Source organism: Pipra filicauda, unplaced genomic scaffold, assembly GCF_003945595.2.
Source record: "Pipra filicauda isolate LSUMZ 115617 unplaced genomic scaffold, ASM394559v2 scaffold8_size5757611_pilon, whole genome shotgun sequence".
NCBI lineage: Eukaryota > Metazoa > Chordata > Aves > Passeriformes > Pipridae > Pipra > Pipra filicauda.
In genome coordinates this window covers 5218292-5362470 of record NW_024105087.1, presented here as the reverse complement: position 1 = coordinate 5362470, position 144179 = coordinate 5218292, and the positions used below count along the sequence as shown (strand labels likewise).

Sequence of the window (144179 nt, the reverse complement as noted above, 5' to 3'; positions counted from 1 at the left end):
TCTTGAAACGTGGTTTTTGTCCTAGGTGGTCTACATAATGTACATGATGCCATTGTCTTCAGATTAAAATGGATGCTAATTGCTAATGAGATATGCCATCTGTACAGCTTTCACTGGGAGCCATGAGTCACTTTGGGCTGGAGAGTGCACCCTCTCCACAGATGTATCAGAGCTGCAGTGCATATGTTTAGAGCTGCCACTAGACAGTCAGTCTTTTCCTTGTGACAAGAGGATCCAATGATGCTGAATTTAGCTTGCTGTCCTTAGTATTTCTGGTTATTTTTAAAAGCCATTGTAGCACACTTTGTTATGATTGCTTTCTCCACCCCTCAGGAGCAACAGCTGCCCTTAACTGTAGTGCAATAGAAACATGAAGTACCACTGTCACATATTCACGGGCAAAAGCCTCAGGAACCAGGGTGAGTCTTTGGCCCACACTGACTGGCACTGAGTGTGGTCCAGGGAGGGCAGTGCTTTTTGCTTCTCACAGCAACTGAACACTACTTTTGACACAAAATAAAGAAGACTGATATAATTGCTTAGTGGATGGTAACTGCATCTCTGCTGAAAGCACCAACTTTAAATGGCTGTTAGAGAATCTACTTAGATTTCTGAGGTCTCATGTGAGATTTCTGTGTCTGTTGCTTTAAAGTAATTTTTCTTTACTCTTGTTTCTGAGGCTTTAACAGGCCTTAACAGCTACTGCTACTCATTCCAGGATTTAGTAATAGTATATGAGAAATGAGGGTGATCCTGTCAAACCAAGATACTATTCCACATTGAGGAAGGGGGAAAAATGTATTTATTCTTTTAGAGTGGTATTCAGGCAGGTACCTTCCTGTGAATGTTATTTCTGAAAACACCACCACATCAGACTTCTGTAAAGCTCCTACTTGGACTGAGCTTTTCCCTAGTTTTAACCATTAGGATACTTTCCAAAGTCTATTCCTTTTGAAATTCCTCTCTTCCTAGCCAAAAAGAAATGCAAAAAGCTGCTAGAGTCCAGAGGGAGCTTATGCCACTCTCTCTGCATGGTCTTTGGGGTCTGTTTGTATCACGTTATCACAGAACTGAAGATTTCAAATTACCTTTTTTCTTGTTGGTTTATGCTGGAGGCATATTTTTTAAGTGGAGTATTTTTTAAGTGGAGTATTTCAGAAAATGGTTACTGGGTGAGTAATAAGGAAAAAAACAGACTGCAGGATTCTGACTGTTCACCTTGTGAAAGTAAGAAGAAAGTCCTGCTCCTAAAACACTGATGCAATTTTGCTTCTAAGTTACACTCATGAAGTATTGAGTGTTACAAGAATTACCTGAGATCCCTGGCTTAGGTTTAACAAGGGCAGTGTCACACACACAAAGGACAGGATTTGAGCTTTCTTTAAATGTAAGCAAAGCACTAAAGCTACAGCAGTAATAAAGGTATTTGAAAACGAAACACTAAAACCCTTTTTCTTGATTAATCTGGCACTTTCTTCAGTGAAAGTCTGTTGTTGCCTGCTCTTTTATTGACTCACAGAACATATAGTTCTGGTTAGTTATTGGTTTCTTGCCTATAAGAAACACCTTTTGCATGTCTGCTTTGTTTTTCCACCTGTCATACATTTCCTGTTTGTCTTGTGTTCTGCTATTGCAGGGGGAATGAAATCCAAATTCTACATATTTTTTTTTTTCTTTGATGTGAGCTGTCAAAATTAGAAGTCAAAACAATAAACTGCTTCATCTGCTAGTACATTGATAAACAGAAGAGGTCAATATCAAGGGGACAAAATTTGCAAGTGGCATCTGAGTATATGTTAGCAAAAACTAGAAAAGTTGACAGTGCATTGGCAGGACCTCCCAGAGCTGCGATGATCTGAAGTGCCATAGGAGGTGAGATTAAACTCAAGCCAGGGCCAAATAGCACATGTTGGAAGTAAGAACTCTGGCACAGATGTGGTTGACTGTGGGAGAACACATTAACTATGAATCGTGGAAAGAACGCCTTTAAGAACGGGATTGTAACAACATCAACTCTCCGTCATCATCATTATCCTGATCCATCCGGTTGTCATGTCATATCAGCCTTCTCCCACAACTCCTCCTCTTCCAGATTGGATTGCAACTAATCAAGGAAACGTATGGTCTTCTTTGGCTAAGTCCTTAAATGTTGGCTCATTGTGTCTTTCAGTTTCAGATCCCTCTAACCTGCTAAAAACATGTTTAATTGCAATTCCCTGGTCCCCTCAAAAATGGACAGGATTCTGAAATCAGTATTTCCCTTGGTGCAATGATCCTGACAAAAAATGAAAACTGTCCCCCAAAGGCCAAAACAGCTCCACAATATTTTAACAATGATCCCTGAATCTGAAAAATCGGTCCAAGAAACTGCTCAGAGACTTTTTTATCTTTAAGCAGCAAGGTATTTGTTTATTCAACGTTGGGAGCAAGCCAGCTCGCGCTGGACAAACTTGCTCAAAGGCTTCTCAGAAAATCAACACTTTTATACAATTTTCAGATGTGATTAAATGCATATTCAAGTGATTACAACATCTATCAATGCATATTAATAATAGGTGGAGTATAGGTGGAGCTCAGGCGGGGCTTGGGGCGGTGCTTCTCTTGGCTCCCCATTTCGGAGGGTAGTTCCCATCTTCCTCCATAGGGGAGGGGGCTTCAACTCATCTTCCTCAGCTTGACCCTTCTTCTTTTCCATTGTTCTTGACCCGCTCACTGCAGCTTGGAAAAGGCCCTGGCTCCAGGCCTCTTTCTCCTATTCAAATGTCTACCTGATCCTACTGTATTTCTAATTTATTGCTTCTAGGCCTATTACATGTTCTTGTACTATTCTCTTAAGCTTTGGTCCAGTAAGTAGAATAGAACAGGTACAGATCGTTTTAGATGTTGGTAACTTGTTTGCAGGCCCAAATTTCTTAGTTAACTCTTTTGGGCCTAGCCCCCTATATCATCCCGAAGAATTGGAAATCCCCCCTGTTGTCCATTGTCCTCCCCAAGGGGGTGTTCCTTATCTGTGGACTTCGGGTATGGAAATCAATCCCTAAAGAGGCGGTTGGGGGACCTTGCACCTTTGATCAATTAACACTTTATAATCCTGCAAAGACAATTCCTCGCCTAGCTATTAATCTTCACAAGAAAATTACAAAGTTGAGACATCACAGTACACCCTGAAAAGCTGGACTCACCCACAGTGTGGTGACTCAAAGAGAGTGGAAAATCATTCATTGTAGGACCAATCATTACTAACATAGCCCCTCACCCTCCGGCTCAGCAACATCCCCTTTCTAAATTTCAGAATTTGCAACAATTCACAGAAGAATTGTGACTCTAACCTTCACTTTTGGTCACACAGCAAGGATATTTGGGGCAGCATAGTAATTCCGGCCATTGACACAACACCCACCCTAAATTTGCTTACAAAAATGGGATGTTGGTTAGCCAAAGAGGCAAATGCAACTAGCGCAGCACTAGAAGACCTTTTACTGGATTCTCAACAAACTAAGAAAGCAACATTACAGAATAGATCTGCAATTGATTTTCTATTATTGGTTAATGGACATGGCTGTAATGAGTTTGAAAGCCTGTGCTGTCTAAATTTCTCAGACCATTCCCAATCCATCCACTCCCACATAAATGAACTCTACTCTCTCATTCGACAAATCAGACGAGGTTAGTTGGGACAATATGTTTGATTGGTTTTCCCTAAAAGGACTTTCACTGCACCTGAAAAAATTCCTATTACTTTTGCTTTTAGGCTCCCATGCCAACCCTTTTTAAACATGGACTTTTAAGATCAAGGCCAGGCAACTTTGATCTCTGTCCCACTTTCTGTCGAGTTAACAGTTAATGGAGCTGTGATGTAGAAATGATTGTCTGCTTCTGAGGAGCTGGCAGTTCTGTGCATGCAGCAAAAAAGCACTGTATGCAGAAATAATTGTTTTTCTTATTTTAACATCTGGTGTTTCAGTTGAAAAGAGGTATACCTAGTAATGGAAATTGGCAAACCATTAGTACAGCATCCCAGAGCACAAGTCCACTCATTTAACACTAAGTGCTATCTACTTTGACTTCAGCAGCTCTTAATCTAATAGTATAGTTTTAAGCCCAGAGCTTCTACTGTAATTGAGATTTATTCCTGCTGCGGTCATTTCAGCTGATAAATCAATTAATACTAGGATTAATTTTCAACTGTTAAGTTTCAAAGCAAAATAGTGAGGGTTTATGTTCAGATTTATACTGGCACAGTACAGGTTTCTACTTTCACCCTTCATGTTCTGAATAAATTTAAGAGTTCCCTCCTAGCACATACCTGCATCTGCAGGAGCTATGGTCTAACTGCTACCTTGGATGTTATCTTTATAGTTTGAGTGCCTGGGCAGAAGAAGTGAATACAGTTTAAAGATTAAGTATTCAGCTCGTAATCTTTTGTGGCAGTACTCAGGCTACAGTGCTGATTTTGTAGCATCTGATTGACTCTATATATCCATGTCAAACATAGCTGCTTTGTAAAAACAGGGTTTGAGTGTTGCTGTTCCTAATATTTTCAATGTCCTTCATGCTTTCACATATGAAATTTGCCTTTCCCAATTGGTCTGACACCCCGACCCCTCTTTTTTCCTCTCTAGTTGTTCCAAGGCTATATCATTGCACATAGACAGAGTTTTGGGTGATTATATTAAATGTTGTATGAAGCATACTTGCTATTAAAGTCTAGGAAAACTACTTCTGTGTTTTCTATATGCTGATTCTACGACAGTAAAGTCTGTTGATTTCTCCTTCTTGCTCTGTGTGGGGTGGGAAAAGAAATGAAATCATTCCTTTCACTAGCAACTTTCTAAAAGGTTTTTGGTAGGAAAGCTGTTGCAAACCTATTCACTTTCCGTGTGAGAAAGATAACAGCTGTCCTGATCATGGGGCTGCTGAAGCCAGCCCACTAGGGAATGCATGAACCATGAAAATTGCCTTTCAGGATTACATCTCTGTGTGTTCTCAGGAACACCAGGAAAATGTGCATTGAAGTTTGGCTTTATTATGTTTGCATAACTCATTACTTGGCAACATGTAAATGTGGTCTCTGTCTCGTTTCAAGTCATGTTTGTGTGGTGACATGGGAAGCCTTGCCAACAGCCCTTTCCTTCTGTGAGTAATTTGGGGTGTTTGCATATGTCCAAACCAGTCTTTTGTTTTACATGAATCTTCCTTGGTTTTAAGGAAGCGTAGAAAAGAATTGTATATGCAGACAAGAGCAGCAGTGATGAACAGATCACATATTATGGATGTGCAATATGGGTCAGTACGAAAAACATACCTGATTAAGATGGTCTTTATCCACACAGGGTCAGACCCGAGATGGCCTTAGTCTGCAACGTGTTCACTGTTTAAGAATACATTTAGTGCGGGTGAGTCAGTATGTGAGCTGCAGGTTGTGCCCTGGGTGGGGGAAAATGTCTGGAGCTGCAGGCAAGGGGCTGTGAACTGACACCAACGCAATAGGAAGACCCCAAACTACCACACTCTTGGGCTGTAAGAGCATAAAAAGCTCAGGGATTCCTTTTTTTTTTGGGTCCTTTGTTGGAGGCACCAGCTCAGGCTGTTTCTGTTCAGCTGTCCCTGCAGCACAATTAAATTGTTTGAAGGATCCAGACTTCTAGGAGTATGCTATGGGAAACCTGGGGTCCAGCCAGGGAGGGAAATCTGTCTGACTGTGTGAGTGTGGGGTGTGTAGGGAGTCAAGCGGGGAGTCCATCACTTCACTGGAACCCCTCACTGTGAAGGGGATTCATTCCCAGCAGAGACAGCCTGGGGTGGTTGTGAGTGTGACTGACAGAGTGACTCCTGAATGATCAGACAAGAAAACTTCCTTAATACCTCTAACCATTCTAGCAGCCAACACCTAGGGAGCTTATGGTAAAAATGGGGCACACTTAGGTGGGACTTGCCCCAGCCTTTGAAGTATTTTCACTATATGGCTTTTTCTTAGCTAGAGACAGATTTCTCTTTCATGAAATTGGTTGATTTCCTTTTGAACTTAGGTGAATTTTTAGGACACACAGTCATCTGTTGCAGTGAATTCCTCATGTCATATTCTCCTGTTGATTTTTTACCTGGCTCATGGTAGTTTGAGTGACAGTTTGCTAATTCTTGTTTATGAACAGTCACACTTAAACTAACTATCTGCTGTCTCACACTGCAATAATCTTTCAGTTTCCTGCACAGAAAACTGGTACAGGCAGTCTCTTAAGACTAAGGATAAACACAGTGACTAAGAGGGAGCATGCAGTGTTGGAAAGGTCCGCTCAGCTGGGTGGATTTGTAGGAGTAGCCTTTAAATATACTTCTGGCTCTTTGGCTCATTTCAAGCTTGTCTTTTAACTTGGTAATCAGCACTTCTGTTTTGGTTTTTTTTCCCTAAAAATCTGAATTGAATATATCTCTATTTCCTGTTCTCTGGATATGATAATGATGTAAAGTTTAAATGTAAATGTGACACTCTCTTCTGAAAACATCTCTGTAAAGTTGTAGCTTTTTACTCCTCTGATATTTTCATTGTGTATTCAGTTGCGATATTTGATGTTGGCTTAACAGAACTTGGAGAGCATGACCCAACCTTTCTGCCTTCTGATGGTTGATAACAAAAAGCCTGATTAAAACTCATTGAAATGAATGTGTTGCCTTCTGATCCAATCCATGGTTCCAGACTTCACGCATAACCTCCTTACTGTACCCAAGAGACAATTCCCAATCTTGTGATCCAAGTGTGACACTAGTCACAGAAACATCCCACTTAACAAAGAGAAGGGAGGAAAGAGGTGGGCCAGAACTGAGTTTGTGTGAACTACTTGGAGAATTAACCCCTTGAAAGATTCAGTTCTTGTAACCTCTCATTGTGATCAACATCATGAAGTGCATAATTATGTGGTGAAAGTAGAAGTACCTCTATTGCTCAAACATCAAGTCATCTGCTACAATACTATGGTAATATTGTATCTCTAATTTTAGTCTCAGACAAATCAATTTGGGTTTTTCTTTCTTGGCCGATAGTCTTGTAATGTGAGAGTTTGTACCAAAAATCTGAATGGTTACTCAGCTGTGGAACTCCCTTTCTGAACTGACAGTTTTTAACCAAACAGACCACTTGAGAAGTTCACCAGAGGTCAAAACATCACAGTAACCTGTTTTCAGAAGTGCAGTGCATCTGGCAACTGCCACTGACATCAAAGGAAGCTTCCTGGTGCTCAGATCTCTCTAGCAGGTTCTGTAAATATCACCCCTCACAGGAGAGTAATTTCTTAATGTTGTTTCAAATGCCCAGTACTTCTCAGTTCCCAGAGACAGCTGCAGCTGTCAAGAGGCTGTACTTGATTTCCTAATTTCTGTACAATGGTTTTGTGCTACTTTTTACCAACCGCCTTGACTTTTATTTGAACATCTCAAGATCTCTAAAATAAGATATTAATAAAGGCAAAGTTAGAGATTTTTATTTTTTTCCTACAGACTATGGAGAGGAATCAAGCAAGAAAATGTGACTGATGGAAGGTCTGATAACTTTTCCTTTCCTTCACTGAGTACCTGCCATAATTCTCAATTCTAGCCTCATCTTCCTCTGGAGATGCACATGCTTATTTTCAGCAACTGAATTCACAAACAGAGTTTGTAATCTGATTTTAGGTTTCTGTCTTCCAAACAATGACAAAGGTTCTCTTTATCTTCATATTCTGAATGGCCATTCATCTAATTTGTTCAGTTTGATCTGAACAGAGCCTGTAAGACATTTCCACACCTCGAGTACTTCAAGCTGAGGTGGAAGTCTGAAATTTTCCAAGTCAGAGAGCCTTTGACAGAGAATTGCCTGTCAAGCAGATTTTTCTGAGCCCTTACTCAGGCAATATTTTCAAGTCTGCAGTAGTTCTACCAGGTGAGAACCTGATGCTGATTTGTGTTACTGCTTTAAACTAAAACTTGAACTGTAAGACTTGGGAAAGACATCTTTTCATTGAGCGATTTTTGTCTTGTTTCTTCACATATGACCTCATACATCAGAATTTTGCATTAAGTATTAAGGATGGTTATCTGTAGAAGGTCACTTGGAAGTAGTTTTGGTTAAACCATGCTGACATATGCCATAAACATGGCAGCTGAGGTACAGGACAAGCTGAGGCAATGCAAGCATTCATTCCAACACTGAAGTATCTTAATGAAACCAGACAAAAAAATCCCCACACTCTTCATATTTGGATTTGGCTTGGTGTGCAGAACATCCCTTCAGGGATCCTTTTTTACCTCAAATGAACAAAACAATAGGTTTATAACTGGCAATGTGATACAAGTTTATGAACGTCACTTCACTATAAAATGAAACTACTTCTGTATACAATAAATACAGTAAATATTGAAAATATTATACTCGAGGGTGAGTCATGAGTTCAGCAGACAATTTATTTTTCTAATTTTTCACTTAAGGAAGCTGATGTAAAAGGTTCCCTTGTGCAACTTTGCCTCTGTCTTTTCTTTCTCTCAGCTTTTTAGCCTGGACTGCTTCTCAGTGCTTAATAACCTACTAACCCAACCAGGCAGTTAATTAATGCTGTAATTGATATGCCACTGCTTAAATGAGAGTGAGTGGGAGGACTGGGTCATCCTGAAGGAAGCTAGGGTTCCTTCTGTCACAGCTGGCTGCTGCTCCTGGGGCTTTTTTTGTTGTTCCCTGAGGTTCTTAAATAAACTAAATGATAGTTCCCAGATTTCTGGGCTCTGTGACACATGTCACTGCATGTTGTAGATTCAAGGCTGAGTAGTGAAGGGTGATCATTGATGGTTTGTTAAAACCTCCCTTGTAATAAGATAAAAGGCAAGGGTAGTTGCTCTGTTTTCTCAAGCGTGCTGCCTGGCCACAGTTTCCTTTTCACAGAAGTTTGGTACAGTTTTACCACGGCAATTAAGCTATAGCATTCACAAATGCTCCAAAGGATAGGAACAGGAGCCTGACTATTTGTGAAAGTTCTTGCATAGAGCTATTTGGGTTATCTCTGATCTATAGAATTGCTCTCATGGGGCAAAAACACATAGAAAGATGATATAACATTATTTTATACATACACTACTTTTCAACCTAGAGGAAACAGCGACTGCATAGATCATATTAATTCCCTCTTGAATCTCATCCTGACATCAAGTCATTGAATAGTACTGTCAATCTGTCATGTTGTACCTACTATACTCTGCAGTGATTATTCATATCAGTTCAGCTGAGGGACACTGTGGTGTTACACATATTCCATGCAGGAAACAGGCCTTGCAAGTGATAACATGAGCTTCACTGAGTCAAACTGCAGTGGTTGACTCTGGTACAGAGACCAGAGCCGACCCTGCAAGAGATAACATGAGCTTCACATGAGACAACCACAGAGAGGTTGGCTGGTACAGAGATCAACCCTGATCTTTGCCAACTGAAAAACTTGTTTGGTTTTCCAGACGGTGAAATCTGCCTGAATAGATCATTGCGTTTTCTAACAGAAGGAATGTTTTGATAGGTTATTTTCTCTTCCTTGTGATTTCTTTCTTCCTAAATCAGCCAGCATTAGTGTCTCTAGGCTTATCCTTATGAAAAGCATTGCTGGCATGAAAAATTGAAAGTTCCTGTGCTAGTGAGGGTACAAAAATAGAGTTGAGCTCAGAGCTAAATCCGGAAAGCTGGCAAGCATCTGAGTCTTGTGCTAAATTGAACAGAAGGTGCTCAGCAGGTCTTAGTATCTGGCCTTTACTGAACAGCAGGAGACTGGCCTGACTGACATAAGGTGGGCTTAGTGTGCTCTAAAGGGCTTTGTTCACCACTTGATGAGGTCGTACAGCTTCAGCATTGGTCACTCACAGCACAATTCTGAGATCATTCCTGTAAAAAGCGTAGGGAAGCTGTGTAGATGTGGAAAGATGATGACTTAGCAGTAGTGAAAAGGAACTTTTCTGCAGCTACTGCCCCAGAAAAGTATTGACTGATGCTTTCTCCATAATTAAAGAGTAAGCTACCTTGTGTGCTACACATTAAGTCACTGCTTTTACTCAGACCTCATATATGTGTGAGTTCTGATTATGTACTCAGACTACAAAGCAGTATGTTCCTTAATCCATGTATGCTCACTTACTCCAAAGCAGTACAACACAACCTCTGGGGACAGATGATGAGAACTTGTCAACTTCCTTTGAAGTCAATATGGTAGCTGTGTGTTGCACTGTCTGACCATTTGGCCTAATAAAACTGCATTTATAGTGGAATCTATCACCTCCCCTTACTGAGACTCCTTAAGAATTTGCAGGCTGACCTGGCAAGCAGCCTCAGGAGCTCTCCTTTTGTTTAAGATCTTTTTCATAAGACTGCTCTGACATTAAGCCCAGCTCCTGGGACAACATCAACAGACTCTTTCATGAATATTAGTTGCAACTAATGTGATTTTAGATGTTATTTTGTATTAGAGGGACAATCTATACTGAGAAGGAGATGAATTTTTCTCAATTCATACACATCTATGTCTGCTTTTCAGTTTTCTTTTTATATTCCCTCTGCTAGTTAAAATTAGCGTCAGGTTATCTGCAACTGTTAAGTCATAACTTTGATGCTACAGGTCTAGTTCACTTTGGGGGAAAGAATATTGACTAGATTAGTGCAGATGAAGTTACCTCTTTCTATCAGATATTTTCTGTGGGCACAAAAATGCAGTAAGTATATGTGGTATCATCACTTCCTCTGCCTGTGGTTACACTCTGCTGTATTGGCTTTTGAAAACCCATAAGTTGTTACAGAAAATACTGTGTGCCAACTGTGTTATAGGGTTAACTGTGTAAACAGGAGGTTTTGGTGGCAAGACATGCCAGGCAAGAATGAGAAAAATTTAAAAATTTAAAACTTAAAGAGATGGTCTGAAAATGGTTATTCTTACTGAATTAGTCTCAGCATTGGACTAACTCTGGTGGTGTTGATTAACTCTCTTGGACTTGGATGTTAGGTCACTGCTGTCTGTTTCCAAAAGCAGTGGTTGTATTAGCCTGATGATAGCCCAGAATGCCACAGGCTGTCCTCCAGCTTGTCAAATGAATGAGTGGGCAGGCATCTTGGACTTGATGTTCTCTCACGTTACTGATGGCACCCAATTCACATGTGGTTAGTTTTGGCCCAGTGGTCACAGTGATGGTGGCTTAAAAAAGTTTAAATTAAAATTGGATTTCATTTGCATAGACACAAGAAGAGACAGTAGTTGTCAAGTTCTGGTGCCTGCCTCCACCCAATATCCAGTTCTGTTTACTTGAATGATGTCTAGCAATTTTACCCCTAAGACAACTACAAAGTGGTTGGTGGGATAAAACATGTTCGCTATGGATCTAGGAGAAAGCAAACTTTCAAGAGATGAATGCTACCTACAGCAGTCAATATTTTTGAAGGACTTTGCCCTGACCACTCAATTAAATAAGTTTCCCTAATGTTTCCTGGATCATCCCGTTGTCCATGTCGATTGCTTTCAGGATTTCAGGTTGGTCTCTATACTAAGAAAAAGGTTTTCAAAAGCTCGCTGCATTTGGTTGCAACTGTCATGGAAACTTGAACATGTTTTATGTATCAGCAGTATTGGTGTTTTCTCCTTTCAGTTTGTTTTTCTAGGGAAATGGGATTTTTCTTTCTTTTTTTTCATGCTTATTATACATTTGTGATCCTTCTCCCCACCCTGTTGTCACTGTTGACATACGAATTTGTACGACAGAAGGCTTAAGGAAATTCAGCTTCTGCATGGGTAATGCAGAAGAGATCAGAATCAATTCACAAGGAAAGGTTGTAGTATGAGATCTCCTCTTATTAGACATCAAAGGATCCCCGTGGAAACACAACCTTTCTGAATGAATTCACAGAAGATTACTTGTTCTCTGCTTAGGGAGTTATTTAACATTCTTACGTGGCAGGGCAAATCCTCTCAAGGGACAATTTGTTTCTGCAAAGCCATAGCTGAGAAGAGCATTAAAATCTGAGTTGCTATTTTGGTTTTGTGTTTTCTACACTAGTACAAAAAAACTAAAACATTGGGTTTAGCTTCTAATTATGCCACAAGCTCATTCTGGACCTAGGGCTAGTCACAATGCCTCTGGGACTTGAGACACTATTTCTCATCAAAACTAGGGACAAAGTTGTGCTCTTTGTATCTCTTGCCTCGTTAGAACTTAGTTTTCTCTTAAATTTTGTAGCAGACCTTTACCTGCAGGAGTAAAATGTCTGCATTTTAATGTAGCAGTTCAAAAATCAACACAACTACAGTAGTGTCAGATTAATTTAAATGCTTGTGTTTCAGCACATGCAGGCTGTTAGCCAGCTCTGGGATTCAAGATGGCTTTCGAGTGCTCTGGGCTGTCATTTGCCTGTTGGGATAATTTGTTTAACAGTGTATGTCACACAGGCTTGAGCACAGAGGGAGATACAATGAGTGTATTCAAGAGTGAAGATACCTGGACAGTAAAGGGCAGTGTAAGAAAAATATGGTAGTGTATAGCCAGTGTGCCATGAGGTTGGAGGATTAGCAGGAAGCTCACACGACCATGTTATGGTCATTTACCATAGTCAGTTTTCTGATAGGAGTTATGATCGTAATGGGATATGACTGGCAGAGCCCTGTTTGCACTGAATAGAGAGACACAACAACAGTGGAGTGTCAGGAGGGAATTACTTTTGAAGATCAGTTTAATTGTGCTCAGTCTTCCTTTGTAAACAGGAGCAACGTTTTCTCAGGGAAATATTCAGGGGAATATGGGTTAGTTGGAACATGTACCCCTGCAGTTTCTGCACAACTGCAATTGCCTGCCATGCTAGGCAGAGTTACTAAAGTGATTGAAGTTCCTCAATCCTCCTCTTGTAATATCAAGTTCATATGTGATAGTACGATAGAAACCTTCCATCTGGCACTGCTGTAAATGGAGTTTCTCAGAACCAAAGATCAGGCCAAGCAGACTCTGTTGCCTGACTTTGTTTCAAGAGATACATCGAGGGATCTAAAATGATGACAGTGCAAATCAAGACCTTTTCTTCACTATTTTTGCTTTAACTTTGAAGAATTAGCTAAATTTAGCCCAATCTTTTGAATTACTTGCAGTACTTAGAAGGGCAGACTCAAGAATGAAGTCAGGTGACTGTTCTGTCCCAGAGACATGAATGCAGAACCCCAGCTGCAATGCAATAACATGTCAGCTCACTGCCTGCCCAAATACAATGACACCTGCACCACAAAACAAGCTGAAAATAAAATCAGCCCTTTACAGTGTTTAAAAAACTCAGTCTTGTTTAATGGGATCAGGAGAATAAAATGGAAAGAGGAAACTGAAGCAATGACAGCAAGAGAAGGAAGTAGAGAGACCAAAGGGGTTTTTATGTTGGAGTATAACATGTATTTAACAGCTGCACAACTCAGTGGGTGAACTGAGTGGAATTTACTTCTAACAGTCCCAAATGCTACTGTGATCACAGGGATATTATTAATGTCTTTTGAACTCTACTGTTGTTAAGGGAGTAGAATTGTTGGGTTTTTTTCCTGCAAGGGCCATGGAAAACCAGAGGAATTGCTAAATGCAGCATAAGAAACATTCAAGCAGTTATGAAACAAGAAAATCTATACAGGGACTTAGAGTGATATATTTATAGGGGACTACTGTACTACTTGAAGGGTTTTAATAGACCAGAATAAAAGGAGATTTTTGTTAAAAATGATGGTGTTAAGCAAGGAGGTAGTGCATTCTGCAGAGAAATAGCTAGACCAGCATTGTCACGCATGAATGTGTTCTTAGAGCTTCCAGAGGTGGGAGAGGTCATATGAGCAGCCATATAGTGCAAGTGTACCTGTTCAAACAAACTGATTGCTCCATGTGACACTGAAAAGAATAGCATGGCTGTTGTCAGCTGAGTGATTCGGTGCCATGCTACTCTGTCTTGCTTTCCTTGGCTATGGATTCCTCCTTTTCCTTCTCTCTGCCTGCCTTGCAGGGTTGCTAACTCTATCAGAGGGCAAGATGGGAGTATTTCTTCACTACCTGTCAGCCTAAACACTGGCACACACAGTCAGAGTGTCTCTTGCCCCATCTGCCCCTTTTGCCTTTCCTTTTAGTATTTCTTGTCCTGTGCCATCACAGGCACAAGGAGTTCTTAGCATGCTGGGCTCACTTCTTTGTGAGTGTGTTCCTGTGACAGAAGGTTTCCTAGCAGCTCCCCAGTCACCTTGTCAGCCTTACCTTTCTCTTCCAGCCCTGGGGTGAGATTGCTTTGTGGCAGCAAGGACAAACTTCCTGGATTCCCTACCCTCTGTGACTGACTTGGTGTGGTTTTTCAGCAACTCTGACGCACTTCTAACAGAAGCCACCCCTGTAGCCCCCCCCACTACCAAAACCTAGCCACAAAAACCCACTTCACACACAAAAAAAAATTCTGCTTCTGTAGCTTAGATGTCTCTTCCATGTGAAATATGACAGAAGATAGTACTAAAAAAAGAACTAAGACATCAGTTTGAGATGCATTAGATTCACACAAAACTGTTTTTCTCCAAGTATTTCAGGCTATGTGGCTATTAAAAAAAAAATCCAAATAAAATCATAGAATTGGTTCTAGACTCAGAATAGTGTTGGTAGTTTGCACTTATCTTCTGTTTTTCAAAATATGTAAACAACCTGAGATTTGAGTGTGTCTTTGCAAATATTATGGTAATTCAGAGAAGTTATGTTTGGGTTCCCTCAAGAGGCTTTTGAAATGAACGTAGGACTCACACTCCAGCATGATCAGCTAACACTGTGAGACCTTGCATGGTTGGAGAGTTGGTTTATGCTTGAATCTGGTACAAGTTGTTATTTGTGGGGCAGCAGAATCATCCTAAGGGAAAGCAACATCCCTGACCACAGGATCTTACTGTTTCAGTGTCTAAGTAGAAAGTTTGAGGAAATTTTATGGTCTTAACTGTGGTTCAGGACTAGGAGTTTAAACCCATCTGAGCTTTGTTTAGTCATTGATTTTTGTTGTACTTACTTTGCTTAGCATGGATGTCAGCAAAAAAGCTTAGCTCTGAAGTAAGAGCTCTTTTGACTCATGAATATTTTACCTGCTGCCAGCTTCAAAGCCTGACATGAATTTCCACTCTGACTGGCCAAGCTAAAGTCTTAACCGTATAAAAGCATATTCTGCTTGGTGACCAGCTTCTGGCAAGCATGTTCTCTTTCCTTGAGAGAACTGGTCATATTCCTTAAAACATCCGACACATAGCTTTCCATTAGCCATCATAGCCTATAGACTTTTTTTAGTTTCTTCATAAACATAATTATTCCAAAATAACAAGCGCATGTGACTGTCCCTTTAGTTTGAGTGCAGTGCATCCCAAGCACACGAGAGTAGCTGTACTGGATGAGATTTAAGGTGTGCCAGTCCCCTTCTGTGTTTTCTGGCAGTGGTTGGTAGCAATGCTCACAGGAGGCTGCAAGAAGGGCGATGACAGTGATGTATCTGGACCAATGCATCCTCTTAGCACTCTGAGACTGCATGGAACAGCTTGTGGGTAGAAGTGGTGGATTGGGTTTTTCCAAGGAATGTCTGCTGTGAGATAAATAAGCTTAGGCTAGCGATGTGGGATATCAGCCCGAGCAAATCACCCTCATTTGTAGTGTCTCGAATTCCTTTATCTCAAAATGGATCATATTTTGCACTGAGGCTAAAGAGTGTTCCTCAAAGAAGTGTAGACGGCCCCTCCCAAGGCTGCTTGGTGACAGCAGGGTCACTCAGCTTGGATGTTAGCAAACTGCCCAGTCAGGTCTAGGTCTGAACATGGTTCTCTGGGGCCCTTTTGAAGATGGTCTGTGTATTTACCTGTGTTTAGATGCCCTTTGCTTTAAACGTTATGTTCATTCTCTAAGATAACTACTCCATTCTTACCTGTACCTTCAGCACTCTGCTTTTAGTTTCTACAGAGAATGCTCTCTCTAAGGGTCATCTTCTATCCTCCAGTTACTTCATTCAGTGGAAGCCTTGCTATAGATTTAAAATTATATCCCCCCTGAAACGCAGTTGCAAATGTAATCTGGTCTCAAGTAGTGATGTGGGCCCAAAGTTATTGTCGTCATCTACTTCATATTTCACTTCATGGAGTGTATTTCAGAGTATGTTTCAAGCAGTAAGATACTTGTAGTATGGAAATATCACAATCCTCTACAGATGACAGTAAATATGGATTCCAACTAAACATGTAGTTAGAATAATGAAGCCTAGATGTTAAAAGCTAAAGTGATGCAAAAAAAAAAAAAAAAGTCTGACTTCACAATGGTCCTAGCCTTTTATGGTTTTTCAGATTGTCTGCTGAGAGCTAACTGTGCTCAATATAATGAGGGGAAATAAAGCAAAAGCAGAATATTTTTTACTACATTCCTATTTAACATATTCATATAATAAACAATTAGTTTCATGGTAATGCCTCATGAGTTTTAATCCAGATCACAGTGGCTTTGTGGCATCTTTCCAGAAACAGCTCAAGTCATATATATTTTCTTTAGATTTCTGATAAAGCGGTATGTTTGCTCCTGCTGTGTTGTTTACTCACAGGAATACCTTTAGTTTCTTGTCTTTCAAGACTTTTTGCAGGCTTATGTCTATTAGTTATAGTAATTTCTTGTTGTTGCTGCTTGCTGATATGCCCAGAAAGCTTTGGGCAAGACCGAGGCTTTCCTATTTTGAGGAGTAGCTTTGATTTTTTTGTTTGTGTACCCAGTTTGATGCTCTCAGAACCTGTTTAATCAACAGATAGAGGAAATAATTTGTTTTCCTGAATGTAAACAGCTTGGAATGAATAAATAAACGTTCTTAAATGGGTGCTTTATTTAGTCTTAATATACCCAAGGACTGCAAGTATGTTTGGTTTAAAACAAACATGCTTCAATGAATCATCCCATAAAAAAATGTTATTTAATGAAAATCACAGGAGGAGTTTGTTTATCCTTCTTCTCCTCCCAAACCCATGCCCAAGGTTCTGCTTTTCCAGTATTCACCTTAGTTGCAAGAAACAGGGCTGTGGAGAATACACACAAGTCCCCAAGAAACAAAGTACCTAGTGCAGCTGGCATTCTGCTTCTTCTGTGATGGGATGGACAAAGCAAGAGACACCTTTTCTATTTTATAGGTGAATTAAGCACTTTCTTTGCATGTTTTAAGCCCTTATTCAAGGATGGTTTAGGTGCTTTTAGGAAACAAGTGAGAAATAAATAAGCTAGCACAATCACTCCCTCAAACCAAAGTGTGGTCTTCTGGGGTGTTATTGCTGTTTAGGGGTGGGTTTAGGTGGTTTGTGGGGAAGATAGAGGTTTTCACCATTAGGTCAGTACTATGGTGTTCTAAAGTCCAAGAGGATTTGAAGTTGCAAGCCCATTTTAATCTACTGATAAATGTCTACCTGGGTTTTTATTGCCTGTTAAGATCCAAAGTGGAATGCTTTGCTGGGGCTATTTGTAGATTAATTGATTTGCTGGATAAGAGCTCTAAGGGACTAATTTCTGCACCAGTGTCAAGCCCAGAACTGATAACACCTCTTCCATCTTCTCAATTTAAACAAAAGCCAATGGAAAGGTTCCCATTTATTTGAGTGTCAGTACCTTAATTCTAAAATGCCAGTTGCTTTTATGAGAAACCGTAAAACACTTCAAGATGGCCAGAGGACTCTCTCAGCCTGAGGCAGCCCTGTTGTGGAAGATGCTGCTTGTTGTGGCTCTGCAGCCCTCTGTGCCCTCTCATATGGGGGTCACAGAGCAGCTACAGAGCAAGCTTGAGGAAGGGGACTTGGCAGCCACAACTGATCTAAATGGAGTATCTATCTTTTTTAAGGATTGATTTTTTTAAGCTGTCACAATTGCTCTATGTTCTGACCAAGGATTTAAATACTGATTCTGAAAATCCTGAAATCCCAGGAAAGGCTCAAACACAAAACTGCTTACGCTTTTTCTGCATCCCTGTCAAGGTTTAGAAGTTTTCCTCCAGACTCGTTGACCTGTATGATCAATGACTGAAGAGCTATTTGCTAATCGTACTTGGGATTTTATTTATATTTTCAGTAAAACTATCAAAACAAACAAACAAAAAAGGGCATTTGTCTTCCACGGGGGCAATGTTTGATGCAGGAGCAGGAATTGCTGCTTAGAGTACACCTAGTAAAGGCTAGAGCTAATGAGCACTTCCTAGCTACTGTTGAAGAACCTTTTTGAGTCTTTTTGACTCACTGTCAAGTGTTCTGCATGAGCCAGGATTCCATAGAAGGGGTGCGTGTGTAGGTGCAGGCATGTGCCCAGAGGAGAGGAGAATCCTCCTTGTCAGGGTTTTTGACACTTTTCAGGTGCAGTGGCAAAGCTGCCTTTGGATTGCTATTTTACACTCTGTGCAGTGAGTGCCTGTACTTTGCAGTATTTACGTAGAGCAGTGTTGAAAAGCAGATCATCTGGAGTTGATATAAACTGAACCATTATGAGGGCACAGTATGTGTGGGCAGCCTCTTCTGCAAGGAAATAATTCTCCCCATCTGTGGTTTTGTTTACCAGAGGATTCTAAATATAGTCTCATATCCTGTTGATGATTAAGAATAAGCCTATTCCTGCATTACAGAGTTAGAAATCTTTTTTTCTTGGAGTACATTGGGAGCAGTTTCACTGTCTGACTTTAGTTACCCATTTAATTATGATGTGATGCTATCACTGAAATCATGAAGAGCTGTTGCATACGTAGTGCTCTCTGCTACAGTTCTCCCCTTCTGTGTTAGGATATGCATATGGCTGCTGTGAGGGAATGTGAGACACAATTGTTATGGATCAGAGTTATCCTGAAACCTCTGTGTTTACTCTGCCATGGGTTCAGCAGCATTACAAGAGGATCCTGAGAGAAATTATTTTTTTCCATATCTTTCTGTTAGATTTCATTAAAATTGATTTTTGGAAATTTGGAGGAAAGGCCCCACATTTCTCCCCACTAGAAAAAGGTAAAACAAATACTTCCCAGACACTTGATTTACTACTGGAATTATACTCCTACTTTTAATCTGCTGCTTCAGAGAGGAAAGATGCAATTGTGGATGTTGGTCTCAAGTACACGTGTTGGAGCTGTCAGATTTGCAAATGCCATTAGCATTGTGAACTGGATGGAAAAGGCAGCATACAAACAAAACCTTTGCAGGCAGAGGCTGTGCAGATTGTGAGCCCTTACTTATGGTACATCTAAAGCCTGCTTTGTAATTGCTGGTTAAAAATAATGACCATTTCTTCCACAGCAGGACTGCTGCTCGGTCAGTAATAGTGCAGACCTGGGCCTTTTACCTGGCTCAGATGCAAATATAATTTAGTTATGTGTTCAGTGGGGGCCAGTGCCAGGATCTCTCTCAGCATATAAAATATGCAGGCTGTACCCCACTGCTTACTGAAGCCTCAGTTAGGATGCCATGATCAAAGGGCTCTATGTCAGCTCACTGTATGTGCTCTGCATTTCCTCAATGGTTTGTGTACAACAGCAGGAAATCCAGAGCAGGTGAGGTTCAGGTCACAGAATGACAGATTGGGTAAGGTTGCAGAGGACCACTGAAGGTCATCTAATCCAGTGTCCATACTCAAGCAGGGTCTCCTAGAGCATGTTACTCAGGAGTGTGTCCAGGTGGGTTTTGAATATTTCCAGGGAAGGAGACCAAAGCCTCTCTGGGCACTTGTTCCAGTACTCCGCCATCCTCATGGTAAAGAAGTTCTTCATGTTCAGGTCTACTCTCAGAAGTACAAGGCAGAGAAAAAGAATGTGACAGAGACCAGGATAAGTTTTTTGGAGACTATTGTTCCAGTGCTGCAAGTCATACAGGGAAAGGCACAAGTATTTGAGGAGGAACTGCCAAACAAGCGTGGAGGAGGAAAGAGAATGCAAGCCTAGCATGGAAAAATTAAAGATAGAAATGAAAAAGGCAAGCATATTTAAAAAACTACTTACAACTAAATTAAATAATTGAAATGTTCCATAATAAAAGGAATTGGTTTCTGAAATACAGCTTTGTGGAACTGGATAGGAAAGCATTTTTCTTTCCCCTTCTTGATCCAAACTGCTTGATTATGAGAGATGAACTTCTTGAAACAATGTCAGGGATTTGAAAGAGCCACTTCGCAGCAGATACTCTTGATGTATACTGGTGCAGCTTGTCAGGAAATCAGATTTCACTTCATTTACCTATATTCTGCAGCTATAATGGAGCAATCTATTTCTTAGCTGGTGTCTGGACCACTGCTGTGTTTGGTGGAGAGTCAGCAAAGGTGCCATTTGTCTGACCTATTTAGAAGTCTGCCTTCAAAGGCAGTGACTCACTCCTGAGAAGTGCATGTCTCTCCACGGACCTCTGGGGGAACCTCAAAGATAAGCTCCAGCATTTGTACTGAACATGTTTATATTTAGGTGAGAAGAATCCTACTTCACTTCAGCAGTGAGACACAGTCTTAGGAATCTCCAGTTCTGTCTCTCGAACTGAGTTGTTCTAATCTCATTTCAGAAAATCTTACTCTTTGATGTTTTTCTACAGTTTCAAAACCCTACCTTCCATGGTATGATGCTCAGCAAGTCACAAAGGCATGACAGTCAGTGAGGATGTTGTCTATTTAAAGCCCTCCTACTTTCCTTGTAGCTCAGTCCTCTGAGATTGCTTTTTAGATCTCAAACCAAAGAGCTGAGAATGGAAGTTTTATGAATGATATATTTCTGAACAGAGCCCTTTTTCAACTTTTAAAAGCCAATTTTATGCTCTTGGCATGCAAATTTAGACATACACAGGGCATGCAGCTTGGAAAATCGATTTATTTCCCATGGGAAATAAAATTTTTGTAGTGACTAGTGACTGGTTAAGGAGCAGTTTTCTCAAAGAGTTATTAATTTAGGATATTGGTAGTAGATCAGTCAAGTTATAGACTGCTTGGATGGAGAAAGCCTTTTTTGATAACTCGACATGCCATTTGGAGGCCAAATGTAAGCTTAAAGTGTGGCTATTCTGAGACTTGAGACAGCAGTGTGCGTTGTCAAAAACGAACACAAAAACGTTTGTGTGCAGATCAGTTCAAAAGGAACTGACCCCTCAAAGATGTGGTGCAAGCCACTAGTTTTTCAGAGTGCTTTCTGATTCTCACACCTGATTTTCATCTTTCTTTGCACAGGGGTGTGGCTTTACTCTGTCCAAAGTATGCCCATTTGTACACCATTTCACAGTCTCCTTGCCTAGGTATAAACAGATATACTGAGGCTAAGATGAAAGCAATCTCTCTTAAAATAGCTTTTCCTCAGTAGCCTGCTTTTAAACCTCAAGGACCTTCACAACACCGAAAGAACAGACCTGGAATAAAATAGCTGAGATAGAAATATCTCTTCTCATTATTGCAAGTGTTGAGCTTTCACCTTGAAACACCACAAAGAGGGTTAGATTTAAGGAAGTCATGGTGCAATGCTTTCTGGCCATCTTTTGGAAAGTACCACGGAATGACTTTCAAAAGATAAAGAGCACAAGAATACCAGTCAAGTCAAGAAAACCTTTGCCAGGCTTGCTGTAAATGGGCAGAACAGATGGAACAGATGGAATTCCTTACTCTGAGTACCTTTAGTGAACCAGATAATTCTGAGTAGAAAAGAGTGTGGGAGGAATATTGCATGTGGTAGTAGATTTTGAGAAGTTATTTTGCACTACTTTCAAGTTATTTTAATTAGTTTTTTTGTTACTTAAAACTATTTGGAGTGGAATAAAAGAGGTATTTTGCTATCTTAATACAAGATGAGTCACTGTCAAACCCTAAAAAAACCACTATTGGGTTAGAGTACTGAAAGAGAAAAGACTTTACAAATATCAGATGAAAAGGAATAAGCTGAAGATTCTTTAGAGGGAAAGAGAAGCAAACTAATGACATTGAAACAGAGCATTTTTGGCTTACATAAATTCATTTTGGTATAATGGATCAAATAAAAGGAGACCCAGATAAAAAAGAAGCAGCAACTGGAATGAGCTTTCAAAAGAGAAGTCTTTGTAAAGGAAGATTCTGTGCAAACTGACAAAATGGACTGCTAACAGAGAAAACAATTGATCTGGGCTTTATTTGCCTGCATCAGAGGCTGAGAGAGCACAGCTGATACTGTGTGAACGTGTGTACCCACATGTGAACGTGCGTGACAGCACCCTGTGGGGGCGAGTTCTAGCAAGGGGGTGAGTGTGTGTGTGCACCTACATAGTGCATGCACACAAGGAATTTAGGGTAGATTTATATGGAGGCGTTTTCAAAGTGCAGAACAAATGTTTCAGATATGGGAAGGGGGGGGGGGGGGAAATAATTCAGCCAAACAGAAGCGTATTCAGTTTTCAAATGACGTGGTTTGACTTTGGGTTTTTTATATGACCTTTCTTCACATATTGTGCTTCAAAATGTTTCATTGAAGTAATAGGTAAAGTGCTGTATAGATGGTTTTTTCCCTTGTGTTTACAAAGGGACAGATGTGTTCATCTGTTATTATTTATTCATATATTCCTGAGTTGTACTGACAGTTTTGAACCAAAATACAATTAAAGCTGCGGAAGATGCTGAGATGGCTGTTGTGTGGTAGCCAGGAGCCATTTTTGTCCTTACAGAATTTTTTTTTCTTTTAGTTTTGAATTGTAGCAAATTTTAGGGTTTTTTTAAGTGTTATGTAAACTGAATGTGTCACTTTGTCTGTTTTTCAGTCAGCATGCAGTGCAACTTATTTTTAGGGCTGTTCTTAAACATAATTATCCAAGTGCTGGTTAATCCTTGCGGTAGTTCTGTAGAGCGGGAAGGATGTCACTTGTCCAAATCACAGTGTCTTCAACAAGGTGAATACTCTTCCTTTGTCAGTTTTTGTTCTGGACTTTAAATTACATGTCTGCCTCCAGGATGCTTTCCCAGATATCTCTGGTTGCAAAAGTAAACAGAGGTTCTCCATCATGTGTGTGTAATGTTGTGTAAGTGCACAGGTTTCTCACAGCCCCCCCTTGTCTGCCACGGAACTGTTTCACAGTACTACGATCAAAGGAAAATGGAAGGGACACCCAAAGGTTTAAGCTACACAGATTGGTGTGAAAGAGGAGGCTACTGTGCAAGCAGTGGTGGTAGTAAAGCTAGTGATCAAACACATTTTCTCTTGAAGCTTCTCTTGCCTGGAACTCCAAGACCTTCTCACATCTTCTAAGATATTTAAAGAAATGTGGGGCTCAGCACAGCACTGATGTGTGTTTGTGTGCTTGTTAAAGCTGGTCACCAAGGTAGTGTCTGTCGGGCTTGAGAGGCACTGGAAGGGCTTTGTGTAAAGGATCTCACCTTCTCTTTCCATGGTGAGTGCTGTTGTTTCCAGAGAGCTGGTTTCTGAATGGGGTGCATACACTGCTCATGATATACCAGTGTACTGCTCTTCATTGCATGTCAAAGACCAAAGTGCCCTTCTCTGACAGGCCCTCCTTTACTTTCCCTTTGTCTATGGTGTCTGGTGTAGCCCTTCATGACTTGGGTCTGACAATTTGCACGTGAACACTAGAGAAAATAACACAGCTTTTGATTTTAAGGGCGTGAGAGAACTCTATCTCTGTCCTGAGAATTTAACAGCATATATCCTAAAAGGAGGCAGTAGTCTGTAATATAGGAGGCTATTAGCATAGCTTAAACTCGGCAGAGTGGTGGGCATTCAGTTCTACTACCCAAACAAGAAACGCAGGTAGTACGTTGTTACGCTAGTACAGCAGTAGCAGGGCAAAAGGGAACTTGAGTCTCAGCCACCATATCTGCATATTCTGCATATCATTTGTCCTCATGTAGAAGTAACTTCTCCATCATTGCACAGTTGCTGGCTCCTTGGATAGATTCTGATCTGATACACTGGCCAACAAGCAATTAGAGGGCACCTGCCTTTACTCCTTACGAGACAGAGGGAAGTGCTCCCTGGTGTGGATACTCATAGCAGGACCAAGCAGAGGGAGGCAAGCAGGCTCCTCTGTCTGTGCTACTCAGCCAAGAACAGCCTAACCTTGAGAGACTGATGAAGTCAGATATCTCTGCAGTGTCAAAGCTAATGTATCATTTGACCTTGAGTGTCAACTGTGATGTAAAAGGAATGTGACTGGAATGACCCGGGAGCAGTAGTTGGCTGTCACTGATGCAAATGTACTGGTCCTCTCAAGAGCTGCAGCCTGAGATTTAAAGAGTATCATGGGAAGCTTTCACAGGCTAGAACTGCAGCTCTGCCCAAGCTTGCCTAAAAAAAGCATAAAAACTCCTGTGTTCCTCATATGATTGCTAAGGTGAAATGGTGAATAGAAAGGCTGTTCAGCAGAAAAAAAAAATCACATGGAGAGCTATTTATCCTTTGTTTTTCCATAAAAAGACCATCTGCGTGCAGCGGGAAGTCAGACAACTGAAAAGAGTAAGAATAAATTTGCCTCCATCCATTGGAAAATGGAGAAATAATGGGAAAAAATTGTGGAGCAGAACTGTGTCATACTAGGGACTGAAATAGAAGAATGCTGTCTGCCTATTTACACAGAAACAGGGTGGCTCTCTTCTTACTAGGGGATTGTCCATCCCTATTTTTCTGTGATATCCATTGCTTCCCATTGGCTCATTAATATGGCTCATTGATCTCAAAAGGGAGCATAGTTATAAGTAACTTTCAGAGATTCCATTTCCTTGTCTCAGTTTTGTGTGGCTCCTTTCTGTCATTATCCTCAGTAGTAGCCTTAGACTTTTCTAGAGATTTCTCTTTCTTCACGTCTCTGTCCTTCAGACTCAGCAGAGGAGGTGGCATTGTTCAGAATTTCTGTTGTGAAGTGTCTGGACCCAGGCACCCCCCCCACACTCTTCAAAGGCAGAGGTGAAGATGGCGTGCTTCAACAAAACAGTATTTTTGATAGCCAAGATGAGCCAGAGGGTGGGAAATCTCTGTGTTATTCTTCCTGTTTTATTGATCAGGAGATACGTTATTGAGGTTAAATTTGCTGAGAATTGACTGCTCTCATTCCACATGCAGATGTGTGACTGGAGGGCCATCCTTCCTAGCATCCCCTCAGACCCACCTTAGGGGGGGGTAAAAAAAGGCACCCAAGTCTCTCAGATCCTTCAGAGAAGTCTCTTCATTTCAACTCACAGACAGGAAGCTCTGTCACTGTAGGGGGGGGGGGGAATAACGTGACAGGATATCATAAGACCAGCTGCCTCAAAAAAATCCCCAAACAAACAAAAAAAAACCCAACAAAAAAAACCCCTGAAAAACAAAATGAGAAAAATATCATCCGAAGTTCTCAGGCTGCATCCCAAATGGGACTGTTAGCACTAGTTTAATTTTGGGCTCAAGTTTCTTTATTTAGAGTTTACTACAAGCAAGGTAACGGCTTGGGTGCAGTTACTGCACACAGATCTCATTTGCCTCCACTTAAGATGAGCTTGCTTTAAACTCTCAGTAAGAGACAACAGAAGAACTTCAGGTTTTTTGAGAACAAAAGTATCTGTTGGCGCTCCTGCCTTTGGTATTAATCTCATTATCTTATTTATAATCTTTTTATTCCATCCTAAGAAGTATAAAGTCTCAAATCAATGCATATCCCCAGTGCCTTAATGGTATCATACATATCACAAAGAGGGTGGAACCCAACAGAAATGGAGCTGCTTCTGAAATGGACACAAGAGCTCTTGCACAGCCACCTGGAAAAAGCCACGACAGTCCCTTTGGCATAAAAGGTTGGTCTTTCATGCACCAGGATTGTCCATAGACTGGATTTGGCAGTTAATGAGGAACTGGCACAGCTGGCAAATCTTACATTCTAATGTGCAAATGGGAAAAGTGTCTTTAGCGTTACTGATTATTGATAATGGGCAAACCTTGTCCTTTTGAGCACTAGAAAATATCAAAACACAGCCATAATGTAGGAATAAAATAAGAAAAGAATAATTTTCAGCTGTTGAGGCAAGATTTTGGATTGCTTACACGAATTCTTAGTGTCTATGTGTGTGCCTTTAGGTAAAGTTAGGATTGTGTCAAAATTCCCTTGACACCAGATATGTGAATCCCCCCACCCCAGAAGGGTTAGGTTTGGTTAGTTGGGTTTGTTTCCTGGGTTAGGGGTGGCACAACTACTCAACTGATTAAACTGGTGGGGTACACTGTATTTACAGCCTGTCTACTGGAGCAAAATGAAATTTTCAGATTTTCTTCTCTTTTTCTCCCTATTTGTAGGCCTTTCTGGAGAAAGGATAATACTCTCTTTTCTCCTAAGAAAATCCTCCCCACATAATTTTTACAAGCTTGTTACCGTGGTTTTCAGGGAACTTCCAAAGAATCCGGTTTGGTTTATCAAAGTGGGAGGCAAAACTCCAGCCTGTTCTACAAGACAGGTGAGGCAGAGCCTCTACCTTCTTAAGGAATTCCCATTCAAAAATACAATTCTTTTTATCACTTGTACTTTCTTCCTCAGCATTTTTAAAATTATTTACTTGTGATGCAAGGCAGGATCTTAGCACTGTGGTAGACCTACTGGTAAAATAGCAAGTTGTTCTATAACCATAGTGCTCACAGAACTGAGTGAGTCTTATTTTCACAGACACCAGCACCTCTTACCACTAGTAAAAAGGGACAACTCCAAAGCCTCAGTTCAGTGCTTTGCTGACCTGGAGAGAGTATCCCCTTCTGATCTGCTCTGGGGATGTGCCTGGGTGGCCTGGCAGGGTCCTTCCAGCCCTGGAGATGTCCTATGCAACCTGGCTTGTCTCCAACCTTCCCATGGCAATGTGCAGTCTTTTATTACATTAATTTGGGGCTTGATCCTACAGGGGGAGGATTTAGTGCTTTATAATCTTGCAGTTTATTAACCTGGCTGGTAACTTCCTTGTAAGGAAAACTGGTTTACAGTACATAAACAGCAAATGGATGAAAATTAAAACTCTGAAGGAGTTTCCGGAATTCTTGACGTTTTCAGAAGTTATGGTATTTAATGACACAATTAGGAGAAGCTGGAAAGTCTCCCGAGTGCTTTAAAAAATTATTCAATGTCAGGATGTGCTTTTAACTGCTCAGATTTTGATAATACCATTTAAATTGACTTCTAGCGTATGTCATTCTCTCCGAAAGGTGTCTTCAAATTTTGACTTAAAGATCTGAAGAATAATGGGTCTCTAAATTATTCCTTCAGGGATAAAAGGAGCATAGGGTCTTTCTGATGATTTTTTTTTTCATTCTACCCCCTGGTGACTGCTGAGTGAAAGATACTGTGTGGCAGCAAGCAGCTCTGAAGAGGGGAAGTACTGGCATAGCTGGTGCCAGTTTCTGGTTTTTTTTCTGGTTTCTGTTTTTCCACAGCATCAGGCTGTTCCAGCCTCTTGTCAGTAAACTTGAGTGTACTGACTGTATCAGTTGGTTTTATTATTAGCCCAAGGTTACTCTTGGGCACTGGATATTTACAGAGCCAAGTAAGTACATTGCAAGAGGAGGCATCACTACTAATGGAAGTGCATTTGAAATACGTTTTTTCACTAAACCCTGTTGTAACAGGATTTTAGAGGACCTGCACGCAGGACATTGAGCTGACGTGAGAAGATGCACAAAGTGAAGTGGTCATGCATGAGGAGGAGGACATGAGCATTTGAGTGCTGGCTTGTTCTGTTACAGAAATAGGTCCCAGGGGACCTCTGGGTCTCAACCTGGATCTCTGTAAGAACTTGTGTCTCAAGGAGTGCATGGCATCTAAATTTTAAGATGATCTCTTACTATAGAGACAGGAACATCACATGATGTTGAGGAAACGTGAAATGCTGCAAACAGGCAGGGACAGCCCAACTTGTGCTGAAAGAGCAGCCAAAGGGATGCTGAGCTCCTGAGGCACTCTCCATACAACAGATTGTACGTTGTCAGATATTCCTTTGGGCCTCAGGATTTCAGCATATCACTGAAGACTTGGTTACACGCCAGAGACCTCTGACCTCTATGGAAGCCTTTTTCTTAGTCTGTCCTCAGCAATACTAGCTACCCACCAGGGCTGTGCAGTTGCCATGATGCCACATCCAGTTATTCCTTAACTGTTCTGAAGTGCAGTGTTTCGGGAGTTTTCAGACAGCCAAACACACAGACCTAGTTCAGGGCCTTACCCTCGAGTACTGCCTTTGTGTTAACAGTAACCTTGCAATGATCTTAATTCGATCTAGAGCTAATAAAAATTAAGAGTTTAATTAAAGTGTAAAAGCCCACTGGGGGGAAAAAAAAAAAGCACAGAAATAAAGAGCAAGTTTTATCTGCTTATACAAGGATAATACATAAAAGGTGTCCCTCCTGTACTTGGCTACTGTGTCGCAGGTGCCTTCTGGTCGTACATCCCTGGAAGCTGATGGCCTAGCTGTAGTCTAGTTGGATTTCTCAGGGAAGACTGTTTCCTGGTGCAGTATATTTGCTTTGTAGTCCTTCTGTCTTTCAGAATTTTTCCACAGGTTCCATTCACATTCAGTCCCTTTTCTGCAGACCTCGTTCACTTCTGGCAGCTTACAACTGTGACAGCTCCTCGTAAATCTGAATATTTCACTGGAATGTCATATATTACTTTCTGTATGGAATAAGAACTTTCTGACTCAAGAAAGGGTTAAACTCTCTCTCCCCTGTTTTATCCCACAAAGGTGCTCTCTGGAATATACAGTGTCATATTCTCCTTAACTGCTCTTCATGTTTGTATCAGTAGTTATATCAGCTATAGGACTAAATAGCAGAAGCAAGAATTAATTAATTCAGCCTATTTCTGAGACTTGGATGGACTCAAACATGATGATGATGAAACTTCCATTTGATTGATAGCTTGGGCAAGAGACCCCAACAAAGTCTGCTTTGAAGGGCTATTCTTTTAAATGCAGAAGTCTATGCCTGCTCTAAATGTGGCAGGTTATGGGTGTAGGATATGCAGCTCTGAACACAACACTAGTACTCATATTGTTTTGCCTGTGTTGCAGATTGTGTGTGCTAGCAGTGGAAACCAGGTAACCCCTTTATGTCTTTACTTATGATCAGGAATATTGATTATGATAAGATTGGCTTAGTGAGTCCCTGTTTTCAATTTTTAACTTAAATTTGCCAAAACCAAACACTCAATTCCCAAACAGACACTTGTGGTGTTTTCTTCTTCACATTAAAAAAACCCAAACACACAGAAAAAAAATATACAAACCCAAAGCTATGCCCATTCATCATAATCTTTCAGTAGAGGGGTAGATGTTTGAGGTAGATATGAGTTTTCATGTACAAACTTGGAAAAAGAAGCATAGAAAACAGAGTGAGCAAGACAATAATGACCACTCAAGAACTTTTAAAAGGAAGTAGGAGAACTTTGTGACATACTACTGTTTCATTTCTCAGGGACTTTGTGAAGGCTTTATTTCTAGTTCTGTATCATGTGAATTCCCAGTAACTAGGCTTCAATTTGCAAACCCTTTCAAAACAAAGCTCAGCCTAGACTGCTCATTTTCATCATTTCTGTGGTTTGATCATATGAAGTTAACATATTTCCCATGGTTTCTAGCCCAAAAAATTAATCTAAGGTTCATCTGAAATTCCGTAAAAATTCGTGTGGAATTGCACTTGGATTGTGAGGTGATTTCATTGAATCTGACCTGAATTTCGAGGTTACAGCAGAACTACAGTGTGTGGTGGAAAACACCTGTCTTTTAGTTAAGTTCCCTACCTACTTCCTGGACATTTAACTTTACAATTTAACTAGAATTTTCTGCCTGGAAATAGTAGCGAAATATGATTATGGTACCTTCTCCTATCACTCCCTGAGCAAAGAGAAGCAAAGGGGAAACCAATTTCATATTCTCAAAATATGAAACAGTTGCTGTTTTTTTTTTCCTTTCCTTTGTTCTCTGGTGCTATGCTGTTTTCTGACTGCAGGGGAAAGTTTCTGCAGCCTAAAATGAACTTTAGTTTCGTATTTTGAATATTTGATGTTCAATACTATTTGTCTTTGAGTGTTAGATACTATCACTGGACTGAAATAAATGGGGTAGACCTTCTCTTCTGCAGTCATCTCCATGAAGCTTGGTGATCTTAAGTTAGGTGCATCTGACCAGGTAAAATGAGCCATTGCCCAGGAACAATTGTGTCAGGATCAGTGCTGCTAGGTACTGATGTTCTGGCCTCCATTCATTAAAACACTCCAGGAATACACAAAATACTCAAGAGATCTCTGGCAACTGCATGTCACGTTGAATCATGATGGAATAAAGATTTTTTTAAATGTTATTTTTAGAGGCACTTACAATTAATGCTGCAGCTCAGTGCTAAAAACACCCTTGAGCAGTGAGGGAGCAGCTTAAGCATTAAACAGAGTATTCCTTCTCTCTGAGTAGTGACAAAGGTTGACTCAATCTAACCATTCAACTCCTCTGTGCTCCTTCCCTACCTGATTCCATTGCTTTGGTTCATCTGATCCTTTCATGAGCTGGTTCACCCTGCTTGGAGTCTCTGCCCTTCCTTAAAAAAAAAATAAAATAATTGGCACAGGAGTGCCAGATAGAGGGCGAAAATGAGGAAGGACCTTCTGGGTGAGTAAATATTGTCAGCCTGCACTTTAATATACTCAGTGGAAATGTCTGAATTGAATAAATGCTTTTAGCTGAAAGCTGTCTTTTGTTGGAAACCAAATGAAATTGAAATTCATTGCTTTAAGATGACAAGGCCTTTAAGGAGACTGACCTGCCTATAGTAGTCTTCTCAGGATCTTCATTACCTTTAATTCAAGGATACTTTCAGTGGTCACATTACTTTTCACTTCACGTCAGACCCCAAAGACCGAAGTTTGCCTTTAATTCACTGCCATCTGCATGCTTCTGCTAAGGTACTAGTTCTGGGGAAAAAAGGTAAATAAAAAGTTTCTGGGGTGATACATAAAGCTAACAGTTTCCCCGAGTGCAAATAAACAGAATATATCTATGATCTACCTGTTGGTAACAGCTTTGCATCCTCCAAAATTATAGCTCTTCAGTCTTGGGACAGCATGTGCAGTGAAGTTGCCTGTAAACACCTTTTGCCTGTGTATTACTTCCACAAAAAAAATCGATGATACAAAAGGCTTCTCAAATCACAGTTGTCTCCCAGTGGGAATGCACTTAGCAGTTCCTCATGACACAGATTATGGTTTTGAGAGGAAAATCCTGCTCCTGTTGGAATTATGTGCTCTGCATGCAGTGGGAATTTAACAAAAGTGCTTTGACAAGACTGGTACATTCAAGGAAAGCAAATCTGTGCTTTGAAAAAATTCTGTTCACTTCATCCTCTGCCAGCGCAGTCTGTGCTGCTAAAACTCATCTTCTGCCAGTGTAACTGTATTTAAATAAAGGGTGTCACCACCACACAGCCTTTGTAATTTGGCTGCACTGGCAGAGATGTGTAGAACAGCCATCTGTAGCAGGATGCTGGCCAGACACTAGGGATATGTAAATGGCAGCTTGCAGCTTATGGGCTATCAAAGAGAACAGGCTCAGAACAATTTGTCCCCACATCCACACCATTGTTTTAAGTAAAAACCAAGGCTTTCACTTTAAACCCGTGCTTTTGCGCCTGCCTTAAATTGGTTTAGATGTACGCAGTGCTGCCAAAAGGCGTGGGGTTTTGGACCTCTCAGTGGCTCTGCCAGCTTAAGTGGCTTCAGCGCTGAGGAAAAGACCTACTGCCGGCAGCTCGGTGTGCAGCTGCAGTGGGGGCTGCAGGTTGTGCCCTGGGGGGGAATGGCTGCAGTCCCAGTCAAGAGACCATGAAGTGGCACCGTCCCTTTGACACTGGGTGCAACAGGAGCCGATGACTCGGCAGGAAGACCCCAGCTACTGCCCTCTTAGACTGCAACGGTGTAAAAACCCAGGGATTCCTTTTTTTCAAGGTCCTTTCTGAGTGACACCAACTCAAGCTGTTTCTGTTCAGCTGTTACTGCAAAATGATTAAATTGTTTTAAGAATCCAGACTTCTGGGACTATACTACGGGAAACTTGGGGTCCAGCCAGTGAGGAAAACCTGTCTGACTGCGTGAGTGTGGGGTGTGCAGGGAGTCAAATGGGGCACCGTCAGGTCACTGGAACCACCCGCTGCGAAGGGGCTTTGTTCCCAGCAGTGACAGCCTGGGGGGGTGTGAGTGTGGCTGCCAGAGTGGTCAGACAAGGAAGCTTTCCTAAGCATCAGGCTAGTTGTTCATCTTCAGTTGTGGCAGTAGTTAGTGAGAAAAAAGGATGAAATGGACTGGGAAGTTTTCCTGTCAGTTCTGTTCCATGTCCAAGCGGCATTCCTGCTGCAGCTTTACAGACAAGCTGTGCTGGTACAATTGCAGGCCAAGGGTGAGCTGGGAATGAGCTGTTAGGAGCAAAAACTCTTTAAGCCGGTGCCTGCACTGAGAGGAACGGCCACAGCAACAAGGCACTTGGCTCTTTTCACGAGTTTCAAGATAGGTTCTTTCTCTCTATTCCTGCTCCACGTGGGCAAACACAAGGCTGCTTGTTATATTGTTTACAGCATTTCTGTGCTGGCCACCGCTGACCTTATCTGAATAAGTGCAGATTTGCTGTCATGTGTGTGAGTGCATGATCAAACAGCCATCCTAAATGTAATACCAAATGTCAAGAAGATTTAATCATATGAAGTGAAACATCTCCCACTAATGATACAACCTAATCACAGGATGCTGTTTTGCATGCATCACTGTCAAATGCTTTAATAGTTTTAGTCAGAAGGTATTTCAGTGATTACTGAAATCACAAGCTGCTTGTGATTAAAATTAGTACAATTACACTGAAGGAATGGGATTTGTGTAGTTCTCCAAAGGCACATTCTGAAAAATAGAAATAAATTTCTTATATAAACAAACCTAAGACAAAGTTAATTTGAAGGCAGTATTGTTCCTAGTGACCCATGTGTCACTGTCCCTGCCAGTTTGTTTACACCTCTTGTATGTTGTCAAAGAACATTTCCCTTTGAAATACAGACAGACTTCAAAAACATAAAAATAGCATGCCTGACAAAAAGAAAGCTAAATTTTATTGGTAAAAATAACTGGAGAAGGATGTGGAGATGTTCATTTTTCCCACTCTATTATTAAGCATGCATGTTTATGTTATTTTTTCTGGAAAAAGCAAAAAAAGCTCAATATTTTTCCCCAAAGCCCATGCGTGTTTACTGAAAATTGACAAGTTAGTGGGGTGTGGACTGATTCAAACTAAGGCCACAAAGTTTAAGGGACAGTGTGATTCTGTTAACCCCTGCCTAGCTGACACTCTCCTGCCCAAATTCTAGTGGAGTTATTAGGTAGGAACCCCTGCCAGGTAGCAGCAGTGTATTAATTTTAGTAAGCCTGAGGTCAGGCAAGAAGTCTTTATAAGAACCTTGTCTGGTCTTTTTATCCGTGCTGATTTCTCACCATGTGTTCTTTTGAACATCACCACAGTAGTAATGGGCAGGGGTACAGAGGGAATGTCTCTCTTCTGTGTCTGATGAAGGGATGGTTGGGGGAGATGTCAAGGGAACAGCCTCCTCAATAGCAGGAAGCCTGGCAGAGAGGAGGAGAAAAGCTTCTTCTGCTACAGGAATGGGGACAGGGCAACCTGGGACTGTGTCAGGTAGGGCTGTTTACAGAGAAGAACTCTGCAGAGCTTAGTTCTCCCCTTGCCCCTGTATCTGTAGAAGGTTAATTTGCAGGGCTATCAAGCTAAGCCAAACAAAGCACCCTATATATTTTCACTCAGTCCAGCTGAAGGCAAGAGTTTCTGTGTCAAATAATTGAGGACACAAGAGAGAAAAACAGATTCTGCTCCTCTGAGATTCCACTTAAAAAGACAAGATACACAGTTCCTGGCCTCAGTTCTTTGCCTTGATGTTAAGGCAGTGCAGGTTCTCTTGACTTCAATTTGAATGTCCTGGTAACTTGCAATTTGCTGGAAATCTTAGCTCCTAGAACCATCTACTTACATGAGAATCTTAGTTTGCATGTTTGTTTTGTTTTTCTGAAGCAGGAAAGGCATTTAAAGTCTCCAAACTATTAGCTAGAAAACCTCAAAAACACAAAGATGACTAGATACATTTTTTAAAAATTGATTGGTAAGTAAAAAATTAAGACTTTTTTTTTCCATTCAGGCTCCAGCTTTTGCATCTTGGGAATTCTCATTTTTTTTTTACTGGGTAAAGGTAGAAATGTTCTTTTAGTTCTAGCTTTCTTGTATTGAGGAATATTTAGTCTGTGTTTAGCTCTCTTTCAGACATTGCTGTTTCACTGTCAGATTATCATGTTTCAACCCCTGAGGCTTTTTCATTTTTCAGAATCTGCTTTCCTTTTCAGTTTTGTTTTAACTTGCTGGGGATTCATCAGAACAGAGTCTCGCTTGCAGAAATAGTTAGGAAATCAGCTGACTTCCCTCCCCAAAATATATTGCTGAGTGAAGGATTATGAGTTATGAATGATTATGAGTCTTTGAAAGGAGATTCTGAGATCCAAGCATGTTTATGTGGATAGGAGAAGGTGGCAGAGGCATTGGCTGGGAAGTTCAGATGCAGGGCAAGGGTGCATGCATTCATGTTTTGATTTAGGAATAATCTTCTAAATACTTTGCATTTTGGTAAATCTCATGCATGGGATAGTAATTAGAACCTTTCCACTGACTTCCACAAACTTCTGTTAATTCGTACTAGAGGAAGACATGATTCAACAAGTGGAGAGCAAAATTGATCTTATTTAGCTAGATCAGCTGCTGAAAATAGCTCTTGTATGTTCATGTGTTCCACTAGCTATTTGGGTCTTGGTGTTTGTTAGTTTAGGGTTGTTCATTTGTTTGTTTTATGTTATTATGACTTCTCAAAAATATTTCATTGACATTATACCTGACATAAAGTTCAGTTCTCAAATGATGACAGTTGAGTGGGACATGTTTTGGGATAGACAGCATGCTCCTGAAGAACTTCCTGATCCAATTGTGTGTGAAATCTTACTTGGTTAAAAGTCCTGACAGTTCAAGTGCTGTCATGAAATTTTGTAATTGCACTTTTCTCAGGATAACAGATGTCCTTATTGTCCTGTGACTTGCATGCTTGTATGTGCTGTCCCCAGTGAAGCTTCTGCTTTGTGGATTAAGGGAAAAGGGATAACACACTCTAATCCTCAAGATTTGGATTTAGAGCATAAGGTAAAACAACCTGGAGACTACTCTTATTTAAGCCAGTGCCTCTGTTACAAGTAAATATTCTCGATGTGCGCAGCATACGGGCACGGTTGGATAAAAGGTAATCCAGCACTGTTGGCTGGGCAGAGCTGAACTGAGATTGTTCTCTGCCATTTGTGATCTGCCTCACTGGTTTTGGTGGAGTTGCTCCTGCCTCACATAGTAACATCAGGATGGTGCAAGGGGAGACCAAAATGTTACTTGAGTGTCGTGTAGCCTCGCCTCTGTTACTTAAGCTGGGACAGCTATTTAGCAGGGAAAGGCCTCATAGTTTTCTGCACCCACAGAAATTCAAGGCTATGAGCAACCTATTGTGAAGGTCATTATCAATGTGACCTAATCAGAGTGACTTTTCAGTACTTGATGATGGAATCAATAAGACAAGCACAGGTTTTCTTCCCCTAGGAAGACACACAATTACTCCATTTCATGGCAGCAGATCTTCAGTGGAATGAGCACAACACTTTGGATCCATCAAGTACCTCAGCAGTAGCTCAAGAACCTTTTATTAGTATTTTGTCTAACATAGGGCAAAATCACTGCTTTAGTCTCTTATAAAATGAAAAATCAGTGCTGTTTGGGTGCTTAGAACTTTGCTGTAGTAAAAAATACAGAACAAATCAGCAAATAAAAGTTCGATGGTGGAAGCAATATGTGAGAAACCATTAGATTTTGTCTTTGCTACACAAACAGAATTGTCTGTGACATGAGAGATAACTAAGTGTAACCCAGTATCCCACTTTAGAAACTTTTAGCTGCTGGGTTAAATTCAGGACATCCCATACACCTTCATTTCTTGTGATTTCTTATACTGCTTCAGATTTCTTCAGGTAGAGCTGCTGTTATTGTTATTAATCAGAACTTTATTTTCTGCATTTCTCTGTATCATGGTTTGTGACATGATGGTGCTCAGCACCATATGAACGTGTAACAAGAACACAGTTCTTGTATCATAAGGGAACTTATGACCTGAATCGGTGAAGAATAAACTGATATGCTCAGGAAAGGAAGCACCAGGAGCTGGTGCAACCAATACCAGCTACAAGAGTCTGTGCATATCAGGGCACATCAGTGGCCTGTTCATTTCTGAATTTCCTTTACTCATCACTACAAAGAAGAGTTTTGAGATGTGTTTAAAGGAATGTAATACATTAGTTAGGAAAAAAATTCCAGAAAGAGCTTTTCCCGTACCTGAATTACAGCTCAGGAAATAACCTGTGTGTATGTTAAGAAAGGCAGAAGGAAAGAGATGGAAGTGGGGTGGACAGCAGGACCTGGCAGTGACCTGGAGAAATGGAATGGCGCCAAGTCAGATTTCTTCAATGAAAATTATTTTTGTCTGTTTAGGGGCAAATAATTTTAATGGTTTATCATTATCCCTTTGCATATTATAAGTCATTATATTCTCAGTAAATAACACAGAAATATCACTTCCTCTACCTTACCTACCTGAGGGGAAAGGTTGTCATTTCAGCTCTCTCCCATGTCCCAGTAACATCCTTTACTTTCAAGCAGTAGATTGGAGGAAGGAGGTATTTGATGTGAAGATGAAGTAAGCTCCTATTTGCATTAAAGCTTTAAAAGCACACAGGCTTAAAAAAAAAAAAAATCTTACATTTGTTTCTGCAGTAGTGATAATCAGAAGGTGGATGGTGGTGGTGGGTATTTTGATACCATGTTCTCCAAGTCACCTAACCCAAAATAGCCAATCTAAATCTAGGAAGAAAAAAAATCATTTTATCCTTCAGCCACTTAAATAATTTTTAATGAGAAGTTTGATCTTGCTTGGAAAACAAAGAAGGAAGCAAACACGATCTGCAACAGTCTACTCTCAATGTACTGTACAGTTTAGCAGCTGTTCTACTGGACAGCATAACCTTGAAACCATCATTTCTGAGGCAAAAAAAGTTGCAGTTTAGTTAAAAATATCAAGTTCAGGTATATTTGGTGGCTGTTGTATTGGTCGTGTTGTGGGGTTCTGTGTAGATTGCTGTGAGTGCAGGATTAAATATGTGCAGTTGAGAAGTAAAAGGAATAGCTTTCAAATCTTCACCCTTAAGAACTTAGTGTGCTCTTCCTGAAACGCCAGATTAACTCCTTCCTGTCTCTCTGTCTGCATCACTAGTTACAGGGTTCTGAGTGCCAAGTCTTTGTCAGGGCCAGTCTTCTGTGCCCTTGCTAAGTTCTTCATGGTGATGTAAACACATGCTCAAAACCTACCCACTAAGCATTTTGCCAAGTTTTCTTTGCAGAAGAAAATAGATATGAAATAATTATTCAGAGTTTGTTAGCAAACCTACAGTACTGCTGTATAATCTTCCTTAAATCCTGTGAGTTTGTGGGAGTGTGATATAGTCAAGCTGCCAGGCCTCCTCGTGTTCATATTTCAACCATCCTGCCATCAGCACACCTCCATGAGATTGGTTAGAAGAATGCATTAGCAATATCAGTTGTGGCATAACACTTGGCTGCCTTTGACTCCAGTTCATATCGAAGTTCCAGCAGACTCCAAAAGTCTAGGGGTTGACCTTGAGTCTACTCTGGTGCTTTCTGCCAGAGCCTCGAGGTAGGACCATTCTCCCCAGCTGTGCTGTAGAGGACATTTTTTACATTTTGCCCATCAGGACTGCAAGGTATGTATTCCATTGATGCATCTGCCCCTCAAGCCTCAGAACTGCCATTTGTATGATTTGGCTAGAATAAAAAGAAAGGGATTTTTTTTATCCCAATAGATACTGGTATTTGGACAAAGCTCTTCATTTGTTGTCAGAGTTTGTTCAAAGTACCAGCTTCCAAAAAACAAACATTCTTTTGGAGAAGAAGAAATTTCTTATGTTTAAACTGTGTTTGAGGAACTTCTATTGAAAGGAAAACAGGCAAACTCTTTGCCTTTGTAATAAGGTTTTGTTTTCTCCTGTTTGCTGCCAACGTTATCCTTCAACATGTGGGTTTTATCTGTGACACATTTCTTCCCAGCTTTTGAGAGGCCTGGTCAATAACTGGGGCTGATGGAAGAGACTGTCATTGGGTCAATGAAAATTGTCTATGAATGATTATATGTATACCAACTTCCCTGCCACAGTAATTCTCAGAGTTACTACAGCATGAACAAGCTCTGTGCTCTCTGCACTGATAAGGAAGTGCCTGGGTACAATGTTGGTTTGCAGTGTGGGATGCTCAATGCTGCTCTATTCTACCCTGTAGGAAAGAGGAGTTGGTTGAACATCAGTTTGTCTCTCTCATAGCCATCAGTAACTTGACAAAAAGGGGTAGGAACTTGCATTGGGAAAAATTCAGCTTTTCCACCATAGCTACTCCACACTTATGTTGTGATCTCATGTGGATTTGAAGTCAGTGATAGGTTGCGTTCCACCTAACTGAGGTTGCAATGTTTCTGTAATGTGTTCAGATAACTTAGGAGTTACCCAGTGTATCAAGTCTTTTTTCTCTCTCAAAAGCTATTCTGGAATTTTTATTACAGGGATATTACTGCAGCTCTTCAGCACTCCACGTAGCTATCCTTCCTTTGTAGAACGGTCTCACTGCCCCTGAGAAACTTTGTCTTATTTCCCAGGGGCTTCATACCAAAGCACATGTTATTCTCCTTTTATGAAATGTATCTTTTCCAGGCTCTGAAGATACACTCAGAACATACCTATGCAAATCTATTCCCTTCAGAAATTTGATCCTGAGCTCTCTGAAATAAGTGTGAATATAAAAGAAGTGCCTCTCAGATTTGGGATTTGAGAAGCAAGACCTGCTCGTGGGCGGAATTTGTGTGCTCAGTTTAGTTTTTGATACTCCAAGGAGTTTCCCAACCTGGTTTGTTTGGCTTTTTTTTTTTTTTTTTTTTATGCTAACGCTGCATACAGCTAGACTTGACTGTCATTTCTAAGTTCTGGTCTCCAAAATCTCCCAAGCACGCATGCTGTAGTAAAGCTTCTTACCTTTTGTCCACAAGCATTATTGTGGAACAACAAGCAGAGAACTCTGCAGGCTGTCTTCCTTGTTGGTACAGTTCCTCCCACATGGGAACATACTGCAAGGATGTTGCTCTGAGCAATCTGAAGGTTGGTTGACAGTGTTTCTTTATTTCTTGCATAACAGTTCTAGATGTTATCAAATGCAAAACATATTTGAACTTTCTGGTAAACATTTGGCATCTCTTTGAAATGCAAAAAAAACCCCCCAAACATAGCATGGCCCCATTCCATAAAAACTAGCAGCAGTGGTTTTAGATGCTTGGTGGCAAAATCATGTGGAAACATTTGGAATGTTCTCCTTCATTTCAGCCACTGCAGAATAGTCTGCCAAATTCTATCCTTAAAGCGTATAATTAACAAAATCACATAAAGAAATTTAGGAACAGGTATTCCAATAGTCATGTGAAGCGCTGTAGCTACAGTCATGTTCTGAAAGGTGAAGGCTATAATATTAAACCAGCTGGGTGACTTCTGTTTGCATTTAAAAGTGTCAGAAATGTGAACGACTGACAAAACATTTCCAGTGGCTTGATTCTAAAATGCTCAGCTCTGAGAGCTCCTCTGTGAGGAGCAGCTTCACCTTCCACCCATAAGATGTGAACACAGGCCCACAGTGACTCTATTTGCCAGCAGTTCTTTTCTTGGGAGGTTCTTATTGTGACTTGCAGTTCATTTACCCTTATGAGTAAGATGTTTTCATTCCAAGTTGTAATTGGTGATATGAGCTACAGAGATAAGGGTCTTTCCGTGCTGTTTTTTATGTGATTGTTCAAGGTACAGCAGACAACATAAAATGACAAATGATTTCCTGGTGAGGAGACTGATCCAGGACTTTTACCCCTGAAATTATTGGAGTGAACTCACTCTGATGAATTTGCCAATCACTGGACTGAGCTGAATCTACTCAAGAAGGAAAATATGGACAGCAATGGACTATATATATAGAGAAGCTCTCTGATGAAAGTGGTAATGGAAAGAATGTCAGCATGTAGAGGAAGGGAAAAAGGAAAAATATCTCTGTGGTTGAGGATACAGGATGTCATTTTTAAAGTTACATAACTTAGTTTATTTGGGAGTTTAGGCCACTCAGTTTAAGTTTAAGTTTCTGATAAACTTTGCATAATTTGCAATCTGTTTAGTGGTCACTGCTTGGAGGCAAAAAAAACAAACCTCTCCTCTCTTTTCCTTCCAAAGGCAGAAAAAGTGGTACCTGCCTTTGAAATAACATACAGATGAAAGACTACCTGCCCAGCAGATGGGCTAGGAAAGATAGCCTGAGAACCAGAGTATAATCTTTCTAAGCTCAGTATTTTTTATTTGATCTGTGGATTTACATGCCTGAAAGCTAGATGGATCTGACAGGATCAGATAGTCTGTAGCCCTGACTTTCATTCATCAGGTTGTGCTCTCCCAGTTTGAAATTCTTTCTTGGAAGGTGAGAATCCATAATCCAATTGCCGTCAGCTCACAGAAGATTTATGACACCTCCCCAGGCGCTTATGTGCACTTTTGCTAAATCCCACTAGCTGTCAGAGTTGAACTCTGAAAAATAAATTGAAGAGTAAAGGGTATGAGAAGTTGTTTTCGTACCTCAGTCCTAAACAGCATTGGAAAGTTTAGGATGTATGCAAAGTGGGTAACTCCTGAATTTACTATTTATATTTCTGGAAGCCTTATTACACCTCAAGAGTCCTAGGGATCAATGAGCCTACATCAACTTCAAAATAGGAGCTCCAGTCTGCACTGTAATAGTTACTGTCACAACAGTAGCTGTACAGTAGCAGTACAAAACAAAGGGCACTTGAGAGTTGGCACTGGTGGGTTTCCCTATTATGTCCAACTGGACAAAGATAGAAGAGTAAGAATTGAAAACCCTGCTGAATTTTCTTTGAAGTTCAACATTACTTGAAGGGGCATTAGAAAGAACCACCTGTTCCTACCTGGAGAACTTACTAAAGAACCTTAAGCCTACTCATGGCAATCTGTATCCAGCTCACGTGTTGAAAGGTGTAGCTTTAAGCTTATGGGGGCAAATGAGGTTGCTGGGATGGAGGAGTTTCTTTGCCCGGTAAAATTTTGAAAGTTGCCTTTGTTCTGTCTAGCAAATTTTTCCATTGCTTTCCACGGGGTAAGTGTATTTTGTAATGAGGGTACTGTTTCCTCGGTTCCTCTTTCTGCAGTGCGTAGCGGTAGCAGTTACTTGTGGCGAAGGCAGCTCGCGTGGGACTTACAGGGGTTATTGGGAGGCAAAAGCTGATGGAAGAGAAAAGCAGAGACACTGAATTAGTACCTGAAGGGAAAGTACAGTTCATCTTAGTGCTGGCGTATGTGCGCTGTCACTAACAAAGCAGCTTGCCATGTCCACCCCCAAGCAGGGCTGGAAGGGGTAAGAGACAGAGCAAAACAGAACCCCTCAGAGATCACAGCTGTGGGCATGACTAATGCAAAAGCTGGTTCATCTCCCAGGTGTTGTTCCATTTCCTCATGTCCAGATTGGACCTTTGGCATTACTGAAGAAAACAGCTTAATCTGAAGGACTAAGGTTGAGGGTAAAGTCTATAAAGCATTAATTGACTTAAAGCCATTAAGCCTCACCCTGTCTCGTATCTTCAGAGCCAACCAATGTTGCAGCATCCCTGTGGCAAGGAGAGTGTGCTGTTCAGTCCAGACCTAGGTGGCAGGAATAAAACTTTCCCTTTGTGCCCAGAATGCAGACAAAGTTTGGGAGCTATTAAGCTGAAGGAAGTGAGCAACGGAGAGGGAGGCAGGCTTTCAAAGGAAGTGTGTGGTGGGGTGGTAAAACTCGAGCAAAGCAAGTATGTGATATCCAGAAGGGATGAAGACAGTGATTGGATCCACATGTCACAACAAAGGGTAAGAGAAAGAAATATGCTTAAATGTGGGCAGATAGGGAGACTCGGCATGTCTCTCAGACAGATCCTGAACCCCCAGAAGCAAGAATTCAGCTCCATCTCTCTAAGACCTCCCTCTAAGTGCTCTGAGGCCTTAATGTAATCCCTTAGGCAGAAGCCTTCACCAGTGTGTTCTGCAGTACAGGCCATTTTAGTTGGGGAAAGATAACTGATGGTCACAGAATGTAAGCACCTCACTTCTAGTCAGGATTCAGCTACTTCCTATTGTTGTTTTTCCTTGCTTTTTCTCTTATTACATCTACAGGGCCACACATGGTCTTAGGAAATGGCTGGAGAGCATGATCCTGTTAGAAGCAGAGAAGTCACCTTTTCTCTTTTCTCTTTGATTTTAGCCAGGAATTCCAGAGTTTTCTTCTTGCGCACTGTAAATAATTGCACATGAAGATGTTCTGTTCTGGAGTACCTTATAGTTTTAGTTTAGCATTTTTTTGTAACTTTCTGAGTTAGCTTCAGAACACTCAACCCCGATTTTTTGTGCTTGGGGAATGGTTTGCCTGTCTGCTTCACAGCAGCAGTAATGACCTTGCAAGGCAGGAGGCAGGGAACGGTTGAAACTTTATTTTCCCTGTGGAGCTTTCTGAGAAAAACGCTGCCTAACTCACTCTGCTGATACTTGGTGAATCAGTGGAAAAATTTTATGTTGTTAGTTTATATTAAGAGAAAATACATCCCAGACAACACTGTGTTTTACAAGCCTCTATGCATCTCTTTGCCTGGTTGCATATGCCACAGAAAACCAATTAGCTCCATTTAGAGCTACTGAGAAGTACAACAAAGGAACAGACTGCAGTTTTTGATGTAGCATCTATTACTCTGGAATAGTTTCATTTGTTCATGTGCTGCATGACTTTTGAACTCAAAAGCATCTATGTAACTTGAAATTTCATTGTCCTTAATACCATTTTCACCAAGAAAAAATGCTGCAAATGAAAGCGTTTATAAGTACAGTCAATTAAAGAAACCTTTGAAAAGTCTAAGCCAGATTATTTTTTCAATAATTTTTTAAAATTGCTTTTGAATAAGCTATTGTGTTTCAATTAATAATTCCATAGAAACTCTATCACATTATAGTTCTGTATATTTTTTGCAGAATAATAAGATTTTTCCTATTTCTGAAACAGTAGCTGAGCAGTAATTATTCCACAGATATGTTGTAATAACACATGGTGGTGAAGGAAGGAGGGACAGGGAAGTGTATGCAGGGAATCCTGTTACTCAAGGCAGTGTGGTAAACTCTCATACTGGACACAAGCCAGATTTGGAAATGCACAAGAGGCAGAAGGGAAAGTTCCAGGAGTTATATCTGTCTTCTGTGAGCAATAAGTTACCCATCATCAGGCAGTGGGGTAGGAGGACCTCATGGGTCTTGTCTTGAGCTAAGCTATCGAGTTCAGCACTTTGTGGTCTGTGACCCTCTTGGCCTCTGGAAGGGAAGATGTCATTAGCAAGTCAGCCTCGGCATCAGAAGACTAGAGCTTAAAAGTGCTTAAATGATTCATGGGTAGGTGTTTTTCCAATACAAATACCTAGTTCTGAGAGCTCCACATAGTAGAGTGTCTTAACTGAGAAATGATGTCTTGAGCGGTGTGTTTCTGATGAAGCAACCGAGCACCCTCAGTTAGTGCTGCTGCCAGGACCTGAAGGAGAAGGATGCCACCCCTGAAGGAGAAGGATGTGGGAGCCATGGGCTTTGTTCCCCTAACAATTATTTGTTTCTGACTGTGTTAATAGTGAATTGTAATCTCCAAAGAGTGTTTGGAGAGGTGGACTGATTAATGTGCTGCATTAAACTTTAATTAAAATTTATCCCCTAATTCTCATTGTTTGAATAGGGCAATTTGGGAACTATATCCCTCTGGGTAACACCCACCTGGGTATTTTTAGCTCCCCTTTAAAACAGATCAATTTGACAACTTCAGAGGGGTATAAAAAGAAATGTTTGTAAGGCCTTGACCAGAAGGGAAGTATTTGCATACCATTATAGGACATTGTTTTAATATTCCTGGTAGACATTTGTGCTTACCTTTGTGTACAAATTTTGAACAATTTTTAAAACATGAATACGAGTTGCAGTGCCCCTTTTGAGCCTTTTCTTCCTTTGGATGAATGCAGCAAAACTCCTGAAGCTTTCCGGGTTACTTCTGCTGCGTCTGATCATTGTGTTTAAAGCTCATTGCTGCCTAATCCTATGGAGAGTCCAGCAGACTGGAATGATGCTTGTGAGCTGTAGGTGATGGTAAAACCTCTTCCATAATGGGTGGTATTGGGAGCCTTTCCTTGTTCAATTTAGTTAAAAATAGGCACAGCTCTTTGATGAGACGTCGAGTATGGTTTTGGTTTTTCTGCCTTGCAAAGAAGAACACACAAGAAGTTTCATGGCAACTACAACCAGCTGCTGGAGCTATTTTATGAAGAGATTTCTGGCAACCACATTAAATAATGCCTTTAGCTGACATATCGGCTCTCTGAAGTAATTTTTATATCAACAGCACTGCAGATGGGGGATTTGTTGCAGCGCTGGCTGACATTTGAAGTTATGAGCTCCTACAACAAAAGACCCTTCTACTTGTCCATGTTTTCATGTTTGCAGTTTCTCTTCCACTCTGGGCGGTGGTAGTACATAGAAGAATTGTGGAAGGGAGAGGAGGAGAGAATATTATTTCACACCCCCCAGGACTCAGTTGGAATATCATTATTAATACCAGTTGAACTTCTTTCCATCTTACTACTGGTTCCACCTTCTAAGCTATTGGAATTCTTCACACCTGTGGTTTGTTTAAAATGGCCTCTAAAAATTAGTCATCAAGAGTTCACCCTTCAGTGACTGATATCTCAGTCCAAATTAGCCCATATTATGTCATTCAGCAATACTAGAAGAAAAAGTTCTGTTTCCCCTTATAAGCATCACCTGCAAGCTTTCAAGACTCAGGATGGGAAAGTCTTCAGTGTTGTAGCAAAGGTTGTGTGCAGGCAGATGAAAACAGAATCTATGCTGTAGAGTGCAGGAGACACTTGTTGGTAAACGCTTCTGAAAAGACATGCCACAGGAAGGAAGCCAGTAGGTTCATTTTATTACAGTCATTCTTCTCCATGTTGTTTATTGAAATATGAATTCCTTGATTTTCACTCCCAACTCCATGACATTGAAAAATACCAGAATCCAGAGTAAGATTCTTCTTCTAGTTATAGAATTAAAACTATTGTAGTGATTATTCACCAAAGATATAACCACCACCCCACTTTGCCAGCACTGTTTTTATTTCAAGAGGCTGTGTCCCATCAGTGTTCTGCAGCTCGTCTTAATGCTGTGAAGTGTTGTGGTTGCAGTTGTAAAGGATGCTCATAAATGTTCTGCTAACTGTTAAAACCTGGTTCAGGTGGTGGTTTTAATTTCTAGTTCTATTTGAAAGCACCCTGAACTCAGGGTGCATGATGATGCTCCTTACTTTGGAATTGTGGATTGTCTGATAGCTACATAGAAATAAGCTGGGTTTGCACTTAAAGGCTTATCCTGTATGAAACTGAAAAAGGGAAACAGGGGCATAGAAGGGAAATGATGCACATGCAGCTACAGAAAGCATTGGTGACAGAACCAGGAAAAGAACTTCGCACCTGGTTCTCTAGGTCATCAGTATCCATTGGCAACATTATCTTTCAAGGTTTCATGAAGCTTCTTTTCCTTTGACCGTGTTTCCTGACAGACACACACCATTCGGTTGTGGTTTTCTGCAGGGTGGACCAAGCCTGTGATGTCTATAAAGCTGAAGTCCACTAATCTGTTATATACTCTAGGAGAACAATATGTAATCACCTACCTGCCTTTGCTTTTGAAGCTGCTCAGTACAGGCTTGCGGTTTTTCTATGTGGGTGATCCAAAGAGTTTTAGCAGACTGTCAGGCACATGAATTTCACACTGTTCCTTGCTGGTGTTCTTCCTGTTTGATTACAGCACAGCTATACAGAGCTCAAACTGCAATAAAATGGTTTCAGTGAAAACTGTACATAATGATCTGTGATTTCCTCTTAGGAACTACAATCCTACTTAATTATTTTCTGCATCCTGGAGTTTTGTTATTACTTTATGCTTGGACTTCTCTTGTAGCCAGTTTTCCCTGTTTGTCCAAATGCCCTCACTCCTTCCCTTTTCAGAGGCATAATATTTGAGGGCATTTCTTAAGGAGTGGAAACCTTCCTGGAGCTTTGTGCTGCCTTAGTCAGAATACTTTTAAGGATAATCTCTGATCTGTGTGAGTGAGTAACTGAAACAAGGCCCATATGTCCCAAGGGAAGGAGAGCTTGGAAATGGGAGCCAGCATTGACTGTTCAGCAAATAACAAAACCCTTTTGGCTTTGTTCACATAAAACATTTGTGTTTGCCAAGAGAGCCAGAAACTTCTGCATGACTATTTAGAATGCCACCTGCTCATTTAGCACTATGAATTGCATCTAAGCCTACTCTTAAATTAATCCTGTCCTCAAAGTATGGCTATTAATTTTGCAGGAGGAAGTGCTCTCTTACACAGATTATTCTCAGCAATCTGTACATAATTCTTAATTTCTTATTTCTCCCCTATGCTGCAAAAAGGAAGGTATAGGCTTGTCTCTTGATCAATGCAATAATTAATGCTTATTTTTCATAAATAGAGAGCTATGCTAATATATAGTTGACTCTTTAACTAATGGGTAACAATCAATGTTGTATTGAACCTCTCTAGCTGGAATCAAATGGAAATTGTTTTGTGCAAATATTTTATTTATTTTGAAATAATGAAATAGAAATCATTATAAAAATCACAAAATATTTTTCCTACATGATCCTAAACAAACCAGAGTAGATGTGTTTTGCCAACTTTGCTTTCCTATGCCTAAACCAAGGCCCACTACACAGGCTGTGAGAGGTATGAAGGTGAAGTGGATAACACCTAATACCACACCCTCCCCTCCGCCCCCCATCTGTTCTTTCTCCCAGACAATTGACAGATGAGCTGAAATACCTTGATGTAAAAATAGGGTTATTTTTGTGTGCCTTTTTGAGCCTTAAATATATATTTTGGTCATGTATACATGCTTCTTTCAATAACCATGAAACTTAGGTAAAACAAAATGAAGGAAATATTAGATTGTTTGCCTTATAAACTTTGTTTCAATACAAGGGAGCAAATATTTTCATGCTATAACCTTTCTGATAAAATCTTTGGAGCTGGCAAATTGAACTGAATTGCTGAAAAATGACAGGACAATTCCAGCTTTTGTTGCAATAGGAAAGGTGAGTACAGTGTTACTCCAAAATCCCAGAAACCTGGAAATTGTGGCACTGCTGTGTCCTGGAGTGCACCCCCTCTGTTGGGGGCGGGAGGTGGGGGCAGCTCCGGAAAGTTTTATTCTGCAGAGCTTTGTAATCCTCCTCTTCACTGGAAGCTGGAAAGGGACAGCTGGGGACACAGCAGGCAACCTTTCAATTAAGTGGAAAGACAAGGAAATTTTCTACTGACAGTTTTATCCCTTCTTGAACTGACAAATTTGAAAACCTGAAAACTGGTAGGAAAAGAAAAAAAGAGGTAGTTCTTGCAAAAACAAGCTGATAATCTTCTCCCATGGAGTGAATTGAAAAAGATTTGAGCTTTTTCTACTTAATTATATCTGAATATTAAAAATTGGGGCTTTTTTCCGAAGCCAACTTTTTTTTTCCCCACACTTTGGTTAATTGGTTAAATAAGATCTTAAATAAAGTAAAATTTTGGATTTGAAATTTATGCTTTTAAAAACTATATGAATAAGAATTTCAGCCTGAAATACGTTTGGAATTGTGGGTTCATGAATATGCAGTTTGGGGGTGATTTCAAATTTATGTTCTGATTTGGAAGGGATTTTCAACACCTTACAAATACTTGTGGAATACAAAAGCCATTCCCCATGCAGCTGCTGGATGCTGTGGTGAGAGTTTGGAAAACGTGGATCCATTCCCTTAACTTGACAGAGGTTATCCACCAAATTCCTTTCACTGAGGCTGTCAGACTGCTTTCACAGTAATACATCTTCCTTTTTCTTCACTGACCAGCAACTGAACTAACACCTGAAACGTAATAAAGTCTTAATTTTCTTAGATTTCAAGACGTCCTTTCTGTTGAAGTATAAAAGCCTATTTTGCAGCACATAAGGGTAGAAAACATCCCAGCTCCCTTCACAAAATAATAGGCACAGAGAAATGTGTGTGCATACTCTAACCATACTTCAAAACAAAAGCCATGGTTTATGAAGTCTTTGAATCCTTTGTGCACTGGTTGTGGGTAGAGATGATTGAACTCTAGCCAAAGGTTTTAAGAGGGTACTGTTAAGTTTATTAAACATCTGGGAGGCATACCAGGTTTCCTGCAACTCATCTGGCACAGAAGCTTCTTACTATTACCAGTGCTCTGAGGTTTGCAGTTACAGTTACTAAGAGCCCTCACTGCTGCTAGTTGAAAGGATTAATTTCCTCCATGACATGCTCTGACATGGTTGGTATGGTTGGAAGTGACAGAAGAGAATGTCTTTCAAGCTAATAAATCATCCATTATATTAGAGGCCCAGACTGGCTACATGCCAGGCACACACACAAGAGAAATAAACAGTGCCAGTAAAAACTTAGAGCAAATATAGTAGGATCAATTTCTCGGTGTGATAATCCATTAAAACGGAGGCTATTTTGTCCTTGTGATACTTGCAGTACAAGACTCTGCCCTCCAAAAGCAGTTTAGAGCTCTCCAAATGCTCTTCAGCAGCCCAGAGAGTGTTTATGAACATTCCAAAATTCAGAAGAAGGATTGGTTTTGGCTTTGGGAGAAGGTGGTTTTATTTGTTTTGATCCAGGGTTTGGGGATGGTGGTGTTGAGTTTGTTTTGATTTGATTTGTTTTGATTTGTTTGTGCTTTTTTTCCTGAAGATTTTCTTTTTTTCCTCTTTACTCTTTCCTGTTATTTTCCTAAACCAGTGAGTCTGCTCCTTACAGCCCAGATCCCAATTATGTTGCAGTACAGGGAAAGATGTTCAAAGCTTCACTGGCCAGAGGTCAGGTCTCACTGCCTGGAACAGCAAAATGTGGCTGTTCATCCGTGCAGGATGAATCTGTAGCTGAAGTCACCCCTCCAGCAGCCTTTCCCAGCCCCTAGGATGGCAAAATTTAGTGCACAAGGGGGTTCTTTTTGGCTGCCTGTGGGAGTGTATTGAGTCTGCATGACATTATTATTCAAACCCTTAAACCTCTGTCAGATCGTTAATGTCTTAATGCTTATGCAAGGGTCAGAGACTGCTGGCAGCTGTCAGAGTAAATGGGAGGCTGTCGGTAGGAAAATGGCTTACCATTCACAGTGTGATTGCTGCAGTCTGTCAGGTAGCATATGAGAGGATGTCGGACTGAAAGAGGAAAGGATGGGGAGGCAGGAGAAGTTGCAAATGTTTCCTTGTCTTGAAGAAGGGAGGGAGAAGCCTTCAGCAATAGCAAACATAAATCAGTAACTAAACAGAAATAAAGATCCCAATATCAAGCTTTGGAATAATGCCACTAGGGGAGAGGTCTTTTAAAGCTTGAGGCAGATGGCATTGACACATTCAGAAGCATTTGCAGTTATCCACCAGGAACAGAAGCCAGACTATGTTTGTCAGTACTCCCATTTCTCCTGTGTTTGTACATCACGTGTATAAAAGGAGACAAGACCCTAAATGAGAGATTTTACCCATAGTTAAAGGCAGTAATTGTGCAAGAAATGTTATTTCTTCTAGATAACCTGCTTTACAGTCAGGGGTACTTCCCAGTCCATGAGGTTCTGACCCCCCAGGCCACAGAGGACTTGGGGATCAGGATTTAATTCTGCTCTTGGTGTTAGGTGTTCATGTGCTGCAACACCTGACTTTGAAAACACTTCAGTTTCTTTGTCTTTAAGACAAGGTGGAATATTTTTCAAATTTGCACGTAACTGTAAAGATTTATTACTTAGGATACTTTAGGGAGGTTTTATATAAATAAAAAGGAAACTGTTATTTCACTCTGGACAGTTTATTCCTTTGGGTGAATTAAATAGAGGTAATTGATAATGCAAGTGATTGCAATGAAAAAACAGTGTCTTTTAGAAATAAAAACTGGGATTAATCCATACTGAGGATCAACTTGGCCCACTTTCTGTATCTCCTAGCCTGTAGGAAACATCAGGGACTAGTGAAACATCAGAGAATCGTTTTGATTGGAAAAGATCTTTAAGATCTTAGAGTCCAACTGTTAACCTTGGTTAACCAGGTTAACCTTGACACTGCCAAGTCCACCACTAAACCATGTTCCCAGGTGCCAGCATCTAGACATCTTTTAAATACCTTCAGGGATAGTGACCCACTTGCTTGATCACGCATTGAACTGTACTTCTTTTGGTGGTTTTGGTCTTGTAAAGAGTCCCAGTAGTACTGGCAAAGTTATGTTCACTCCAAAGTAAATCAAGCCATTTTCCTTTACACAGAATCTTGGTGCTAACGTGGAAGGCATGGAGAATATAGAAGAATCTCTCCGTCTTCTTGGTTCTGATGCCCATTGCACTGAAGAGGATCACTTCAGTGCAGGTCCAGCTCAGTCCCTGAAGCTTGGGACTGATGTCAGTTGTGAGAAGGTCTGTGAGAGTTATGCTGACCAATTCTCACCTACGCTTGTAGGGCAGGCAGAGAGTTTTCAGAAATTAGGAGCTTGTCTGAATTGGGCAGTTCTTGCATTAAAGGCAAAACATTAAAGACAAGTTACAGGGAGCATATTCTTTTAATCTTCAAGACCTGTCCAAGGCTTTGTCACAGAGTGTTTTCCTTCAATAGGTAACAGTAAGAAATCAGAAAGCTGTAGTTAACACAAGAACATAAGTAATAACAGTAATTTTTTTTTGTCCACTACCTTTTCAGGAAAGCATAAATAATTTCATCTGAATTTTGCCCTAGCCTGAAGCAGGCACCTGCCATCAACAGTTCTAGCTGATTGCTTGAATTCTGACAAAGTTGTAAACAGCTCAAATCAGTGTCTCGTTACAAAAAATCTGTTACAGGAACGACTATATGCCTACCATTCAAGTGCCCCGAGCGCTTCTACATATCTTAATGTTCACACACAACACTTGCACTGTCACACTACTCCATCTAAACATTGAAGACTGGGCTTGAATCCCTCTGTCAAACCACTGAAGTTTGCACTTAATTTCAAACTTGAAACTGAGGCAAGGTTTAAGTGATCTGGTGGGCTGAATTCCTCCGATCTACATTTTTACAATGTGAATTAAATTTGAAGCAGTTTTTTGAAAATTCAAAGTAGTCAAGATTTCTGGTACCTGGATCTGCAAATAATTTTACAGATGTCTCAGATTCTGCTGGTGACTTAATGATTTCAGTAGCAGTTCTGTGCACAGGTTTAAACATGTTCCACTACTGCCAGACTACTGCTTGCCTTTGAATTTCAGACAATTGTCTTCAGACTCTAAATCCTTCCCTTCCACCCATTTGCACCAAGAGTACTCTTTGTGTATGGGATTCCGCTGAGTACTTTTTGAAAGGTAAAATATGTTGTGCACTTTTTATGTAACACGACTTCTCTACAGTGACTTAAATACTACTTTTCATTTACTTTGACTTTCGTCTCATTTAAAACCACAAGCTAGTTTTGGCAAGCATTAAGAGCTCTTAAATGATTTGTAATCTGTTTTTAATATGATCTTAGTTCAAGTTCAAACTGAATAAACATAGGGCTTAACTGAAACCTGCTGTCTTTCTACTTTATTTGGGAAACTGCTACAAACCACAGGGTAAGGGCTGATATATTTGTTAAGCAACAAGTATTACAATGAAAAAAAGATGGGCATTGACTGTTTTAATTATTATTCTTCAGTAACCTTTTGGAGTTACAGGAATCAGAAAGCAGCTAGTTTAGCCAATTGTTTCACATTGCTCTGACAGAGAACTGTCCAGATAGTTACTTGCTGGAACAAGAGAGAATGTTCTCTCTTTATGTTTAAAATTCACCGTCATTTAACTGTTTTACAGACTGTGCTTCCATGACCAGTGAAAGATTACTGAGTAAACTGAGGGAAATGGTTCCTGATTTATCGCTTGGAAATTATGAGTATTAGGCTGGGGCACATAGCATGGGATCAGGATAAACCCAGAGATGGGGAGGGTGTAGGTTCTTTTATCAGTACACAGGTTTTCAACTGCATAACAGAAGTTAGCCCACAACAGAGGTTGCATGGAGTTAACAACTCTATTTTCAGTATTCCCAGGCTTGGTGATTTTTCTAAAGCTTCATTTCCTCAAGTTATCTGATGCCATTAAATATGCTTCCTCCCCTCTGCCTTCTTTATAACTTCAAATTCTTGTGTCTTAGAGAGACACTGGATAGATGAATATGTTGATTTTAAGATTATTAGCTCAGCTATTAGTCACCAGAAAAGTAAACAGAAATGTGCTGAAAAAAAATGCATTTTCATTCTATGTAAGTATTGAATTTTTAAAACTCCTCCTTTTTCAGCAGTTGATAACTGGCATTGCTGTTTCAACTTGCCTTTTCTGGAGAGGGTCTGAAAGCCCAGGAGCCTGGTTACAATTAGCCAGAACTTTAGTTTGTTTGCCCAGAGATTTCACAAATCTAACAGATAGAAAAATCATTTCTCTCCTAAAATCCAGTTTGTTTTGAAGTAACACATTCCATTTTCACACGCAGACCAATAATATGTTTTCATAGTAATAATGGAGATAAGATGGGGCTGTGGATGAAATTTTCCACAGCTCAAATGCCCAAGCAAAGCAGAGACCTGATCTGCAGTCCAAGCCCATAGCCTGTATTTCTGGCACGGTGGAGGGTCTCATGTTAAAGCCCAGCCTAGATGGGTTTCATGCCATCAGATCCAGCCATGAGACACAGGCCTGGATTTTAGGAGAACATTGCCTGCACAGAACTTGTTTAGTGGGCATTGATTTAATTGTTTAGATCATCCCCCATCTAGTTTTTTTGGCTTTTTTTGTGCTTAATTCCCTTAATCTGCATTGCTGTTGTGAGGAGTACCATATCAAAATGGGAAGAATAAATAAGCAAAACATCTGAGCAATGAAGACCAGGCGTGTTACGCGCTTGAAGCGTTGGCTTATGACCGCACTTCTTAACTCCTCACAGTTTTTTTAAACCCCTCTCAACTCATGCCAAATCATTCATAACCACTTGCACTACTGCAAATGTGGCCTGAGCAACACCAAGCACAGCAGACAAAATACCTCCTCCCTCGCTTAACACGGTGCCTGACTACAGCCCACGCTGAGCTGTAGCATTTGCCAGTCTCACAACAGCTCAGGGGTGCTGATTCACACACGGTGTCGTTCAGTGCACCACCCGTCGCTCCCCTGGGGGAGTCCTCTATGCCAGCGAGCCCGCAGGCTGCCTTGGCTCTTGTCAGCTTGTACCAAAACAAACCAGGATAAATGCGTCTGTACATGCCATTACTCCGGTAAAATATTTCCACTTTAGTCCAAGATCTTGTGTGAGAACACAGGATACAAGGAGAGGGAAAAACAACTTTTTTCCTTGAAACTAAGAGGGGTAAAAAAAAAAAAAAAAAAGGAGGAAGCACTTTATCTGGATGAAGTCTAAATCTTTTTTCCAGTGGATTTCTTGTATGCGTAGTAACAAGGGTTATCTGATGAAGAAAATTGTGGGGGTAAACAACAATAAGAAAGCTAAGTAGTTTATTGCATTGAGAAACCCATCACAGGGAGGAATTGGAGGTAGAAACACCACAGAGTAGAACCCAAGGAAAATATGTAGCACCGTCCTCTGACATATTCATCAAAATGGGAAAAGTACCAGGATATGTGAGAAAGTGTTGTGACCTCTGACTTGGCATTGTGTAATCTTCCTTCAGAAATAACATTGCAATGTCCTTTTGTTATGCTTCATATCGTATGTGACAGTGTCCAAAGGGAAACAGCAGGTGTTTGTGTGAATCCAGAACTTGCAAGTAATTTCTAGGAACCACAGTGAGATCACATGCACCTCTAAGAACCAATTTTAGAAAGAGATTTGTGTGCACAAAGGCCCTTTGTGTTGGGATTCCCTTTACTATTACTTATCTTGCCAGCACAATTACTTTAAAAGTAGTTTTTACAAGTATTTCTTTCTAGATACTGTATTTAAAGAAATGGAAATGCAGGTAGGCAGGATTGTGTGGCAGCCCACAAAATCCTCTGGCCAAAGGATGTCAGGTTTATGTGCTCCTTCTATGCTTGAATGTAGAAATAGTAGCTAGAGGCACCTGTCTTTCAAGCTTCAACTACCAGGGGCAGTTTTTTCTACAATTAGTGAAAGATCCGACATATGTAGCTAAGCCTCACATGTAAAGCAGGGGCTCTGACCTGGCTGCTGCCACTTGCTTGGAATACCTTGACTGGATGTTCTGAGGAGTAACTCCAGCTTGGTGCCCAGGTGCAGTCCAAACAAGAAAACTGAGCATAGATCAGGAAACGAGAGTAAGGATTGGAAAGCAGGGCAAGTTGGAGCACTGCTCCCTAAATCTGAGTTTCAATTGCACCTTGAATTGTGCATGTGCAGCTCATTTCCCTCACCTCAGAAGGTTTAGAAGTATTGCATAAAAGTTGGTGAAGGGTAACAAGGATCGTCAGAGATTTGGACCCTGGTCATAGAGTGACTGGGTAAACCTGGACTTTTCAGCCTGGAAAAGTAAGCAGTGACTGAGAATGCTATGCATGAAGTGGAGAAAACTCAGAGTGCTCTGGAGAGAGCACACAGGAGCAAAGTGTTTGTCACTCCATGCATGAGCAATGGGATACCAGATCCAACCTTGTAAACTGAGTTGCAGCGAAAACAAGGAATCACAGAAACACAGAATATTCTGAGTTGGGAGGGACCTACAAGGATCGACAGTGGGTGGGGAGCTGTAGTGGATCTGTGAGAATCCTTTTCGAAGATTATTGTGGATGAGCTGCCGGGGGAGCTAGACGAGTACTGGAAAGAGAGACCTCCTGAAGAAACAGCACCGAGCTGAGGAAATCCAAGGAAATCCAAAGTTTTCGGCTGTGCTGGAAATACGATCTGGGAGACTGCTCAGGGGAGGCACTGTGCGTGTGTGTCCCGCTCCTGCCCATCTCTAAGCATCCTCTTCCGACCGCTACCAGCAGAATGATGCAGGGCCGGCGGGGCAGCGGCCAGTCGCACACCAGTTCAGGTCAAGCCTGCCACTAGGACCTCCGACACCTGCCCGCCGGTGGCACCCATCCCCTGCCTTCCCGAGGGCCGGCTCCAGGCGGGCCGGGACCGCGCTCCGCCTCCTCCGGCGGCACCGGCGCTGCGGCGCGGGCGGGGCGGGGGAGCGGCGCTTCCCGGCGCTCCGCCTGCCGCCGGGAGATTCCCGTGGGGAGCCGAGCCGAGACGTGCTGTACCGTGCTGTGCTGTGGGCCATGAGTGCGTGAGAGCGATAGCGCAGCGTCTGGGAACGGGAGCGCCTGCGGCCGCTTCCAGGTACAGTTCGTGAGTCTGCGGTACCCGAACGTGAGTCTTGTCCGTCCATCCCTCCATCCGTCTGTCCTCTTGCCAGCCCCGGCAGGATGGTCTCTTTTCTCCCGAGGTTTAATCTCCTTCCTGGCTACCCAGTTCTGTACACTCCGGGCTGCTCTTTTCTGAGGGATCAGCATATTGGGGAGGGGAGAGAGACTTCTACTCAGCGGAAAAAGCAGTCGGCGGTGCAGTGTTTGGGTCCTTCTCCCTGTCCTCTTCCCTGTAGTAAGATGGAACAGGGTCCTAAAACTACGCGATTTGATCTTTCTGTGGCTGTAATCCTTGGAGAAGCTTTCCCGGTTTTTCCTTAAGATCGTCAGTTCAACTGATGGCTGGTTTTCCTGGATGCGAAGGATGAAAAAGCACTAATTTACCAGATTGTGTTGTAAGGATGCGTTAAATGGGTGTGTGGGCAGGATGCGTGTGTGTGTGTTTGTGTGTGTGTGTGGTGTCACCTAAGGGTGTTAATGGGTTTGTCTTTTGCTGGGCATCTGCTGCGTGTGACTGTGGTAAAACTTCAGGTTCCTGTGCTGTGTGAGGTGGCAGCAGTTCAGGGGTAGAAGGAGAGTCGCGGATGTTAAATGACCCAAGACCAATGTGTTGCTTGTCAGCTACATCTCCTATGTTGTGCTTAGTGCGGACTGTAAACTAAGGCAGCCCTAACAACCAGTGCCTCCCTGTCTGCCTGTGCGTTAAGCTAAATATAGCACTGAGGGATGAGGAACTCTTTCAGCGGAGTTCCCCTGAATAGAGCGGAGGAGGGCTGACTCCTCTCAAAGGGCAAGAATGGCCTGAAAAAATCAAAAGAGCCAGGAACAAAGAAGCACTCTGTACCTCAGGCGGCTATCCGTCTAAGCGAGGAATGTTGAGGGGGTTGCTTTCGGTGAGATTACAGCCATGGTGGGCTGAGATAACATGCCATCTGTGGGAAGTTGGGACTCGGGCAGGCAGGACTGGGTCTCTAGGTTGTCTCTGTATTTTGAAAGCTGACAATAGCTTTTTGAGGTATGGGTTCCCCACGCTTATCTTACAGCTTCCAAATGAGATGCCTTTGAGAGAAGCTGGTAATCAGCTGAAAATCAAAGCTGAATGTACTCAAGACAAGTAGCTAACTGGTGAGATGTGCTGGAGAGAACTAATAGGTAAGACCCAGCACTGATTTTGGATAACGATATGGGAATATCACTCCTTTAAACAGGCAGAACCGAAACAGGACATTGTAGGTTTTGTTAAATCTTTGTAAAAAGAAGTACTGGTTTAGCGAGGGTTTCGCTCACAGTGGTGCCACACATAGAGTAAACTGCTTTTTTTGTATGGTACAGTGAATCCCCACTGGTTTACATTCTTCATGGTTTCTTTCTGCAGAGATTTTTGGGGACAGCACACTGTGTTGATACCTGTGCTCCAGTTGTATGAGTTATCTAAACAGTCCTTTGGGAATGCAGAGTCACTGTACCTGTTCATGGTCTGCAGGGTAAGCTGTTGTCACACCGTGTCAGAAATGACAGGCACAATTCAACACTGGAGCATTATCGGTGAAGGAATAAGAACTGAAAAAGCTGACAACATGGAACTTTATTTTTGTAACTCAGTATAGTTAAAAAGTGAGTTTTCCTTGGGGTGAAGACAGGAAGGAGCTATGTGTGGATCTTATTGCCAGTTTGTGCTACATCACTGTAAGGGTCTGGTGTTATGACACGTACTCGAGCTGGGTGGAACAGGATGCCTGCATTTCAATGGAGGAGGCAGAATTTGTGATTGCACATACTTAAACATTTTTTCCAAAATGTTAGTAGATATACAGGGGTATATGCAAGCACTGACAAGTGCCCTTTGCTTGGCATGAGTCTGAGGGACTGAGCCACATTGTTCAACAAACACTTTGCTAGAAAATGAGCTTGTAAACAAAAGTTCCAGAGAGCATTTTGCAGCTGCAGCAAGGACAATACAAAATATACAAACAGGAGGCAAAGACTAGCTGAAAGCTGTTGCTAATTTCTCCTCTATTCTAGCTGCTGTAAGAAGTACTATTAAAAAAACTAAATCACTACAGTGAGGAACATGAATGGATGGTATTTAGTATGACTGTATTTTTAACTGGAAAATGTGCAGGATCGTTGCAACAGTCCAGCTCACTCTTCCTAGGCGGTTCTAGAATAGCACTGCATGACTCAGATCCATGCATTCTGACTGTTTTGGTTTCAATTCGTTAAAATGCATCTTCTCCCCAGAGTAAAATGTTCCCCAGGTCACCTGCTCCTCCCATGGGGCCAGGTACTCTGCTTGTGTCTTGTCACATCTGGAAAATGGGGCAGAAATACCAGTAAACATGCCAGTAGAGAGATGAGCCTGGGAGCTGAGAGTCTGCATCAGCCAGCACAGTGAAACATTCAGATTCACGAGGAATAAGACAGAGGATAAATATGCTTGAGTCAGACTGGGGAGTGGGGTGTTCTCTGAGATAATTGCTCTCATTGATACAAAGGCCAGGTGCTTTCTGCATGAGTGTAGTGTGCTGAACTGACAGTACTTGTCCGTCAGGACTGCGAGTTGATCCTCCCTTAAACATCCTGCAGGGATTCAGACACTATTAGGCCATGTTTGTAACGATCTTTTCACAACCCAAACTGGTGTACATTTGCTCAATAGCATACCTACTGCGTGTTGACTTAATAGGTGTAATTGTTTCGGGACAAGGAACCTTTGACCGTGGATTGCAGAGCCCAAGGGTCCACCCTCAGTCGAACATGGGAACTGCTGGGTATTAAAGGTTGACACAAAGCAGCAGATGCAGCATGTGACTGGAGGAGATTTCTGCTATGGCCTGCCTAGACTAGGGAAAAAGCCCCTTTCAGTCATTTTGGCTATGAGTTTCTTTGATTTCCCAAGGAGTCAGTCAAGCTGATCGGAGACAACTGTTTTATGAGTCCTCTGTACCTCAGACCCAGCTCTGGTCTAGAAACCTGATGGATACTCACTGACTGATACTCAGCCTAGATATAAATGGCTGTGAGCCAAGTATAACTGATGCAGATACAGAGTATACTGATGTATTTCCTTTCTTAACTGCCAGAGTGGGACCATCCAGTTTTATCTTCAACCTAAACAGTGGAAAGTGTATTTTTTTGTTGTGGTGCGTTTTTAAATGCAGTAACTCTACTGCAGAAAATGTAAATATACTGCTTTCAAACTGCTGTATGTTTAAATGTCAGTAAAAATTCTGTACTGTTTATGTAAACATAAAGTCTCAGCAAATAGAATAACAAAAATTATGTGAATTTTTTGCCCTTAAAACCAGCATTTTTTCTGCATCATCTAAGTAGAAAAGAGACATTTGGCAATGAGGTTGTAGGTAGAACCAATTAAATTAAATTCTGTTAGTTAACACTACTGCAGCTTGCTGTTGTAAATTATAACTTGGCTGCCTGTTATGATTTTAAAAGGGAACGGTGCTTTCTTCTGAAACATATGGTAGGTTTCACCAAAAGGCCAAGCATGGGTGTCTGCAAAGAGCAACAGTTTTGGGATTCAGAAGGTGTCTTGCTTTGATGGGGTTGAAGAAGGAACTGTATCAAGAAAGCTTCATGCTTAAGGCTATTACTGTGCTTCTGGCATTAATATAATGTGATACACCTTCTGTACCCCCTTTGAAAAAAGATCTTGGTACTTAATGAAAGGAAACAACCCCACACTTATCCCTCTTTGTACTGTCAAACAGAGGAATGGGGTAATGAGAAACTGAGTGACTTGACTAAAGCACCGTGAGGAGCTTGTAGCAGAGTCAGAAGCAGATCCAAACTACCAGCTGCCAGGTGTAAGCACTGAAATAATGCTTTCTCTGCTGACTGTGAATGGATATGTGAGGAGTTCTTGATGAAGCTGGTTATCACTCTGAGATGGTTCAGATCCACACTTAGCTACTGACCATGCAGATAGAGAAGGTGTATCTTTTGGCCTTGATCTCCTGAGGCGGATTAGGATTACAGAGATTCACACATTCGTGTCACAGAAAATGGATCATATTCCCCAAGGTTAGTGAAAGTCTAATACCACAATGAATTCAGTGATACTCCTGTGATGATGGTGTTGAGGAAACTGCTCCCGTTTCTGTTGACAACATCAAATCTCTGTTTCTTTGGTTTGAAGTACTCAGGAAGCACAAAACATGCTTCAGAAATGATGCAGAGTACAGAACTCAGTAGATACAGAGCTACAGAGCTCATGTCAGAGTTCTGATTCACCAGTGGGGATAGCATAGCATGGGTGTCATCACAGGTCTCATCTGTCCACCTCACCTCACGCCCCATTCCTGGACATCTAAGCCACCCTGGGTCAGCTGCTGAATCACTCGATTTACAGTGTGATGTTTTGAAGTAAGTCTTCACTGATGTTCACTTGCCTTGTAACTCCTGACCTCAAAACTGCAGCAATTCATCAGCTGATGGATGAGCAGGATCTCAGTAGCGTGGGAGGCTGGGATGGTGACCTCCTCGAGTCTGTAGAGCTCTGCACCTTGCTGCTGGATGGAAGCCCTGACAAACCAGTCTGCACATGAGTCTGGCTGAGTAGAGAGGTGGGATTTTAGTCTTTTATGATTGTAATATTTAAGAACCCTCTGTTCCCAAAAGAGCAAATGGCAAAACTGTTCTCTACTGCATTGGGAGCAATGAGGAAAATGCTGTGTGCTTCTGAAATCCCCACACTGCCTCAGTAAGTTAAAGAAGTGTAAGGCTTTAGTAGCATTCTTGTGGTTTTTTTGCATTTAATATACTTGTACTCTTATGTTAAAGCTCTCAATTTTGCCATCAGCAGTTGTGGCCAGTTCCTTAACACTTTGTGCTGACCAGCCAGTAGATTTTCTGCCTTTCCTGATGGTATTTGATTTTGAACAAAATTTAACACACAGACTGAGGAGATCATATTCAGCTTGTGCATTAGTTTGATTTTAAACAAAGTGCTTGGAGGACATTTATGAATTTTTCTAAAGAAAATAGATCTTGGGATGAGGAGAAAAAATTGTTTCTTAATACAATCTCACTATTGATTGTCTATCAAAACTTCCTTGCTTTCAGTCCAGCTGTTTGCTCAAAAGTTGAGTAGAAATGAGTAGCTCTATATGTTATCTGTTGTTTAAGTTGGGTGATGCTTCATTGCATCCTTTGTCTGGCCTGAGACTTTTGTGCATCTTTTTCCATTTCATTCGTTCTGTAAATCTCTCACGTTTTGCAGGAGTCACTATGGAACATGCAATGGACTGAACTTTTCTAGATTCTCTTCTGCCCTCTGACATATAATTACTGCTGTGCTACTCCATCATGTCACTTAAAATAGATACTTATCCTATATGTTTTGTGTTTTGAACTTCTCTTCTGAAACCAGGGGTAAAAAAGATATGGAATTATCAAAAAGATGTGCAAGGCTAAAAAAAAGCCCACACTTATAGGAGAACAGGAGAATTTGAATTCAAATGCTAAAAGCATGCCATCCAGATGAAGAAATTATCCATAAAATTAAAAATAACTTATAAATGAACTTAATAAAAAGATTAATCAGTCAGTGATGAAGCACACTTCATGTAGTGTCTTTTTAAATAATTGTGGCCTCCTCAGTTTTAACCTACAGATAGAAATCTCAGCTGTGTTGAGATTGTGGTAAGAGACAAGTGCATTGCAAAAGTATTTATATGTGTGGTCTTCGTTTCGTGCTCTGTGTTTCAAGTCTGCTGCTTTTGTGTGTCCAGTAACACAGACAAATTGCTTCATGTGTTTTGGCTGGGAGGAATATATGTCCCGTCCTCTCCCTGGACTGGGTAATTTTCCTGCATTTGGGATTTTTACCATGATGTAGTTTGCCTGCAAGTGCTTGTCTGGCACTGCAGCAGTGCTGTAGCACATCCACCCTCAACATCATTACGCTCACATCGCTCTTCCTGCCCCACGGAAGAAGAGCGTGGGGAAAGGGTAGAAGGGGTGTTGGTTCTTGGTGCTTCAGCAGGAGACATGGATTTACAGCACATCAGCAACAATGAGGGACTTGTTTACGTTTCCTTCCCTTTTTCTACTCTTGCAGAGTTTGAGAAATTCAAGACGTTCTTAAATCCCCACACACTTTTCCTAATGCTCCCAAGCACACACAGGAATATATTCATACCCATCACACTTTTGCAGTTCAGTATCCAAGGACTTTAATTTCAAGTCATTCGGGATTCACTTAATTATAGTGCCAAAGTTCTCATACGTGAGTGATCAGTCAGCAGTGCTGCATCTGACCTTCCCACATCATCAGATGGATCTATTTATAGATCCAAGAAAGATGCACATTCAGGAGGAAAATACTTCTAATTGAAATTCAGTTCCTGGTTTATTCTTTGCCTACTGGGGTTTTTCTTATTTGTTTGCAGCTTATTGTTGCCATGGTAATTTTTTTAAAACTTTAGAAAATTGTTCATTCTCTGCTGTTTTAGTGGAAATGAAAAAGTACTTTAAGGCTCAGTCAGGTTTCTTGTGTCTGCCTCAGGTCTTCTCTTGCCCTACCAGCAACTGTGCAAGACGTATTTCTACTGTTATGTCACTGTCCAGCAGTATCCCCTGTGGATAGTTTGCTCTGAGGTGGATTCCTTCTGAGTTGTCCTTAATCTTGCTCTTGATTTCAGACAGGAAAAAGCCAATATCACTCCTCTTTTCACCTCCTATGTGAGTATGAAATAATATTTTTTACTCTGCCTCTTACAAGATACAATTAAGAAGTAGTATTTCTAGGAAGGAATTATAAATCAAAGTTGGTCTGAAGTCACTCTCAGAGAATTGTATGGGAAGTGCTTCATGAAGAATGGGAGCAGGAAGACTTGAGCTGGCACATGAAACACTGATCTGGGGAGTTTTTCAGGTTTCTTGCCTTCTCAATAGCTTGGGCTGTAGAATTTCACTTTACCTTTCAGTGGGAAAAACAAAAGCTTTGTAAGCAAAGCACACACACAGCTGTATGGAATGGGACCAGTGGCCTCTGTGTCTGGTGTGCTTTTGTTTTGGGTAGCCTGGGTGGATGCCAAAGCAGTGCAAAGGTATTCCAGCTGCTCCAGGCAGCGAGTCAGCTTTATCAAGGACCTGGCTCATATACCTCTGCACAAACACAGGTGGTATGGGGAACAAAGAAGAGGAATTAGAGACGTACACGTGCCTGTATGGATGTGATATCACTGGCATCACAGAGATGTGGTGGGATGGCTGCTATGGCTGGAGTATTGGAATGGAAGGTTATAGGCTTTTTAGGAAAGAGGATAGGGAGGCAAGGAGGGGGGGGTAGCCCTCTATATCGGTGACGAGCCAGAGTATATGGAAATCTGCCTGGGAATGGATGAAGAGCCAACTGAGAGCTTTTTGGTCAAGATTAAAGGGAAGGCAGAGACAGGGGATGTTATAGTGGGTGTCTGCTACTGTCCACCCAATCAGGAGGAGGATGTGGATGAAGCCCTCTATAGGCCTCACAGTCACAAACCCTGGTCTTAATGGGGGTCTTCAACCTCCCCGTTATCTCTTGGAGGGACAACACAGCAGGGCACAAGTAATCCCAGAGGTTCCTGGAATGTGTTGATGACAACTTCCTTGTACAAGTGATAAAGGAGGCAACAAGGGGAGGTGCAATGCTGGATTTTGTGCTCACTGACAGGGAGGATCTGGTGGGGGATGTGATGCTCCAAGGCAGCCTTCCCAGGGTCTGCAAAAAGGGAAATATAACCCCGATTTTTAAAAAGGGGAAAGTGGAAGACCCAGGGAACTGCACAGCCATCAGTCTCACCTCTGTGCCAGGCAGGATCATGGAGCACATTCTCCTGAGAACTGTACTAAGGCACACAGAAAACGAAGAGGTGATTGGTGACAACCAACATGGCTTTGCTAAGGGCACATCATGCCTGACAAATCTGGTGGCTTTCTATGACAGAGCTATGGCATTGGAGTGCAAGATCCTGTACCTGGGTCAGGACAATCCCAGGCACACCTACAGGTTGAGTGGAGAAGTGGTTGAGGGCATCCCTGCAGAGAAAGACTACTCTGCTCTTGTGAGACTTCAGCTGGAATACTGTGTACAGTTCTGGTGTCCCCAGCATAAGAAGGGCATGGAACTGTTGGAGCAAGTCCAGAGGAGGCCATGAAGTTGATAAGAGGACTAAAGCACCTCCCCTACAAAGACAGGCTGAGAAAAGTGGGGCTGTTCAACCTGAAGAAGAGAAGGTTGCGTGGAGACCTCTCAGCAACCTTTCGGCATCTGAAAGGGCCTACAAGGAAACTGGAGAGGGACTCTTCATCAGGAACTGTAGTGATAGGACAAGGAGTAATGGGTTCAAACTGAAAGAAGGGAAATTTAGGTTAGATATATGGGATAAATTCTTTATTGTGAGGATGGGGAGGCACTGGAACAGGTTTCCCAGAGAAGTTGTGGATGCCTCATCCTGGACAGCGTTCATGTCCACATTGGATGGGGCACTGAGCAAACTGGTCTAGTGGAAGGTCTCCCTGCCTGTGGCAGTGGGGTGGGAACTAGATGAACTTTAAGGTCCCTTCCAACCCAAACGATTCTATGATTCTGTGATCGCCTAAAATTCTCCACACTTTTCAGAAACACTTAAGAGAAAGCTGGATGTTGCTGGCAAGCACCTATTCCTTATTTCCTTTCTATGTATTAAAGCTGAGGTTTATTCTGACTTGCTCAGACTCTCCCAGGTTGGTGCAAGCTGATAGTATTAGTAGTCCTTTCCCCATCCGAATTTTTTTTTCCATACCTCAATTTTATGATGCCATCCATAAAAACAATGGTAGATGATAATCATCTGCTAAATGTGGGTAGCGGTTTCTGACTGTATAGGGAAGCAACTCTGAGGGGATTTAATTGCCTTGGGACTTATAAAAAATTCAGGCACCATTCTTCTGGTTGAGGATATAGTGTGGGAGATGACTGTACATAACAAAGGAGCTGAAAATATTTGGCAGTGGCTTTAAAAGCACCTTTTGTGTCTACTACTGAACTCGTCAGTGGGTACATCTATAAAGGCTACAAGCTGTTCACATTGTTGGTTTTGTTTTATACATCTGATGTGCAGCCTGAGCTCTTTAATATAAATGAAGACAAACCAATGCAACCTTCCACTGTTTATAGTAGAAAACAGATATTTTTTTTTTTCTGTTGCTAAACATGGAGGTTTAGACAAGCACTTGGCAACCTGGAAGCTACGTCTGATTCCTTTAGTTTTACCAAACTGGAACTCGGCTCCTGCAGGAAATGGGAGGGTTTTGAGCACATCATCTTTGGCTCTGACTTTCGATTTACACCGTTGTTAGTGGGCAGGTTGAGACTTCTTTCTTATCAAAGGCTGCTCAGAGTCAGAATTTGGACCTTAATGCCAAGGTCTCACATTCTCCATAATGATACTAACTGCAGAAAAAATGTTGTAGTCCTCTTTCCAGTGCAGAGAATTACCAACTTTTCTCTGTCACAGGAGTACATCACTGGTAAAGCCAGGAAATTATTTCATTGTTTTTTCCTTCAAGTTAGTTCTTTGCACACAGAAAAAAAAAAAAAAAAAAAGAAAAGAAAGGAGAAATAAATGGGTTTCCATGTGATTACTAGCTAAATGTTTCCAAAGCCCAGTTAAAAAGTTTCAGTTCTTATCTCTTGGGATGTTTTTCGCTAGAGTCATATTTCCTGACTTTTTGTCTAATTCCTGCTTGACACATGCTGTATTGCTGTTTTTCAGCAATATTTTTAGGTCCGAAGATACTTCTGCTCCAAATGCCACGTTTTTGTGGACCATTCTCTGCTCTGCTACCAAATTTCAGTTCCACTCAAGTTAGTCTGAAGGCAGGGTTTGGGTGAAGCTTTAGCTAAAGAAGCTTCTAATTAGAACTAAGCATGCTGCTTTGTGTCTCAACCTCCATACAAAATACAGCAGAAGAGTCAAGGTCAAGGTGGTAGAGGAGTCATGCTGGAAAAGCACATGTGTTGTATGAATCATCCCGTTGGCTATGCTATATTTATCTCTGTCACACTTTGATATCATCCCTTTTCATCATGTGGAAAACGTGTCCCGTCCTGTTCACTTAGAAGTGAAATCCAGTGTCTGAAAGCAGAGCACACACAACATCTCTTAGCTACTACAGCTTGGTGCCTCACTGAAGCAGAACTGAGCCCTCTCTATCAAGCAGCTTGCAGAAATAGCAAACAAATGAGCTAATATGTACCTTTTGGCAATTTTATTTTATTGTTATGAATCAGTACATCTGTTAATGACCTGATGATTTTTTCTTTCCTCTTGGTGAGGCACTAGGAGGCTGTGTCTCCAATTTATTTTTGTCTGAAGAAGGATCCACGTGGTTCTGGGACTAATAGTTATGCAGAGAGTTAGGGGCTGCAAACTTCAGAAAGGTCTCATTTCGTTTGGGAGTTAGTTATTAGAATTTAAGCACCACTTGATGACCTTCAAAAAAGTCTTATATTTTATTGGGCAGTAATATATAGTGTGTATATGTAAAATATGTCAGAGAAAAGCCCTTTGGGGATTCACAGCTGCTTCAGTTCTTCTCGTAGGAGAAGTTAGTGATATGGTGGAACTGGAGGTTTTTCCAATGGATTAAGACACTCCCTGTCTGGTTTGGGTGGTGAGGGTTGTATGAAATCACAACTAATTACTGGCTAGGCTGGCTAAATGCCCTGAAGATTCTAGTCTCACCCTGAATTAGGCTGTTTTGGTTAATACGAGATCTGGATTGAAACCAGTGTCCTTGGGTTTTTTATAGTGACAATATTTGTTTCAAGATGTTTTGCAGATGCAAACCAGCCTTTTCTCACTTTCCCTGTGGAGTATTACCTTGAAATCAGACTGCTACAAATGTTTGGTGGATGGCAGTGTTAACACTGTTCACTACCACTTGCATTTTGACTGAATAAACTTCACTACAATAGCTGAAAAGAATCATGATTTTTGGTGCAAAACAGGACATCTTTCAGTGCTTGTGGGCTGAAAAGTAGTTTGTTCAAGTCTGTGGCCTTACATACACAGTATGAAAACCTAGGAAATGCTACAGAAGGTGCCTGTCAGCTCCTCAGTAATTTTTGTTTCTTAAACTGTGTTAACCTTGAAAAGAACCTGAAAGTTCAGGAGTCTTTATGCATCAGAATGCTTTATTGTTGCAGAGCATGACTGTGGTTGGGTTGCACCTCACCTGCACCTCACCTCTCTTTTACAGAAACCCTGCTTTGGTCAGTCCTGCACTTCCTGCTCTCATACTGTGGCACGTGTATTTACTTTATTCTTCTCTTCTCCCAGTTCATTGGTCTGAATGGAATTGAATCACTGGTTGAACAGCTGCACTGTGTTTAATGTCACTTTTCAGACATGTGGACTCCTTACTCTTTCCACTTTGATGCAGATATCTTTTGGCGCCTCGGAAGGTGGGACTAGCACAGGTCATGTAGGCCAGGAGGCTCTCTTCACTGTCTTTCTCTGTTTTTGCAACCATTTTTGGCTTTCTTTTACTGTTTACTTACTGAACCACTCAGTCTTATGCTAGTTTGAATGTCTCCATTGTCCAGACGTGCTGCCAGCAGCAGCAAGTCTGTGGCTCTCTGTGTGGTGCTTCAGGTCCTTGCTAAGGAATCTAGCTAATAACTTATTAGCTTCTCATCTTCTGTGGGCTCACTATGAAAAGTGCTTTATTGTGAATCGTGGAGCACACAGATGGCAGCACACTATTTATCTCCAGGCTGTCACATCACTAGTTGTTCTCAAAATGGAGTGCCTTCACAGACTGGTGTCTGCTGAGGTCTGGGGCTTTAAAAGAGCCTTTTGCCGAATAGGATTTGATACAATGGAGAGAAAAGGAACAGCATCTGCACTTACAATGATGGCTCAGGGGCATTAATGCTTTTCTCATGCACATGCACATGCTCTGTCAACACAGAGCACAGCAGCCTGTGGATATTGTCTTCTCAGTTTGACCTCCTTTGGACCGCAGTTGTGGGGAGGATGGGAGGCGATGTGCAGTACTTTTTTGCAGTTTATCTGTCCACTCCCTGAATGCCCATTAGCACCCACAGCCCAGGAACTGCTGTAGTAGAGTTAAAAACAGCACATATTTGGGGTTAAAACCGGGCGTGAACTTAACTCACTGCAGAGGCTATAAAACCTGCGTTCCTTCAACTGACAAGAACTGCTACTCCCAGAAGGCAGGGGAGAGGGAAGGAGAAGGAAGGAGTTTTTAACTCAACACTCAAGTAATCAGAGGGATTTTATCTCTTGGCCTTTTCACATACTGCATCACTAAAAGAGATCTTGGGTGGTCATAAGTCCCATTGCTGCCCACCCACTACTCTGGATGACTGAACAGCCTGTAGCACTGACTGATCTTTTCCTTGGTAAGACATTTTTGTTCCACAGGCACTGAGATGCAGACCAATGAGTAATTGCTTTATTTTTCCTTAAGCTGGAAAACATAGGGCTGGATTTTTCACATTTTCACAGAATTTGGGGAGAAGATTTAGCAGATCTCTGAGTCTGCTCTTGGCTTTTATATCATTGGTGAACGTGGACAACATTGGTAAGCAACCTATAGACAGGCATATTTTTCCAAATGTCTGTAGAGCCACTCAGAGAGTAGGTGGAGCAGATGTGCTGAAGCGTCAGGCTTAGCCTGGGTCACACTTGTCACAGTGTAATTGGAAAAACCCAGCAGTGATTTACCAGGGTGGAGTTGGGAAATGGGAGTTTTTGATTGCAATTACAAGGCTGTCATGTTGCATAAGGAGGCTCTCCTCTCACATAACCTCTGTGGGGCTTCACTTCAGTCTTTCTCCCTCTGCACTGGCTGGGGGTGTGTCAGCCTGTGACATGCTTCCCCATCAGACGGGTGCTCTTAGGTAGTAGCTATTTCCGTGATTTGCCCAGAGTTGTTGGTGAACATTATGCCAAAAGCTTTATAGAAAGTCTGAGTTCCCACAACCTGTCAGGATTCTTGTGCGCTCCTTCTAACTCTTAACCCTGGTGCCTTACCTGTCATTCAATGAATAAACAACAAGTTGTAAAAGAAGTACCTGGCAATTGTGATAGGCCCTTTCCTGAGAAATGTGCACAGGCTTGAAAACAGTACAATCTTTACTACTGTGTGCAAGCAACCCACGGTGTGACACTGTGTTTCCTTCCTCTCGCAGTACTATCTCTGGAGAGCGGAAAGCCTCTTACATTGTACCTTCTGTGAATTATCCTTTATCTCTCCTGTGTGTCTCCTCAGGGAAAGATGCCACAGACACCTCCCTTTGCAGCTATGTTTGACAGCAGTGGCTACAACAGGAACCTGTATCAGTCAAAAGAGGACAACTGTGGAGGGCTCTGTTATCATGACAACAATCTCCTGTCTGGGTCTCTGGAAGCTCTGATCCAGCACTTAGTACCCAATGTCGATTACTACCCTGATGTAAGTCTATACACCCAGCTAACTATATGGCTTGGCCTGATGCGTCTCCTAAAGGGGAACTGTCACATGTGCAGGAAAAGCAGAATGTGTCACATCAAATTGCTAAGGAAGGGGTTCAAGTGACTGATCAGCAACAACAGGATAAACGTGTGCTTTATGTGAGTGTAGCATGCAATAACTCACCTCACCTAGCAAGTCTAATTCTTTATTACTCCTGTTATAAGGTGCACAACTCTGGTGAACCACTTATAATTTTTATTATTATAATTTATTGTATTTATATGTGTATATAAAAATTATACTATTTAGTATTATAATAATTTATATAATATAAGCCTAGACTGGCTTACTGTTTAATGGATTTTATGTACCATTGACCCTTAAAAATCTGTCAGGTAAGGTGAGGAGGAAGGCATGACCACCAGCATGACAGGATGAAAGTATTTATTCCAAAACCAAACAGTTTTTAATGCATATTTCCCATTGCTCATCTCAAATCCACATGTATCTTGAAATGGAGATGTTGAACTAGTACCACACTGTTTGGAATCAGCAGAGGCTGGATGTGAGAGTAGGATGTTTGTCATATGAGAATTTTTGGCCTGTCTAGACACATCTGTGCATTGAGATGTTTTATATAATTATTAGAAATGAAGATAAAAAACAATGATATCAAAAGGTGACAGGGAGGCAGTTAGTTATGTCCGAGGGATGATGAAACCGCACCTTTGCTTGTTGAAAGGCTCCTTCTGAAGACATAAGCCTGCTTATATTCAGCCTCTATCATAGATCTATTTATGTTTCCAAGACAGTGTCTTTTTTAACTTGGGTCAGAATAAACAGCAGTACAGGACTGTGCTTAAGCTAGTGCTTGTGCACTAATACTTAATGTAAACTTTAAACATGTAGCAATTTAGACACTGATTGGTCAAATATCATTTATTCCAAGTTCCTAGGTTCGGAACATTGTAGAATCTTTCTTGTGGGTGCCATAGATATTTAACTATGGCACCTGGAGATATTTAACTGGCAATCTGGAGAGTGGAATGGATATTTTGAATATCCGTCTCACAATGAGTTAGATGTATGACATATGGAAACTGAAGAAAAATAAAAAGAGCCTTTTCTTGTAACTTCAGAAAGAGTTACTAATTTTTATTATTTAAAATTAAGCTATGTGGTTCTCTCCACTTTCACCAAAGAGACAAGCAATGCCATGAGAAATGAGCAGTATTTGGGGATTCTTAAAGGAAGTACAAGCTCATGGTGTGCAGTTTACTGAGGTTAGACAGGCAAACACAGCATAGTAAAGATGGTGTGTATGTCAAAATTGAGTCAACTGAACAATCTTGTCAACTGGCACCTATTTTTGTTCTTTTTTGAAGAGTATTTACTTTCACTTGCAGTGTGGAAGCAGACAAGATTTCTCTGTTAGGATGTTCTAAGTACCTTGGACTTGCAGCATGAATGTTATTCCATCATCAGGCTAGAAAGAGTTATGTAACCTGGTAATGGCTTTCACAAAGGTTTACTGTAGAGCAAGAGAAGATGAGTTGAAATTTTATTCTGAGTAACTTCACCTAATGAGCTTGCAATAAGGCTGTGTGCAATAGGAGAGCTAACCTACCTCTGCCCTGCCTTGTTTTGGTTAAATCTTGCGTAACTTGGCTCAAGCACGAGTTTATAACACTGATTCTGGAGCAGTGCTAAGTGCTTACTTCTGTAGTAATTGCTTTTGGCACAGCCACATGCAGAACTTTCTTCTGCAGGTAGTAAAGTACTGGGAAAAGATCTGTTAGGAACACATTTTGGGAAAGTATCAAAATGCTGGTAATTTATCCCTTTCTCTGTCTTCCTCTTGTTTGCAGAGGACGTACATCTTCACCTTCCTTCTCAGTTCACGTCTGTTCATGCATCCATATGAGCTCATGGCCAAAGTCTGCCACCTGTGCATTGAGCAGCAGAGACTAAGTGAGCCTGGCCTGGACAAGGTAAGATCTCAGGGACTTCTGTCAGTGCCAGTCAAATGTCTCTACCCTGCCCAAAGCAAAATGTTCTTACTCAAGAGAGTCCTTGGCAGGATTAAACAGATTGAAAATATGACACAAGCAACTAGAATTTGTCCCTTTATTCACTGACATTCACGTGAAATTTCCACGCTCCTCAGCCTGAACTCCATGAAGACTGTTGCTTCTGCTGCACTGTTTGTTTTACCAATACATGAGCTAGAAACAAAAGTGCTTCCAGTTTATGAAGTATCCTGTACTGGCCCTGCAGTGGTTGCTTTTCTGTCAGGGTTCTGAATGTCTTGACATATAAATCCAAAATGTTGGAAAGATGAGTTAAGCACATCAATGGGAATTACACTGACATGTCTTGCATGCTTAAGCTATGCTTCTTGCTACACTTTTTGCAGAGTGGCTTAGATTGCTGGCCCCTTTGCAGGGGAATGCATGGGGTTTTGTGTGTCACCTCCACCCCAGCAGAACATTACACAAATGAAAAGAAGATACTTAAATAATTCATAGAATCATAGAATCATTAAGTTTGGAAAAGACCTCCAAGATCAGCAAGTCCAACCTTTGACTGAACACCACCTTGTCTGCTAAACCAGAGCACTAAGTGCTGCATCCAGTCATGTCTTGAACACGTCCAGGCATGGTGGAGTCACCATTTCCCTTGGTAGCCCCTTGCAATGCTTAGCCACCCTGTGAAGAAATTCTTCCTGATGTCCAACCTGAACCTCCCCTGGCACATCTTGAGGCCGTTTGCTCTCATCCTGTCACTCATTGCCTGGGAGAAGAGGCCAGCCTCCACATTGCTACAACCTCCTCTCAGGTAGTTGTAGAGAATGATAAGGTCTCACTTGAGCCTCCTTTTCTCCAAACTAAACAGCCCCAGCTCCCTCAGTTGCTCTTCATAGGACATATCCTCTAGACCCTTCACCAGCTCCATTGCCTTTCTCTGGACTTGCTCCAGCACCTCAATGTCTTTCTTGTAATGAGGTCCCAGAACTGGACACAGCACTCGAGGCGTGGCCTCACCAGTGCTGAGGAGAGGGGGATGATCACTGCCCTGGTCCTGCTGGCCAAACTGGTTTTGTTACAGGCCAGGATGCCCTTGGCCTTCTTGACCACCTGGGCACACGCTGGCTTGTGTTCAGCTGCTGTCGACCAGCACCCCCAGGTCCTTTTCTGCTGGGCTGCGAGTGCACTCAATCCCCTCATGCAGATTATCAATAAAGATACTAAACAGGACTGGGCACAGAACTGAGCCCTGGAGAACACCACTGGTGACCAGACACCAACCGGATGCGGCACATTCACCACCACTCTCTGAGCCCAGCCATCCAGCTAGTTTTTAACCCAGCAAAAAGTGCATCTGTTTAAGCCATGGGCTGCCAGCTTTTCCAGGAGAATACCGTGGGACAGTATAAAAGGCTTACTGAAGTCCAGATCAGCTACATCCACAGCCTTCCCCTCATCCACCAAGTGAGTCACCTGGTTGTAAAAGAAAGTCAGGTTGGTCAGACGGGACTTGCTTTTCCTAAACCCATGCTGGCTGGGCCTGTTTCCCAGGTTGTCTTGTATATGCCATGTGATCACACTCAGGATAATCTGTTCCATAACCTTCCCCAGCTCCAAGGCCAAGCTGACAAGCCTGTAGTTCCTCAGATCCTCCTTCTGACCCTTCTTGCAGATGGCAATCACCCTGGCCAGCCTCCAGTCGTCTGGGACCTCCCTGGTGAATCAGGACTGATAATAAATGATGGAGAGTGGCTTGGTGAGCTCTTCCACCAGCTCCCTCAGTACCCTTGGATGAATCCCATCCAGTCCCATAGATTTGTGAGCATCTAAGTGGCACAGCAGGTCACTCCTTCCTCCTGGATTGCAGGGGGTCTATTCTGCTCCCTCTCTCTCTCTACCACCTCAGGAGGTGGCTGTGGCTGCCCTGGGGATAACCAGTATTTCTGTTGAAGACCGAGGCAAAGAAGGCATCAAGTACCTCAACCTTTTCCTCATCCTTGGTGACAATGTTCCCTTCTGCATCCAATAAAGGATGGAGATTTTCCTTGGCCCTCCTTTTGTTGTTAATGTATTCATAAAAACACTTTTTATTATCTTTCACAGCAATGGCCAGATTGAGTTCTAGCTGAGCTTTCACCTTTCTAATTTTTTTTCTACATGACTTGACGACATCCTTGTACTCTTCCTGAGTTACCTGCACTTTCTTCCAAACATCATACACCCTTTTTTTTCCCCCTGAGTTCCAGCAAAAGCTCCCTGTTTAGCCAGGTTGGTCTTCTTCCTCGCCAGCTCATCTTTCAGCACATAGGGACTGCTCTTGTGCCTTCAAGATTTCCTTTTTAAAGTATGTCCCGCCTTCCCGGACCCCTTTGTTTTTAAGGACTGTTTCCCAGGCACTCTCTGAAGCAGTGTCCTGGACAAGCCAAAGTCCATCCTCTCAAGTCCAAGGTACAGGTTTTGTTACTCCTTACTTCACCGAGAATCAAAAATCATTTTGTGGTCACTATGCCTAAGACAGCCCCCGACCACCACATCTCCCACCAGCCCTTCCCTGTTCGTAAACGGCTTCCTCAGTGTATGGTGCCCTGTGTGCATAAGTCTTGGCAGAACTGGAAGGGATCACTTTCATTGTTGACAGTTAGTCATAAGTTATTGAAAGACTAATAAATGTCTTGCACTGAGACACTCCTGATAATGAAGGGAGTCATCCTAAGGTTTCCACCTACGTGAGGCCTAATTTCCAGGTCAGTTAATCCAATGAGACTCTCTTCATTGGCTTCCATGGCTATTGACTCTGGCCTGTGATCCAATGCTGAATTAAATTAAGCCTAAAAATTTAACTGACGTTCATAACCTTATGCTCCACGGTATCCTACAGAACGGAATTCTATTTCCTTTGAGTTAACTATTTGCTGTACTGCTGTTACATGTAACATTCCTCACTACTGTTTTCAAATAGAACTGGACGCAAAAAATTGCACCAAAAATCCTACAGTTATTGACTGAATGGACGGAGACTTTTCCTTACGATTTCCGAGACGAAAGAATGATGAGGAACTTAAAGGAGTTGGCACAAAGAATAGCCAGTGGGGATGAGGTAAGTTATCTGTACACAGAGCTATTGGATAAAAAGGCATTCCTTTTACTGCTTTGATATTGCAGGTTTGTTGCTGTTAGTAGCATGGTATGGCCCTGGGTGGTTAAGCTAACTTACTGTGAAGGTGCTGGTAGGCAAAAAGTTCTATCTGGCACCTAGGCCTAGGAAGAAACCACACAGCATAAACAGATCTCTTTCAAAGCATGGGCAAGGTTCTCCTCGTCCCGAAGCCCATAACATAATTCCATATTTTGCAGACCGGCACAATTTGGTGGATGTTAGCATTTGTCATTTTAGTGATTCTGCCTGGAAGAAGCCAGCTAAAAAGCCTGGAAGCCTTGCTTATCTGAGAAATCCTTATCCATGGTGATAATTTCTTCTATTTAGTTGGAATTAGTTTTGTTGGAATTGGGCCTTTGACCTGTAGGTCAATGGAAAAGTTAATAACAGGTTGGGGAAAAGTTTCTAAAAGAAGACTAGACCAGGAAGAATTGTCTTGAGCTTACAACATCAGCTATGGACTCAGAGGAGAGCTGTCACATCCCTTCCCCTAGGTGAAGCACACGAGGAAATCACTTGACCTTTTTCTAAGTCCCACTTTTCAGATGAAAGTTCCATGGAGGTATTATGAAATATTTTGATGTTTAACCGATGATTGTCTTTTGACTACTGAAACAAACTCAGCCAAAAGCCAAGGCTTATATTTACTTAGTGGAAAGGCAATTAGCAAGGTTTCAATAAAGCAGATCCTGTGTAGCTGGCATAATAGTAAGATTACAAAGGACCCTGGAGTGGCATTTGGAAGAACTATAAACACAAAGAGCGATTGCTAAATGGCATCGTGTCTCCAGTGTCCCTCAGGGGCTGGTGTTCCTTATGTAAACTTTTGAATAAAGATATGGATGAGGCAGCAAACAGCACATTTACAAGCATGTAGGTAAGAGCTGGGAGGAGCTGAGTGCTGCCAAAGGCCTAGGAAGATCTTGAGAGGCTGTAAACAAGGATGGAAGAGAACAAACCTAAAGGGAATTTGAAAGCTGAAATACATTTTGATGTTGTGAAAGTGGGGAGGGATGAAAGAGGATGAGACAAGAGAGTGAGATGCAGTATGAAATACAAATGAAGAAGAGACTGAATTTGATGGGCAAGCTGAGAGTTGCTGCAAGATAGCTAGAGGGAGCTTTGGACAGTGAAGAGGCAATAAGTTTACCTTCACTGTGGGGGTGCCAGGAGGCCTCTTTCCCTGTACAGTGCTCCTGTACTGTTGCTTTTTTTATAGGTACTCTTAATAGGAAGGTAGGAAACTGAAGTTCACTTCAAGAAAAGTAGTAAGATTGAGGACTCACACCCACTTGAAAAATACCCATTGGCACGAGAAGAAAGAACTGTTTAGCCTGGAGGAAGTTGAGTTGGTGGATGCAAGAGTGAAATGAGATGAGTGAAGGGCTGCCTACAGTGAAGTTTCTGGCTATACAGACAGTTTAAACAGTGAAATCATATACTGAGGGGAAAGACAGCTGTACAAAACTGCTGCAAAATGAGCGCTAGGGAGCAATCTTACTCTGACAGAGAGCTATGAATCTTTTCTAGTCTAGCTTTGAGGGGGTTTTGACTTTGAAGTTTCCTTCAGAAAGACAAAGGGAAAGCAAACGCTGCAGTAAATTGATTTGTTTTATTGTGAACTGCTTGGAACAGTAAATGGCAATTTCCTTGACCTTGCTTTTCTACAGATTGCTTGGATTTGTGTGAGTCATAACCTTAAAGGATCCAAAGGAATCAATGTTTCCTATTCCTGTTCTCTATTGCTCTTCTACTTGTAGCTTCTTATTCCACTTCCTGAATTAGTGAACTCTGGTACTATTAAGAGCTGTCAGTAAGAGTCCACCTAAAATGGCTCACTGTGCTAACATATTGCTCCTTCAAAAAAACATTTTTGGAAAAAGCTTGGGAGGGAAATAGCAAGTTCATCAGAATAAAGGAAACATTGCTGCCTTGGGCTGATCACACCGTAGTGTGCTGCCAATAGATTTTGGATGATCCTTTTTGCAGTCACTGAGATGTTGCTTTAGTGGCTTTAGGATGGTATGTGGAATGTGGGAGAGTAACCACCTTGGTTACACGGATCTGTCTGCTTAAGAGTTGAGTCCTGCCTCTCCTTTGTCACTCCTGTTAACTTAAACTGCTACATGAAAAGGCCTGCAAAGGAGAGATAACAGAGAGATGGTTTTATCTTCTCCTTTTTCTCAGATTCACTGCAAGTTTTAACTCTGACTTTGGTGAAACTGGTCTTGATTTGCTCCAGAGAGAAGCAGGCCCTTTATTAATCACTTATTTTTTCCTGTGGTCTTAAGCAGGAGAAGATGGAGCATTTTCATGTCTTGTGTTTTTTTCCTCCACTGGTTGGTGACACTTTTCAGGAAGTGGATCATGCACATCTTTTCTGCTGTTCCTTGAGCTAACTGATTCAGTATTGAATCTGTGAGACAATCACTGTTTAAATCCTCATCTGGATTCCTTTTGGTCTGATGAAATGCTAATATTACAAATTCACATAGTAGAGCTTATCTTAAGTTGACAACAGGCATCAGCATCCATCTGTTTTGGTGTCATGCAGACTTTAATACTGTATTCTCACATTGTGAAAATGTCTCCTGATTGTTCAATGTCATAACAGATGTATCGGAAGAATGTACAGCAGCTCCTCCAGAACCTGATCCGGAAGCTTGCTGCTGTCAGCCAGTATGAGGAAGTGCTTGCAAAAATTGATGCCACATCCACAGATCGCCTCACGGTTCTGAAGACCAAGCCCCAGTCCATCCAGAGGGACATAATCACAGTCTGCAATGATCCCTACGTGTTAGCTCAGCAGCTGACACACATAGAGCTTGTGAGTTGTTATGCTTCTAAGTATGATTTCATCCTTCCCCTCTGTTTGAAGTGCAGGTTAACGTGGGATATGACTTGGCTGCTTCTGTGCTTTGTTTAGGAGAGACTCAATTATATTGGACCAGAAGAATTTATCCAGGCGTTTGTGCAGAAGGATCCTTTGAATAATGACAAGGTAATTGGAACAGATCTGGAGCAACTCTGAAATGCAGCATTTAACATCATGGAGCTCACTCAGGTGCACCATGAGCTGGAAGTGAGGTCCAGAAATAAATGAGGACCAGTAGAATCAAACTTTATAATGAAAAGGCTTTAGTATTCCTCTTAAACATTATGTTAACGCTTTTTTCTTTCTGGAGCTCCAGAACTCAGCCAACAAATTGATTTTTTGAAAGAAAACCCACAAAACCACATTTGCCGCAGTCTACAGCTGGAAGAGGCTGAGTTTGGCTTTGGCATTACTCAGTTTCAACATCTGTTCTTCCTTTTAGTAAACTGAACTCTTTGCAGCAAATTGGCAAGTGGGGCACTTTGCAGGTAGGGCATACATCACAAAAAGGGGACAGTGAGCTCTAGATCTATGTGAGATGAAGGGCAAAGATGCAGTGGTTTTAACTGGCCGTGATAGAGTTGTCATCTCCTTGAGTGCTATTTGCAAGATGACTTTTTTTTTTATGTTTTTCAAGTTGACATATGCTCTGTAAGTGAACTGTGCCAAAGTCAGTCTGTTAAAACTTGAATTAACTGTCCTCCTTAAAACTGACAAACAGAATAGAGTGCCACAAGTTTACAATTTGATGTTCAGTCAGATGGTCTCTGACAATGATTTTGTAGGTGGAGATCATTAAAGCTGCTGTCTACCCCTTTTTAGGCAACCCTGAGTTGTGGTATGGGAATCATTCCAAGATGCTACAGAATAGCACTGGTCAGGAAAGGGAAAATCCAATCAAAATGGTAGAGCTAATCTCCAAAAGTTAGGATGCAGTGTGTCAGCTTGTCATCAACAGCTGAACATAATGTGCCCATGGATTGGCCTGACCTCTGCTTTCTTTCTGCACTTGCAGAGAGCATAATGTTATGTTTCTGTATATTCCTGTGTGGAACAGGAGTAAGGACTGAAACACTGTTCATATTCAAGAAAGCTTTAAGCAGATACTTGGCTTTGATTGTTTGCATAAGTCTATTCTAAGTCCTTAAAGCATCCTGGTAGGACTTAAAGCACGTGATGGATTCCACGTGCCTGCTCAAGGGCTTTACTGGGCCGACAGCTCAGAAAGAAGTTATACATGCTCACATACTATCACTGCTGCTTTCCCTCCAAGGTTTTTGTCACTTTGGGTAAATGAGTTATTCCTGGTTGTTTGACAATGTTTGGGAGTGGCAAGGCAGAAAGCCAAAAGGTCTCTCAGGGAAAAGACAAAAACTGCACTAAAAGCTGCTATTTTTCTTCTGTCTGTAGAGCTGCTATGGAGATCAAAAGAAGACTCGGAATCTCGAAGCCTATGTGGAATGGTTTAACAGGCTCAGTTACTTGGTTGCAACAGAAATCTGTATGGTGAGCAAGGACTTGTGCTGAAAGATTTTTTTTTTTAGTCTATTTATCTAAAACTGTGAAGCCTTTTCAGGATTGGTACCTTTTGGACTTTTCATTCTCTCAGCTCTGTACTTTTTCACATTTGGATGAAGTCAGCACACGTCTGAAGAGGAAATAAGTTCAGTGTTTTCAGCACTGTACTGGTGTCTCAGCCTTGTTCCTGTGGCACAGTGGCGATGCTATGCTGGGTTAGCCCTTCTTGGTACAGGAGTGCATCTGGCCTGCAGTTCTCTCCTGTGACAGCCCCTTGTGAATGGACCCTCTTCCCTGTTCTTCTGTTCTTCATATCCTTCTTCTTAGCAGAGCCCCTTTGCCTCTTGTCCTTGCTCTCTACCTGGCTGGCATCTGGATTGTCTTTGCTGTCCAGAATGCTTTTGAACACAATAGTGTGAGTTCCTCTACATGTAAAGAATAGTGTGAGGCTGTGGCACATGTGGAAAAGACTTTTAACAGGGGTGTTGTTTCTTTTGGGGATGCGTCAGAGTGCTCTGTTTCCTGCTGAGCATAACACTGTAATGGCATCTCTTGCAGCATGTGAAGAAGAAGCACAGAGCAAGAGTGATAGAATATTTCATCGATGTGGCACGGGAATGTTTTAACATTGGCAACTTTAACTCCTTAATGGCTATTATTTGTAAGTATGTGTACTGAGATATTGTGTCCCTGTTTGAATCTGGATAAAGGAAGCACAGTGCTTTACACAAAAGTCTGCTGCTTGGCTTGCTCAGCAGCGTGAAGTTGGGAGGGAAAGTGGTGGAGAATTGCTCAACACTGTTGTAATACCATGTAGTATAAATTACTCAAAACCAAAGTTTTCATTGCAACTGTTGAGAGATCTAAATCCCCACTTTTTAAAATCAGCTTCAGGGCTAAATTGAAATGGTAACTTTTCCTGTAATATGGAAAATTGATTTCCTCCATAATTTCTATCGTACAATAAATATCCTAGTGGTTTAAAAATTTCACAGCTGTTTACATCTAATAGGAAAATATCGGGAATATTTGTTTTAATTTGAAATGCAAAAACTTCATAGTTATGTGTCATTTTCAATGAAGTACGTAAGAGATGGTGTTGTGAACACTCATTTGAGCTTTCCTACTGTATATTCATGTTTTATCAAATCCCTATTAAATAATATCATAGCATTTTTTCAGATCTTTCATTCTGTAAAAGGTGTAGATTTTGTTTCCAAGCTTGTTTTGGAATCTAAAGAAAACAATGAGTTCAATTTCTTGAGTAGCTCTGTTAAATATTTGTTATTGTTAATAGGTCCTTTGCTTTAGAAATACCTGCTAGTCCTAGCTACTTCCAAGATTTTTTTCCAATAATACTTCAACAGTCTTTTTCTCTTACATCAAGCTGGCATGAATATGAGTCCTGTGTCTCGATTAAAGAAAACCTGGGCTAAAGTGAAGACTGCCAAATTTGACATTCTTGAGGTAACTTTGGCTAATATTTGGACAGGGGACTGTTAATAGCATTTTACTTTTAACTGCTCTAAAATACAAGTTTGGCTTCATTATGACATGTTTAATTTTGTATATTTGTGCTGTTAATGGAAGTTCTAGAAGACATAATAAGAATTGTCCAGATGACTTCTGCTCTTTTGATTTGGAAGAAAGAAAATGAAGTTTGTTTGTTTAGGTTTTTTAATTTCCAAACCCACCTCCTAAGAATTATGAAAAAAAAAATAGATAAGCCCTTTAAAGGGAGATATATTTGAGAGGGCTTGTGTAGACTGACCTTATGCAGTTCTGCCTTTGAAAATCAAGTTGAGCTGTAAGGCAGCTGCCTTGCACTTACAAAGGGATTTGTCTTGAATTAATCGATTGACACTTACCTTCAGATGGTAGAGAACTCGGTCAAAGATCATGTAGGTGCAGCACTGTACGTGTTTGTGATTTACCCAAGAGATTATTTGCCAGCTACCTAATTATCCTGCTGTAAATGACAATCAGTTAATTCAGGTTATTTATTAGTAAGGTAATGTAATGTTTTGTACTTGACGCAAGCATGAAATATTTATTAATATCATCAGGAGATCGGACTTGTGTTCTGGCAACAGATTAAAACTGGGTCACTGTAGCCACCTCACGCTCCCTTCCCCCACCCTTGGGTGGAAAATAACCTTCCTTGCTTTAAGGGTGGCTGCACAGCTCAAGGTTACAGCCCTATTTCCTTTGACCTGATTATGCAGGCTGGACTTTGCTGGTTAGGGTCATGCTTTGTGAGCCATGCAGTCATCCCAGTCATCAAGGTGAGCAGTGGAGCGGTGAGGTGGGGGCACTACCAACTTTAGGTGTCTGATCTTGTTTTGCCATTGCAAATGGATCAGCTCTGAGAAACCTGCACATTAGGAAGAACAGAATATTAGTGCTAACCCATTGTTTTCTTTATTTCATGGTTTTGACTTTTGAATTAGAATTGGGCTACCTTCTTTTTTGAGAGAGAGAGAAAGGAGGTCCATGAAGCTGCCTTTTCTTTCCTGCCCCTGACTTGTACTGGATCCCTTGTTGTGCTGAGTGAATATTTTTTAAAATAAAATTCTCTTCTGACCAAATGAACAGATAAAGAGATACCATAGTCCTCCAAAAAGCTGTACTGGGGGTGCTGTTCAGAAGACCTTTCCCTTTCTTAAAATAGTTGCTCAACTGAAAAAGGATTGTCTTGGTGATACCACTATCTCATTATTTAAATTCCTTCATGCCTTGTAGCATCAGATGGACCCTTCCAGCAATTTTTATAATTACCGAACTGCTCTGCGTGGAGCCACTCAGAGGTCCCTGACAGCTCATAGCAACAGAGAGAAGGTATGTTTACAAAGGACTTGGCAGGAGGCAAAATGAAATGTGCTTGTTATGTTTTGTGGTAAACTTTTATCCTGGAAGTCTGACTCTAAACGACTCTGCCTCTGGTGGGGTTGTAAAAAGCCTCTTAGGGCTGCCAGTCCAGTTCAGTGCTGACAGAGCTGCAGACATTAAATGGTTGCTTTGATTGTTTAAATAAAGTAAGTATAGTACCTCAGCTCTTTTTTTTTTTTTTTTTTTTTTTTTTTTTGACAGAGAACTGTATCTCACAAACCAGTAAAACAGATGGAAAGGCTAAGGACTGAAATGAGGTTGCTAGCAATTTGTTTTTATATAGCTGCTACTTGTGCTAAATTTTAAGTGATTTATGGCTTAGGGTGGAAAATACTTTAAAACTTGCTCAGAAAAGGTTTTCTGAAACTCAAATCTAGACAGAGCTGTGGAATCCCCTTCCTGTGTTATAGTCTTCAGATGAACTTTGGAGTTTTTTAGTGGGAATGGTGACATTAATCAGGTGTTTGTGCAATGCACTGGGTTAAAATCCACCTTCCAGATTCAAGGGTGACTGTGAACTATATGTTAATAGAGGTGGTACTTTTTTTTTAGTCTTAAAATGAATTAGCTTTTGAGAAATAAACTCTATTTTGTCATACATTAATGCAGAATCTCAGCTGTAGTTCTTGTGGAAAGGAACCAAATAGCTTCCTAGCTGCTCTCCACTTAGAAGCAGTTGCTCATCAACTGCTTATCATATTAGGACTGTGTTTAATAAATCTGATCTTATTGCTCATAGAGTGAACTACCAGGGAGATGAAGCAAATCCATGTGCTCTCAGCTGGTCTATAGTGTTGTTATACAGGGAATTTTTTTCTGAGTCCTAAGGATCTGTTCAAATATCATTCGAAGTACCAGAAGTTTAAGATGCTTACTTTTTTTCAGAGAAAAGTGAGTTTTAAGGCTTCAAAGAAAGAACTTACAACTATTGGAAAACTGCAGTGAAGTCTTCCATGGAAATAGTGATAAGGGGTATTTGTTTTATCCTCAGTTGTAAGAAGGATGTGCAGCTGTGAAAATTTTAGTAGGATGAAAATTAAAATAGAACCACTTTAAGAATGCGAGAATGTTCCAGCGTTCTCCAAAGAAAAACACTTTGATTTGTTCAGTTGGCAGGAAATGCTTCATTTTAAGCCAATGAGTACCAAAGTTCAATTTCTTGCATGAGCTCAGGGAGCTGTAGTTCAAAAACCATTTGTGCTGCTAGCCCCATATTTTCCCTGCTGTGTTTTAATGCACCTCCCCTTGTTTACCATCCTGTCAAGAGGGAAAGCTACACTACGAGATACCCTGTGGGGATTACATGTCAGAAGTAGGCACCTCTGAGCATTTATCTCCTGGAATCTGCAAGGAAGAATGAAAAAATGAAAACAAGAGGGACGTGACATAGAAACAAAATGTTAGGCATATTGTTGTTCTAAACACGTCTCATAGCCACAGCTGACAAGCAGTGAAGTGCTAACGGGTGCTTTGGTTGTGATCTTGAGGGAGCTACGTTGCCAAGAGGAGTTCAAGTTAATGGAAGCAGTTTGGCACAGAGATGAAAGTAAAACTATAGGGATTAGCTTGCCATTTAAGGGAGGACTTTGTGAAGAGGCATCATGTATTTTAAAATGTAGTGAATGCAAAATTTTTATGTGGTGAGAGAGAGAGATATCACAGAGATCTTAGTCCTTTGGTATTTTGCTTATCTTTTGTACCACCCGGCTTCCTTTTGTTTTTCTCTGTAGAGCATTATGTCTTGTTTCAGGACCAGACTGAGAATAACATTGTTCTTTCCTTAGATCGTGATACCTTTCTTCAGCCTCTTGATCAAAGATATTTACTTCCTCAATGAGGGTTGTGCCAATCGTCTTCCAAATGGTCATGTCAATTTTGAAGTAAGTAGAGCACTGGGTGGGGTATTGATAGAGGGCCAGCCACTTTAACAGAAAACTGAATCATACCACGGTCCAACTTCCGCTGGATTCTGGGAAGAGCAAAATTAGACTGGAATTTGAGTATATGTGTTATTTCTCAGAGGAGCTGAGACATAGTCAGGAAGAAGCAGTTTTTTTGAAGATTGAGTGTCTATAGAAACTTTCAATATTCATAAATTTTTAGTGGAGGAAAGAGTCAGAACTTTTTCCCAGTGCTCAAATTCATCTCAATGTTTCAATTTACAAGTTTATTATGCTTAATGACAAAATCATTCAAATTAGTATTTTAGAGCTTATTTTTTAAATGCTCATATAAAAGGTGAGTTCTTTCTTTGACAGGATATGTAGGCAGTATTTTCATACATGTAAGTCAGAGATTGTCTCTGAAGAAACATGTGATAGAGCAGCAGTGAAGGAGTCTCTTGTCTTTCAGTAGCTCTGCCTCTGATTTTATGCTTGTTACCCAACAGTGTGGATTACCCAGTGCTTTGTTTTCTGGTACTTTCAGTTTTTAAGAAACCTGGATCATTCACACAAAATTACAGTGCATTTGACTTGTAGTCATTGACCTGAATTATCCTGATTCTAAAGCTTGGCTGTGCAATAATCTGGAATGTCCTTTTGCTCAAGGAATCCATGTGCACTTGAGGCATGTTAAACTTTAATTGAAAGAGTTTATCAATGAATGACATCAGCACACTACATGGAGAGGGTTTATTTTTGGCATAAATTTCCAGCAAGAAAATAGAGCATTTCAGATTAGCTAACTAACAAAAAGCATCTGGATTTTGAAATGTCGGTATTCAGTGTCTAGAGACTTCTGATGTGAAAATCACTAAGTATTTTATTGCAAAACATAAAGCATGAGCATCATCGAAGTTAAAGGTTGGCATAAGAAGTGTTACCAGCTCCTTGAAAAGAAACTAAGTGCAGTTCCTGATCTGCTATATTTGTATTCATAAATAACAGCAATTTTACCAAGGTGAAAGAGTGGGAAGTTAGAGCAGTTTGAAACATGAACACAAAAGTTAGAAACTGAGTTGTTGAGTCAGATCATTTTCAATTCTATCTTAAAACCTGGGGACAGTCCAAGGCTTAGACTCAAAACCAAGATCTCTCTCTCTTTTTGAAAAAGTGTTTAAAGCAGTTCAACATATAGCACCTCTTCTGTTTTCTATTCCGACAGAAATTTTGGGAACTGGCAAAACAAGTCAGTGAATTTATGACATGGAAGCAAGTGGAGTGTCCTTTTGAAAGGGATTGGAAGATTCTGCAGTACTTGCTTACTGTCCCAGTCTTCAGTGATGATGGTAAGGAGCTCTGGACTTCCTGCAGGTCTGATGTCACTGGCCACTGCTTAATCTCTTTCCACCTTAAGTTGTGGCTTCCTCACAGTTTGTCCTGAGACATCTCTGTCTGGCAAGTAAACAACCCTTCTCCCTTACAAATGGCAGAGAAGATAAGATTTTTCTTTTATATGCATGTGGTCTGTGATAGCCAACATTGTCCTTTTCTCTGAAATGGAATGAAAAAAATTGATGTGGTCCCTCTAAATGTCATATGAAATGTATTTATATGAATTTTCAGGATACTTTGCACTAAAGGGTGCTGCTTGAGAAAGAAAAGAGGGACTTCACTGGTTACTTACAAAGCAACGTGTCCCTGGGCTCAATTTTTTTTCCATTTGAGTGCTCTCTTCTACTCATGCACTTGAGTTTTCACTAGTTGGTTTTTTGCCCCCTCAGGGTAGTCTTTGTTCTCATGCACAGTTTGTTAGTATCGTCTGGGCGCAATTATAGGCAATGCTGTACCTCCTAATGGGATTCTGGAGCCCTAATCTGGGAGATGGATAATACATGCCTGCTTCATTTAACTCAGTCCGCTTTTCAGGGAGAGCAAATTTTAAAATGCCAGTAGGCCTAACATAATGTATTTTCTTCTGATTGCAGCACTTTACTTGGCTTCCTATGAAAGCGAAAGTCCCGAGAATCACATTGAAAAGGACAGATGGAAGACACTGAGGTTTGTGTCAGAGGTTACCCGGATCAATAAACAAACAGAATGGGATACAGAGCAAGCATCAAACAGTTAAAACCAAATGGCACACTACATGTTTCAACAGATGGAGCACAGTATCATTGTAAATCCCCCCTCCAATCTGGGACTCTTGGAAAAATATAGAACAATCGGTCTTTATATCTTAAACCCTCTCAGTCCTTCTTTCCCTCAGAAAATGGGAATTAGAATAAGTAATTTTGTATCTTAATTTCTTGTGTTACTCAGTGTAGGAAAAAAATATTTTCTAAACTCCAAGAAACCTCCACCCCCTTACAAGTACAATACAGAGCACTCTGGTTTCCAAGCAGATGTTTTCGCAGCAACTGCCTCCCTTTATGCACCAGCCTTTCAGACAGGGCTGAGGTTTGCACAAAGATCACTCTGGGCCAAATGAATTCATAAAACCACTTAACAATGTAGAGTCCAGGCTGGGAAAAACAAATTTCATCAAAATCATATTTTTGGCTTTTCTTCTACTGCCGGTTGAATATAGCCTCATCAAGTCTTTCATTTCTACTAGCTATGGAAGGATGCATGAACCATTATGACATTGTTTTAGACCATGCTTTGCCATTTGAATTTTAATTTTTCCTTTTTTCTTTAAGTTGAATTCATGGCAGCAGAGAAAACTAATCAGGTGCATAAATAGATGCAGAATTAAGCAGGTGTAGGAACAGTCTGTGTTTTCCCCCCGAAGCCATACCTCCACTTTACTCTTAAGACTGATGATATGCCAAGGAACTGGCCACCAGTCAGGTGTCCTTGTCACCATTGCAGGCAGCTGGTGTGTGAACATCTAGAGGTACCAATGGGTATAACATCCCAACTCTTACACTCTGCAGCACTGCAAAGAGACACCGCACACCACAACCCTAAGGATTCTCCTTAGGCCATGTTGTTTTTTCCTGGAATATCACGAGGGGGACGTAACGATTGCATTTGTTTAATTCCACTTATTTTGAGGAGGAGACAGAAAGTTACTCACATCAGGGCACAGACAACTCCATGTTACACAAGGTGGCAAGATGAAAATCTGCAGTAACACAAATCTCGGCTTCACAGGATCCTTTTCGTAGGCACTCCGAAGCTGTCTGAGAAGATTTACATCATTCTAATGATTGTCTTTACCTATTTACATTTCCCTCTTCCTTTCAGGTCAGCGCTTCTGGGCAGAGTCTAGTGCACAAGATGTCTGGTGTTGCTGCATTATGTGGATTACCAAGGGGCATGGCTTGGTTTATTCTTCTGTACGCTGAGTGGCATTCGAAGTGATGAACAATGTGCAGTCAGTTGCGATATTGTGTCAGCAACAGTGAAAGAAGTTTACTCAAGAACAAACAGGCAGCTTCTCACATCTGACAGATGAGATAAAATCACAGCCCCCTCAGCTGTGATTCAGGCTTAAGTATTGATTGAGAACAGTGCTGACAGAATCCTTTGAAGATCTCAGATGCCGCCTATGAATCATTTCACACCTGGATGAAATATTCTTCCTTTTTTGCTGCAGCTTGCTGCTATGAGGACTCTGCAGAGTTTGCAGCAGATTACAAAGGGGAAATAGTCACCATTCCTTTCAGTGAAACCCAAGCCTGCATTGAAAAGCTCCCATTCCTAGTAAGCTGAATATAGCCCAGAAGTTTGCCTGATTGGGATTGCTGAGAAGGAAAAGGACTGGACACAACAAATTGGCTACTGAGGAGAGTTTCTCTCCACCACTATAATAGTGACTGTGGTTTTTTTCTTTTTCCAATATGTTTTTGAGTTGGCTGCTGGTAGGCAAACTCATTATTATTGTAAGTTATTTAAAAAAATATATAGTAATAAAAATCAAAGCTGTGGTAGAAAATACACCTGCTATAAAAATATAGGACCTATGTAGCTCTACAACTTCTAGAGAGGTTTTTACTTTTGTTCACTTCTTTACAACTAACCACTACATGTTACAGACATTTTTATTTTTACTGTATGGTTTTGTTACTCTAATTTTCCATACTTGACCTTCTTCTTGTATTAGGTTGAACAAGCTGACTTTTATAGAATAGTCTTTGAGAAACTGGTGTACAAACTGCATTGAAATATGAAAGTATGTTTTTATTAAGTAATTTTTGTAACTGCTTTTTTTCGGAAAGGCTAACAATGGAGAACACAATCCACTTTGACTGAAAGAGCAAGATGCCAAAAAGAAAAAAAAGAGGCTTTTCTCAAATACAGCTATGAACAAAAGAGTATTCCTGTGTATCTGCTTTAGGGATTATGTTTATGACTGTGAATTAGTCCACTGTGTTACACACCTGATAAGTTTTTAGTAGCTCTGAATACTTGGTCGCTCTATCCATCCTAAGAGGAACTGATGGGAAAAAAAACCCAAACATGTAGCTGTTGATCACCCTGGATGCCAAATCAATAAGCAAAAGTACATACTTGGCAAAAAAAAAAAAAAAGGTATTTGCAATTATTCTGCCACAGTTATTTTAAAAAAAAAAAAAAGAATAAATATATGTATTTGTTGCACTGCATCTCTTGAGTTTTCAGATAAGCTGGTTTTTATGTTCTGTCCATGACTTTTCAGGCAAGTATTTTAATTTTGAGTTCTGTAAGAACTGCTGAAGCAGCCTTCATCAACAAGGATACTGTCCTTGACTATGACCTGTTTGCTGGTACAGGGTGCTGGAAGTTACATATTCCATAGGGACCATCACCAGGGCCTCGAGCCCTGCCAGTGGAGAAGGATTCCTTTCCTTCTCTCCCATTCATGGAGTTAAAGTGAAGGAGAAAGAAGAAGCTAACTCTTTGAAAGGAGAAGACTGCTTCTGCAGTTCAAAGACTGGCCTCCCAGCTTTCATCAGGTGAGGTCTTTCCCATCTTCCCCTCTACGTCCTTCCCCTCTTGTGGATGCTTATAGACAAGGCTTAATTTATGTACAAATGTGGGGAAAATCAAGGCTGTGGTAGAAAATACACCTGCTATAAAAATATAGGACCTGTTTAGCTCTACAACTTCTAGGGAGGTTTTCACTTTTGTTCACTTCTTTACAACTAACCACTACATGTTACAGATGTTCTTATTTTTACTGTATGGTTTTGTTACTCTAATTTTCCATACTTGACCTTATTTATGCAGTTGGATTGAAGCCTTTGTAAATAAAACGAGAAATAGCACTACTCAGTCTCCGTCCAGAGAGTGGGCTTTGTGTGTTTTGTGGGCCAGAAAAGGGAGCACAAAGAGGAGCTTTGGTATAGAGAGAGCTCAAGGTATGGAAAGGTGGCTGCTGCCATGGCACAGAAGATCAGCAGCAGGTGCAGGAGCCTGTGACTGGTGCTTGAAAGGGGAATGCCTCAGGCAAGCCTGTAGCCATTATTGAACTCTGTGTTTGATGTTAAAATCACTGTGCCCTCTGCTACATCATTGGATGCAGCCACTGTGCTGAGTTTAAATTTTGAACATCCAGAGCTACTGTCAGACTGTTGAACCACTGGCTTGGAAACAGCCATTCCCATCTGTCTCTAGCAAATAAGAGAAAAAATGACTGATTCTTCTGTGGTCAACCAGCTCCTAAAAGAAACATCACAAACTCTCTGAAATGAGGAGTTCCAAGAACTCATTAATTCTACAAGCTGAGCGTTCAGACACAACTCAGTATCCCAGCTCAACGCTGACAGATGCTCAGTGCTTCATGGGGACTGAAGCAACATCAATGTCTCCTGTATAAATGGCTCAAACATTACTTATTTCTTTGTGGTGCACTTTTTTCTTTTTTGGTGCAGAGACAAAAACTCTGTCTTATGGATCCTTGTGAACCAATGTGTTCCAAAGTGTCTAGATGTCTGGCTGAGCCTGCAAGAATAGTACCTGTCATTATCATCCAGCTATTTCCCTTTTCTCCTATTTGGAAAAATCTTCGTGGCATTATCAGGGAAAGAATAATCAGTTGCATGCAAAAATGTGCAAAAGCCTATTTACAACTGTCATCTCTAAAAGAGCAAGCAAGAGCCTATGCCTCAACGAGAGTATTTTGTGTTTGGCATGGTGGTTTTTGTGAACCTTCCCAGACAGACTTATTGACAGAGCTGAAACTGGCTCTTGATCGAGCACTAAAAAGAACTTTTTTTTTGGCTAATAGGCAAAATGTCGTTCACTACAAGACTTCTGTTATTCTAGGGAATATTCCCTGTCATTCTGGGAGGCTTTCCTTGTACTAGTTGTGTGTAGCAGGCTCCTTTGTGGGCTTCTTGCAGTATTTCTGCTGGAAAAGGAGAACAGACCTTTTGTAGTCCACCAGTGCCTGTTTTTTCTCTCAGCTCCTCTGTCTCATCTTGGTCATGCTGAGCAGATTTTTCCCACATAAAGGGGAAAGTTAATCCCTTAGAGATGCATTCCCTCACAGCTGCCTCTGTTCTGCTGCTGTCAGTCAGATCCAGATAGGCTGCTTCTACCAAGCAGCTGTATCCTGTGCTTTATGCTCGTGGGGTCCTGTGTCATCAGTTGTTTTTTTATCTTGAGAACATGGCTGGCAAGGATACTTGCAACTTTACTGTGGTTAGTCGTGTGCTAAGCTGACACTTCACACTCAAAAATTGATCAGTGAGCTTAGAAGTGAGAGTTTAGCACCAGAAAGGGTGACACCAACTGACACTTTGTCATTATGCCGCATTAATAAGCTCTTGTGGAATGTGTTTTTTTCTTTCTCCTTTATTAGAAAGTTTTAGCTATAGTGTGACCCAAAAAGATGTCTCATCATAAGCCAAGTACACTGTCCTTCTTTCATGGAGATTGCTTTTCAGGAAGAAAAATGTAAAAGATAATGTGAGTAAAGCAGCTGTTTTTCATCGGTTATTTATATAGCCAAAGTGGTCTAAGTGCCAGTGATGCTCTGAGGCAGGATTTCCTGCTTTCTGGTAGTGTTTTTCTCCCCTATCTTGTGAAGTCCAGAAGTTGGAAGGGGAAGTGGTCCTTAGGTGCTCCAGAGAGCAATAAACCAAACAAAATGGTGTTACAGCAGGATCCTCTGCAGGCCCCAAAATTTGGTCAAGTGGTCAAAAGATTAAATAACTTTCCTTAGAAAGAAACCAGCAAGCCATTAACCAGTCCTTATTGTCTGATAACTCAGTAGCATTGACATGTAGAATGCCTCACTGATTTTCAAATGTGTTTTTCTTGGGTGAATGTTGTATATAGAAGACCACCACAAAGAGCTGTGTTTGAAAGTTCAAGGTTACGAGTGATTCAGAACAGTGTGAATGATGGGGGCAAAGTTGTTCAAAGCAGCTCATCATGTCAGTCAAACAGATCGACCCCATTTTTATGATGATCCATCTATTGATAAGGCTGCTTTTAGTGACAGAAGTATGTTTTGAAGCTACTGTGGGAGGCATTAAAGCTACCACCATGATACTTTGATTTCTGTTTAACCATAAAGGTATTGACACACTGGGACAGCTTTTTTATTTCTATTTGTGTGTACAACTGTGATAGTAGGATAGAAGGTTTACTATTTTTTCAGTAATAGAGAAACATGTTTTCTTTGCTGCATCTTTCAGAACTAAGCCATCTTCCACATTTCTAATCCTGACAACCTGCTGAAAATTAGAAATAGAAAAACAAGACAGAATACATGTGAAAAACTATGCTTCTTGCTCATTTTAATATTTACAGGAGGACTCTTTCCACTAGAGGCTGGTAGAAAATCAGAAATAATTAGGGCTGGGAGAAAGTCAGTTATTTGAGAAGGAATTACACTTTCCCTATACCTCTTCTTCTGTGGACAGTTCAGAGAGTTGCAGTTCTGCTTTTCCACAAAAGGCATTAGAAGAGGATCTATGGAGTAACAGGAAAGAGAATCTGTTAAGAAATTAATTTGCAGCCCTTTCCTGAGGCATATCACATTGTGACCAGCAGTATTGAACAGGAAGAAGTGCAAGCAATAGAAGTTTGGCTTACAATAGTTAGTTTGACATGCACATGTTGAACTTCAGGTTTGCTGCCAAAGAAGCTCCACTGATTCTTAGAAATACCACAGTGACTCTCTAGTAAAGGAAGTCAGAGATGTACTGTATCTGCTACCAGGCTTAAAAGGAAATAACATCAAATACCAACAAGAGTACCCTAATAGTGTGACAGCAGAAGTTTGTATAAAATCAGAACAATTAGTAAGAAATATACTTACCCATGTGGTTAGGTGATAGTTCGAAGAAACAGCACATGAAACATGAGATAAAAAAAAATAAAGGATATTTTTTTGGGCTGCATACAACATGATGTTTCTCCCTACTGCTGCTGAGAGGGTAACAATCTACTCTGATGCTAACAGTGGAGAACATTGCTGATTTTTCTTAATTTCTGTTTGAGCAAAAGTTACTTCTTTGATACTTACTTCTGTTTGGCAGTTTAGAATCAGACATAGAGGAAGTAGCAGGTGGTGTTCCTTGATCCCTGTGTGAGCCAATTTGATAACCAGCAGAACTAGTATTCACAGGCAGTTTTCCCCACCAAAAAAAAAGAAGTTATTTACAGCATTACATATTCTCAAGGAACATCACAGAGAACAGATCTCATTTGAAGATCCAGCTTGAATTCTGAGGGCTGAGCATTAAGGAGACCTGATCTGTGAATCTCTATTTCAACAGATCTACAGTAAAAACTTTAAACTGCAATACATGTTGAGCTATATACACAAAAGAGTAGTGAAAATATCTTCTGGAGCAATGTTCACAGGGTATGTCATTACCAGATTAAGTTTCAAGAAAAAAAGAAAGGTAAGTGTATGAGAACAGAGCATCACAGTGTTAGTTTTCTAACAGACAAAATTTTCCTTACAATTCATGCAAAATCAAATGCAGATTCATCACAGAAGGTTGCTTTCATAATACAGAGTTTTAGGACACAGTACACTTTTTTTGGTATGCTGTTAGATACTTGTTATACTTAAGAAACAATCAGTCACCACCTTTAGAAGCAAAGTGTGCATTTATTTAAGTCCGTATTTACTCCTGTCTATACAAATTTCCATAGAAGCATAATTAATTGGATTATTTAAGTGCTGCTTTTCTTCACAAAGAATAAAACTCTTTCCTTTTTATTAACTACCTTGCAAAATAATAGTTACATAATATCTTGCGAAGAGTATCAGTTTTATATTTAGCTGGTTTTCAGTAATTATTTGTGAATATAGTAATGAAATTAATGTATCAGAGGCCTGGTTTGTTTTAAACAGCTGCTTCAGTGATATCTGAGGTTGGTATCCCAGGGGTGTACTTCAGTTGCCTGCAGGCAGAGCAGGAGTTCAGGTGTCTTGGGGTGTTAGGTACTCTTCACTTGTGATGGGCAGGCTTGGCCCAGGAGCTCAGGAGACCCAGATCCTTCCAGGGGAGCTACAGGGAGAAACCCTCTATATGTCTTGAAGAGGCAAAAGGGGCCTAGAGGGCAAAGTCTGGTCATGGGCAATTACAGGCACCTGCTGGCAGCACACAGAATATTTCAGGCACGATTCTCATTGGGAGCCTGAGACTTTGTTGGCAGTGGAGAAAGCTAAGCAGTTGACAGCCAAAATGGTGCTGTTTCCATAACCCGACAGCTTTGGCTGTTGGTTTGCTTGGAGGTCTGAATAGTTAACAGTGAAGGAAAGAAAGGAAGAGTTGCATTTCAACTAGCTCCAGCACAACTGAGTTTTCAGTGAAGAGTGTTATACAGTTGTTTTGTTTACATGGCTTATTTTTAGTCCGCTACCTTTGAGTTCAGTTTTAAAAATTGCAGGAGTTTTCTTCCTACTGAAGAAAAAGGAGAGTGAATGTTCATCCCTCTCGCCCAAGGAGAGGGCACTGACATTGCAGGTGCAACTGGCTGTTGCCTTGTGGCTCCTTCTTCAGTGTCCCTGTCCCTTTAAGCCCATTTCATTCCAAGGACTTTCCTGTTTTCAATATGTGGATGGCAAACTGTAGTCTGAGGCAGGGTGCCCTCTTGTGATATAAATGAAACAAATCTGGGAGGACTTGAGGAAATAAGAATGAAGGTCCACAAGAAGAGATGTGTTCAGATTGTGACCATACCCAGCAGCCAGCAACTGCTCTATTTGCATACGCTTCAACTTCTACCAACATGTTTTAACTTAGCCCATATTGCAGCTGATTTCACTGAATGGGCAGGGGACTGGCACACCACAGGAGTTTCTGAGTTTCTTCCATGGGATAGAGAAGTCTCCAGCTGCGTATGGACAGGGTGAGAGCTGGAACAACTTGGCCATCATGTAATGGTTGTCCCAGGGAAAGTCCCCTGAGCACATGACAGATGTTATCTTGCTTAATGCCCTACTGAAAATTGTTCAGATATTCTGAGTTGGAGACAAAGTAAAATGCAAAATGAAAGAAACAAAAGCATCAAGATCATGGTCAGAGATTTCTCCCTGTAATTTTACAACCTACTGAGTCAAAATTGAACTCATTGAAATGTCCCTCTTGGGATTGACCATATGGGGCATATAATTCAACATAAATTTTCTCTTGTAGTTCCTTTATTTCCTCTAACTGTGGAAGGAGAGGTGGAAACCCCAAAAGAACTTTGTGTGGAGAAAAAAGCAACAAGCCTGCTGTCACACACATATATACTCAAGTACTTGGGGAATTAACCCAATGAGTATACAAAAATATTTTTAGATAAATTTGTTCTCCCTCTCTCCCCTTCCCCCTGCCCCATCAGTGGTCAAATGCAAAAATGTTAGTTGTAATTACTGCCTCTCACCATTTGTTTTCAGTCACATTCTTGCAGCTTTTGTCAGTCCATTCATGTATCAGTTTGGTATCGCATTGCTTCCACAACCTCCTGTAATCAGACAAGTCATCTAATTTACAATTTTGAATTTACATGGTTGTAGAATAAATTGTATAGTGTGAGCTAATATCAGCAGGCTGGCTCCGGCTTTTCCACCTACAAATATCTGAAAACAAAATGGCATTAAAATAATTGTCTGAAGTTGAAGAAATTACTTGTCTTGGAAACACACTAAGTCTCAAAGAAACTCTGAACAGAGATAGAGAGAGACCACAGCTAGAGGTTGGGATTATCTGCTTATTCTTGAGATTAGTCTTTTGTATCAAATTACATTTGTATTTGGCTCTTCAGGCAAAAGAGCTTTGTATACTGAGAGTTTCACCTGATGTCACACTTAGAGCCAGGGTGTTGCACATGTAATTTAAGACACTGGAGAGAACCAGGCACCTCCAGAACTTGATTCATCTCATCTAAGGTGAATCCTTCTTTGCTGCACTTCCTGGAAAAGTTAAAAATAGGGTTGATCCTACCTTTAGCAGATGGAGTATGGAATAGTCCTTCACCCTACATATTTCTATATTTCTACTCTCTATGTGTGTTCTACCTGCATGGTATCTCTGTGGGAGAGCCTGAAGACCCATCCAAATATATTGTACGCTGGAGGATCTGTGTTTCACATAAAACAGTTCTTCAGCACGTACTAAAACAAAGTGATGTGTAACTCTTTTCCCCCATTGCACTGCACAGCCAAAGCAGAGGCTGGTGGAGCTGCAAATGCTACAAGTTGCTAGTGGATATTGTGAAGATATTATTTCCCCCCATTCTCATTTGTACTGTAATCATTGCATTCACTGAACTAAAACCAGAAAATACCAACAAAAGAGAAATAGCTTTTACTGTTCTTCAGTGGTCATTTAGAATATCTCATTTCCTGACATTATTTTACCTGTCTCAAAGGCAATTCAGAAGGACGAGCATGATGAGCAGGCTGACCACCTGCCCTGACCTCAACACATAGATTTGGAATCAGACTATAATGGAGAACCATTTGCAGCCAGGTGGGGACCCACAAAAACTGCTGGACATGGTGCAAGGGATTGAATTTCTTACACAGGGAAAGAGAACAGAGATCAGGCTTCTCCTGGGAAGCTATAAGATAGGATAGTTAGGCAGTGTGAGATCTGTGGAATGTTTACAACATGCCTGCAAAGTGTGAGTGATGAAACGGCACACGTGATGGGAGAAACACCTGCTAGATGAAGATTGGCCACCAGGTTAATGTGGCCCCCTTGGTTCCATCAAGACTGGCAGGTGCTGCAGTCTCACAGTGGTACAGCTATCACCATGGGGACTAGAAGCTTTCTGCTGGGAAAGCAAACAGGAGTAGCATCCTAGGAGGAATAAACAAGCCTATATGTCATCACAGAGTGCCACTTGAGCTAGAGTCAGATAATGAAAGCTCTTTCAAAAACAAAGCCACCCAGGAATGGGCTGCAGATCAGGGAATAAATAGACTGGGTACACCATATTCCCTGTCACCCTTGGCCAGGTGGAAAGATAGAGTTGTACAATGGCTTACTTAAAGCCATGCCTATGTGCCCTGGAGAAAGAGAATCTCCAGGGGTGGGAACCTTCCCTCCAGGAAGTTATGTGACTAATCAGCACAAGGCCAGGAAATTGGCATCCTGAGTGTCCTCGTTTTTTGCCCTACAGAAAACTTTATATTCCCAGGCAAAAAAGTGCTAGTCAGGTGTGTGAATCCTTGGATTGGGAAGTGAGTTTGTGTTTCTCACCCTGCATCTGTCGAAATCCCTTAGGAGAAAACGAGATCTTAGCCTCTAATTCCAAAGGGGGAGATTTCCTTAGCACATAAACATGTTCTTGTTTTCAGTAGGAGCATGTACTTGGTATGAGTCGGTCCATTTTTATACTGAGGATGGTGTTGGTGCATGTTCAGTTTATTCAGTATGTACATAATAAATAGCTGAAATACAACCAAATCTTGATAGGGTTATAAAATCTGTAACACTGCTGTTGCCTCAGAAATGGGTCAATTGCTCTCTGCTGAGCAGTTAGAAACTGCATTGTCACGAAGTTCATATTTAAGTTAAAAATATATTTTTCTACTTTGTTCCTATGGGACTCATTATTTTGGGGAGTATTCTATACGTGCTGTACACTCACTTTTGCTACTCCTTGTGTCCTGGCTTGATCAGCCAAGGATTGTTTCTCAGGATTTTTGTTCACCGTGGCAGGTAATCTAGGTAACACTGACTGAAATCAGTTTGGGTTTGAAGTTCAGTTTCACAGGATGATAATGTTGTGCTGATGACACAGTAAGTTTAATGAGAAAGAGGAGTTACATCTAGAAAAAGATTGGAGTTGATACATAAAAAAATTATTTTAAAAAATTAGGTGTTAATCCAGAATCCAGTCCCTTCCCACTTCTTTTACATATACATGTATGTGTGTGTCTGTGTGTCTCTGTCTGTGTGTCTGTGTGTATATATCTTCATATATTCAGGCATTTTAGTGCTGATGCTATATATAAGGAGAGGGGCAAAAAAAAAAGTAGTTTTACAACCAGTCAGACCCATTTCAGTGCACAGATCTGGGCCAAGTGCAGAATGTAGAGATATTTGCAAAATGCATCTATGAGACATCTGTGCCACTTTTCAAATAGGGTGAAGCTAAGGGCGCCATTCAATTGTGCTGCATTTGCCAAACTGATTGTGGCCATCAAACAAAGCAAAACCAAGAAAAGCAGAAAGTTCATGCGAACTTTGGTAAAAATCTACTTCTGTATTTTTTTCAGACTACAATGTGTTTTCTTATGCTTACATACAAGTGACATACAAGTTTGCTGTCGGTTCTAAACCAGTTCTGCCATTGCCAATTTACTGTTTGCCCATTGCTTGTGGGTTTTACTGCACAGCTGCACTATGAGTGATTGCTTCCACTATGACATGGGGATGGTGGAGTAAAAGCTGACTAGGAAAGCCAATTTATCCTCAGGTGTGGGAAGCATCTCACCTCACCTCAGATATATCTGCATTATACTGGTGCTGTTGTGCTCTTTCTAAAGAAAAGGAGAGTTCTCCAGATATCCCCTTCTGTCAATGTCATAAGAAGCAACACCATGAACATGCATTTCAGCTTGCCTCTCTTGAGAATTCCCCCAAGAATCCGTTTTGATTACAAAGGTTGGAACTGAAACTAATGATTTCTTTAGCAGGGACGAGGGTGGTTTTGCTAAAATGGTTTTATATACAGTCATGCAGGGCATTTTCTATGGTGCTTTCCATGAGGTCCTCAGACTCCTTTAAGTAAGGTATGGAACAATGATACCACCTTCAGATGTGATTCATCCTGATTTTTTTGCCACAGTGCTAAGGGCAGTTGTCCTCCAATAAAACAGCTCTAAAAATATTTCTTAAGGAGGGTGGTCATGTAAGTGTCACAGAAAAAGCCTGGGAGCAGCCCTCCTGCAGAAGCATTCAGCAATTGACATCTTCATTGGTGATTTAATGGGTTTTTCTCGGAGCACTCAAGAACTTCTCTCCATTGGAGAGTTTTTTTAGGATTAGGCATATTATAATTGTCTCTGGGTTTTCTTATCTGTGTTCCCCCTGAGTGCCTCCTTTTTAACAGGCAAACTGTATGTCCACATTTGCCTGTAGAGCAGAGCCATTCTTCCTCCTTGTTGGGTCATTTGCTGAATGTTCCTCAGTGTGCCTGGAGCCAACAGCCACAGGATGTGATAGACAAGGTAACACTGCAGGAATAACTCGCAGTCTGTTGGTTGCACAGTCTGGCCTTTCTTCTAAACACGCAGGAGCAGCGGGTTTCCGAGACTTGATGGGGGCAGAAAATGAGCAGCAAGGCAGAGAGGGAATAAAAGTGAAAATCAATCCTTGCTGCATAGCAGAATTTGGTTTTTCTACCACTAGGCCACAGTGTAGGAAAAAAAGACTGTGCATCCCTCCCTTGTTCGGCTTCCCTTGTTCAGCTGCCATCCCGAGCTCGACCACCAGATGTCTGCACTGAACAGAAAACTGAAATGTGACCCTGAGAAGAGCAGCTGGGAAAAAAAGGAAAGAGGACAAAGGGACAGGGAGGGAAAATGCAAAGGGACCTGTAAAGTTTTATTGCCAGGTCTGAACACCTTTGAGTCAGGGATGACCCTTAGGCTTCTACTGTTGAACTTTTGTTTCATAGTCCAGGACTATATTCCCACCATCAGAGATGTTGAACTGAGATGATGTCTTTGGAAAGTGGGTGGGAAATGGGAGGTTCACCCAGTTTCAGTTGGTGTGGGATATGATGACAGTACTCATTTGGCATGAATGTTAGGGAGCACTGCTATGATTATTTCACCTGTCTTGTCTGATTAGACTGGCAGAACTCAGAGGAAAGAGGTGCCCTGAAGATGCTCAAGTTCTGTGGTGGGACAGGACACCACTTAGGACCTGGACACAACCTTGCCAGGTTCACACAGCAATTGTGGCCTGTGCAGTTCCAGCAGTGAGGTATCCAGGCTGGGGTGCAGCTGATGCAGGTGTCTTTGCACTGTGCTTCCCAGGTCTTCTAGTTCTGGAGTTAACCTTCACCTTGGAGCTTTCGTGCATGTGTGTAGACAAATGCATAGGTGTTTAACCAATCTTCTAAATAAACTGCCTGAAGAGAGAAAAAGCAATTTAATTGCAATCTTAAATACTCTTCTATTTACCGTGTTACAAGAAATGCTATCAAATCTGATGAATTAAAGCAGCAGACAATTCCCTCACACTTTTTCACTTAGAAATTTCTGGTTACAATGCAGGTTTTTTTCTGTTTGTGCTGTCTCTGCTTATATGAACTCCTGAAGTACACAGATATCTGGCTGTATATCCTCATGGGTCAAACAAGACACTTTTAGCTTATATTTCTCTCATTTTTACCTGGATTTTTCTCTTAGGCTGAAAAGAGCTGTCACCCCACAGAGGGGAAAAAAAAACATGCATGGTCTTAAGCAAGAGTCAATTTTGCTAAATCAAGGGAAATGAGTTGGGCAGCAGCAAAAGGAAGCTTACATTGTGAGTACCACAGTCATATGAAGAAGCCATAGAAGGAACCACACCTGTAATTAAAGACAGGAAAATGTGTACCTGTACGTCACGCTTAGATTTGTGATCTTATAGTCTGAGGAAACTCCCTAAACTCTTTTCTTTAAATTTAGTACAGTATTTCTTATGAGCCAGAGCTTCTGGCTTTTCTATGCCTCTGTCTCATTCACAGACATGTCATGAACTTGCACGTGATTCCCTTGTAATGTGCAAGATCTACCTCCAATTCCCGCTCCCCTGTTTTTTGGTCCCTATAATTAAATTCTATCTTTCTATTCTGTTTTATTAGTCTTGGGATTTTTTCCTTTTCTACAAGGTGCCATTCTGGAGTGCCCTGATCTAATTTTCTTAGACACATTAACACATAACAGTCTGTGAGCCACTCAAGGGAGTGTGGGAAAACTGAACAAAGGATTTGAACAGGAAAGAGTACTGTAAAAGATTTTTGAGATAGAGAAGCAATAGTCATTGTGCACCTACTAGAGAGAAAAAAAACCCAATTGTTCCCAAGGTCTTTATATTAACACAAAAGTGGTGTGGAGCAAAGAGCTTCTATAGCAATGTGTGATGTGGTTCCTGACTCTGTTTGGAGCCTCAATGAGACAGTTCTTGTGCTTAAAACATACAGCCTGAAGTATGTGTCACTGATTCAGACCCCAAGAAACCTTAAAATGATGGTCATGGAATTCAGAAACAGAGTAACCAGTTATCTCTATATCCACCTCAGTGTGACTTTGCTGTACGATGTCAATATGGTTTTGCTTAGAGAGTTCAGTAGAATCAAGATGTTCTCTCTGCCACTGCAAATGGTCATGAGTAGTGATGTCTCGTGTTACAAAACTAAATAGTCACCTCGAAAATGTTCTTGTAGCATTTTAATTAGATTGTAGTTGTTAAGATCACACAGTGCATTTAGACACGCTATAAGAATACAGTTGTATTGTTATAAAAGATGTATCTTCCAGGTTGCTACAGGAGAAATGGCACAGGCAGTTGTAACTGGGTTCCTGTTAAAGAATGTAGTAGTTTGTTTACAACTTATAATATGTCTACTCCTGAAAAACATTAGCACGATACAACCCTCATGGGAAGCTTTGATTTATACTGTAAGTGTTGGGTCAAATCAAGACAAAATTTCTCCCATAATATTAACCTTCTGTTTGAATTAGCAATTTGTTTTTACTTCCAGTGTCAAATAAATGTAGTTTTGAAGTATTTTAAAACTCATATTAAAATATTTTCAATATTGGAATTTCAATTTTGAAAGGCTGACCAGGGATAGAAATTAGTAAATTTTATCTCTTGAAGAACATTAAGAACATAGAAAACACCATATCTCCATATCACCACAGGAGAAGTTGTAGTTCAGAGTTCCCATTGATTATAGATGTTATAACAGGAATCTAAAACTTGCCTGGTGAGCTAAACAGTGCAGGACAGTATCACCATAGGCCAGCCCATAGCTACTGTACCTCTTTCCATTTAAAGCCTTTTGAGTTTGCATGATTCCTGCTGTAATGAGTACACACAACCTGTATTCCTTTTTGCTTTTGAGATGTTCTTCATCTGTGGTGGGAGAGGACAGCAGATGGGAACTGAGCTAGACCCAGTATGTAGAAGGCCAGCATAAAGGACTCTGCACATACTATATATTTATACCTAGAAATGGTCCAAATTAATTGCTCAGGACTGTTTCTGACAGGTAATAGCACTATTTTCAGCCAGAATGATTTATATGGCCCAGAAGCTCTTTAACATACCAGCACAGGCCCTTTAGGTGCCCCTTATTTCTCATGTTCACAGTCCATACCTGAGGGGTAGTGGATGACTTTGGGCTGATGCTCAGCATCTTATGAAGATGGGCAAGAAGTAGCTTGCTCTCAATACAGTGAAAAAAAGCAGAAGAGCCAGCAAAGGTGGTAAAATGATCTGTGTCAGGTGAAGTTCTGATGCAGTTCTTTTCTTTCTAGGATTTTGCACTGCCCCTGCTTGCAGTATTCATCCTGCTTTTGTCTAAGTGAGTGAGAGTGGTGGAACTGAGGGGTTGGGGCAAGAATTTTTCTGTGCAGAAGTCCTATTAACCTGGCACAAGATGTGCCCTTGCTGTGCTTTCCTTTCCAGTGGTTAGAGTATTCTTGGCTGGAGGAAGTTATGGCCAAGTAGAAGCTAGCCTGGTGAGTGAACTGGCACTGCCTAAGGCAATGTTCAAAGGCTTGTTTATTATTTGGGGCACAGATGGCAAATAAATATCCACTATTTCATGTAATCAAATGACTGGTTTCTGTCTGAGAACTAAGAAACAATGCCATTTCCCTCATACAGTCCCTCTTTTGTATGCCATCATCTTTATTATATCTGTCTAAAGAGACTGCTGAAGACATTCTAGCGTCATTCAATCTGTTGATCAGTGATTAAGAGAAGCAGTAAAATGTGGTGAACTCTGCCCAGTGACCATTTTAGCAGGATGAGAAGCTGTCTTTCCTACAAGGCTAAGGAGGAGAATTTTTCTGGCAACTGGTGACAGAAAGAAAAGCAGGATCTCTTGTTATCTGCTGTCTTCTGAACAACCACTGTCATGATCCCAGCCTCAAGCCAGGACTGCAGCACCACCTCTCACCAAGGATGTTGTTCCAAAACAGGTTCTCCCACCCAGTGTGCAAGAGAAAAATCCACACACAGAGTCAAGGTATTTGATTTACTTACAGTTCTGTGCAGAAAGGGGTGCTGGCTGGCAAATCCACAAAGCCAGCATGATGACTATCAAAACCTTTCACTATTTATACATTTTAACAAACAAAACACCTTTTTTATTCCTTCACGGCATTAGAGCTTAGATGATTTATGTGCTTTAGCTTTCAAGAGCTTAGATGATTTATGTGCTTTAGCTTTCAAACAATGTTTTTCTGATTGTTTGATTTTTAATTATGGGACTGCTCCAAAGATGGTTAGTGTCCAGAGGTGCTAGATGAGCCAAAACCACAGAAATACCCCCATCCCCACAAAAAAAACCCCAAACAAAACCAAAAAGAAAAAAAAGAAAAACCAACCAACCAACAACAAAAAACCCAAACAAACAAACAAAAAGACAACAACAACAACAACAAAATCTTTTATATGGGGTGGAGGGGAAGAATGGATCAACCCCAAACAAAAGTTTTTTTCTGGAACTTCAGTAGCAAGTGAGACTGTGTTGTGTTTCAGGTTGAAGTCCACCTTCTGGATTACTCAACAGGATAGCAACAAAATTTAGAGCAAAATTCTTAGAATATAGAAATATTTCCCAAAGCATGAAAGAAGCAGAAGCATTGTTACTTTGTAATCCCTACCTGTTTGATTTCTACCTAAAAAAAAACCAAAACCAAAACAGTCAAAAAAAACCAAGCACAAAAGAAACCAAACACCAAGAAAGCAACATTTAACACCATCTATTTCATTTTGCTTCAAAACATGAACTCAGCAGGAGCAAGATACAATCTAAATCCCCATTTTTTCAAGCTCCTGCTCCTCAATCCTTCATGGCAATAAATATCTCAGCCATTTCTTGCTAAGACAGCAGTACAAACGGAAAGGATTAACAACAGGACACTCCTGTTGTGCTTTGTATGTTTATTTCTGCCCCTGCAATTTGCAGACAGGACAGTAAGATTTACAGAATATAGGGCTTGTGTAATGTGACTGTACAGCTTTTTCTTTCACAATGAGACCAAAACAAGTTGCCAGTTTTCCAAGTTTTTAAGCTAACTCATATCAAATGAACTTCCAGTCTAGATTGACCAAAGCATCCCTAACTGTAACCCAAACATATTGCTACCCTGAAACAAGTTCTGAGGGTGGAAAAAGGGGCTCTGTAACATATCAAAGGAATTTTTAGAATAGGTGTGACAGCTATACTTGCCCTAGCAGGCATGAAGCCTTCCAGACAGTGACCTGCACCTGATCTCTGTCATGCAGTGGCTGGCTTCAGGTATGTGACGCTGACCTCTGAAGTCTCCTGGCAGGTGAACTGCAGAGGGTGCCCATTACCTTTTCCACTTTTACCAACAAAGAGCAAGACTCCATGTATCCCTGGTTTACCATAAGCAGGGAGCAGTCTCCAGGTTCCTGGCTGCATTTCTTATGAACTTTGCGACAGGAAAAGAGGGTGCTGTCTAACTGCCTTACGCTGCAGGGAATCCAAGTCAATTGCTGCTTCCCAGAGCAGCTCATTTCCAGAGTGTGGGCAGATACTGGGACAACTTTTCTCATTACATGCTTCTCTGATTACTATAACATTTCTGTCTTGAGATATTGAGTAGTCAGTGAAATGTATGTGACCAACATTTTTTTATAAGTTTTTCTTTTGTGATTGAGAACTCCAATGTAAGTGGAAGAACACAGAGCCCTTCTCAGGCTGTTCCTGTTAAGATTTATGTGAGCTGCTTACTCCCAGATATTGCCAGTGATTGTGGAAGCCATGATGAACACTGAGATCTGTTGAAATCAAAGGAAGATTTAGAGGTAGGCAAACTGACGTCGGTGTATGTGATGGAGTTGCCCGGATTATTAAATAGATAGATATTTGTAGAGATTTTTTGCTAATGTGGCTGCCAGAATTGCACATAAGTGCAATACCAGCACTGGCTGGTATTTTGATAAGCAATTTGAGGTGTTGAGGAATGGTGTTGAGGAATGCACCTGGTGCCAGTAGCCTGGTGTGCAGCTGCAGTGGGAGCTGCAGGTTGTACCCTGGGTGGAGGAATGGCTGGAGCCCCAAGCAAGGGGCCGTGACTCGGAGCCAACCCTTTGCCTGACAAAGGGCATGAGGACCTGTGGGCTCTGGCTGTCACCCAGAGACTCCGTAGAACCCAAATAAACAACAAGACCTCAGATCAAAAGGCACATGCAAGGAGCGTGAAGAGCACGTGAGGAATCGTTGCACTGACTGTAAGGGTATAAAAGCCCTGTGACTCCTTTGTTGAGGGTCCCTTCCCAGAGGCAGCAGCTAGAGCTGTTATGGTGTTGCTGCACCACCATTAAATTATTTAAGACATTTGGGACTCTGCTATGGGAAACCTGTCTGAGTGTATGAGTGTGAGGTGTGTAGGGAGTCAAGCAGGGCACCCGTTGGGTCACTGGAGCCACCTGCTGTGAAGGGGCTTCAGTCCCAGCAGTGACAGCCTGGGGTGGTGTGAGTGTGACTGCCAGAGTGGCTCCCAGATGGTCAGACAGGAAAGTTTTCTTAACTGTGGGTCAGGAAAGAATTTGGGGTCAATGTAAAGAAAGAGAGCCTCAAATGGAGATGGTAAGTGTAGAGGAGAAAACTGGAGAGTCAGTGTCCTAGAGGCTACAGGTTGGGGTTAGACTAAGTTTGCTTGACAGCATCAGTAGGAGGGATGTGCATACAGCCTGTTATAAAATCCTTTCACTGTTGTTTTGTCAGGCTGTTTGTGCCTAGCAAGCCTTGATTTGAAGGCAGATGTTTTGAATCAACATAAAGATATGTGCAGCAGAGAACAGCCCTTGTGAAACCTGTACTCTGCCAAGAGTCAGTGTTGAGCAGAGGCAATGCTCTACTCTGGGGCCAGCCGTGGTGCTCCAGCGTGAGTGAGGACACACCCCGGGACACGAGCAGGTTCCTTGCAGGAGGGCTGCGTACTGGTGCCTAAGGGTCAGCTGCAGATTACAAAGGCTGCAGGATCTCTACAGCTGTGTGCCCGACAGTCACGCCAAGACCTATCCATGCAGCAGCGGAAAGCAAACAGGGCAAACACTTGTCAGCACGGCCCGAGCTGGGCCCTGCATTTACCTCTGTGCCAAGCGGGATGCATTGAGGAGCCCGGCTTGTCTGTCCCTGCCCGCCTGGGACGGGGTGTCCACCTCCCTGCCGAGCCCGGGCACCGCACCGGAGGCTCCCCACGCCCTGCAAGCCCCTGCCCCTCCCTGGGCGGGGGACAGCGCAGCGCCCCCACGGCCCCCGTACCGCCGGAGGAGGGAGGGAAGGACAGAAGGAAAAAGGGGAGGGAAGGAGAGAGACAGAGAGGGAAGGAGAGGGGGAGAGACGGGCGGGCACCGCCGCCCCCGCCCTTCTCCCCCCGCGCCCGTGACGGGCTGCGAGCAGGCGGGAGCGGCGTTACCGCCCAGCCCGGCTCCAAGGGAGCATCGCTCCGTCCCTGCCGCCGCCCAGCACCGTCCTGGATCGGGGCCCGGGGCCAGCTGAGCACGCAGGTGAGGGACCGGGCAGCAGGCACCGAGAGGCGCCGGCGGGTGCGTGCGGGGAGCGGGGGAGGCCGGGAGCGGCTGCGGGGGAGCCCGGAGGAGCTGCGGCCTCCCCGGGGCGACGCCGGGCTCCGGCGGGGCGGGGGCCGGGCGGGGGTCCTGACCCGGCAACGCCCGCCCCCCGCGGGCCTGGGGCGGACCTGGTTTCGGCTGGCGCTGGATCCCGTGAGCATCCCTTAGGCATCCATTGAGCATCCCGTTAGCATCCCGCGGCGGGCACTCTCGGCTCCCCTGCGTGGGTTTTGACTCTGCCCGGTCCCTGGCCGAATCTGTCCAGCGACCTCGAAAGAGCGTGTGAGGTGCCTTGTAGTAAAACACAGTGCATGCTCTGGCTTTGCTTTTTGCCTCATTAGCTGTGGGTAGAGGTTGGTCAGACCTCGGAGGCATAAGGTTTTCTGTTAGAACTGACTACTGTAATGTTGAATTAACAAAATCACCTGTCAGTCTTCAATCCTGCCGTGTACTTGGTCATGACTTTCCTACACAAGTGGCCAATCCGATGGCTCGTTCCATTCTACGCTGACAATTAATTGTGCATATGGAATGGGCAGAAGTTCCTAACATTTTCTCTCTAGTGGGGTTGATATCTTAGGGACTTTAACCATCACACAGTCTGGATACAATACAGTTAGCAGGTTTTTCTGTGCCCTGGGACAGTCACCTTGCCCTATATAAAGATAATTTTAAAGTCCATGTGATATCCTTTATTTGAAATGCAGCGACTGTCACTGCAGTGACAGCAGTAACAGAGAATGCTACCATGTTGTGTGTGATGGTGTGTTTCCCATAATCTTCATTTCTACTTTCTGTATTGTAACATTTAGTTTAAGTTGGTTTTGTTTGGTTTTTTTTAATATGGTTGCATGCTGAGCTAAGATCTTTGGTTAAGCCATGTTTAGTGATACCTAGGTCTCTCTTCAGAGTTATTTGGTTTGGTACCTTGATGTGCAATTTGTTTAAATTCTCCTGTGCAGTACAGATTTGCCTTTATTTCTGACATACTACCCTGTTAAAAAGCTAAGGCACCAGCTGTCAAAATGCATCTGGGAAATTGGGACAAGAGAAAAATATTATGCAAAGTCACAGTAAGCAAGACAGAGTTGAGAAGAAAGACTGTTTTAAGGAAAACTAGATTTGCAATGTAAGTTACCTTGTCAACTATTTCAATTCTAACTCTTTGAAGGCTGTAAACCAGAACATAATTGTGCATCTGTCAGAAGTATGGCTATACTAACCAGTAAAGGAATTTTACTGAAGCTTTCAAATGTATTTCTTGTTGTCTGATCAACGTACCTTGTCAGGGACCTGTTCTTATCCAGTCCCAATGAAATGGTAAAAGAGGTTAGCTTAAACTGTATGACTTTGGGTTCATCCTGAAAAAGTTGTAGTGCATTCATGAGGCAGAAAAACAGCTACTTTGGGCCTACTAATGCCTGATCACAATAGCAGCATGGTTAGTGCACCAGTAATTTCATAAAACTTATTAAAATAGCTTATTGATAAGGCAAAAATCAGAGTACAAGTAAACAGTTTGTGCTTCATCTAAGAAAGCAGATATTTTCTGTGCTGTGGTCTTCTGCAAGAAGAATACGATTGGACAGGAACCTGGTCAGGGGTTTTGGGAAAAACTCTATGTGCAGCTAAGGCCTGAACAATATGGCCCTAAGCTCATTCCTTCTCTCCTGGTGGAGTTCTCCTTAGGCCTGAGCTGAACCAAACTGTAACCTGCCACTGTTGGGGTGCACAGATGGGATTTATAGGCAGGCTTTGCTCCCCAAGACTGGTTCTGGTGTACAGTGGGCTGGTGATTGTTGAACACTAGAGTCTCAAAAGTAACAGGTTTTTTGCCCCATCAGCTTGTGCATTTAATACAGTCTGACCAAAGCAGCAGGCACTTCTTCCTTGATCCTCTTAAAATGATACAGTAAAATATGCCAAAGATGGTGTCCAAGGAAGAAGATGGTCTCTGCAAATCTGCTGAAGGCTACTCTTTGCAGCGAGTGCTCGGAGCATAGCTGTTCTCAGGAGTCCAGGACCTTTTTTTTTTTTTTGCCCAGTCACTCTTCATGAGTAGCCAATGGAAGGGGGTAATTCCCCATAAAAAGATAATTGTTCCTTGACAGCAATAGCAGCTGTTACACTAACATATATGAGCCGGTTTTAAATAATTAAGTGAGCTGCAGAAATTGTGCCACCTGCCTGCCTTTGATAGGGGTACATTGGGTCTAACTCTATGCTGTCCTGAATTTGTAATCAGCAAAAGACAGCTGGGTTTGTCAAGCTTTTGGAGTGATGTCTGTATGAGGAAGGGCTTGTCATTCTGGGAAAGAATTCAGGCATATGCTCAGGCAGAGAACTAGCCTAGAAATGTACAGAATCATATTGAAGAGATTAATAGAGAGGAGTCTTTCTGAAATTGGCTTTTCCTGATTTTGGCATCCTTGGTTTTCTACTGGAAGAAATAAATAAAAGGAGGTGGTAGTTCTGCATGCAAGAAGCAGACCTGTGCAACTCCTCGCTGACGTCCTGCCATGGTCTGCAGATGAGAAGTTTACAAGGGTTGGAAGGGAACTGATACAAGTACTAGAATTAGAGGCCCATTGAGAATTAGATAATACATATCAGGCCCAGAAAATCTGAAATTTCAGAGAATATTTCAGTCAAGCTGCCTCTATGCTCATTCCTGTTGATACCCGTTCCTGGGCATCTCCCTACAGTCGTGTTTGGAGAGAGTTACAAGCTAGCCAGACTCCTCTTCTGATCAGTATGGTCATAATCCTTAATTTTTTTCCCCAGAATTATTCTTAACACTTATTCTTAATAACCACATATCCTTTATGTTAGGCTGATATGTAGCCACTGGTTAAATTAGTCTGTGTACTCAATAATTATTCCTCAATGGAGAAGTGACCCAACTTTTATTTTTTGCCTTCAACAATTTTCTTGCTTCAACAGTCGAGCTCAAGGTTTTCTGCTTCCCACTGTTTGTCTCATCTTTGTTAGGCTGATAGGAGCTTACACATCTCTTTGACTCCCAAAAATGAAGTGATAGCCATCAGATCTTCTGCTTTGTCTTTAGTACCCTACCCACCTCTTTTCTTTGCCCTTTACTACACTGACTTGCAGGACTGGAAAAGATGAAAGCAATCAACTGTGTTTGCTGTAGTTGTATATGGCAAATTCAGCTGCCAGTTAAATACTAAAGTCATTGTTTGCCATTCCATGATTTTTATTTTATTTTTTATTCTTCTTGGAGAATGAAATAAAACTGCAAATTTATTTTCTTGCCTAGGTCTCTGGACAAAATGGGGAATAGATTAGTGAAACCCAAGCATCTGAGGCAGACAGACAGACACGTAGCAAACCTCGCTATTGGCTGTGCTGCCAACCATAAGTTTTTGATGGACCCATGCCTAGGCATCAGTGTGATCAATGGGCAAGCTGATGTTCTTTGCAGCAAGATACTTGAACTGGAAAAGGAGCTGAAGAGAAAAGACCAAGAGCTGCAAGACAGTCAAAGTCATGTTGCTGAGCTTCAGGAACAGTTGGCTATGCAGACTAAGGTCATAGCAGAACTCACCAAGGAACTTCAGAGCAAGTGTACACAGCTGAACAAGCTCCAGGATGTTGTTAGCACTCAAGGAGAGCACTCTCTTCAGCCTTCTCCATTGAAAGTTTCTGCCAGTAGGAGGAGAGGAGCCAAGGAAGGTGTGTCTGCAGAGCCGACAACGCGACTGTATGATTTGAGCAGGAAAGCCATGTTTTCCCTTGAAAGAGCAACGGTCCGAAAGGATTCCAGGTGAGCTCATTTCAGAGGGCTTATGTGATTGCGTTACAAGGATAATACTTTTGTCACAATGATATACTGTTCTCATGATAAATCAAGATTAAAATAACCATCTTTTTCATATAGGCTTTGTCGCTGTGGTCGCTTAGGCAGAACCTAAGTGTCTTCTAGGCTAGACCTAAGCCTCTTAGCTCTGGGTTTGCCTAGTGCTCACAGCTTAAGCTATCGTCTGGAACACTGATGAGAAGATGCCTGGATGCTTTCACCCGGTTTCATTCTTAATCCTACAGCATGGATGGCTTGGGAAGGAGCAGGTGACTCCAGCTCAGCTCTCCCGAATGCAATAAGGACACTGTTCCTGAGCTGTGCACAAAGTTTGTCAGCCCAGTTTCAACTCGATCTGGTACAGAATGCAATGAAATATTTTGTATGGTGTGATTGTCCTCTTAGCTTCCTCCTGCCCTCCAGCTTCTGATAGTCATGGTGTATGTAGGAACTGAATTTTACTTGTTCCTCTTTGAATCTAGTTATGCTTTCTAGACTCTGAAAGACCCAGAAATATCTGTGGTCCCAGCTGATCTTGTGGACAGATGTGTTGGACTGGTATCCTTAAACATAGGGACCTTGCAGTGTAGACAAAACCTGAGTATCTGTTTTAAAATGGTGGTAGCCAGAATCTATCTGGACTTCAGCTAGTGGCTTAAGTGCCTCAGATTTGTGGGGAGCTTTATTATTCTGTTAAAAAAATCATGACATATATAAGTAGACCTGAGAGTTATGAGACTTGATTTCTCATCCATCATGTCCAGCATTACACATTAGAGGGTGTCTTGTGAATCAGAAAGGCTGCCTGAGTCACCATAAAGCACTGAGAACTTCAGCTAGCAGTGTTTTTCCACAAAGTAAGAGGACTGCATTAATATTTTATCACAAGTACCTGGGCAGTTTAAATCATTGTTTGTTTTAGGAGTGTTCTACTTGTAATCACCTACCTGACTTCTCCTTGGCACGATCCTTGTACTGTTGCCCACCAGATGGTTTTCTAGGGTGCTTTCGGAGACAGAATTGTAACAGCAGTGAGGAGTAAAGGCAAGAGAAGAGCCCATTGATTAGCTAAGTGCAGCAGTCAGAACAAAACCAAGTATTGCAGCTTAAGCAATCTAAATGTAATGCACGTCATCTTTTGATGTGATAGTGGCCAAAGTATCATTTGATCTTCCAAATACTTTGGAAGCAAACATAGCCAAAAAACTCCATCACAAAACTGTACTACTATGCACTACTCTGCTTCTCAGTTAGATAAGCTCGTGATACACACTTGTCTGACACCACCACCTTCCTACTGAGACAACCAAATGCTGAAAGGTACAAACATTTGGTTTCCTTACCTGGGCAGCAAATACTGTAGTAGGTTAAGTTCATACAGTTGGCATACATGTAAGAACAAAGTCTGACCTTTACTGTCTACAGAATTCTGTCCACTGTAACTAGCAAATACTGATCCTTTAGCCTAACAGTGTCTATAGAAGCGTTTAGAGTTGCTGATATCAGTGGCTGCCTTGCCTTTATAGAGAAAGGACTTAATGCAGCCCCACTTCTGCATAAGATAATTGCAGTGTTGCTACACTGTTGTGAATGCAGTTATTTCAGAAGGAGGGGAAGCTCCATGCTATGTTCTTGAATTTGCATTGAGTCCAGAGTGTCACTCGCCCCTTTTAAAAATATTTGTAAAACAAATGGCATAATGTTATGCTATTCATTAAGCAGGGTTTTGAGTGCCATGCTTTTGTTTGGAGTATCTCAGCATGACTGATTTTAATGAAAATTTTAGAAGCTTTCAATGGTTCTTATCTATCCTATATGAGTGGATGTTTTTTCATGTTTTTTCTTCTCTTGAGCTAGTTGGGTAAATCCATATCATTTCAAAAAATTAGGTTTTTTTCCTTAATGGCAGTTTAAGCATTGAAAATTTAACTAAAGCCTCAAGATTTCAGAGTTTGAACATGGTATATGAGAGCAGATCTCTCAGAAGTCCTTCAAATGGAAAATATTTTTAATCACTTAACCTTTGCAGTGTTAACAATCTAGGTGTCTCGTTATCTGTAGGATAGTTCTCCATTTTTCTGTGTTCTTACAGAGCATGCTATTACCATCAGCAGCATTTAAACTGCCTTTATCAAGTCCCTTCCTATTAGGGGCTCAGGACTGTGACCCAGTTCTGTTATCAGCCATTATGGGCTGGGGAAGAACTATCTTGACCCTTGACATTGATGTCTTTTACCAACCAATACCAGCAGATAGCCAAAAATCTCTCATTAGTAGCAGAAAGGTACATTAAGAGAAAGCAATGGCAAAACATGTTGTACCCTTGCACCTGTGAGGTGACATCTGTCTTATGATAGAAATAAATTCCCAATCCTGTTCACAAAAAGCTATTCTTAGGCTGTCAGGTGCTATTTCTAGAATTTGACTGGGAATGTGTTGAAAGAGGCAGGGGGAACATTTCCATGAAAGCTAACAGGAGGTAGGGGAACAAAACCTGGAGAAGGATGCTGTGGCAAAGCTGGCTCTGGGCAGTGAAGAAAAGTCCTACTAGAGGTGGGACCAAGAGATACCTCAACACCAGAACAGTTCTGTGGCTCTGTGCACCCCCTTTTTACCTTTTTAGTAGTACTCATAAGGACAGCAACCAGTGCAAGTACTGGACTAAATGTCTTCTGTCCTCTCAGGACATCTAGTTATTTCCAGCAGCCATTCTCAAAAGTGGAGCAGGTACAGGAGAAATGGAGAAACAACTGTTAGTGTGCTGGATGCCCAGAAATGAGCAAGCAACTGATTCAAGAGCCTGAACTACAGTTACCATATTCCTGAGTCCTTCACTCTGTGGCCACCTGCACTTCCTGGAAACAGCATAGCCTCCTATGTAGTTCTGGAAGCTTTTGTCCTCATTTCAAGTATTTGGTTATATGGAATTACTGTATTTTATTGCAGTATTGTATGCACCATGCAGGCCAGAGTGAATTAAATTAGAAGTTTGGTTTTAGCAGAAAACTAAGTTAGAGCTTATGTTCCAAGAACCCTCTTGCTTTCAGCAGAAGCTAAGTTATGATCTCCATTTCTAAACACAGTCCTTACCGTAGCTACTTGATTTTGTTTTCTTGCCTCATCTCATCGCCTTTACTTATTTTCAGTCATTATATGGCTACAAACATTGTAATTGTATTTACTTGCCCTGTGGTTGTTCGTTTCTGGATTGTCCTCAGGAGATTTTCCCACATAACCTAGTTTTGATGACAGCCTTGCATTGTTTTATGAATACAAGCAAGAGTAGACCTTAAATGCCTCCAGAAGGCTGTCAGTGTTGACTTTGTTACACGTCCTTACATGCATGTTAGGAACATGGAGCCTTAAAGGCAGAATTTATCTTTCACTTCAGCAGTAAAGCAAACCTAACCATAAAAGCTTCATCAGTGCAGCAGTTGTTTAGTTGCATTCATTTCTGACATGGATTCAAAGCACTGCTTTATAGGAAGCCCTTGACCCAGGACATACACAAGTTCAATGAGAGCTCATAGATTGCCCAGTAGGTATGTATAGCCTGCTTTGACTCAGTTGGTTAGTCATTATTAGTGGATTCACCCACTATTTATTTTCCCATGTTTTCTTCTTCTTAAAATCCAACCACTGGACTCTTCCACCAGCAGCTCAAATATAGACTGTTCTTGTCTTTACAACTCACTCATTTGCAACTCCTGTGCATTTACTACAACAGGAAGTGATACAGAGACTGTCTCAGGGAGCAGCCAGAACAAGATTGCTCCGCAGGAGTAAGTGAACCAGGTTACTGCAGCACAGTAACCGGGATGCCATCCCCAAGGTCTGGGCAGGGTAGGCTCAGCAGGGTGGTGATAACAGGGTCCATCAGCAGTCCCACAGAAGAAGCAATCAATCAGATGCAAACTCTAGCCAAGAGACAGAAACGAAGTACTTACAGTATCGGGCCAATACCCATCCAGAAGACAAAACCAAAATCAATTATTTCCGTAACATAGCCCAGACAAGAACTGAATGCCCATACCTGGGCTTAAAGAGAATATGCATTCCAATGGGCAGAGGATGTGTGGTGGTCCCAAGGGAGGCTGAGCAGTGTAGGTAAGACCTATTACTGCCCTCAGGGCTCTGACAGATCTGACCCAAGTCAGATGGGTACAGTGTTTCCCTTTTTCCAGTCACCTGGAACTTCACCTGACTGCCATGACTTTTCAAATATCATGGAGAGTGGCTTGGCAACTTCCAGTTATAGTCTAAAAATTCTTAGAAGCAGTAGAAGAAAGGGCCTGCTTTGGGAAGATTCTCCCATGTTTGGTCATTCTTAAGGAGACTGAACATTTTTGACATCCCACATGAACAAACTATACAGGATTTTCACTCAGATAGCAGCATTTATGCTGTTTGTTGTCATCTGTGCAAAGGAAGTGGGCACAGTAGGGGTAGGAAGAGTTTTTTAGGGTTGTGGATGGAAGGCAAAGAGCAGTGCAAGAAGAAATCAGCACTAACCCTCCACCTCCACACACACCTCTCCTGCATCCTGGGCTTACTTTGTGAATTTTGGGACAACGTTCAAATAAATTTGCTTCGTAGTTATAAACAGGGAATGCCACAGGATCAGTGTTATTTTACCAGTGCAAGGGAAGTACTCTGTAGTCATTTTTCAGCCACACTCATCAACAATTTTCTTCGTTTTACCCACCACCAGTGTCTTCTAACATTCTCCTAAGAAAAAACAACACCTGTTAATCACGTTTTTGCATACTTTTACTTCCATGCATCTTTTCACAACTCAAAAGAGAAGCCCTTGATGAAGTTTTAGTACCATCAGTGTTGACTTTCATATCATCGGTGCTATGTTTTTGCTCGATATTAAAAAAAATGGTTTAGAATCTTAGAAAAGTTGGCCTGATCTTATAACAAGCTGGCAATCCTGTGCAGGCAGTGCTGTGTGAAGACATACATTTCACATTTCTTTCCTTCAGATAAGCAAGGCTACATACCTGAGCTGTGCAGTGGGGAAAGAATATCGTGAGAAACGGTGCAAAATTTTCTGGGGAGCATGTCTTCCTGCAAGGATTGTAAAATCCTGCAAGGATTGAAATATTTGTCAGTGGTACTGGTCATGCTAGTATGAGAAATAAGGGGGAGCATCTTGAGGGGAATGAATGCTTGGTGAATAATATACCACAACCATGCTGGGTATTTTAAACTTTGCTGTTTTGTTTGCAACCAGTGAGAAGAAGCTTATCACGGATGCCCTGAATAGAAATCAGTTCTTGAAGAGACTGGAGCCTCACCAGACACGAGATATGGTGGAATGTATGTATGAAAGGACTTTTCAGCAAGGCAGCTACATCATCAGACAGGGAGAACCGGGCAATCACATTTTTGTGCTCAAAGGTGATTATTGCTTGCTTGTACAACACACGAGTGCAAGAAGCAGGAAAGTAGTTCAGAAGTTTTGGCAGAAAGCCACAGTGATGGTGTCCGTGCTCCTAAATAATCTATTCTGGCCCTGATGAGGGCGATGCAAGTTGTGACTTTTATGAAACAGAGTGAGAAAAACAAAAAGCACCTTGGAAACTTGAATCTTGATTTAATGCTAATTCATTACCTCTTTCGCTTACAAAAACCTAGAGGCAAGGAAATTCTTTTTTTTCTTGCAGCCAAGCCCTTTTTGTCAAAAGGAAGAACAGGGATTATTTAGAATATTGAAGACTTCTCAATGGTGAACCCACTTCTAAAATAAACTTGCTTTCAACATTCTTGAGAGCTTATACTAGTTTTCTGTGTATGGGAAATCGAGAGGTGAGGTCTTCATTTACTGTTCTTAAAGCTGAAATGTTTTTTGAGGTTTTTTTAAAGACCCGTTTGGATTTTTTCCTGGAAAAAAAAAAAAAAAAGAGAAAAAAACAAACAAACAACAATGCAAACAAAAAGCTTTAGGGTGAAAAAGCTTTCCTAAAATAATGCCAACTGGTCTGAAATAATCTCTCTGCAGTCATCTGTGCTGACTGCTACTATGCTTACACACAAATCTCAAATTGCAGATCAGTCTTAGTGGTCTCCAAGTTTAACACATGGAAGTTGCTCCTAAGAGGTATTGTCTCTTTCATCATCTCACCCTTAAAAATTAATTTGCATATTAATTTCAATTTTGGACCACTAAAAGGCCCAGAGACTCATATGAATTGGAGTTCATGCTGTAAGGAGTATGTTCTGTTGAGGCAGGAATATTTAAGCTAGAAGCATCCTGGTATATGTTGGAAAAACATTTTCTGTCTTCTGGTTTCATATAGATGGATTAGTTTGAAAAAAAATGATGGTAACTGTGTTAGGATAACACAAAATTCAGACTGTTTTTGGCTTTTACTAGATTTGTAGTAAAGCTTAAGAACAATTTCTTGAAGGAAAATTTATCGAGCTTTTAATTTTTCTGCCTTCTCCTTTGCATTCTGCACATATATACACATACATGTGTATGAACAGACAAATCTCATGAGTAATTTCTCCAGTGAACTCCATTTTAAGACCTTAAGTTTGTCTACACCACACTAGACTATCTGAACCACTATTGACTGGTTTGTTGTAGCCAAGATTTATCCCATTAGAATTTACAATGGCCCTCCCTTCAAGAGCAGATTTGTAGATTAGCAGTCCATTTTAAAAAAATAAATCTCTCCTGGTTTGTATGTGTGTTTCAAAGCACTGTTTGCATCGTTGCTCCCATTCCTGTGTTCCAGGGAGCAGCAAAGTCAGAAATATATTGATTTGTTTTCCATTCAGTCTGTGCAGTTGAGCACAGTTTTTAACACCTGTTATCCTGATGATTTTTGACAGAGGGCAGTCTGGAAGTCTTTCAGCAGAATAAACTACTATCCTCAATACCTGTGTGGACAGCATTTGGTGAACTAGCCATTTTATACAACTGCACACGGACAGCTTCTGTGAAAGGTACCTAAGGTTAATTATAACAATGTTGCTCAAAGTGTATTTTTGTGAGGTCCCCGTTATATCCAGATTCTTTTCGAAGTTTTCATTTCATAAATGTTTGCATGTCTTGATTGTCTGCAGTAAGCTCATGTTTCCTTCCTTGAGTTCTTTCTGCTTGGGAACTCTAATAACACTATGCCATGAATATGGTTCCATGTCTAGCATGACACTTGATAAACAATTAGGCATCTCCAAAGTGTGCTGGTTAGCCTGATCTGTACCATACTAACTACTAAGGAAGGATTGCGTTTTAATTTTGGATGCTTTAGTAGTGGCGATGGTCTTTGGCTCTTATGTGCTTGTGTCAAATGCAAACCTGAGGCTAAATGACAGTGAATTTGAAAAGACATTAGAACCATGGTGTTTTTAGTAGAGCAGATAAAGTCTAATTCAAGAGGAAGGAAATATAATACGTAGGAATTAGTTCCTTTTGTACTTCTTTTAGTTCTGTGTTTTCATTATGTTACTGAGTCTTGCCTAGATCCATTTGCAACTGGGATTTGGGAGATTTGATTTTGACCTCAAATGTGGTGGTGGGAGAGATGGAACTTCCAGATGGGATGTGCTGCTTCTCTGAGGCAAATGCTTTTTGCATTTCGTGTTTGCAGGCTGACCAGGATGGAGTTGTTAGGTGTTGCTATGATACAAATATCCCTCTTCTTGAGTATTCGTCCATTAAATAACCCTTGATTCCTTTCCTAACCTGCCGTAATTTTTCTGTGACAAACAAGTAAATGACCAAATATGATTAAGTTCATCATATTTCCACTCTCCACCATTCCATAAGTATTACTTCTGTTTGAAGACTAATTTCCGTTCTTGTCTAAATCTGCAGGGACTTTGAACCACCAGTAAGTATGACGAGTTCGTCTCGACTTAATAAGGGGCAAATGGAATAAAACAATAAGTTGTTTGCTTTAAAAGCTTTTGGTCTTTCTTCCTGCACCCGGTTTAGGCACTTAATCATTGCTGGCTGTGTAGATGGAAGTTATTACATGTAATCTGTTTTTGTTGCTGCCTGATAAACAGAGCAGCATCAGTAATGTGATTACTTTTCTCTACTAGCATGCGGTTCTACTTGAATACATTCCCTGTCTTTCTTTTTTGCCTGCTGTACAGTATTAGCATTATAAAGTAGTGTTTCTGCATAATAAGATGTCAAGCTGCTTTAGACCTTTGTTAACATTAATTGGTTTTGAGGTAGGACAAGAATTGTCCAATTATGGACAAGAAAGGGTATTTGAATACTTGAAATCACTGCAGAAACCTATCCCTCCCCAATAGCTTTCCCATCTTTCTTGTGGAGCAAGAGCAGTACGATGCCATAACTGAGCATGGATAGTAAACACACATGTGGAAACCCTTTCTTGATGCTGGATCTACTGACACCCTTTTCCTGCAGTCTTTGGGAAGTGACAAGTAAAGGACTTTATCCAAATAGCTTTTCAATGGCTGCTGCTACTCAGCAGCATCTTCACACGCAGTAGCTGTATTTGAAATTGGCAGTGAGATTTACTCCTGTGTTTCTGAATTTCTTTTTTTTTTAAGTTCACCTTTGAGACCTCAGGCTTTTTTCTAGCCGTATAACTGCTTTATTTAGCTAAGGTAGAAGAGACAGGAAATACATTTTGTGATAGCCTGGACTCTTGCCATATTTTCTTCATGAAAAGTAAACTGAAAGATGTCATTTAGGAGAAAAACAAATCCAAAGCAATACCTGTGTTCTCCCATCCAGCATCCAAAAATATCTTCTGAGATATTTTGATAAATGGCAGAGTATATGGTTATATCATGTGTACAACAACCAATGACTGTGCATCATTTTAAAACTGGTATTTTTCTTTCTTGTTAAATTGATTTTATGTTTATGATAAATTGAGGAAGTAAATTGCTCTACATTTTTCTGGAGCTTTCCTTTATCCCAGAGAAAACAGTTTTGTTCTTTCTTATGACAGAAGGAAAATTGCTGAATATGGTGTTACATCCTTAAAAAGAAGAGATTAAATTAAACAGAATCACCTTGTTTTGCTTAAAAAAAATAAAAGATGCAATGCGTTCTATTGTGTCAATGATTGCACACAGAGGCTGCTTAGTAGTTTGCATCTTTGATGCTGAATCTTGTGCATGCTTACTGTATTAATATTTTGATTATATTTTGAAAGATAATCATTAATGTTTCAATTATCCTTTATTTCCTTATAAGACGGATACATTGGAGGAAAACTCTGTGAGGATTAAATGAAATTAAATGTATTTCTTGACATCTGTTATTTCTATCTTACTGGATAACTCAAACATTTATTTGCATGTAATCTGAATTAGAGATGAATCCAAGCCACAGTATTCAACATCATAGGTTTTGGAAAACTTCAGCCAAGTTTCTGTTTCTTTCAAAGCAGCTCCTTTGCAGATTGCAGCTTTTGAGTGCAATGACTGTCCGTGATAAGAGCAGATCTTCACAAGTGTTCAGCCCTGTTTGTGCTCATAGTAAATGGCTAGATTTTCAAGGTTACTCACCCTGTGGGGTTGCGTGGAAGGTGCTCCATGGAGAAACCATTTGGAAATCTATGCCTTACTTTAGTGAGCATTGTCTGAGTGGGAGTTGAATTCTTTTAAAAGTCTGATTGCAATAGATGCTTAATATTTTAAAATTTGGCCTTTGGCCTTTTGAAAGAGCTCATCTGTCTTGTACCATGACCTCAAATTGTAATATCATCCATCAAATAATTTGGAAACATTGTTGATTTTATTCTTGTTTTTTTTGTTTTCTCAAAGCAATCACTAATGTTAAAACATGGGCATTGGACAGAGAAGTGTTTCAAAATATCATGAGAGTGACAGCACAAACAAGACAAGAGCAATACCGAAACTTCCTTAGAAGGTAAATATGATGAGTTTCTATTTGGGCTACTTACTAAGGTGCACAACAATATTGTGCCTAGCTTGTAAACAGAGAGAAAAAGATGCCCTTCATGCAAATACAGCCTCAAAAGCCTGACTATTTACATCTTTTGGGTTTTTTTCTTGTTGTTTTTTTTTAAGATTCATAAGAGAGTTTTTCCCATTTTAATTGTTTTTCTCCTGCATTATATTAGGAAACTTAAAAGCTTGAATGCTTTTAAGTAATAGAATAAATTTATAAAAAAGCTACCTGTTTAGCAGTTAAAACAATATAATGAATAAATAGAGTTAAGTAAATCCTCCAACTAGTAGTTAATTTGCTGCTGGAGAAGATTAAGGAATTCCTTGTCCCTTGGAGACTTGAATAGATCTGCATGTCTCTCAGCTTATGAACTAATCCCCATATAAATTACCAGGAAATTTGCAGAGTAGAATAATTCTCTCTCCTGCAGGGAACACTGAGCATTGTACCATGCTTCTCCTTAGGAAGATGGTGAAATTAGAGGTTTCAAACCATAGTTAGCTGATTTCATATTTTGATTTTTTAACAAAGAATGACCATTCTGTTATGCCTTCAAATCAAGATGTAAAGCCTACCCATGCATAGAATGTCTTGTGTATTTTTACATCCATCTCTGTCTTTGATTTCTAAACATATTTCTTTTCTGAGCCTGAGTAGCTAGAAAGTTCTATAATTTCCTGACTTTTGCAAGTCTGAGTGATCAGAGTGGAAGGTTTCTTCATTCTTACCAGCAAGTTCACTAAGTCATCACTGTAATCGGATTCTCTTTTAAAAGTTGTCCGAGGAGTACTGAAGTTTTTACCTTTGTTTGATTTTGCAGTCTCTGCAGTGCATTTAAAAATATATCCTTGGATTACTATAATGACTTGGTTTACAATTACTGGGTTCTGTATAACTGAATTTTGAAATCAATCCCTATGCCCATTAGAGTCTTTTCCCCTACTGAAATACAAAGTTGATTTACGAACTGACCAGTGTTTGCCACATTTCTGAGTTGTAAGTTGTGCGAGTTTTGTTTGTCTAAAAAACAAGATGAGAATGCTTGAACCTTCTGAATTAAGATTTAGTTGTATATTGTGTTCACCACCAGTTTAACTAGCAATAAAATGTGATTGTACAAATTGTGTAGATGAGAAAAAGATCATGAAAAAAAGTGTTAACAACGACTTTGGGTTTGGGGTTTTTTTGTTCTGCGTTTCTGCTTTCTGGAAGTGTGTCCCTGCTGAAAAACTTACCTGAAGATAAATTAACCAAGATCATCGACTGCCTGGAGGTGGTAAGATACTGTTCAGTTCTTCTAAATAATATTCAGTAAGCTTTCAAAATAACAAAGAAGAATAAATAATTAAAAATAAAAACCAACCAAGCTTCTGTAATATGAGAGTGGGCTTGTAGTGATCAGAGTGGAATTCCAGGTTGGCAGCAATTAATAACTTAATATTATGTCACTAAATGTTATGGTTTTGGCATCAAAGTAGTCAAGCAAGTAGATAAGAGGATCTATACTCTAGCCTTTGTTAAGATTAAGCACAAAGGTGGAGGAGGCAGATAGAGTGATGCACAGCCATAGCACAAGGGGATGAGGAGATTATGGTGTTGATTATGTGAAATGGCAAATGGCCTTAGCATAGCAGTATCCTAAGCTGTAAGTTTGGGGGTTTTTTTGGTTTTTTTTTTTTGGGGGGGGGGATTCCTGGCAAGGGAGAACTTGTAGGAAACACTCAGATCACAAAGCTGGAAGTTAACACAGAAAAAATGCTTGGTTGAAAGTTAAACAATTAGGTAATTCATTACCTGAATCGTAATGAATGGTAATGGCGGTGAGGGTTCCTTAGCAGACACAGAAAAATTGGTGCCTTGGTAGCTTGCAACAGATAATTTAGGCATTCCCACTGAGATGTCAAGCCTGAAATTACTTTTGGAAATGGGTTTTTGATTTAGAACTCTTTTAAGAGTTTTTGATATTTTTTTTCCTTTGTTTTCCCTTGCTTCATAAGGAGGATGCAAGTGCTGTGGGTTTTTTGAACAAATAATGTGCTGCTGCATTAAGATTGGCCCCTCTTTTTCTGTAATGGAGTGGTTGCATATTATGGGATGCGATGTATGAAGGAGATAGGAAGTTAAACATTAATGGAAGATCCACAGGTATTAAGAACTCTGCATAGTAATCAGAACTTTCAAAAAGGCTAACAGTTTATCAGAGAATATTGTCTCTCCCTTCCCTACCCAACAGGAGTACTATAACAAGGGAGATTATGTTATTCGGGAAGGAGAAGAGGGAAATACCTTCTTCATAATAGCAAAAGGAAAGGTAAGATTTAATAAACCTAATTATAAAGTAGGTTATATACAAACACATTTCAAAAGCTACCCTGAAGGGTGTGATCTTCAGTAAAATCTGTGCAGAGTGTTTTTGAGGACGCTGTTGAGTGCACGATACCGTGATAAAAGCCTGGAGCAGCATTTCAGAGGTTCAGGGAGCCTAATTTTCCATTCACAATGAACCCGTGTTATACTGTCCTAATTATAATGTAATTAAAGTGTGTCCTGAAGCCTCTTGACACTGCAGCAGAGATGTAAAGTCAATTTTTTTGTAAATGAGATTTGATCCTATGTCTTCTCCTAGATTGTTCAATATCTGATGGGCAAAACATAGACTTGTGAAATGTATAAGAAGTAGTGGAGTCCTAGGCTTAATGGAGAGTGGCCTTCTAGATGTCTCTATGTTCCTGTCATTTGTTAGTGCCAGAGGAATAAGGCAGCAGCCTTTATCCATCAGCTGTTACATTGGAGGCCGACATGGGACTCTAAAGAATCAAATCAGGGCAATTTTCATCAATAAACTTCCAAGAGGATTTCCAAAATGTTTCTGTGTCCGGAGATATTCTGGTTTGGTTTTTGCTAATGTGGGCATAGCAGAATGCGTGCTGCTGTGGAAGCAGAATTTCGTGAGGGGGAAATGTTAGTTAATTCTTCTATCTGCTATCTGCTTAAATAAAAAGACAAAAAGCTCGTATGATCCCTGCCCACAGTGAGAACTGAAGTATTTTTCAGTTTTTCATTAAAATGTTACTTATTTTTGCTTTGTTTTACAAGGTATGAGGAGAAAATACTTGGGGGTGGGCAATTTGTTTTAAATTTTTGAGAGGTAGGAGTAATTACATATATTTGTAACTCTTTCTGCAGCATTACAGAGTTTAAGACATTTATGAAATACACAGAAAGGAAAGGAAACCTTACCAAATTTTTATTCCTGTACTTTCCAGGTGATAGTTACCCAAAGTACAGCAGATCACTCACAGCCTCAGCTGATTAAAAATCTACATAAAGGGGATTACTTTGGAGAAAAGGCTCTTATTAGGTTAGTTCACATTGTCTGATTCATGATATGTAGTATTTCAGTTGTCCTATCACTATGTATTCGATTCTACAATTCATGACTCTTTGGAATATAATATTTGTTTTGATTATAAAGTAGATAGATAAAGGTAGTGACTGAATTTGCCTTAATGTTTTAGTTTTTTGCAGAGAGAACTTGAAGCTATACACTGTCATCTACCTTTAGTTTTCCCTGTAGAAGTCAAATGCTGACCCTCTCTGCATTGTGGCTTATTGCTTAGATTTCAGTAAAAGCTGTGATGAAAACTTATCCCAGGCTCTATGTGACTTTAAAATGGATAAGCTCCATCATGACTGGACTGAGCTGTTGTTTCCATTGCCCATGATAGTAAGAAACAGAAAGAAGGAGTCACATAGTACATATTTATGTGAGTGATTGAGTAGGGAATCTTTTGGTTTCTGGAATGTTTTATATCCAAAGATCATTTCAGGAGTAAGTAGTAAATCCTGATACAGTGCTAATTACAGCTCACTCTAATTTCTTGGAAGGTTGCTAAAGGATGTCATGATCCAAACCCTTTTGAAACTGGAAAAAATACCGTGCTGGATCATGATAATGACTAGTGAAATGCTACTATTTTTTATTTAGTTCAGCAATATTAATTCAGGTACAGGCTGCAAAGACCTTTGAGGAGTTTCACCTGTAGCAGCTGGGACCCTCCATGAGTACAGTGTGAGGTACAGTGTGAATCCTCACTGTTTTGAGGATTTTGATATGTTTGATATGTTTCTGAAAAAGTACATTTCAATTCATAGTGACGACGTCAGATCAGCAAACGTCATTGCAGATGAATACAACGTGGAGTGCCTCGTTATAGACAGAGAGTAAGTACTCTGCAGTTCAATAGAAGACTTGCATCCTCTTTTAGTAGGTTAACATGTGACTTTCAGTAGGTTCATAAGACTTCACTAAAGGCAAAATCACAGTTTGTCTTAAGGGAACACTGAACAAGTGTTTATGTTTTTTGAAGCACTAAGAAAGAGAGGCTGATGGCAGACGCTTGTGCACAGAAGCTTAAGAGTAGCTCAGAGTTATTCTTTTCTTTCTCCCCTTGTAGTGGTGATGTTTATTGTGGTCTCCTGGGTCAGACATTCCTCAGAGCTGGTCTTGTCAGTGAAGACCAGTGCAGAGAAGGTGTTCAGTAACTCTGCCTTCTCTGCATCCTCTGTTACGGGTCCCCCCTCCATTTAGTTACAGGCCCACATTGTCCTTTGTTTTCCTTGTGTTATTGATGTATTTGAAGAAGCCCTTCCTGTTGTCCTTGACATTCTTGGCCAGATTTAATTTCAGATGGGAATTGGCCTTCCTTGTCTCATTCCTACTCACTCTTACAACCTTTCCATATTCATTCCAAGTGGCCCATCTCCTGGGTGCTTCCATCTCCTGTGTGTTTCCTGCTTATACTTGAGTAATGACAGGAGTTCTTTATTTATCTACACAGGTCTCTTGCCCCTTTTGCCCAATTCCTCGCTCATTTCCTGAGCCTGGAGGAAGTAATCCTTGAATATCAACCAACTCTCTTGGACCTCTCTTCCCTGCAGGGCCTGTTCCTGTGGGATTTTTCCAAGAAGGTCCCTGAAGAGGCTTAAGTTGGCTCTCCTGAAACACCAGAACAGGCTTCCTAGTGAGGTGCTCAGTGCATCTAGACAATGCTCTTAATAACATACTTCAGTTTGGTTCACCCTGAGATGGTCAGGCAGTTGGACAAGGTGGTTGTTGTAGGTCCCTTCCAACAGAAATAGTCTGTTCTAAGTCTTTTCTTCCCACAGTGCTGTTACTCACCTCTGAAGCAGGAGAGGTGAACTCAATCCCTTTGGCACTATGTACCAAGGGTTTTATCCACTGGGGCAGAAGGACTGACTGCCTGGACTCGTGCCAGGCTGGTTCCCAGGGTAGGGATGGTGGAACCACACTTAATAACCACAGTGCATGTGGGAGGCAAAGTACACCCAGCCTGCTCCAAATTATTTAAACATAGCATGAAATGACCTGAGGAAATCAGGCATTCTGTCCCCCTGCCCTCTGGCAAGAGGTTTGCTACTTCAGCAGGTTACTGCCTCTTCAAAGCTCTTAAAATCATGTCAAAGTGATAATGTAAAACTTTGTCTGGATCATGACTTGAATGTTCAGCATTTTATAATGTTTCATTCGTGTTTTTAGGACCTTTAATCAAACAGTTGGAACTTATGAGGAGCTCCAAACTTACCTTGAAGGTTATGTGGCTGATCTGGCCCAGGCCGATGAAAAGCGACATGCGAAGTAAGTCAGAGCATTTGGTAGGTACATCTTTAGTAGGTAATCATAAAAAACAATGATAGATGTAAGTGAAATCGTGCATGGTAGTTGATGGAGATGGACTCCTAGGAATGAATGACAGCAGTCACTGTAGTAAAACAGTCTGGATATGCTTATGGAGCCCAAGAAATGTTTTCTGAAGCAAAACTTACACAGAATCTCAGTATATTGACTTTCAAACAAGAATTCTCTCTATTCCAAGAAAACTGAGCACAGAATAGAAGTGACGTTGAGCTCAAATAAATTTTGCATTCTCATGGGAAGTTCTTTGACTGGTAAAAACCCTACTCTTAACTCCTGACTGAGTTAATGAAACTGTATTACTGTGCAAAAGACTAATTGTCATTTCAAAAAGAAACAAGCATACATAAAAGAGACAGTTTATTTTTAGTGTTTCAGTGTAGCCCCTACTGTTTGCTTTTAGCTGTGGGCCACATTTTTAGTTTATGTGCCTCTGATTTCAACCTGAGCACTACTGGAAAATTAGTAGAGCATGGTTTTCTTCTGTTTAGAAGTACAGCTGCATTCTTATTTCTGATCATTCTACTGGAACTGGTACACAGTCTTCAAACATTGGTTCTCCAACTTGGAGCACCCAAATGTTTGCAGCTGACCACATAAAAGCAGGATTCTCACCATGAATCATCTCTTGCTAAAAATACTGTTGATCATACTCAGTGAACTTGAGCAGCATTTTGCTTCTAATTTACTTCCATAGGAGGTCCAGAAAGAAAGTGCTTCTGCACAAAATAAAATCAGGATTCTCTTAGGAAATAAGAAGGCTTTCCTTTCCTTCTTTTCCTTTCCTTGTCCTTTTCGTTTTCTTGTCCTTTTCCTTTCCTTTCCTCTATATAGGAGCATTAAAATTAATGGCAAGGAAGAGCACTAACCTGTGTTAATTTTCTTAATGCAGAGGAAGATCCTTCTGTGGACAGCTGACCAAAGAGGTGTCTTTGGAGATGATAGAGCTGAAGGAGAAAGTAGCCCAGTTCCCTCCTTCCCCATTCAAGAATTTAGAAGTTGTCACAACTCTGGGTGTTGGTGGGTTCGGAAGGGTTGAGCTTGTAAGACATTGTTTTAAACATATTCAAATAGTTCTCTGTCTTAAATGATTAATTTAGCCACTCAATAACGTAAAGGATTTTAATATTCTCCATGCCTGTTATTCTGCCTCAGACAGAATAACTCTGTATAAAGCAATGCATAGTTAAAAAATATTTCAGGACTCGGATGTGCGAAGAAGCAAATCCATTCTTGTGTGCCTTCATCTTCTGTTGTTAAAAGTATCTTCCTGGTCACTAGACACGGTCATCAGTCTGTGTATGTGGAGCTTACAGATGTGCCTACCTGCATTGTGTTCCCTGAATTGCAGGCCTTTTCCCAAGACTCTGCTTGGACCTGAAGTAATCTCCACAGCATCACTTAGTCTGTATTGTTAGAATTGCTTCAGGATGCCCCACAGCAGCTATAACCAGTGTGATCTCTCTCTGAGCTGTGTTGACTGTGACATTTCCAACAATTTTTAATGGCTCTTTTGAGCCATATTCAATGGGATGAACAGCTGTGTTTCTGGGATACCAAGAGCCTCATGAGCCTAAAGTCTTAAATTCCACTCTCCCCTGGCTGAGTAGCAAACATCTGAGAAAAACCTGAGAGCATTTTGTGCAGGCTGCTGAAGGTAATGGCAAATTAAAGGAGACTTTGTGGTTTTAGTGAAGTACTTCACAGTAGTTAAACCATCAGTTGTTTTATTCTGATTCATGCTTCACAAAAAAAAAAACAACCAAAACTTTCACACTGGAAATTCTACAGCATCACCTGAATAATAAGCTAAAAATTGAATTCTCATCCAGCTGTAGAACACAGATTACTGCTTCCTTGGTTTCTGAGAAGCCCTGTTTTAACTTCCATCTTTTTATTGCATTTTGGATAATATTTCAGCATAATGCAAAATCATTTGTAAACATTCTTCCTAAACTGCCTCTGCATTTTGTTCTTTTGTATTATGCTGGTGGTTAGAAATCTTAAATTGAAGTTAGGACCCGCTGCAGTATAAACTTACTGTAGTATGTAGTACCTACCCAAACTGCTGCTATTTCACTTTGCAAGTGGGGACTGGGAAACTAAAAAGACCTGATGCTTGACTTAAAATCATCCATAACAGTTCTGCAAAATATCTGGAATTCGTCCCTCACTACAGCCATCAATTTTAGTCCTGTGCTGTGTTGAAAAAGATGGATATCAGTATACCTATTGAGAACTGATTGGTAAGATATCCTTTCTTTTCCTCATATGTATTCTTCATTTTTATTCACAGGTTAAAGTGAAAAATGAGAACATGGCTTTTGCTATGAAGTGTATAAAGAAGAAACACGTAGTGGACACCAAACAACAAGAGCATATCTATTCTGAAAAGAAAATCCTTGAGCAGATATGTTCTCCTTTCATTGTAAAGTAAGTTGACCATAATGTTTCCTTGAATGTTGACCCCCAGCTGACCCACTGAACAGCATTATTAGGAATCAGGTTTGGCATATATGAGTTCTGGGGAGAAGACACTGCAAGTCTCGCATTTTATTTTGCTTTTCCTAAATTGCTGCCATTTGTCTCCACAGACTATATCGCACATTCAAAGATAATAAGTATGTATACATGCTTCTGGAGGCTTGCCTTGGAGGGGAGTTGTGGAGCTTGCTGAGAGACAGGTAACAGCAAAGAAAGTGTAACCTTGCCCTTTAAAATCACCAGTCAGCTCCATGGGTCTGCTGAGTAGGTAGATTCAAGGGCTGTCCAATGAAAGATTTTTGTTTGGTTGGTTAATATTCTGGGTGTTATATGTTATCTGGTTAATAAGTAAGGCATTTTTAAAACTTAACTGTCTGTAAGGATATTGATTGGTTTTGTTCCAGAGGCAGCTTTGATGAATTCACCACCAAGTTCTGTGTTGGGTGTGTGACAGAGGCTTTTGACTATCTACATCACATAGGAATAATCTACAGAGACCTGAAGCCAGAAAACTTAATTTTGGATGCTGAAGGATATATAAAACTGGTAAGATGTAATGCACTGTAATGTTATCCTTTTGTCTCCTGTTTCTTTGCAAGAGGAATATAAATAGACGGCACGTAATTATAGAACCAGAGTCCCAGAGTTTAATAACTCTTGTGCTTCAGTAGAGTAGAGGGCAGGCTTCTCATTGCACAATGAGAAACAAAGGCATTGTAAGCCACAAACTTGGGATTTGCAGTCTCTGAGAGCTCTTGCCACAGCATAAATAGCAAAAAAAAAAAAAAAAAAAATCTCCCAGGAGCTAGTTTTAAAGGCAGGAACTACATTTCCCAGATGCAGAATTACCTCTCTGTCCAGACTCAAGCAATCTTAGGTTCTACATTCATTCATTCAATCTACAGTCAGAGGTTCCCTCTCTTTGTAGAGAGGGAAGACAGTAAAGAACTGCCATACTTGATTGTGACTCTGAAAAGTGCAACAAGAATACCTCTCAAAGAACTGGAAATATCCTCTCTGAGGACAATGAGCAACCCAAAGTGTTCCAGGTAAATCTCATGTCCTCAAGGAAATCATGGGTTGTTGTGTCCAAAAGGAAAATAAGTCAGAAAATTACTTGTGATAATAAATGGATCTGTTTTATAACATTCAGTAATCCAGTTGAATTACTTCTCTCTCCTTCACAACTACACTGTGTAGTTGTTTCAGATCTAAACTAGCAATTCTGAGATCTTTGCAGGAGGGGAGGAAGCAATTAAGACTTCAAGGCTTCCCAGTGCAAAACACCTCTGCCTTATGCAGCATATGTTGATTTTGATCAGGTTGATTTTGGATTTGCAAAGAAGATTGGATCAGGGCAGAAAACCTGGACATTTTGTGGAACCCCTGAGTATGTTGCTCCTGAAGTCATACTGAGTAAAGGCCATGACTTCAGTGTGGATTTTTGGTCCCTTGGGATTCTTGTGTATGAACTCCTTACTGGCAGGTAAGTGCCTCCTACTCTGAGTTCTTACCTTTTTTGTTTGTTTTTAGAGACCTTTTAAAGTTACTTTTAAAATAAACAGTTTGGGGGGGGGTGTCAATCAGTAAAGAGACTTGCAAAATGATACTTGTTTTTGTTTCTTATGCATGTCTTACCTTCCATCATTTCAGCAATGCAAGAGACAAAGTGTGGTACATATACTTAATTCTGGCTTACCTATCCAGGGAAAGGGCCAGGCACAGCCTGTAATTAGCTGATGTAGAGCTCCATTAACTGAGGATGATGATGATAACGATGTTTCCTGTGAGGAACAACTGACAAAAGACTGTTGTTTTCCTCCTTAGTGGGTGATGGGGTACAGTGGGGTGGGTGAACTGTAAGCAGGGCTCATTCTTTGCCTCCATGCACATTCCCATGACAATTCTTTGCAAATGCTCAGTGGTAACACAACATGGAAGCTTCTCTGAGTTAGACCAGAGGCAGAGCTGGCTTAGAGGGACACATGTGGTCATGCATTTTCCCTGGTACCTACAGGAAATTTCTCATTCTCAAACCTTTCTAATATCTTAAACAGGCTGAAAGGGTGAGGGTTGTAAAACTATAAAGGTGGGCTTTTTTCCCATATTCTCAAATATTTGATTTGATAAGTAATGGCCACATCTGCTCTTGCCAGACTTCCATTTATCAGTGTCTCTTTCTTTTTCTAGTCCACCGTTCTCTGGGGCTGATCAAATGATGACGTATAATTTGATTCTCAAAGGCATTGAAAAGCTGGATTTTCCTAAAACAATAACAAGGCGGCCTGAGGATTTGATCCGCAGACTCTGCAGGTGGGAGGGGCAGTTTGTGGCAAAGCCTGGGTGTGGATAGATTGAGCTCTTTTAGAATTCAAACTAGAGTGTTGAATTCCTGACAGCTTGATTTAGAATTGTCATGCATAGCACGGTCCATTCTGATTATATTCAGTATGCATTGCGTGCCTCTGAATATGTATCACACCTCTTAGTCTGCAGAGGCAGCATCTACAAATGTTGGCTCTGGGCTTTCTCTGTAGCTGTGAATTTTTTCTGAAACAAATCTTAGGGAAAACTTATGGAGCGTGGGCTGAGGAAAGAGCTAAGGAATTTGATTTTGCTATCAAGCACATTGGTTAAAAGAAAAATGCTTCCAAACTCACGTAGTCATATAGTTTCTACAGAAAACATAGGGCACTTAAAGACTGACTTAAGCCCATTTGAAAATGCAAAAGGCAGTATTTCAAAAGGGCCAGCATAACTCAGAAGCATTAGTGCACAGTGGCATGCACAACTGGTGACAATGCTGACTTCGAACTCCCAGTTCCCCGGGGGATTTCATCCATGGCACTAGGAACAGTGTGCAACATGCTTGTGCACCAGCATTTGAAAGGAACTTTGTAAATTTTGATTTGGCTCCTTTTGTAACTCATAACCAGGCCTGCTGGTCAAGGGGAAAAAAAGATGTGCAACCAAAATTCAGCCTGTTGATTTCACTCTCCTGCTTCTCACAGCCAGGTGACGTTGTTCTGGCTTCCTAGCAGGTTTCTCCATCCTTAAAAGAAAGGAGCAGTGAGCAAAACCTCATTATGCCTCCTTATGAGGCCACATTTTTATGCAAGCTACATCCCTGTGTAACTGTTAAAAACAAGCAGTTAGGACCTATAAATGCTCTTTAAATAAATAGGAATATTTTATAAATTCTTATCCTTATTGTTTTCCTCTTTCTTTTAAGGCAAAACCCTACAGAAAGATTAGGCAATTTGAGAAACGGAATTAATGACATCAAGAAGCACAGGTAAACAAAAGAATCTGCCAAGAAGAAAATTTGGGGTTTAATTTGAAGTATTTTTAATACTTTAGAACCCAGTCTGGTAAACCCATAAAGAGAGATTTCTGTTGCTATTGAGTGCATTTGCAGCTGAGCTAAGTGGTGCTGTAGCCTGAGCTACAGCAACAGTACTGTTGCATTTGCAGCTACACCAAGCGACAATATGAGCATAAATCCTCAACATGTTTATCTAGAAATGTCTTATTTTTTACTGGTTTTGTTGCAGGTTGTCGATGTAGGAGTTTAATTTAGTTCTCAGGGAAACTGATACCAGTTCAGCATCTGCCTTTCAGACCTCCTGACCCTTAAACAGTTGCTTTTTAAGAATGAGTAATTAAGAGCTCCAAAGCAATACTAGGTTTTTGTCCTGATGAACCTAATGAAGAAAGTCTTTCTTCTAATGAAGAAATTCCTCTGTAGCTTAAACATTTTCTGCTTTCTTTTTTTATCTGAGTTGTTTCTAAGGCATGCACTTTGTGCATGTTCTTTGACTTTTCTGTTTCCCTCCCTCTTCTCATGCTGTAAAGAGGGTGGAATTCCAAGGAGACACATAAGTGTCATGGCTGTACTTGTGCATGTATTAACCTGCCTGTCACTGCATCTCCTCTGTACAGAAGTGTTTCTGGTGGTCCTGAAGCTCCCCCTGCCTTGTATGGCAATGACAGTGCTCGAGTTTCCTCTTTCTAATAACTGTGCTGTTACATGGGCAGTAAAAAAATTTCTTACAGTCCTTCTTCACATGTTTTTCAGGTCTTCATAGTATAATGACAGAAAACAACCTGTCTTTCTCTTTTGGTCTCTCCCTGTCTGTCTTTCATTTCTTTTTAATCAGGTGGTTGAGTGGTTTTAACTGGGATAGTCTGAAAGTGAGGAAATTAACGTCACCTTTAAAAAGAGAGGTACTGGCTTTGGCTTTCAATATCATAATGCTTTACTAATATAGCTTGGCTTCAAAGAACAGCTGATGGCAATAGCAAAATTTCCCATAGATGCATTTGAATTATTATAGTTCGATGTTTTTAGTGAAAATTGCATGAAAGAAAGAGAAACAGCAAGCAATACATAAATCCAGTTAAATAATGGAAATATTATTCTGCCTGTGTACTTTGCATTAGATTTTCACCATTACTAGAATAAATGGTGTTTGGTCAGAAACTAATACTGAAAAAAACATATTTTCCTTGGTAATGGGCACATTATTAAGACATATTGTTCATATTACTGTGCAGAGTACAAATTCCTGCATTCTCTTACTATTGAGTTACAACACACCCTTGAGTAAGCTCCGTGTTTTAAATGGCCTATTTCTCTTTGCCCTAAAATGAAAAAAGATTGAGGGTAAAGAGTTTGAAACCCATTTTGACCTCAGTTTGAAACAAAAAATAATTCTGAGGTCTGCATTGAGTACCTACCCTGTGAATATAGATTTGATCTTAAAGAAAGTAGAATAAAAATTGTGTGCAGTGTGGCCCAGCTTTCTTACTGACTTTGTAGGGCTTTTGGTGAAATCCTGGAGTTGATATTATTTGGGAAGTACTTTCATATAGGAAGGCTAACGCCATTGCTCTGTTGTACAATTTAATTACTGGAGGTTTATCTTTTAAAGAATGAGGAATTGCATCCATTGAAACAAGTCACCTGTATCATACCAGCCTTTCATCTCCACAGTGATAGCAATAAAAATGCTGCATAATCAATGGACAACATTTTCAAAAGTTACTTTCTGAAACAACCATTTGTTTGTGTTTTTCATGTCGTAGTTGTCTGGACCGACTGATTACAGCTACTTTGACAGCTATCCCCCTGAAGAGGGAACCCCTCCAGATGAACTTTCAGGCTGGGACAAGGATTTCTGATAGTTGTTTCTTCTGGGACATGTGTAGACACTCATAGGCTTCAGTTCTAAACCTGCTGTCTTGTTTCTTGCTACAAACTACACAGTTCTCCTTGAAGAATAGAAGACCATACAGCAACCGGAGTTTGTTTGGACAATGCACCAAAATCTGTGTCCATTTCTTTATAACAAGGGCATGCATTCAGTCAACAGATGTAGCCTGAATGTGTTTTGATACACAGTGTCTCTACGAATATTTTCAGACACTATGGGTCGGATTTATGGTTTTGCCATTAGAAATGTCAGTAGCTAATACTTTGATGTTAACAAGGTTACCATTTTGGATGGAGAGGATTGGAAGCCAATAACTCTGTGGCATTTGTCAGCTGACAACTATAGGCACTTATTTTTCATTTTATCTGATGTCTGCTGTGTTTCACTTTTTCCCCTTAATGTCCAGTATTGCATTAATGCAGGGATGTGTATAAAAGAGACTTTTACTGAAAGGTTGATTTGATCTGATGCTGCAGCTAAAAGGGTATCACTGTGGAAGCTGCCTCTCTGTCAGTTGAGTTTTACAACAGGCTGAATATATGACAAAGGTCAAATGAAAATCCAGTATGAAACAAGGTATATACATAATAGAAGTTACCTAAAGAAGCAGACTATGGTGTGTATTTCCCTTACTGCTTCAAAGAGCCATGTCTATTTCTTAAAATGTTTTGCTTTTATGTAGTGAGAAGATAAAATAGATGGACAAAAAGCATTTACCTTGCAGGGAAAAAAAATGCAGTTGGATGTTGTGCCTTCATGGTTTATACAGAAAAATTCTGTTGCTCTCTGTTAAGAACTACAACCACTGTTGAAACAGGGATGTTCCTGGTTGTCCTGCTGGGCTTATGGGATTGATGAGTCTGCTACGCTTGCTAGGATTTGTTTCAGCTCCCACAGAGACGAAGTCCAATCTAAATTTCAGTACTGAAGCTCCCACAGCTCACTGCATTTCGCATGCTGGGTGGAAAACCTCCCAGGAAACTTGTACTATGTGCTCAGGGTTTAGTTACTGCTGGATAGTCTTCCTAGCTGCTGCTGGTCATGACTTTTCCACCGGGTGAGGGAGGGACTGCCACAGGGGCAGTTCCATGGTTTGTTACATGGTTATAATTATCTTTTACCGCTGAGTGGCCATTGCTTTGACAGCAAATCAATTTAAATATTTTGTATAACCTTCACTCTGAATAAGGCAGTAGAACATTTTCCATTGAATTTAATGAAGGTTGGATTGAGCCCTTGAAAGAAGACACTACATGTTGGCTAGTTTTGTCTCCCCGCTTGTTTGCAAATTATTATGGAAACTTTCAGCCAACAAAGCCTTTGCAAAATGGTGGTAAGCACACACAGTCAGAGAGGATGGAGCAGAGTCTGTAAGCTGGGGTTGTAGATGCTTTCCACTAACTCTGTTTAGCAATACCAAAGACCAGATTTTCTTTTCAGGATTTAGACAAGCACTGAAAGTTAGTTATTCATGTTTCTCTGCGCATTTTTCTTTCTCTCATAAGTATTTTTTATTGCAGTCAAAATAATATTGCACCAAGTTTTATAAAATCTTTTGAATGTATTTTTCCATTGTACTTACAAGTAGTTTCCTTATATATATATATATATATAAATAATAATGGTGTGTGTATATATATATATGTTTTTTAAGTGAAGAAATAGCTGTATGATAAGTTTAGTGCAGATAGCATTAAGTCTTTGCAGCTGTAGGATATATTTTCATTATAAAGTTTAACTTATCTTGTCTATTTGTGTGCAAATAAAGTAAGATTACAGTGTAATGGGCAGGACATTAATATTTTAGAAGCACATTCCATACAGCAGTCCAGATTCATAGGTCTGATTTATACTTCTTGTCTATGTGATTCAGAAGAGACTGAGGCAGAAAAGACTGCCCTGGAGGGGCATCAGATGTCATTGCTTGCAGCCTGTCCCTCACTCAGATTATGTTTTCCCTAGTGAGTGCTGGGAAAATGAATGCATAAGAAGCTACAATAAATGAAGTCACAGATAATTTCGTGCTTATGTAGAGTACCCATGTACATTTGATTCATTTTGTTTCTAGCACATATGCAGTTGACTGAGCTGAAGTTTTCCAGAAACAAGCAGCAGCTGATACAGTAGAGGCTAAACATTACTTGAACTAACGCCAAATGTCTTTGACAGACAGATGTACTTCAGACTTCAACATGGCACCAGTGGAGTTATGCTGATGTGAAACAAGCGGATAAATGGGTGATTCAGGCTCAAGCAGCTTCACAGTGCAGGAGATCATGGGGAAACTGAATGGACAGTCATGATGATGATTAGATTGTGCTTATTGTTGCCTTTTCTGATTTAATGTCATTGAATAACAGATTTTGACATTCAGGTTTTGATTATGCTGTGGATATGTTAATAACTGTCTGAGTTCTGTCCTTGGTGTTCTTATCTGTGCTTTGCCTTCCTGTCTTGTCAGCTTTGCTTTTATTGTGTGGCTCCCTGAGAAACCCAGCTGTAGCTATCCTTTTTAACCTATACTTCTGCCACAAAAGAACATGCCTCAGGAGGCAGGAAGGATGATGTTTCTTCCTGACAGAGAGCAGAGATGAGGAGCAGTTAGCCTGGGCTGGGTAGATCAAAGTGCCTTCCCCCAGCTACCACATCAGAGTGGTGAACACTTGAGAGAGACTTGTAGGCAGGAGCAGAAGCACAGTGAGAGAGAAAAGTCCCAGGCATGTGATAATTCTAGCCAGTTTTTAGTGCAAATGATTAATTTTCACCATGTCCTCACAGCTGCCTCTTCAGGCTTTGAAAAGGGTGAGGTTGGCCAGCCCAGTGCCTGAATGCATCACCTCTTAGTAGAAAGGGGAAGAAGTAACCTCAGTGCCACAAATGTTTGCACTTGATCATAGAAGGGACTGTGGAGAAGATGTCAGAGAGTGTAAGCCTGTAAGATTTTTGCATTTAATGAGAAGAAATAGCTGTCCTGATATTTAGGGAGTCTCCGTGATTTTAGGCAGGACTTAACAGGTCTTACTTGCAATGAAAAGCATCGGAGATCCCTTTCTCTTCCCACTACTTGAAGCTACCTCTGAACGCACACAGCTTTCCCCTGCTGTGGTCCCCAGGGACCTTGTGATGTAATGGCAAGAATAATTTTTTATCTTTATTTGACAAAGTCCTGGGAGATTTAAGTCCCCTGATGATTTTAAAGCCCCTCCAGCAAGCTGTGTGTAGCTTTGGGGTTTGACGCCTTTGACAGTTTCACAATTTGGCTTCCTCAAGATTGCATAGAAAGTGTGGGAAACAAGCGACCATTAAAGTCAGCTTTCCCAACTGTAGCGTAGCACATTGTCCTAAATTCATCCTCCCCTCCCACTGTTTGCAAGGCAGCACTAGACTGATGCTCTTTATCTCTTAAGTTTCTTGTGCCTGAATGTTGTAGCAGCAGTAAAATCGGTAATTCCTCCCAAAAGTGGAAAGCAAGGAGGAGGTTCTGCAGAGAGCAGATGTGAAATTAAATGCATCCATAATCATGCAGAGCTGCAACCTGTCTTCCTCAAACCTTTATGTTCCTATGGCTTTGGGAACCTGGGACACCTCCAGGCGTGAGACCCAGCACAGATTTATTCAGTAGGCTGGACCAGCAGGGAATGATTGAGCAGTCAGAAGCATCTTTTCCCCTTGTGAGTCAGTCTCTGCTCTTGTCACTGTCTTGTAATCAAAGGCAATTGTGTGCAACACGATACCAGACAGGGAGTTACAAGTTCAAAGCAAACAGAGTTGAACAACAGGCACAGAAAAGGCAGGTAATTATTTTCTCACAAATCCATGATCTGTTGTTTGCTACAAAAATATTGCTCAGTGGTCTGTCTTGGGGACAGCGTTACATCAGTGGTCAGGTGCATCCTTTGGCAGAACTCCCAAATGTGAGCTCTTTGCGACTCCTAATATTCTGCGGCTCATCACTGGTTGAGAGGACTTGGGAAAAAGTACTGAAATAAGGTAAGCTCCTCATCCACAGAAATCAGAGGCACACTGTGGCTGACCCCCACCAGCCAGCATTTCATTGATGTGTGGCAGATGAGAAGTGGCCCTTCTCTTTTTTAGCTCATCTGACATGCTTGCAGAGCCAAAATCTGTTGCACGTACCAAGCTGCAGACCAGCAATGGCAAAAGACAGAATTAACATTCCAATTAAATTATGGTGCTAATAGCAGGAGACACAGCTGCTGAACAGTCTAGCTAGTCACTGGGGACATCCCCGGGTAGATTGTTTTCCATGCTGCCTTACTAAGCCAGAAACATTTCAGAAAAAGAAAGCTGAAACCCACCCTAATGGGACTCCAAAGAGCACCCAGACATGAAGTACAGGTACTGTGGTAGTGCCTGGCTGCCGAGAGCCTGCGGTAGAGATGTTCCTAATCAGCTTCCCTGAAGGGGAGGAGGAGCAACAGAAACATGCCAGGCCTTATCTTGAACTATGTCCCTTGTGGTGCCTCATCCTGCTGGGACCAAAGCAGAGGGGAGCTGTGTTCTGGTTCCTTCAGCTTGTGCATTGTCTGTCACACCGGGGGATTGTACTTGGGCACCAGAAGCAAATATTTGCCTGGGGTCTGACTACCCTTCTCAGTCTTATGGGCAGGCTGATGATCCCCCAGCCCTCCCATGGACAGTTAGAAAGCTGCAGGGTACTTTCTCCTCTGCACTGTGTTAGGAAGATACAGTGTGGTGCTGATGAAGTGAAGTACCACAAGAAGGTTAAAAATTCACTGAATCTCTGAAGCACAGCACAGAACAAGTAAAAGAACTTAGGAAAAAAGAGGGAATAACCAAGCCTAGACAAACCAAGAGCTGTGACCAGAGAAGTAAAGAGCAGGAGGACACTATGAATCAAACCACAAAGCCAAAGAATAACTCTGCTCAAACTTTGGGCTCACTGACATTGTAAAATACCCACAGGCTAAGATTAACCCGCAGGCTAAGCTTTTCCCTTACTCACATTAGCCCCTTCCTCACAGAGCATGCATAGTAAAGTAAGTGTGTACTGTATCTTTAAATGGAGGCAAATCAATGATAAGACAATTACTATAGTTTTTTACTATAGCTTGTTACATATACAGGACATGTTGACTTTTATTGATTTGAAGTGTATAAAAATGGGCTCTTGGCATACTGAAGGTGTGCTAGCTTTGTAGATTTATCACCTAGCACCCATCTCTGCACAGACATGAAATAAAATCAAACATCTTGACTGTGTGTGGATTGGCTCTTGCACACTGGGTGAAAGAACGCCACTTTAGTGACATCAGTGCTATTCTAAGAAAGGAACATGCTGTAATTCTATCAGAAGGCAACCTGGGGAGCTGTTCAGAACCCCTCAAGGGCCCACTTTTCAACTGAGGCCCAGAGGTGTGTACCTCAAAAGCATCAAGAGTATTGTAAAGGATATTATTTTAGTGATAGTGTTACCCACACCTTGAACAAAGAAATAGGATATATTGGCACAAAACTGAGGTTGTCTTGTCAAGCTGTATGAAATCTATTTTGCAACAAGCACTCTACAAATTGAAGACTAGATTTAGTTAGGTTTATTGTTTGAGCTGGTGTGGGTTTTAACAATAGGCATTATCACACTGAATTTTATAAATTCTATGGATTTATTTGTGCAGCTGTTACAAGACAACTGTTGGAAACTACTGCATCTGGTTTTGCTTGCAGGGCCTGATGTCTACTGAAAATCCAAGCCTGCTTCCAGCTTAGCAGGTGGCATTTCCCATGTCTCCTAATGACACCAGGAGCAACCAATGGATTAAAAAGTGAATCCTATTGTACAGTCAGCCTGTGCACATCACTACTTCTGACTGTCCTTAAAGTCAAGACAGGAGTCACAGCAGCTCCACACCAGAGAGACAGGCTCTTTTTCATTACCAAGACACAGCAGTGAAAAGCTTTTTGTTTTCTGCAGCTATCTGTCTTTCCAGCCAGGAGAAAAGCACAGCTTTTGTTTTCCAGTTTTTAAGTCTATCTGATTTGCAAATAAAGTGCCTGACTTTTCTCCTGCCCCTTTCCCTTAGAGAAGGCTCGCAGATTTGGGTCCAGTCTGGCCAAATAGTAGCTTAATAACTTAATGGTTTTCAAGTTCCTCCAGCCTAAAAACTACCAGAATGCTGCTGTTTGCATACCATAGAGGTACAGCACAAAACCCCAAACCAAACCAAAAACAAAACAAACAAACAACCCCCACCACCATCCAAAATACCCTACATTCTTACAATCTCTTGCCTGAATGCTTTTAAAGCTCTCATTACAAAAAACTTTTAATGTTACTAGAGCTCAAAGAGGCTAGAATTTGGCCTGTACTGGTATTCACAGGCTGATGACTATCTGGTTTCCCTGCAGAGTATTTGTTTTCCCCTGTTTGCATGGGCATTTCATAGCACAACAAAGGAAAGAAAGGCATTTTGAAAAGGAAGATAATGTAGTTCCAACAAGAATTGGCCGAGTGACAGATGTAAAACCTAAAATTACTTGAAATTCAGCCAATAAAAGAGAGTTTAAAGTGATTTCTGACTGTATAGCTTTACTATAACATCATTAGAGGGACCATCCAATTTAAGTTGAGTTTTTTAAATTACCCATTTGCAGGACATGTTCTTTCAGCAATGCTTTGGTTAAAAGTGCTTTCAAGAGCAAGCTGAGTCTTGTGGTTGAAGGCTTTTATCTTTCCAGTTTATATGTTTTCTGGCTTGTATTTTTTCTCCAGATCAAGAGCCTTGGATGTTGCAGACCAAAAAATCTCTATATGAAGCATTGAAGCCAAGTAGATTGATATCAACTGGAGGTCATTCAGCAGTTTTTCTAGCTGGCCATAGAAAAGAACTGATGCACAGATTCAGCTGTGGTTTCAGAGTGCACTGGCCAGAATTGTCGGTGTAACTCCTGTATCATCTGATTTTCTTCCTAGCTTTCTTCTTAGAATCACAAGAGATGGAAAACCACCCACTTGTTGTGGTTACCACAGGCAAAACCCAAACAAGCAAGCAAACAAAACAAAACCAAAATAAAACAAAACAAAAAACCAGAAAAGGCTCTTAGCATTTTTATTGAAGCAGAACTTGCTGTGAGGCCTGGCCTGAGCAGGACAAGGGCTGCCAGTGTCATCCCGGAAACATCCCCCAAAAATGAGACAGCTGTCACAGAAATCACAGGCTGAACATCCTTTGACTCAAATACGTAGAAATAAATTAGAGGGGTTAAGTCAATGAGGAAGAACAGTGCTGCAATGTGAACCATGTATATCTTTATTTCACTCAATGGATTCAGGGCCTGGGGTTTCATTTAGCTTTATCAAAGGCATAAAGGTTACTTTTTTGAGCGACTCAGACTGAACAATTATGTTTTGAGATAATTTTGTGAGATTAATGGAAGACAAACTTGGTATAGATCACATGAACATTCATCAAAATCAAAGGCCAAAAACCCCAGCCCAAACAACAAACTACTAATAATACAGCCTAGTCATGAAATCTGGTACTTCTGGATGAAACTCTCATCCTATCCCTTCAGAGGACTGAGCCATGGAAAGAGAAACTTGCATTTAGCTGTTGTTATGATGTTATAATGTGCTAAAGGAGTGACAGCAACGTAATCGACTAATTTAACCGATGCAGACGCATTAAGGACAAGGGGGAGCTTGTGGGAGACTGAAATTTGAAGCCAAGAGGTGCGACAATCAGAACAGAGAATCTGTAAACAAAGCAGCTTGAAAGGGAAATACTGTGGATGTGCCATTATCATCACAGGGCTGGATAGTCAGACAGGCACGGAAGAAGTCACAAAACAGGGAAAGCCTTTTCACTCTCCCCCACCACCTCGAGGAATATTTGATCTAAGAGTTTTATAAAAATGAACTTTTCTTCTCTTTCCAAGAGGAAAGATAACAGTTAACTGGTTAAATATTTTGCATAAATACATATAGGAGCGTCAAAAAGTGATAACCACTTCTAATTTATTGCTTTGGCACTTGAACTGTGAATATATGGAGGAGGAGGAGGCGGAAATTAATTAGTGAATAGCGTGTTCATAGGACTGCTGCCACCCAGTGTCAAATGAGAGTATAAATATAATTAGAAAGGCCAGAGACTTGGGATTTCAACAGAAGGCTTAGAACAGGAGCTTTGAAACAGTATCTTTAATAAGATATGTTTAAAGTATCAAATATCACACTGCTGAGGTTGTACCTTCCCCTCTTCCAGTAAGAGCGCTGCTTATTTTACAACAAAGCAATGTTTATTTGTCACGAGAGCTCATGACTGAAAGAAGTTCTCAGGCATGACCGGCTGACTTGTGTCACCACACAAGTCCTGGGCTGGGATTGCCCCCAGTTCCAGCTCACCCCAGCCTTCCCTAGTCTCTGGCTGGGGCAGCAGGACATGGGGTGAGGTCCTGTGGAGATCCCTGTGCCCCTTTGGACTGATGCAGGTGATGTAGGGCTGCACTTGCATGTTGTGACTCTCACCTGGCACCTTCCCTGGTCTGGCAAGGGGCATGTGCCAGCAGGACAGGAGGTCCTCTCCTCAGGGCCAGGGAAGCTCAGAAGCCTGCAGAGCAACTCGACTTTTTCTGTAGAAGTTTCACTGGCACCATTACAATGCATGTTACCAGACAAAGGGGGGCATGAGTTCATAGCAAGAGACCACTACCCCACATTTGTTGTCCTGGAGTGTGCTCAGCAAAGAATGGGTAGGTTTGATCCAAGCTGCATTAATACCAGTGATAATTTTTTAAAAAAATACGTAAATGCTGGAACACAACTGGCCTGGTTGTCCACATAAGTGATGTTAAAAGTTTCCTCTCTGATGTGGAAAAGCTGTTTTAAATCATGTCAGAATTTATTTCCCCTTAAACTGTTTGGGTTATACCTATGCCCATCCCAATGGAGGGAGGCAGGTCAGGTCAGGATCATTTCTCTCCCACGCCAGGCAAGAGGCCATAAGATTGGAAAAGCCATTAGGGACACAATGCTGACCATGGCAATGCAAATATTCTTACTGACCTGTGAAATTTGCCTGTAATCCTCATGGGGAGAAGGAGATGCAGTCATTATGTTCATAATCACAAGGGCTCACAGAGATTCACCATCCCTCATCCAGAGAAATAAGTTTTCAGCTGTAATAGGATTCACTGGTTGTTAATTTGCTTCACAAGTAATTTTCTTGTTTTACCTTAATCCTTCAAACATGGCAATTCACCTGCAAAACATTTTTTAACGAGAATGGGGAGGCAAGAGGAGGGTCATCTTTCCTTTTCGTGTATATGCTAATGAAATGAAAACAGGTGAATCAAACAAGCAATAAATAGCTAAAAATATCCTTGGAACTGAAAGGGATCACTGAAACTTCCATGCTATTGAGAGAACACAAAGCCCGTGCTATAACACTCTCCCTTGATACGTGCTTAGATCCTTTGGCTAATGGAGGGGCCATATAAACTGTTTTTTTGGATGCTGAGCTGCAGCCCAGTGTCCACACCTAGTTTGGCACGACGTGGACCAGGAACCAGGACCAAGTGCATCCTCCCCACCGTGACATCGCAGCCGCTTCCTCACAAGGGGTTTTTCAGCACAGGTAATGGTGCAAAGGAGCAGCTGAGTGGCAGAAAGGCTCAGTCTGAGCCTGGGCAAGGAGCTGCCCATGCCTAGGCCTGGTATGGGGTTGTAGTGACTCGTGCAGACACTTGATTCATTTAATGGAGTATAAAAGCCAGGCTAGCACACCACTGACCCTTTGGATCTTGTCACGAGCTCTTTGTTAATTTTAGCTGGAAATGTGTGCTGTTTCCATGGGCAGTCAAGACCATCAACATCTTTTCCAAAGTATTACTATCGAGTCATTTGCATGCAGCGGCATAAAAGCTCTTTTTGGATGGCACGTAACACAGTCATCATCATCTCCTGCCTGGAGGTTTGTTTTGGTTTTGATTTGTTCTAAGCCAGTTCTTGTTAAAAACACTGTTCCTTGCTTGCTGGCCAGCCAGGGTTGGAGGCAGAGGGAGATGTGTGAATGGATGTTCACATGTTCCCAGCTGGCAGCGAGCAGAAAGCCCAACCAGTGTGCAAGTGTGACCTCCACTGCTGAGCAGACACTGCAGGATTGATGGCCTGCCTGATGGGCACCTCAGCAGTTCATGCATGAGCACTCGATACTTTTATGCACGAACACCCCATGAATTTATGTATAGCATCCGATTGTTTCACACGTGAACGCCCTAAAAGTTCAGGCATTAGTGCCCAATTAGCTTATGCATGAGTGCCCAATAAATTTATACCTAAGCATCCCTTTACTTCATGCATAAGCACTCCATTTGTTTACGCGTGAGCATCGAGATAGCTCACATGGGGACCCAGTAAATCCATGCCTGGGTGCTCCATCAGCCCATGCATGAGCACCCATTTAGTACATGCACGAGTGCTGGGGGGGACAGAAACTGCAGGGTTCAGGTCACTGGGGGCATCACGTGCCAAAACACCAGCTGGCGAGAGAAGCCTGCGACCCACGGCTTGGACAGAGCTAAGGGAGAGGGGGAGCTGTAAGATGAGGCACCATGTGTGGGGACATGCAGTGAGACATCTGAAGAGGCCTGTGGGAGGTAAAACCCACGAGGACACGGTCCTGGACAGAGGTGTCTCACATGCTGGCGGGGTTCACCTCCGGGGGATCTGTCACAAGTGGAGGACCCATGCTGGAGCAGTGATGGCAGCACACAACCTCCAGCTCCTGTGCTGCTGACATGGCCCTGTAGGAATGGGGTTGTGCCGAGGGCAACCAACAGCATTTTTGCCGTAGGAAATAAAGGCTAAGCAGGAGGGGACGAGAGGTGTGTAGCTTGATTTGAACCCAGGAATGGGGGAGGAAAAGTCTTTACTGAAGTGTTTAATCGCTTATTATCTCTTTTCATCTCAATACCCAAATCAGTGATTAGAAGTCTGTGTTAATTGGCAGTTAGCTACCTTATTAAGTAAAAATTCAGCAAGTTGAGGCTGTTGTGCTGAGGACACATTGCTGATCACATTCCTTGTGCTGAGCCTGAACATCATATCCCTTCCCACTGCCTCATCTTCCCCAGAACCAAGAGGAAGAAGTGCCTCTTTGCTGTCCTGGAGGGACCAAGCTGGCATCTCTGCCCAGAGAGTTGGGGAGCTTGGTACCACAGTAACATTCCTGCCCTGACTGACTGTAGGACTAAGAGATGGGCAGGAGGGGAGGAAGGAAACCACCTCTTTCT

At 41.2% G+C, this 144179-nt stretch overlaps 2 protein-coding genes across 2 annotated transcripts; both read left to right on the top strand.

The window, feature by feature from the left end:
* Window positions 1-55507: 55507 nt before the first annotated feature.
* RASGEF1B (RasGEF domain family member 1B) lies at window positions 55508-88796 on the top strand. Its single transcript, XM_027738545.2, has 14 exons — window positions 55508-55679; window positions 68993-69175; window positions 71044-71166; window positions 74162-74299; window positions 76974-77186; window positions 77286-77360; window positions 78645-78740; window positions 79311-79413; window positions 80140-80219; window positions 81495-81590; window positions 83426-83521; window positions 84747-84870; window positions 85510-85582; window positions 86774-88796. Exons 2-14 carry the CDS (start codon window positions 68999-69001, stop codon window positions 86796-86798), a joined length of 1419 nt encoding a protein of 472 aa, XP_027594346.1. The 5' UTR covers window positions 55508-55679; window positions 68993-68998; the 3' UTR covers window positions 86799-88796.
* A 16730-nt stretch (window positions 88797-105526) lies between these two features.
* On the top strand, window positions 105527-139459 carry PRKG2 (protein kinase cGMP-dependent 2). The gene is made up of 19 exons (XM_027738546.2): window positions 105527-105687; window positions 109031-109537; window positions 114810-114976; window positions 116417-116530; window positions 119345-119450; window positions 120705-120768; window positions 121726-121803; window positions 122759-122853; window positions 123648-123716; window positions 125053-125151; window positions 126101-126251; window positions 127505-127641; window positions 127803-127892; window positions 128097-128238; window positions 129015-129178; window positions 129883-130005; window positions 130925-130987; window positions 131853-131919; window positions 132781-139459. The coding sequence occupies exons 2-19, from the start codon at window positions 109044-109046 to the stop codon at window positions 132874-132876; spliced, it is 2319 nt and encodes a 772-aa protein (XP_027594347.1). The 5' UTR covers window positions 105527-105687; window positions 109031-109043; the 3' UTR covers window positions 132877-139459.
* Window positions 139460-144179: the final 4720 nt, after the last annotated feature.

Excerpts from the sequence above, each read along its gene's own strand:
- RASGEF1B (XM_027738545.2), top strand. The coding sequence starts at position 68,999 with ATGCCACAGACACCTCCCTTTGCAGCTATGTTTGACAGCAGTGGCTAC. Across the intron at positions 69,176-71,043 it reads ATGTCGATTACTACCCTGAT|AGGACGTACATCTTCACCTT; the intron begins GTAAGTCTATAC and ends TCTTGTTTGCAG. Across the intron at positions 78,741-79,310 it reads TTGCAACAGAAATCTGTATG|CATGTGAAGAAGAAGCACAG; the intron begins GTGAGCAAGGAC and ends CATCTCTTGCAG.
- PRKG2 (XM_027738546.2), top strand. The coding sequence starts at position 109,044 with ATGGGGAATAGATTAGTGAAACCCAAGCATCTGAGGCAGACAGACAGA. Across the intron at positions 127,893-128,096 it reads TGGAGCTTGCTGAGAGACAG|AGGCAGCTTTGATGAATTCA; the intron begins GTAACAGCAAAG and ends GTTTTGTTCCAG. Across the intron at positions 131,920-132,780 it reads CGTCACCTTTAAAAAGAGAG|TTGTCTGGACCGACTGATTA; the intron begins GTACTGGCTTTG and ends TTCATGTCGTAG.